The 130,118-nt window shown below is 47.1% G+C and overlaps 2 protein-coding genes across 3 annotated transcripts; one reads left to right on the top strand and one right to left on the bottom strand.

Moving 5' to 3' along the window:
* The first annotated feature begins 35,308 nt into the window (after positions 1–35,308).
* MUC20 (mucin 20, cell surface associated) lies at positions 35,309–45,311 on the top strand. Its single transcript, XM_047734465.1, has 4 exons — positions 35,309–35,550; positions 39,115–40,452; positions 42,644–42,735; positions 44,428–45,311. Exons 1-4 carry the CDS (start codon positions 35,454–35,456, stop codon positions 44,494–44,496), a joined length of 1,596 nt encoding a protein of 531 aa, XP_047590421.1. The 5' UTR covers positions 35,309–35,453; the 3' UTR covers positions 44,497–45,311.
* Positions 45,312–53,525: 8,214 nt separating this feature from the next.
* Positions 53,526–108,402, bottom strand: MUC4 (mucin 4, cell surface associated). 2 transcript variants are annotated; one of them, XM_047734441.1, is made up of 24 exons: positions 108,321–108,402; positions 76,371–76,520; positions 74,960–75,093; positions 73,882–74,046; positions 73,437–73,592; positions 72,352–72,482; positions 70,932–71,020; positions 69,017–69,196; positions 68,686–68,814; positions 67,800–67,919; positions 67,263–67,471; positions 66,676–66,766; positions 66,066–66,233; positions 65,411–65,512; positions 64,785–65,018; positions 63,600–63,737; positions 62,022–62,203; positions 60,179–60,338; positions 59,136–59,315; positions 58,601–58,674; positions 57,431–57,495; positions 57,108–57,346; positions 54,943–55,105; positions 53,526–54,077 (listed from the first exon to the last, which is right to left on the bottom strand). In XM_047734441.1, the coding sequence occupies exons 1-24, from the start codon at positions 108,400–108,402 to the stop codon at positions 53,882–53,884; spliced, it is 3,537 nt and encodes a 1,178-aa protein (XP_047590397.1). In that variant the 3' UTR covers positions 53,526–53,881. The 2 variants fall into 2 exon arrangements, with proteins under 2 accessions (XP_047590397.1, XP_047590406.1); XM_047734450.1 differs by lacking the exon at positions 76,371–76,520.
* Between the last annotated feature and the right edge of the window lie 21,716 nt (positions 108,403–130,118).

Here is a 130,118-nt window from a genome sequence, read left to right as displayed (position 1 = left end):
TTACCTTTACCTTTGCCTCCTTCTTTTCTGTGAACTACTTCTGGAGGCTTTGGAGGGACATCAGAGACTTAGTCATTAATTTGCCATGGATTCTGTCATTTATCCCAATATCATGACCATGTCTTCATACCAGACAAGCGAGGTGAGGGTTAGTGGGTTAAAATAAATCTTGAGTGGTGGGAGGGTTCTTAGGTAGGTGGGAGTTTTAGGGATCAGCCTTCTGAGAGGCTGCAGCAGGCCAGTAAGATGCAAGACTGCGACCCAGCTGTGCAGCCCAGATGACCTGGAATCTTTTAGCCACTTTGTCACTGTAGGTACATCCTGTCATTTTTTCTCAGTGCCCTGGGAATATCTCACTTGTTTTCCTTTTAAACAGTGATGCTTGTAGTTCTCAACTTGCTTTATCTCCCTACTAGCCCATAGCAGGAACAGAAGCTAGCCTCCAAGCTTCTCCCCCAAACCCCTGTTTCCACAGCCAGCCCCCAACAGCTTCAGCACTAGCAGTGGCAGGGGGTGGGAGGACAAGCAAGTAGAAGGTTCTTTCTCTCCTTTCCCTCCTTACCTCCTAGCCTTTGCCACTTAAAATCTGAGGAAAGGAATTCAGCCTAGATGCCAGCCATAGGTCTCCCTGTGCCATGGACTAAAAGATTTGTAATCTCTGACTTAACCACTGGAAGCCCCACAACCACAGATCTACCTAAAAGAAAGTCCTGACACAGAGAAAAGCAGGAATGAGCCTACAGAGGAAAAGGGAATGAAAGAGAGCTGCTTCTCTCTCTTTCTCTTTTGTTTGTTCAACAGTTACATAATTTCCAATACATTCACATGCTTAAAGTACACAAAAAAGTATACAGTGAAAAGCCTCCCGTGTCTGTAGCCATCCATGTGCCCAGTCTTTGCCTCACCCCCTTTAGTAGCCCCTCATTACTTTTCCATCTATTCTTAGAGAGTTTCTTTATGGAAAAATAAGCAAATAATATATTCTTTTTATTCTCGGGCTCCTGGGTGGCTCAGTTAGTTAAGCGTCCGACTTTTGTTTTCGGCTCAGGTTATGATCTCAGGATGCTGAGATCAAGCCCCATGTTGGGCTCTGTGCTCAGTGGGGAGTCTGCTTGAAGATTCTCTCCCTCTGCCCCTCCCCCCAATAAATAAATCTTTAAAAACCCCAAAATATATACTTTTCTAAAAAAGTTTTATTTATTCGAGAGAAAGAGTGAGGGAGAGAGACCATGAGTTGAGTTGGGGGAGGGGAGGGGGGGAAGAGGGAGAGGGAGAAGCAGACTTCCGGCTGAGCAGGGATCCAGGCTTGGGGCTCGATCCCAGAACCCTGACATCATGGCCTGAGCTGAAGGCAGACACTTAACTGACTGAGCCACCCAGGCACCCCCAAAATATATACTCCTTATTCTTCACCCTTTAAAAAAAATTGGCCTATTATATATACATTTAGGTACCTTGCTTTTTTTTAAACAATATCTTAAATAATTTTCTGTATCAGTACATGAAGAGTTTCCTTATTCTTTTTTATAGTGGCACATTTTCCATTGTATGACTGGACAATACTTGGTTCAACAGTTACCTATTGATGAGCACTTAAGTTGTTTCCTATCTATTGTTGTTACAAACAATGCTGCAGTGAAAAATCTGGTCGTACATTATTTTATATGGGCGCAAGTATTTGTAGGATAAATTCTCCAAAGTGGAACAACTGGCACAAAATACAGGTGCATTTGTAATTTTGGAAAATATTGTCAAATTGCTCTCCAAAGTGGGGATGAGGAGATTGGAGCAGGGGAGAGGATGGAAAACATTACAGTGAGGTCACACTCCTTTGGCTAAAACTCACCACTATTTCTGTCTACAAGATAAAGTTTGGTTCCTTCCCCTGGCACATACAAGATCTTAAAAACATGGCCACACTTTAACTTCCTAACTTCACTTCCCGCCATTCCTTGAACTACTTGCGGTTTCCCAACTATGCCTTGATCTTTCTTTCTTTGAAGAGCTAATTGAGCTTTATGCTGGTTTTCTCTGATTTATTCTCTACCCATCCTCCAAGAGCCCTTAGCACTCTCTCTGGGCCTCTGTTAGAATACTTCTCACGCGGTCTTGTCGTTTAGCATTTTCTCTAAGAGCACAACAGACAAGTGAATGAACGGGATGAAAGCATGAATGGCCAGGTGGCCATCGGAATGTAAGGAACTGTCTGTTCTACATGGGAACAAGAATGGCCAGAAATACACTGTGGGACAAAGGACAGGAATGTTCTGACTTTGGCTCTAACTACCACCCCTTTTAGCTCTCTTATTTCTTTCCTTGGGACCAAATCTTTGCGGTGTTTACTTTCCTAAATCTTAAAGTGATAAAAACACACTCATCTCCCTTCTCTTCCCTCAGCTGCTTTGCAACTGTTCATGTGTTGTTTTGTCCAGCAGCCATTATCAGGGAACGTAACATTCCAAATGCCCTTTACTCACCTTATTATTAAACAGCCAGCCTTTCCTTGCCAGGGACTAAACTGGGAGACAGGATGATATTTAAATGCCCTAAAAACACCCTAGGGATTTAAAAAGCTTCATGTCTACACGGTAAGCTGAGAGAATGATAAAGCCACATGAAAAACTACTGAAGCTGTTAAATATCCAAACGTTTTCCACCTAGAGATAGAAAAATAGCTTATAGTACAAAATCTTACTTGTTCTAAGAAGCATAGTTTATTGTTACAAAGTAGTTGTGATTCACACAAAGTCAAAGTCTGATTCCCAGCAAGTTCTCAAGCTTCTCTTCTCAACATTTAATTTAGACTTGAGATCTGCATAGGCTAAGCTCAAGAACACTGTTTAAAATGTGTGGGGAACACCAGACCAGCAACCAACCAACCAACCAACCATCCATCCATCCATCCATCCGTCATGCTGGACGTGGAGCCTGCTGGAGACTCTCTCTTTCCCTCTGCCCCTCACCGCCCACCCCCAACCCCTCTCTCTCTCTCTCTCTCTCTCTCAAAAAAAGTATGGAAATAGAAAAGAGCTAGTTTACAATGGAGAAACCTAGCCAATACTACCTTAACTAAGTGATTGAGGTTAATACCACCAGTGACATCATATGGATATTATACATTCTGGATATAATGTGAGGGGAAGGGCATATCACTTCTATGGTGTTCTTTCCAACAACCCATAACCTCAATCTAGTCATGAGGGAAACATAAGACAAAGCCGATTTTGAATTCTACAAAATAGCTGACCTGTACTCCTCAAAACTGGCAAGGTCAGGAAAAACAAGACTGAGAAACTGCTGCACACCAGAAGAGCCTAAGGAGACATGATTAAATACAGTGTTCCATCCTGAATTAGATCCTGGAACAGGAAAAGGACATTAGCAGTAAAACTGGTTAAATCTGAGTAAAATCTGAAGTTTGATTAAATGTAATGTAAAAATGTTGGTTTCTTAGTGTTAAAAAATGTAAGATGATAACATTAGCGAAAACAAATTTTCAAGAACTCTCACACTATCTTTGAAACCTTTCTGTAAGTCTAAAATTATTCAAAAATAAATTCATATATAAAAAATATATAAGGAGTGCACTTGTGATGAGGCAGGTGTTGTATGGAAGTACTGAATCACTAAATTGTACATGTGAAACAAATATTACACCGTATGTTAACTAACTGGAATTTGAATAAAATTTAAAATATATATATATCATTATTACAACTATGAAAAAATATCCCTGGAAAGGAAAAATACATAAAGGAAGAGAAGGAAAGAAATTTTAAAAATACTAAAATAAATGAGTTCCTATTGAAATGATGGGATTTTGCAGTAATTTTGTTCCCTCTTTGTGTACATATTGAAATATTCGCCAAGTGGTCATTTTATGTTTTAGGATGTAAAGAGCTAATTTTGGTTTGGTTTGGTTTGATTTTAAGGAAAAAAAAAATTCTTTCCCATGAAATGCAGAGGGAATGTACAAAAAGTATATAGATATTAAAGGACAGTGAAGACAGCTATTGCTTTAAAATACTACCTAAACATTCTTTAGCACAAGATAAGGTGACCCAAATTGGCCCAGAAAATACCCAGGCCTCCTCCCTTCTTGATCTTCCAGTCTTTTGCCCAGTCCTTCTGAGAACTGGTGTCTCTCTCTAGGCTTTCTGACCCGAGAGCACACCAGGAAGAGGACACCTTGGAGTTTCCAAAAACGATTTGCACATCCAGACTTAGAAATCTTGGTTTCTATCCTTAATAGTTTGTAGGGTCCCCATCATTACCTTAATCCTGGAGGAACTTTGGCTTCTGGGTTCGTTCCAACTAATTATGGTCCCTGTGAAGGCTGGGACAGGATGAGGTAGGGGCAGAGACAGGACTAGTGGGATGCAAGAAAAGTTCCCCTTACTGCCAAGTTTTAGAGTGGAAGACCCAGGCAATTTCATCTAACCAGTTTTCCACAGACTTCTCAGATTCTAGCTATTTCAGACTACAAACAGCACTATTTGACTCTGGCATGGGGCTCTCATCGTAAGCAGAAACTAATATGGGCAGAAACTACTCCTTCATTTGCACTTACTTGCCCTTACCATGCCCGCTTTGGACTCAAACAGAAGTAAAATCTTAACACTCAGGATGAAGAGTTTACCAGTCAAACAAATATTTATGCAGTCTGCATTCTTTCCACAACGTACCAGTCAACTCAGGAGCCCCAGAGAAAGGCTAGACAGAGCAAGGCTTCTTTTTAATCCTTAGTGAATATCTTTCCCCACAAAAACCTTACCAGATTTTTGTTTTTAACCCTCTGACCAAGGGGTGGGTACCTGAATCAATCTGGATTGCCTGAATGCTTTCCCTAGACTATGAACCTTAACAAGTTAACCAAAGACCAAAAAAATGGATGGGCACTTATGCAGTCTAGCATGACCATGAGACTGTCTGCCTGACTCTCAGATTCTGGGCTGCCAGGTTCTTATCCTGTTCTGAGTCTAGTTCTTTAGCCTTCCCTACAAATCTTTTTAGTATATTTCTTTGTTTCTTAAGTTAGCAGGAATAGGCTTCTGTTTCTGACCAAGAATCCTGGTATTGTCAACGAACAGGTGAAAGAGAAGGCAATGATTGGAATAATCCACAAATTATGCAATCAAATACTGACTTTGTCTGATTTAAACTGTTCCAAATTGAAGATGGTGGAGAAGTAGCAGGCTGAGACGACATCAGGTAGCAGGAGATCAGCTAGACAGCTTATCAAACCATTCAGAACACCTACAAATCCAACAGGAGATCGAAGAGAAGAAGAGCAACAATTCTAGAAACAGAAAATCGACCACTTTCTGAAAGGTAGGAACAGCAGAGAAGTGAATCCAAAGCGACGGGAAGATAGACTGTGGCGGGAAGGCAGCTCCTGGCAAGTGGCAGAACAATGGAGAACAAAATCAGAACTTTTAAAAGTCTGCTCCACTGAGGGACATCACTCCAGAGGCTAAACCGGGGTGAAGCCCACGCGGGGTCAGCGTGGCCCCGGGTCCCACGGGGTCACAGAAGGATCAGGGGTGTCTGAGTGTCTCAGAGCTCACAGGTATTAGAGTGGGGAAGCTGGCTACAGAGACAGAGCCGAGGAGTGAGCTCTCAACTCTGGGGTACCTTGAGCCGTAATTTGTGGCACAGGCCACTGCACTGTGAGTGGAGACCCCGGGGAGACCCTGACCTGGAAGAGCTCAGGGATCTGTGGGGTTTGGAGACTCCAGGCAGGGCCATGTGCCAGAGACAGAGATGCTTGGTCACAGGCTGGGTGAGCTTGGAGAGCGGCCGGAGGCCAGGGAGAGAGGAGTGATTGAGCGCTTTTCTCTGAGGGCGCACTGAAGAGTGGGGCCCCGAGCTCTTGGCTCCTCCGGGCCAGAGATTGGGAGGCCGCCATTTTCATTCCCGTCCTCTGGAACTCTACGGAAAGAGTTCAGGGAACAAAAGCTCCTGAAAGCTTAGCCCAGCCCCTGATAAGGAAGAGCAAAGACACTTGAGAATCACTACAACAGGCCCCTCCCCAAGGAGATCAACAAGAAATCCAGCCAAGACCAAGTTCACTTACCAAGGAGAACAGCGGAATTCCAGAGGAGGAGAAAGCAAAGCATGGAATTCATGGCTTTCTCCCCATGATTCTTCAGTCTTGCAGTTAATTAATTAATTTTATTTTTTTTCTGCTATTTTTTTTTAACTTTTACCCTTTCCTCTTTTAACATTTTTTAATTAGTTTATCTTAACAATACCTTTCATTAAAAAAAAATCTTTTTTGAACCTTCATTATTATAGTCATATTTTATCCTTCATTGTATCTAACTTTATTTTTTGTATACACATAGGTTTTTTCTTCTAAAAAATTTGGGGTACAACTTCTAATAGGTCAAAATATACCCTAAATCTAGCTCCGGGCTTGTTCTAATCTCCAGCCTGAGTAAATTCTCTCCACTTTCTTTTTCTTTATTCTCCCAACCAACTTACTTTATCAACTCTCTTTTTAGAAATTAAAATTTTTTTTCATCTTTATAGGCATATTTCATCCCTTCATTGTGTTTACCCTTATAAATGTTTTTCATTCTTTAAAATTTTGGGAGGTAGTTTCTTCTAAGAGACCAAAATACTCACAAAATTAAGTGGGTGGCCCTGTTCTAGTCACCAGTCTTATATATATATATATATATATATATATATATATATATATATATTATATAACATATATAATATATAAAAGTATATATTTTATATAAAATATATATATATTTCTTTTTTATATTTTTTCTTTATTTGTTTTCTTTTTCTAATTTTTTTTTCTGAACTTCTTTTTATCCCCTTTCTCCCCACCATGATTTGGGATCTCTTCTGATCTGGATAAAGCACATTTTCCTGGGGTCTTTGCCACCCTTTTAGTATTTTATTTGCTCCTTCATATATTCTTATCTGGACAAAATGACAAGGCAGAAAAACTCACCACAAAAAAAAAAAAAAAAAACAAAAACAAAAAAAAACAAGAGGCAGTACCAAAGGCTAGAAATCTAATCAATATGGACATTAGTAATATCTAGAGTTCAGAATGATGGTTCTCAAGGTTCTAGCCCGGCTTGAAAAAGGCATGGAAGATATTAGAGAAACGCTCTCCAGAGAGATAAAAGCCCTTTCTGGAGAAATAAAAGAACTAAAATCTAACCAAGTTGAAATAAAAAAAGCTATTAATGAGGTGCAATCAAAAATGGAGGCTCTTACTGCGAGGATAAATGAGGCAGAAGAAAGAATTAGTGATATAGAAGACCAAATGACAGAGAATAAAGAAGCTGAGCAAAAGAGAGATAAATACGGGACCATGAGGGGAGAATTCAAGAGATAAGTGACACCATAAGACAAAACAACATTAGAATAATTGGGATTCCAGAAGAAGAAGAAAGAGAGAGGGGAACAGAAGGTATATTGGAGAGAATTATTGTAGAGAATTTCCCTAATATGGCAAAGGGAACAAGCATCAAAATCCAGGAGGTGCAGAGAAACCCCCCTCAAAATCAATAAGAATAGGTCCACACCCCGTCACCTAATAGTAAAATTTACAAGTCTTAGCAACAAGGAGAAAATCCTGAAAGCAGCCCGGGAAAAGAAGTCTGTAACATACAATGGTAAAAATATTAGATTGGCAGCGGACTTATCCACAGAGACCTGGCAGGCCAGAAAGAGCTGGCATGATATATTCAGAGCACTAAACGAGAAAAACATGCAGCCAAGAATACTATATCCAGCTAGGCTATCATTGAAAATAGAAGGAGAGATAAAAAGCTTCCAGGACAAACAAAAACTGAAAGAATTTGCAAACACCAAACCAGCTCTATAGGAAATATTGAAAGGGGTCTGTTGGGTCCCCCAAAATTGGGTACCCCAATAATAGGTCCGTGATTAAAGGAGTGAGACTGATACAAAGCGAAGGTCAAGCAAAGCTTTATTTCGTGCCAAGCATCAAGAATCAGACCGACCATCAAACAGACCGGTCGGGGCCACCCCTACAGAAAGGACGACCCCTCCCTGCTTTCCAGACTAATTTTTATAGAGCAAAGGCCATGTGGTTGGGCCTGGCCACACACAGGTGGCCAATGAGATTGTAACACACAGAGAAAGCTGCACAGTCATGCTAGGTGACCAATTGAATTACAATTTACCCTAGTAGACATTTGATTTAGCCTATCACACCTTGGTTAGGATTGGCGCCAAAAGGCTCCCAAAGGGCGGGGGCCCATACTCCTTGGTAGTTAGGAGACAGTATGCACCCCCACTGATTGAATACCTCCACCTGGCCTGACCACCCTTGTACTTGGACTTTGTTACCTGGGACTGGTTTCTGGGAATTGTTTTTTTGTTTTTGTTTTTGTTTTTTTAATTTTATTTATTTATGTGCCAGACAGAGATCACAAGTAAGCAGAGAGACAGGCAGAGAGAGAGGAAAGGAAGCAGGCTCCCTGCTGGGCAGAGAGCCTGATGTGGGGCTCGATCCCAGGATCCTGGGATCATGACCCGAGCCAAAGGCAGAGGCTTTAACCCACCAAACCACCCAGGCGCCCCATCCGGGACTTGTTTTTAAGTAAGTTCCCCTGGCGGGGGGCAAGGTCAATTTAAGTTTTACAACAAAATGGCAGTTCAACTGGGGTGGGGCCGCTCTGGCGGAGTAGGCCCTTACAGGGTCCTCTAAGCAAAGAGAGACCCCTAAAGTAGTAGACCAGAAAGGAACAGAGACAATATACAGTAACAGTCACCTTAATTCATACAATGGCACTAAATTCATATCTCTCAATAGTTACCCTGAATGTAAATGGGCTAAATGCCCCAATCAAAAGACACAGGGTATCAGAATGGACAAAAAAAACAAAACCATCAATATGCTGCCTACAAGAAACTCATTTTAGACCTGAAGACATCTCCAGATTTAAATTGAGGGGGTGGAAAACAATTTACCATGCTAATGGACATCAGAAGAAAGCTGGGGTGGCAGTCCTTATATCAGATCAATTAGATTTTAAGCCAAAGACTATAATAAGAGATGAGGAAGGACACTATATCATACTCAAAGAGTCCGTCCAACAAGAATATATAACAATTTTAAATATCTATGCCGCTAACGTGGGAGCAGCCAACTATATAAACCAATTAATAACGAAATCAAAGAAACACATCGACAATAACACAATCATAATAGGGGACTTTAACACTCCCCTCACTGAAGTGGACAGATCATCCAAGCAAAAGATCAACAAGGAAATAAAGGTTTTAAATGACACACTGGACCAGATGGACATCACAGATATATTCAGAACATTCCATCCCAAAGCAACAGAATACTCATTCTTCTCTAATGCACATGGAACATTTGCCAGAATAGATCACATCCTGGGTCATAAATCAGGTCTCAACCGGTATCAAAAGATTGGGATCATTCCCTGCATATTTTCAGACCACAATGCTCTGAAGCTAGAACTCAATCACAAGAGGAAATTTGGAAAGAACCCAAATACGTGGAGACTAAGGAGCATCCTTCTAAAGAATGAATGGGTCAACCAGGAAATTAAAGAAGAATTGAAAAAATTCATGGAAACAAATGATAATGAAAACACAACAGTTCAAAATCTGTGGGACACAGCAAAGGCAGTCCTGAGAGGGAAATATATAGCAATACAAGCCTTTCTCAAGAAACAAGAAAGGTCTCAATAAACTGTCCCAAATCATGCCATGTTTATAAAGTTATAAACAAAGGACTGTTCCTGTCCTTTAGGAACATAAAGTTTCGTTATAAAATAGGACTACAGAGGGGCATCTGGTTGGCTCAGTCCATAAGTGTCTGCCTTCAGCTCAAGTCATGATCTCAGGGTCCCACTCAGCAGGAAGCTGGCTTCTTCCTCTCCCACTCCCCAGGCTTATGCTCCTCCTCTCGCTGTCTCTCTATGTCAATTAAATAAATAAAATCTTAAAAAAAATAGGACTGCACAAATGAAACCATTGGATATGGAATATTTACTATGTGCTGAGTTCTTTGTATTTATGACCCATTTCGTCCTCCCAACAACCCTATAAAGTCAATACCATCAGCGTTTCCATTGCGAGAAGCAATCAAGGCACAAAGAGTTTAAGTAACCTGCTCAGAGTGACACTGTTAGCAAACAGTGGAGATGGAGCCCAAATACAGGCAGCCTGGCTTCATAAACCCCACTCTTCACCACTCCCTTACGCTGCAAAGAATGATCATGATGGAGGTCTGGAAGGTCAGAAAAGGGGAGATGAATGTGGCCAGAGTGACTGGGGAGGCCTCGAGGACTTCTTGGTTCTGGAGCTGACTCCCTTAGGCTGAGAGGGATTTCATGTTAAGAGGAGAGGGAAGAGCCTCTTGGGGAAGAGAGGAGTCAGTGCAGCAGGAGCGAAAACACAGAGCTGGGACTAAAAATAGCCTTTAGACAACTAGGAAAGTTCAGAGAGAGGTTCCTTTGTTAATTGTTCAAGGAACAGTTGGATAATGATGGGAGGGGGTCAGATCATCAATGATCTTGAATGACCTGTAAACCGTTAGGACTTTACCCTGCAGCGTTTATAGGGAGTGACAGCAAACAACTTTTTTTATGATAGAAAATTGCAAACAGGGGTGCCTGAGTGGCTCAGTTGGTTAAGCAGCTGCCTTCGGCTCAGGTCATGATCCCAGCGTCCTGGGATCGAGTCCCACATCGGGCTCCTTGCTCATCCGGGAGCCTGCTTCTCCCTCTGCCTCTGCCTGCCATTCTGTCTGCCTGTGCTCGCTCTCTCTCCCTCTCTCTCTCTCTGACAGATAAATAAATAAAATCTAAAAAAAAAAAAAAAAAGAAAATTGCAAACATGCACAAAGATATTGAGAGTAGTATACTAAACCCGTGTCTACCTGTTATCCAGATTTAGCAATTGTCAAGTTACAATTGTATTTCATCTATATCCCTAACCACTACTCCTACCAAGGTTATTTTGAAGCAAATCTCAGACATCATATTACTTCATCTGTACATATTTCAGTGTTATGTAGAAAATTCCAAGAAATCTATTTTTAAAACCCTGTTAGAAATAATAAGTGAGTTAGTTTAGGGGCCCTGGGTGGCTCAGTTGGTTAAGTGTCTGCCTTTGGCTCAGGTCATCTTCCCAGGGTCCTGGGATTGAGCCCCACATTGGGCTTCCTGCTCAACGGGGAGCCTGCTTCTCCCTCCCCCTGCTCTTGTCCGCTCTCTCTCTCTCCCCTTCTCAAATAAAATTTAAAAAAATAAAAGAAAGAAAAGTAGTAATAAGTGAGTTTAGTAATATTGCAGGATATAAAGTAATCATACAAAACCCAATTGCCTTTCTATATTCTAGCAATGAACATGAAAATTACAAATTTATAATCACTAAAAAAAAAAAACCACTTACATGTAGATCAAACAAAATATGTACAGGATTGGGGTGCCTGGGTGGCTCAGTCATTAAGCATCTGCCTTTGGCTCAGGTCATGATCCCAGGGTCCTGGGATCAAGCCCCACATCGGGTTCCCTCTCCCACTCCCCTTGCTTGTGTTCCCTCTCTCTCTGTGTCTATAAATGTTTACAAATAAATAAACTCTTTAAAAATATATACAGGATTTTTAAGCTGCAAGTACAAATTGCTGATGAAAGAAAGATCTAGATGAATGGAAAGATAGATTATGTTTGTGGATTGGAAGACTCAACATTGTGAAGATGTCCGTTCTCTCCAAATTTATACACAGATCTGAGGCAACTCCTATCAAAACACCAGCAAGATTTTTTGTCTATATGAACAAGATTATACTAAATTTTATATGAAAAGACAGAGAAACAAGAATAACTAAAATAATTTTGAAAAAGAATAAAGTGGGAGTCAGTCTGTCAATTTCAAGACTTATTATGTAGCTATAGTAATCAAGGACTGTGTGGTATTGGTGGAGGGACAGACACATAGATTAATGGAACAGAATAGAGAACCCAGAAATAGACCCACACAATTCTGCCTACCTGATTTTTGACAAAGATGCCAAAGCAATTCAATGGAAGAAAGATAGTCTTTACATAAATGATGCTGAAGCAATTGGAAATCCATAGGCAAAAAAAAAAAAAAAAAAATGAACCTTGACTTCACACCTATACAAAAATTAATTCAAAATAGATCACATACTTAAATGTAAAATTATAAAACTTTTAGGAAAAAAAATCTCAGGATCTCTGGTTAGGCACAGAATTCTTATATTTGACACCAAAAACATGATTTATAAAGGGAAAAACTGATAAATTGGACTTCATCAAAATAAAAACTTTTGATCTGCAAAAGACCTTGTTAAAAAGGATGAAAAAGCAAAGCTGCAAATCGGGAGAAAATATTTGCAAACCACACATCGGACAAAGAGCTACTATCTAGAAAGTACTCTCAAGGGGCGCCTGGGTGACTCAGTGGGTTAAAGCCTCTGCCTTCGGCTCAGGTCATGATCCCAGAGTCCTGGGATCGACCCCCGCATCGGGCTCTCTGCTCAGCAGAGAGCCTGCTTCCTCCTCTCTCTCTCTCTGCCTGCTTCTCTGCCTACTTGTGATCTCTGTCAAATAAATAAATAAAATCTTAAAAAAAAAAAAAGAAAGTACTCTCAAAACTCCACAGTAAATGTTGTCTGTCCATTACATCTCCATGGTAAAAGAATTAAAGAAAAAACTCAACATAATAAAATAAACAATCCAATTAGAATATAAACAAAAGATAAGAAGAAACATTTCACTGGAAAAGGTATACAGATGACAAAAATAAGCACATGGAAAGATAGCAATATAATTAATCATTAGGGAAATGAAAATTTAAGCCACAAGATATCACTGCATATCTATCAGAATCACTAAAATAGAAAATAGTAAAAATTCTAAAGGTTGGCAAGGATGCAAAGAAGCTATCACTCATTCATTGCTGGTAGGAATATAAAATAGTATAGCCAATCTGGAAAACATTTTGTCAGTTTCTTTAAAAAATTTTTTTTTTTAAGATTTTATTTATTTATTTGACAGAGAGAGATCACAAGTAGAGAGGCAGGCAGAGAGAGAGGAAGGGAAGCAGGTTCCCTGCTGAGCAGAGAGCCCGATGCGGGACTCGATCCCAGGACCCTGAGATCATGACCTGAGCCGAAGGCAGCGGCTTAACCCACTGAGCCACCCAGGTGCCCATTTTGTCAGTTTCTTATAAGACGAAATGTGCAACTCTTATACAACCCACCAATTTCAAACTTGCACATTTATCCCAAAGAAGCAAAAGCATATATTCACCCAAAACATGTGCATGAATGCTGATGGTGACATTATTAGTCAAAAACTGGAAACAACCCAGACTTCCTTCTATAGCAAAATGGTAAAACAAACTATACTATTATCGATATTTCAGAATACTACTTAGAATTAAAAGGAATACATTACTGATACACACAACAACTGGATGAATCTCCAGAGAATTATTATGCTGAGGGAAAAAAGCCAATCCCAGGAGCACCTAGGTGGCTCAGTTGGTTGAACAACCAACTCTTGATTTCAGCTCAGGTCATGATCTCGGGGTCCTGGGATCAAGCTCTGTGGGGGTCCCTCCTCAAGGGTGAGTCTGCTCAAGTATTCTCTTTATCCCTCTGCCCCTCCTCCTCCTTAACGCATGCTCTTTCTTTCTAAAATAAATAAATAAATCTTTAAAAGAAAATAAAGAAAAAAAGTCAATCTCCAAAGGTTACATTCTACAGGATTCCATTTATATAACATTCTTGAAAATGACAAAATTATAGAAATGGAGAACAGATTAGTGGTTGCCAGGAGGTTAAGGAGAGGTGGGGGTAGGAGGGAAGTGAACGTGGCTATAAAAGAACATGCAGGATCTTTGCCATGGCAATGCTCAGTTAATAGCCTGTTTGTGCTATTGTATTAAAATTTTCACGAGATGTTATCCTTGAGGAAACTAGGTAAAAGTATGTGGACTGTCTCTGTAGAGAAAGAATACTTAACAATTGCATGTGCATCTATAGTAATCTCAAAATAAAAAATTTAATTGAAGAAAATTAATATTATAAATGATTATGAGAAAGAATCAGCAGATGCAGTGGGAAAATTCGTACCCCAGCTATGGAGAATAGAGCAATATGAAAGATAATTCAAAATTCTGTGTAAAGAACCAAAATTAGCCAAGGAAATTCTAATAAGTTTGCTGTAACAGATATCAAAATGTATTCTAAACTTATCATGGGGCGCCTGGGTGGCTCAGTGGATTAAAGCCTCTGCCTCAGCTCAGGTCGTGAAGCCCAACATTCGGCTCTCCGCTCAGCAGGGAGTCTGCTTCCCTGCCCCCCTGCCTGCCTCTCTGCCTACTTGTGATTTCTCCCTGTCAAATAAATAAATAAAATCTTAAAAAAAAATAAACCTATTGTAATTAAGATAGTGTGGCACTTGTACAGAGAAAGACAGACAAATTAGAACAATGAAACAAAATGGAAAGTTCATAAATGGATCCATACATGTAAGGAAATTTGATATATGACAAAGGTGGTATCACAAATCAATGGGAAAGGGATGCATTATTTGGTACATGACTGTGTCATGCTGGTTACCCATATGAAAAAAATTATTTTAGATCCATACCTCAAATCAACACAAAAGTTAATTCTAGATAGATTAAGGACTTAAATTTGGAAAATAAAATTTTAATACTGGTGTGGCTTAAACTGTATCCCCCAGAAAGGTATTTGAGCTCAAGTCCTAACCCCTGGTATCTATGAATATGATCTTTTTGAGAACAAGGTCTTTGCAGATACAGTCTAATCGAGTTTGCACTAGAGTAGAGTGGGCCCTAAGTCCAATATAACAGATATCCTTAGGAGAAGAAGAGTCAGAGACCCACCAGGAGAACCCCATGTGACAGCAGAAGCAGAAACTGGAATGATGAGCCTATAAACCATGGAAGGCCAGGGACGGCCACCAACCAGGAAGAGGCAAAGAAGGATCTTTCCCTAGAAACTTCAGACAGTTTGGCCTTCTCAGGACCTGATTTCAGACTGGAACTTCCAGAACTGAGAGAACACAGTTTTCTTGTTCTCAGCCATCCAACTTTGTGGTAATTTGTTACAGCAGCTTTAGGTAATGAATACAAATACTTTTATTTATTTATTTATTTTAAATATTCTTTTTAAAAAAGATTTTATTTATTTATTTATTTATTTGAGAGAGAGTTAGAGAAAGACAAGTAGTGACAGAGACAGCAAGAGAGAGCACAAGGGGGGGGAGGAGAGGGAGAAGCAAGCTCCCCACTGAGCAGGGACCCCGACATAGAGCTCGATCCCAGGACCCTGGGATCATGACCCCAGCCAAAGGCAGACACTTAAATGACTGAGCCAACCAGGCACCCCTACAAATACTTTAGTAGAAAGCCAGTTTTACTTTAAAAATTAGAGGTAAAGAAAGATTTTATTTTCACTAAGAACAACTTTAATAATGCACATAAAAGTAAAAGTTTTCATCTTACAGATTTTCTGCACTCCAAAAATACAATAGCTTGGAAAAGAACATTGAGAAAATAAAAGCCAGTGTAAAAAGATGGATTGAAACAACTAAAACCGTACAGGTTTTATGTAACCGATTTTATATTTTTCCTACTGTATCATCAATGTCAGAAGTCTGTTCCTTCAGCTGGCTCCGTTGCTTGGGGTTTAAAGAAATACCTTTTCTTCCAGGTTTCATTTCACCTTCTGGATCCATCCAATATCCTCTCCTATCCATCAGGACTCTCCCTCTAAAGTCCCGAATGCTGACGCCCCTCATTTCCCCCAACTGGAAGCATGCTTGCATTGCCATTGCTGTTGCTCTGCTCAGGGACCTACAGGGTTCTTGAAGTTTCACCAATCTCTTTCTTCTTCACAGGTTTTTCTGGAACTCGCTTTTTCCTCTTTAACTTTTTGTCTACCTCACCGTCATAATGGCTCTCAGAATAGCTTGAAGGAACAGGGTCCCTTTGATCGAGGCACCGCCCCACTCTTGCCTCCAAGGTGCCTTCTGCTCGCTTGCCCCTGATGGAGAACCCAAAGGGATGGAAGCCTTCAAGACAAAGATTTCTTAAAACAACTCGTAGAAACCACAAGCCACAAAAGAAAAGACTGATAGATTGGCCTTCAATTAAAACATAAAGCTTCTGCATGGCAAAGAAACAAGAGGAAAAGGCAAGCCAGACACAGGGAGGAAGATATTTACAAGACCTGTAACCTGCTGAGGGCTAGTAACTGGAATTTATAAAAGAGTTTCTTATCCTCAGTAAGAAAAAGATAACCTTATATACGCTCATGGAAACAAAGTGATAGAAATGAGCAAAGGCTACAGATAGACAATTTGAAGAAGAGACACCTCGTTGGTCAGTAATCTCAAACTTGGTAGTAGTCATGGGAATGCAAATTAAGGCTAGAATTAGTTGCGATGTCACACCCATCGAATTGCAGGGAGGGGAAGTGAGATTATCAAGTGTTGATGACTATACAGAGAAGAGCAACAAGAAATCCTTTGGCACTGCCTGTGGGAGATAGAGCCCTGTAACCACTTGGAAGATCTTTGATTGCATTTAGGTATTGAAGATGTGTACACTCTAAGACTGAACAATTCCATTTCTAGATGGTGGGAGGGGAAAAGTCTAGGAATGTTTATAGCATCATTCCTTATAGTTATGGAAAACTGGAACCAGACTAAATGTCTATCAATAACAGAATGGCTAAATGTTGAAAACTCATAATGCAGGGTCATGTGGGTGGCTCAGTCAGTCTGACTCTTGGTTTTGGCTGAGGTCGTGATAATGGGTTCATGAGATCAAGTCCCGTGTTGGGCTCTGTGCTTGGCATGAGTCTGTTGGAGATGCTCTCTCTCCATCTCCCTTTGCCCCTCCCCCTGCTCGCTCTCTCTCTAAAATAAATAAAATCTTTAAAAAATAATACCCTCATAATGCAATAGATTTTATTGTGATAACATATACATAACAAAAAATTCCATTTTATTTATTATGTTTTAATTGAAATATGTTGGCATACAATATCATATTGGTTTCAAGCCTACGACATAATGATTCAACATGTATATACATGACAAAATGCTCACCACAATTAAGTTTAGTCACCATCTGTCGCCTTCAACGCATTTGACTATATTCCCTGTGCTAAGTATATTCATGTTGTTCTGGAGCCTTCATCACTATCCATTCCTGGAACTTTGTCATCACACCATACTGAAACCCTGTACACATTAAACAGTAGCTCTCTGTTCCCTTGTCCCCCAGCCCCTCATAACTGTGGCTCTACCTTCTTTCTCATTAATTTGACCATTCCTTGTACCTCATGTAAGTGGAGTCATACAGTATTTGTTTTTTGGTATGTGGTTATTTCACGTAGCACATCTTCTTTTTCTTTTAGTTGTCATATCTTTTATTTTATTTTTTATTTAAATTCATGTAATTAACATATAGTGTGTTATTAGTTTCAGAAGTAGAGTTCAGTGATTCTTTAGTTGCATCACACCTGGTACTTGTTATATCACATGCCCTCCTTAATGCCCATCACTCAGTTACCCCATCCCTTTACCCCCTGACCCCCCAGCAACCCTCAGTTTGTTTTCTATGATTAAGAGTCTCTTATGTTTGTATCCCTCTCTGGTTTTGTCTTGTTTTATTTTTTTCTTCTCTTCCTCTACGATCCAGTTTTGTTTCTTAAATCCCGTACATGAGTGAAATCATATAATTGTCTTCTCTGATTGACTTATTTTGCTTAGCGTGATATCCTCTAGTCTCATCCATGTCATTGCAAATGGCGAGATTTCTTTTTTTTTTGATAGCTGAGTAATATTCCATTGTATATATACACCACACCATCTTTATCCATTCATCTGTTGATGGACATCTAAGTTCTTTCCATAGTTTGGCTATTGTGGACATTGCTGCTATAAACGTTCAGGTGCATGTGCTCCTTCGGATCACTACATTTGTATCTTTAGGGTAAATACCCAGTAGTGCGATTGCTGGGTCATAGGGTAGCTCTATTTTCAACTTTTTGAGGAACCTCCATACTCTTTTCCAGAGTGGCTGCACCATCTTGCATTCCCACCAACAATGAAGAAGGATTCCCTTCTCTTCATCCTTGCCAACATCTGTCATTTCCTGACTTCTTAATTTTAGCCATTCTGACTGGTGTGAGGTGGTATCTCACTGTGGTTTTGATTTGTGCTTTCCTGATAGCGTGATGTTTTCAAGGTCCATCCATGTCGACCTATGTATCAGAATTTCCATCCTTTTTAAGACTGATCCACTGTGTGCAACTAGCACATTTTGTTTATCCAGTCACTATTGATGAATATTTGGCTATTGTGAATGATGCTGTTGTGAGCATTATTGTACAAATATCTGTTCGAGTTCCTGCCTTCCATTCTTTTGGTATAGACTTAAAAGTGAAATTGCATCATATGGTAATTCTATTTTTATTTTTTGAAAAACCACAGTACTGTTTTGTACCGTGGATGTACTATTTTACATTCCTCTCATAATGCCATTCTGTAAAGTAATTGAAATGAATGATAAGAATTAATTATATTGCATGAATTCTTCTACACACATCATTCCCTCTGCTTAGAATGTTCTCCCTTTCTGTTCAGAGCTCCACCTGGATAAATCCTACTCGTCTTCTGAGTTTTGGGATAAGCAGTATCCTAAGGAAGTCTTTGCAGCACCCTCCCTTCCACCCCTACTTCCCAGGCCCCGGTTAGGTCCCCCTCCTCAGCTTCTCCCTCTCACGGTAATGTTGTGTTGTAATTGCCCATTCGTGTGTCTCTTACCACTAGGCCGCTGAAGCTTCTTGAAGGCAGACCGTGTCTGTCTTGTTCATTGTTGGATCCTCAGTGTCCGCAGAGTATAGGTGTTTAAACAGTACTATTAAATCAACTGATGAGTTTTAAGAATATGACAAAGTGACAGAAAGCATTTAGAGTCCTGAGAACTCTTGAGACTTTCTGTGTCTCCTGCAGCAACTATTTGGAGGCTGATAGAAAGGGAAGGGGTATTCTCCATTTCCCAGCGTCCAGAATCTCTAAGATGGAAGGAACTTCTGCCGGTCATTGTATCTGGCCTCCTACCAGGGCCAGTCTCCACCAGACCTTCCCTTGCAGCCTGGTCTGAGCACTTCTAAAGATGATGACTACATGGTTATGCTTTCAGTTACGTGTTACAGAAACCCCAGCTAAGAGTGACCAACAAATGGAGATTTATCATCCTTAAATACCAAGAAGCCCTGACTCTGGCTCAGGGTTATCTTGGGGGCCCAGGCTTCTTCCATCCACAACATGTCGCCTTTTCATCCTGGTGCAACTGTTGTCTCATGACTGAGCAATGACCTCACATGACACTGGGGACAGGCGGAAGCGAGAGGGGGAGTGCCAGAAAGTTCCCTTGTCCCTTTTGTAAGAAAGCTAAGCTCCGGAAGTTCTCCAGCATATTTCCGTCTCCATCTACGTCTTACTGGCCAGAACTAGATCACTGATGACCAAGGGAAGGGAGGTTTGGAAAGCAAGATGTAAATGTTCCTGTCCCTATAGTGGAAGGTGACAGGGTGTGGTCAGGAGTGGCTACTGAGTCTGTCTTAGGCACTCACAGGCTCTTACAGCAGATCTGGGCCACTTGCAAGGAATCAACAGACCCTTGGTTGGGCCAACGATAGTGACAGGCTCCAGACTTCAGTAAGGCCTTCCCAGCAGGCCTATTGGGTCACCTTACTTTTCTCATCTTCCTGCGGTAGACAGTCCCCGTGAATGTCTATCCCTCAACCTTCTCCTGTTCTTTTTTGTTCTGTTTTGTTTTTGAGAGAGAGAGAAGGGGAGGGAGTACTCAAATGGGGGAAGGGCCGAGAGAGAGGGACAGAGAGAATCCCAAGACGACTAAGTGCTGAGCTCACTTGCCCAGAGCCTGACACAGAGCCCATCTCACAACCCTGGGATCATGACCTGAGACAAAATCAAGAGTTACCCGCTTAACTGACTGAGCCTCCTGGGTGCCACTTAAATTCAGAATTTTAGCCCCAACCTTTGGTTCTGTCAGCATTCTAGTAGCTCTGTGGTGTAGACAACTTATACCAACTCTGGGGAATAGGGCTGCTCAGCTGAATTTCCTGGCCAATGGGTCCTTCCAGGCGAGCATCTCTGAATACCTCCACTATAGTCTGGTTGAAAGAACACTGCAGCAGGAGCCAGGAGGTCAAGATTCTTATCTCAACTCTATGAAAGCTGAGTTGTGTGAACTTGTGGTGTTTCTTGCCTTCTCTGGGCCTCAGTATCCTTATCTATAAAATGGGGACAGAGGGTGTGTGATTCAGATTAGATGATCACCAACATCCTTGAGAGCAATATCATTGTTTTCTCTGATTCTTCTCCTCCCACAGGTCTGGAAGCCCCAGGAGATGGGAAGAATATTTTTTTTCTTGCCTGTGTTACCTCTGCTTGTACAAACTAGTCTGAGCAGCTGGGACACCTGTACTACTGTCTTGGTGCCACAGGCCTGCCTTCTGCCAGTGGCTGCCCAGGTGTGAGCTGGCCCCTCCCCAGGATGCAGACACCAAATGAGCTTCCTGGGATGGGTGAGTATTAAAAGCCTGGGCCTTGGTCCTTGGAACACTCTGTCTCTCCTCAGTGCCTGCAGCCATGTGTCTGATTCTCCTCCTCTTGCTGTGGCTGAGCCCTGTGGCCCCAAACCAGGAGACAGGTGAGAGCAAAGGAAGCTGGCCTCTAGTCTCTTTCATTCATTCATTCAATAGTTTTTGTTCCTGGCATGATTCATCTCCTAGGGGACTAATGTTCACTAATTCATTAATTAAATAATTCATTTACTCAGCACCTACTTGGGCTTAATGTGGCTTCTCTGTGGATCCATCCACCTTCGTATGTGTAAGATGTCCTTGGGTGATTAGTTGGGAAGGTCTGTTTTGGCTGGGGAGCCCAGAGGAGTGTCCAAAAGAGGTTCCTGTGAGCAGAGGCAGCATAGGGCTCTAGAATGTGCACTGCAGGGGAGATGGGCAGAAGGTGTTGTGAAAAGCCTACGTCTAGAAATAGGCAGACTCAAGAAGTGACTGCCAGGCACCAACCTATTTGCTTGGCTAAAATATCCCTGGAAATGGGGTGGGATGGTAAAGTTGTAGTCATTAGATGGCCTCTTGTGAGAAAAGTAAATGCCATTGGTAAGAATACTTTTTGTGGGAAAGGGAACCTCCAGGGGCATGCAAAGTAGTAACAACAGGTAGATTATTAAATTTCTTTGTGGAAAGGACTTCTGGGGACCCTTCAGTTTTGCTGAGTGGGATTCGTAAATTTGGGGCTGGAGCAGGATCACTGAGAACTGCAGAGGGGAGGAAGAGGCTGCCCAGTGTCCCCTGGCCACACCCTTTGCCAGCACACTTGCTCTCTTCTCTATGACATTGTCAGAGATGTTTCCGGAGTATTGCTCTGGAAGGGCACGAACTCTTCACAGGTTCAATTATTAGGATCTTCATCCACTCCTGTCTGGGCCCCACAGCTTGTCACTTTCACTAGCTTCTTGGTCTGAAGCCAATAGGATGGTCACAGAGCCACTTGCACTTCTGCATCCTCACTAGGAGGCCATTTCCTGATGGGCTCACTGCCTCTCCACCAAATCTCATGGCTCTCTCCTCTTACCTGGGGTAGAGCACAAATTGTACAGCACGGCAATGTTCTGGTGACTCAGATTTTGAAGACACTGTTCACTAGACTGAGATCCTGGGAGGTATTTTCTTTTGCAGGGTCTCATGGGGCAGGGCACTAGAATATATGTCCATGATCCACCATGGTACCTGGCTCAGAGAATCACTCAACAGAATAAAATGGGTGAATGAATGAATGGGTACTTGGTCTCTTCCTATACTGTCATTCTTGTGATAGAACCAGTCAGCAGTGGTTACGAGCTATAACTGTGTCCTGACCTTGGACACTGTGGGAGCCCAAGTTCAATTCAGAGTTTTTAAATTAAATTAAATTTAAATTATTTGACATCAGCACTATAGTGATGCATTTCTTACCTTGGATGAGCTGGTAGGGAAGGCAGATACACACCTCCAGAAAGAAGTCTGTAATACCAGACAGGGATTAATGCTGTGTTAAAAGCTAGAATCAATAGGTTTTAAGAGTAAAAGGAATAAGTTAATCCCAATAAATGTAACTAATCCCTTCCCTCCCAGTTGGGAGAATGTAGGAAGGTCTTTTGAAATAGATCAAATTTCTTTAAAAAATTTTTTATTATGGAAATTTTCAAATACAAACAAAAAGAGAGAATCGTATAATGAACCCAGTGTTCTTTTTTTTTTTTTAAGATTTTATTTATTTATCTGTCAGAGAGAGAGAGGGAGAGAGAGCAAGCACAGGCAGACAGAATGGCAGGCAGAGGCAGAGGGAGAAGCAGGCTCCCTGATGAGCAAGGAGCCCGATGCGGGACTCGATCCCAGGACGCTGGGATCATGACCTGAGCTGAAGGCAGCTGCTCAACCAACTGAGCCACCCAGGTGTCCCTGAACCCAGTGTTCTTATTGGCTAGTTTCAAAATTATCAATGTTTTGACCAAATTCTTTTTTTTTTTTTTAAGATTTTATTTATTTATTTGACAGACAGATCACAAGTAGGCAGAGAGGCAGGCAGAGAGAAAGGAAGGGAAGCAGGCTCCCCGCTGAGCAGAGAGCCCGACGTGGGGCTCGATCCCAGGACCCTGGGATCATGACCTGAGCCGAAGGCAGCGGCTTTAACCCACTGAGCCACCCAGGCGCCCCTGTTTTGACCAAATTCTTATCCACCATACTAAAAAATATAATCACAATACCATATGAAAACTGAAATAAAGTAATTACTTATGACTATTTAAAAAAAGATTTTATTTATTTATTTGAGAGAGAAAGCATGAACACAAGCAGGGGGAACAGCAGAGGGAAAGGGAGAAGCAGGCTCCCCACTGAGCAGGGAGCCTGATGCGGCACCTCAGGATCATGACCTGAGCTGAAGGCAGGTGCCTAACGACTGAGCCGCCCAGATACCCCACTTCATACCAATATTTCTCCAATTCTCAAATAGACCTCCTTGCAATCAGCTTATTCAATCAGGATCCAAAGGTTACATTTAACTGGTCTATTTCTTAAGCCTCTTCAAATCTCTCAGTCCCTTTTTTCTTTTTCTCATGCTGTTTTTTAATTGAAGAAACCAGGTCATTTGTCCTATAGAATGTCCCACATTCTGGGTTTATCTGATTGAACCCATGTGGATGTGCCTCCGTCCCCTGCATTTCCTGAAACCTGGTAATTAAGGTTCATTTCTTCAGTGAAGAACACACCATACATGGGGCTGTGTACTTCCTCTTGCATCCTGAAGGAGACACACAAAGCTTAGTGGTCCCATTTTCCTATATTCAACTTGATCAGCCAGACGCATCTGGTGTGGGTTCATTATAAACCTTCCCCCTCAACCTTTCTCTAATGGCTTTGACCCCAGTGACAATTGTTGCATAGATCCATTTTTTTTTAAATTAGGCCACATGCTGGCCTTCTAATTCTATCACCCCTCCTGCATTTATTAGCTGGAGTTCTATAAATACTTTTCCCTTGTCAGCTCCTTGGTTTGTATGGAAAGGCTGGATAAATGTTTAATTCTTCATTTCTCATTTTCAGAATAATGAGCTTGTTCCTTAGCAACCCAGGGAAGACTGAATTTAAACATGACCTTGAAGGATAAGAATGTTTTCTTTTAGTGGCTGTGGGAGGCAAGGGCGTTTCACGCAGTGGAAACAGCTTTAGCACAGGCTCCAAAGCAGCGGCACGTGGGGTGTTTAGAAATGAGCAGAGATTGCTAGCAAGTTCGTTTTGAATGAAAAGCTTGGTGTGGTGGGAAAAGCAGGGAAGAAGTCAGGAATCCTGGGTCTACCGCCAGCTCTGCCACCCACTCAAGCGTGACCTTTGGAAAGTTTCCATTTCTAGATCAGTGGCTTTCAAACTTTTGTGGCCACAATCTACATTAATAAATACATTTTATGTGGTGATTTAGTACATACATACATGTATATAAAAACAAACAAAATTTTCAAAAAGAACTTCGAACAACTTACACATATATACAACGTATGTGGATATTTTCTATTCTGTTCTATTCTGTTCTGTTCTATTCCATTGCATTCCATTTCATTCCACTCCATTCCATCTCATTAAAATTAATGCTGGTTATGACCACTAAGTTGATTTCTGACTCACAAATGGGCTACAACTCTTGTTCAGAAAGTCCCTGGGGCTTTTTTCCACCTCCAGCCCTCTTTGAACCACCCCTGGTATTGGTGACAACCTGACACTGAACCAGGCACTGGGAAAGAGGGGATGTGAAAAGGGGAACTAATCATTTACAGGAGGCTTCTAGCTCATCAAGAGGCAGAAGCCAGGCCACTCTCAGAGGCTGCCACCCCAGCCTAGCCTGCCATCACCTTGAGAGGTCTGACCTCCCAGGTCGCTGCTCCCCTTTCACCAGACACCTGCTGGGGACTGTTTCCATAACAGGCTGGGTTGGCCATAGCCAGCCCCCCATCCTCTCCAGGTCCTGTTCCATGTTGATCTTGTCAACTTTGGAAGGCCTTCAAGTTTATCCCTAAACAAAGCCCCATGCAGGTACTAACCTAACAGGAGGTGATTGGGTAGGTCAAGGTAAAATAGGGGGAGAACAGCATTGAGAGTTCTTTGAGTCCATTGAGAACTCCTGGGGCTCATTCCCACCTGATCCACTAACTCAGCAGGTGAGCTGGGTCATGTCCTTACCTGCCAATGCCTTGCTTTCCCTTTCCCTTAAAGAAGATAAGGCCCCTCGCTTTGTAATGGGTAGGCAATGGTCAGATGTAATTGAATTGATCAATCTGAGAGAATGGATGGAATTAGGGTTGATGAAACTGTTTTGTGAATAGGGACCCTGGAGACCTTCCTCCAGCTCTGTGGGGTTTTTCTCAGTCCCTCTGGTCACACTTCTTCTATTGTTTTCTCTATTGCTTCTCTTTCTTCTTTGATGCCCCACCCGTGCCAACCTCCTCCTCTTGTCTCTCTCTTCTCTCTTGTTCTTCTCTCTTTCTCTCAGCTCAGTCTCATTCCTGTGGCTCTCTTTTTAATAACAGCTTTCCTAAGGTATAATGAATGCAACATAAAATTCAGCCTTTTAAGGTGTACACTTCAGTGGTTTCTAGTGTATTCAGAGTCGTGCAAACAACACCATTGTCTAATTTCAGAACATTTCTTCACTCCTCAAAGCGGCTGCATACCCATCAGCAGTCACTCCCTGTTCCCCATACCACCTGGCTCCGGGCAGCCATTACTCTACTTCCTGTCTCTATGGACTTTCCTGTTGTAGACACTTCACATCAATGGAGTCATACAATATGTGGCCATTTGTGATTGACTTCTTTCATGTTGTAGTGTGTATCAGTACTTGATTCCTGTGTATGGCTGAATACTGTCCCATCGTGTAGGTGGACCATAGTTTGTTTCATCCATTCATCAGTTGATGGACATTTTATTTGTTTCCACTTTGGGGTTCTTACAAATAATGTTCCTATGAACATTCATGTACAGGTTTTTAGGGGAACATGTATTTTCAATTCTCTTAAGTATATATCCAGAAATGGGATTGCTGCATTTTATGGTTTTCACTCTACGTTAAACATTCTGAGGAACTGCCAAACTATTTTTCTCTGTTTTTCAGAGTGGTTGCACCATTCTTCAATTCCACCAGCAATGTCGGGGCGGGGGGAGGGGAGTGTTCAATTTCTCCACATTCTCACCAACATTTGTTTCTTAATGGGTGTGAAGCGGTATCTCACTGGGGTTTTGATTTGCATATTCCTGCTAACAAATGTTATGAGCATCCTTTCATGTGCCTATCAGCTATTGGTATTGTCTTTGGATATATCCTTTGCCCATTTAAAATTGGATTATTTGTCTTTTTTTTTGTCGAGTTATAAGAGTTCTTTACATATTCTGGATAAAATTCTCATATCACGTGTGTGATTTGCACATATTTTCTTTCATTCCATGGATTGTCTTTTCACCTTGATACTATCCTTAGAAGCACAAAACTTTAAAATTTCAATCAAGTCCAGTATATTTTTTCTTTTGTTGCTTGTGCTTTTGGTGTCATATCTGGGAAATTGCTTAGTCCAAGGCCATGATGATATACATGTATGTTTGTCCCTAAGACTTTTGTAGTTTTAACTCTTATGTTCAGGTCTGTGATCCATTTTGAATTAATTTTTTTAAAGGTTTATTTATTTGTTTGAGAGTGAGAGTGAGCAAGAGAGCAGGTGGAGAGGCAGAGGCGGGGGAGAGAGAATCTTCAAGCAGACTTCCTGCTCAGTGAGTAGCCCAGTGTGGGGGTCGATCCCACGACCCTGAGATCATGATCATGAGCTGGGCACCTAACTGACTGAGCCATCAGGGTGCCCTTACATTGGTCTCTTTTTAATGTCCCCTTTTCTCTAGGCAGCTGCTCCCAACCACAGCCCCTCTGCTGCCTTGGAACAGACCAACACTGCAAGAGAGGAAGCTGCTACTGTGATGATTTCTGCCATGTGGCATCAGACTGCTGCCCAGACCACCATGCCCTCTGCAACCCAGGTAACTCACATCACAGGGGAGCTGGCTGCTGTGATGTGTGGAGCCAAGCCCTCTCCGTGTACCTTGGGCCAAGACCAAAGAGGTCCTTGACAATCCTGAGATGGTTGTATTTTGTCCATTTCATATCAAAAGCACCCACACATTCCTCCCAATTTTGTTTCCCTCCTCCTCCTCACCACCTGCTGCTCCCCTCTTAGCTACTTTACCAGATCCCCACAGGGAGAGGTTATGCTGTTGTTGGTTGGGGATCAGGGTAGAGAGTGGGGTGATTGGGTTCTACTTAAATGCCCTTCCATCTCTTGCCATATAGATGCCTCTTGACCTGACCCATGTAGACTTTTGAGGCAACACAGGAGTCTACAGAGAGGAGCTAAGGATGTTAGGTAGCAGGAGGGGGTGTGGGAGCCAGGAATGAGGACAGGAGCTTTCACCTTGTGTTTCTCAGCTTCTCAGAATATCAAGATGGCGCTGAAGATGGTTCTGAGGATGGAGAAGCCCCCACGCCCTGCAAGACACAATCTAGACAGGATGCAGAGCATAGTGAGTGCCCTAGAGGTTCTCCCAGAAGGGGTGGTGACAGCCTGCTCCTGCCTCCCCGGTCTCCAGGCCCCAAAGACAAGCACCAACTACCAAATGAGAAAAGAGACCTGAGCTGGGGCAGAGCTCCATGGCAAACCATGGTTTTCCGGCTAGGAGCCATGGTTCCTGACCATGGACGCTGACACTTGAATTTCGTATCATTTTCATGTGTCATGAAATATTCTTTTGACTTTTTTCAACCACTTAAAAATGTAAAAAACTTGCTTAACTTGTGATCTGCACCAAAAAATCTGTAGTAAGTCAGATTTGGCCTACGGATTATGGTTGGCGGCCCTCAGCATCATCTCTAAATCACCCTTCATTCTCTGTTTTTCTTCTGTGCCCTGGCTTGTCCAGAGCTTTCTCCCCAGCACTGGAGCATATTGTGAGCCTTGGGCAGAAAGGAAGGCAGCATGGTACAATGGAAGGAGCATGGACTCAAGAGCCAGAAACACCTAGGTTCAAACCCTGTCTCCACCACTTGGGACCTGGGTGACCTGAAGTAACTCCTTCCCACTACCCTGTCCTCATCTGTGTCCTAGAGCTTGCCTTGTAGAGCTGTTGCAAAAGGGCCTTGGTCGATATACAGCAAGACATTAGCTGTTACTTGGGTCCATACAAAAAAGCTGAAGAGAGTATAGGCCTTTTCTTCCTGCTCACTTAGGTCCAACAGCTTCTCCAAACCAGCTTTCCAGGGATGCCTCTCTCCATCTCTGTGAAGGGAATCAAGAAGAGAGTCTGATATCCCCTGTGAAGTCCGTCCCGAGCCCCCCCACTTTCCCACCGCCAGGCCTGCTGGGGCCTCATCACTGGACACAGTGTGCTTGGCTTCTATCCTGCATGTTTCCACATTGGCTCACCCAGAGGAAAACAGAAATCTGCAATTGTCATAAACACATTTAAATCAGCCTTACAGAGTATAAAACATAAATTTGGCTCATGGAATTCATTGTTTGTGGTGGTTACAATGAATATAGCAAACATTTCTTGAAAGTGGCAAATGACAAACTAGCACTCCTTTGGCTAAGTGATATCTGCCTCCTTCCTCAATATTCCTTCCCTGGCATTGTGTCATTGCCTTTAAGTCCCCAGATAGCCTGGTCTATGCCCTGTGGCCTCATGCCCACCCACTTGTCTTCCCAGGGTGAAAAGAAAAGCAAGGGAAGCTTCCTCTGGTGGGTTGGCACTGGCCTCCCGGGAGTTCCCTTGTGTGAGGATTTCAAAGCTCCAGGAGGGTGATGTGACACCAGGGGCTTTGGGGTCTGCTGAGCCCTTTGCCTTCTCTCAGACCTCGTCCTCCTCCTATTCCATGAATAGATCCCTACACTTCAGCTGCCTGCTCTCTAGGCCTCAGGATCTTCTTTTAATTCTCTCTGCCCCTGCCTTCTTCTGCAAGGGGCCAAGTCTTTCTACTTCTACTTCACACACAGTTTATGTCTTTTCCTTCTATAGTCTCACTGCCAAAGGTCACAGCATCTTAACCAGGTTCTCCCCTGACTGGTCTCTGCCCACATCGTACTGCTCAGAGCAGAGCTCTGGAGTTGCCAACCGTCACTGGCTTCCCATTGTCTCCAGAACAAAGGCTAGCCTCCCACACATGGCTGCAGAGTCCTCCATAGGGGGGGCCCAAGGCATATTTCTGGCTTTATCTCCTGTTAGTCCCCTTCCCCAAGTCTATGTTCCAACTAAATGGAATGACCCATTGTCCTTGTCCATGCCTCCCTCCAGGCTTTTGCTCATTGTTTTTTAAAAAGATTTTATTTATTTATTTGACACAGAGAGAGAGATCACAAGTAGGCAGAGAGGCAGGCAGAGATAGAGGGGGAAGCAGGCTCCCCACTGAGCAGGGAGCCTGATGTGGGGCTCGATCCCAGGACCCTGAGATCCTGACCTGAGCCGAAGGCAGAGGCTTAACCCACTGAGCCACCCAGGCGCCCCTGCTCATTCTTTACACTGGTTTCTAAGTAAATGCTTATGGCAAAGGATGCCCTCTCAGAGCCCAGTTATCCACCAATGGTTCTGTCTTAGCTTAGTTTCTCTGAAAGCAGAAACTGAATAATTTATTTGGGAACAGAATTCCAAAGAGCAGGGGTGAGGGAAATGGGAAGTGACACAGAGAATAAGGGAGAGCCAGCACAAAGATGCATTATCCAGTTGGCCCAGCCATGGCTGACTGCTTGATCCTGTGGGGACTTCTAAACAGCCTTATGAAAAGTTTTTGGAGAACCATCTGTCCTGGGGATGAAATAGGAAACGTCTATCCATCACCTCCCATTCTCGGGGTTTATAGGTTGCTTCACCGGGTGCTAATTCTCTTGGTTCTTTATTGCTGGTGTGTGAGAGCAGAGCAGCTCCCAGAAACGTCCCAAGGCTTGGCATCAGGGAAAACCTGGGAGAGAGCAAATGGAACGTGGCAAGGCACTTCGGGAAAGCTGGTCACTGTAGCAGAGGCTGGAGTAGGAAGCAAGGCCAAAAGGATTTGAATGGTGCACAAAAGGTGTTCCACCCCCTGGCTTTTGGGTACACAGGCTTTATTGCTCCAGATCTTCCAACCACAGATTTTTTATCTCCTGCCCAGGGACAGAGGAGCCTGGGTGAAGGTACAGCCCTGGGCCCTGTTTGAAGAACGCACCTCATACAACCAGAACCTGGGATCTCCCTTCCTCGTTAGGAAGTGCTTTTCTGGTGAGGTTCTGTGGGATCCATTGGGATCATCCAGTGGGCCTCATAGAGAGCCCAAAGATGCTGATTTGTGGGCTCTTTCTCCTCTCTTCACTCAGTGCTTATTTTCCTTCCAAAGTTTCAAAAACTCCATCTCCTCTTGTTGCTCCTATATCATCCGTTTATCCCAGCTAGGGTGCCCATAGTTAAGTTTATCCAAATTGAAGGGACAGTTTCTGAGATATTCTAACCCTGGCACAGATTTCACTCTAGTTGTGTGTGTGTTTGTGTGTGTGTGCGTGTGCATATGTGCGTGCATATTTCATTTCTATCTGGCCCTCCATCCTCCCTCCCTGTGTCTTCTAGACACCTTCCCTGTAAAAGTCAATTCCCTGGCAGCAGCCTATCATCTGGGAAAAGCCCTGTGAAAACAGAGGCCTTGCATTACAAGCCGAGCTAGTGATGCAGCTTAAAATTACAACTCATATTCCACATTCATCCACATTCATAAGAATTTCTAAAATTACAAGGACAATTTTTTGTCCTTGTACAATTTCTAAAATTACAAGGTGTTGAGGAGAGTATGGGGCAACTGGAACTCTCACATGTCGCTGGTATAGTGGAAGCTGGCACAATTGATTTGGATACGATTCACAAAATCTAAACACATGTATGCCCAATGACTCAGCAATTCCACTCATAGGTATGTATACCCAAAACATATGCAAGACTGTTCGCAGCAGTTTTCTTCAATAGTGAAAAACTGGGGCACCTGGATGACTCAGTCTGTTAAGCATCTGCCTTTGGCTCAGGTCATGATCCTGAGGTCCTGGGATCAAGCCCCACTTTTGGATCCCTGCTCAATGGCTAGTCTGCTTCTCCCTCTACCCTTCCCCCCTGCTCATGCTCTCTCTCTCTCTATCAAATAAATAAATAAAATCTTAAAATAAAAAGAATAGTGAAAAACTGGAAACAATCCAAATGTCCATCAGTAGAAAGTGAATAAATAAATTGTGGTACACTTTATACAATGGAATACTATCTAACAACAAACAAGAATGGACTATTATTACACAAAACAACACAGCTGAGTTTCACAGGCATAATGTTAAGAACAAGAAGACAGACACAAAAGAGTGTGTATTCATAACTCCATTTGTATGAAGTTCAAAAATAGGCAGAACTAATCTATGGTGATAGAGGTAAGAATGATTTGGTGGGGAGATATTGACTGGAAGGGAACATGAGGACCTATTGAGATGCTGAAAATATCTTCTATCTCTGTCTGAGTGGTGGATACCTCCTGAGTGTATTCATATGTAAAAGTTCATTAAATTGTAGGATTGATGTAGTTTACACCATGTGGGTTATTCCCTAATAAAGAGATGAATGAACAAGTGGACAGAGGGCCTCCTGGAGTTTCCTGTATGATAGCCCAAGGAATAGGGGTTAGGGTGGTGGGCCCGTTCTCAGGTCCTTTCAAATTTAGATGATTCTCATCCCCCTTTCTGTGGTAAATCTGCCTGACAGGATCTCATCTAAACAATCTGTGCATACTCCATGTTTTGAACTTGTAGGAACACATTTGGACCCCCAGAGTTGATATAAAGATACTTTAATGTCAAAACATTGGATCTTCAGAAGATGTAGAAAGAAATGTTATCTGAACTTCTCTTAACTGACTAAAGCAGAACTTTCCAAAAATACAGTTGCCATTAATCTCCCTCTGAGTGATTTCCTAGCACATTCAGCTGCCATGGAGACAGACTGCCTAATAGAACTTTCTCTAACTTCCCAGGGAAGCCCTAAACCCCCTCCCCCACCTCTTTCACTCCTACTCCTTCATTACATTTGGTATATAAATCTTGATCTCTAGTTATTCAATGAGTTCCTCAATACCGAGCAACTTCCTGGGGCCCATGTCAATAAACTTGGTCTTTTCTCCTGTTGATCTGTCTGTTCTCAGTTAATTGGTGGGTCCTCAATCACTGGACCCAAGTTGGAGGAGCAAAAGTCTTTTCCTCCCAACAAATCCAGAACAACTTAGCTGTGGCCTATAATTCAGTGGTCGAGCAGGTTTACAACCTTGTATTTCAAGGATATTTGGCCAAGTTGACTCTTTTATCAGACTCTTGGCAGACTGGTGCTTAGGACTTGACTTGATAACACTTGTCCTGAAACAGATTCATCCCTACAATATGCATTGGTTTCATTGTGGGGGGAGGGGTTCTAAATACTCTGATGAAAAAGTCAGACCCAAAAGTTACTGACAGCTCTATCCTTCCAGTTGTTCAAGCTGAAAAGTTTGTACTTTTTTCTCTTTTCTTTCTCTCTCTCTCCCTCTCTTTCTTTCTTTTTTTAAAGTAGGCTCCGCACCTAGGGTGGCGCTTGAACTCACAACCCTGAGCTCAAGACCTGAGCTGAGATAAAGAATCAGACACTTAACCGACTGACCCACCCAGGCACCCTGAAAAGTTTGTACTTATTCTTGACTTCTGTTTCTTTGACATCCCACATCAATCTGGCAGGAAATCATGTGGACAGTATTTTCAAAATATATCTAGAATCTGACCAACTCCCACCATGTCCTCTGCTACCTCCACAGTTAGAGCCACCCTCATCTCTTGCCTGGACTAGGGAAAAAAACATCCCATTCTTAGCCCAGCTGCCAGAGTGATCCTTCTAAACTGAGATCCCATCACTCCTCTGCTAAAAAACTCCCCAGGGGTGGTACCCACTTCACTCAGAGTATCAATCTTAAGGCTGACAAGGCCCTTTTTCATCTACCCACCCCATCATTCTGTCCCCCCTTCACCCCCACTTTGCCCCCTACATTCCTACGTAGTTCACTTATTTGTTGTGTTTATTGTTTGCCATCTCTTTCCACTAGGAAGTTGGTTCCATGAGGTCAGGGATCTGTTTTACTCCGTGACATATTCTAAATGCCTAGAATAGTGGCTGGCAAATAGTGGGTGCTCCATATATGTTCGTTAAGTTAATGAAATCAGCCTCCGATGCTCATTCAGAGTGAGAGCTGAATTTGGTTGGGAAGGGAAAAAAAGGTCTAGAAACTTTCCGGATTTGATTATTATGGCCCCAGGGTCAGTAGTCATGTGCTCAGGTTTGGAAATCCCCCCAGACATAGAGGAAGATGGACCAGACAAAATCCAGCAAACTCAGGGAAGTATTCAACGGGGTTTCCCTGCCAGTGGGTTCCTGGTTAGATCCCATCATAGGCAACTGAGCTGGAGACGAGTTGTTGGTTTAAATGATAGCAAGAGAAAGGAAATGGTGAGAAGTCTGTGATGGGCATGAGAAAGGCACCTGGAATGCTTCAGTCTGTGGATTAAGCCACTGGCTGCTGGAATGAGGAACTCCTTCTCCCAGCCTGGGGTGGGGCAGAGAGCCTGCCCAGCAGGGGAGGGAAGTAGCAGAAAGGAGCTATGCATTCTTTCTTTTTTCTTTTCTTCTTTTCTTTTTTCCCCCCATCCTTCCTTCCTTCCTTCCTTCATTCCTTCCTCTTGCTTTCTTCATTTCGATGAGTTATTTATTTGTAACTGGAGGTGTGTTCTTTTTATTCCCTTCTTTACCCACACCCCATCTGCCTCTCCTCTGGCCACCACAGGATTGTTCTCTGTATTTATTTAAGAGTTTTCTGTTTTTGCTGGAGTTTCTTCCGTCTTCTCTAGGGGGAAGCCCCACACTGGATTGCACACACACATACACGCTACTAGACTGGCCAAACAGAATTCAGGTCATTGCTGTGGCCCCGGGACCTCCCCTCCTCACCAGAAACCCCCAAAGGGGAAATCCATCCTCCCATTTGATAAAGTGAGGGATTTAGGTTGAATGGGAGGGTAGAAGGGTTCAGCCTGTCAGGAGTGCTCTACAGATCAATGGTGTAGTTGGAACTGGGTTTCAAGATCTCAGACTCTGCATGCTGGGCAGTGTCCTGGGTGGACCCCCTCAGCCTCTTCTCACAGAGTCTTCCTCCCCCCATGTTCTGGGATGACTCCCTCCTTCCAGGCAGCAGAGTTCTTAATCCCAGCACAGGTGAAGTTCTAAAAGACAGCGTCTCACACCCAAATGCAGAACCTCAGACTGCATGGCCAAGGGGATCTTATTGATGGAAGCCCAGCGAAGGCAAATAACTTGTCCAAAATCACGCAATTCTTGGGCCACAGTTAAGGATGGAGCCGGAAACTGAACTTAGGTTTTCTGATTGCACTTCGAAGTTCCTTCCAGCAGTGGGATTTTGTGATTTCTCAATGCTGAGCCACTCTACTCTAGAGTGGCTTTCATCACAAAACTCTGACCCTGAAATCCCCAAGGTACCTTGTCTGCCACTGGTCGTGGCCATGACAGCTCATTCCTTGGCCCCTGGAAGGGCTAAAATTCTTTTCTAGGGCATTTGGAAATATATTCTTCAGCCTCACTCCCCTTCCTGTGACCAAATCCTGCAAGCTTCCCTAAGTCATCACCCTCACATTTCCCTCCTCCTGGGCCCTGTAGTCTGACCTGCACACCTACACTTTCCCTTCTCCCGGCTAGTGAGCCTTCCCCATCCCACACTCCAGTCTGACTCTGGACGTGATCCTGACTCTGACAGGGATGCAGAATCACAGGAGTCATCAGAAAGACGTTAGAGGTCAGAGTCCCGCTCCACCCTGTCCCCTGCAGACCTTGGGGAGCTGTCCGTTCTCTCTGTTGCTTGAGGATCACAGTAGATGCCAGAGTTCTCACTTATTTACTTATTTTAAGATTTTATTTATTTATTTTCTCAGTGGGGTGGGGAGGGAGAGCCAGTCCTAAGCAGACACTGTGCCGAATGCAGAGCCCAACATGGGGCTCTATCTTATGACCTGAGAGCTCTCATACTGAGCAGCTCAGGTGCAGGTGTACTCCATGAGCCACAAGTATGCAGCAGGAGCTGTGTAAGAACTTTACTTTCTCGTGTAATCCTCACAAAACAACCCAGCAAGGTAAGGATGATGCCCATTTTATAGATCAGGAAGTTGAGCCTCAGGAAGGTTCATTCATTTGCCCTAGATCACGGAGCTAATAAAGGCTAGGATTAGAAATGAAGCCCAGGTCTACTGAACTAAAAGACTAAGTCCCATGCACAGGGGTGGGGGGAGGAGGAAGGGTTGTAGAAAAGGGGGAAACGTGAAACACCATCCTCCCTGGCCTCCCTGGCTGCAGGACCGAGGCGGTGAATATCACTGTGGAAATGATTCCATATCTCACAATCAAACTCCTCCAAGTGTCCAGAGAGGAGAGGTCGCTGGGCCGGGGCTGGGCGGGAGGGTTAGCTTGCTGACAGCCTGTGACATGCACCCTGCCAACTCTCCGCCAGGGCATTTGTGATTACCTGGCTGCATTCTGGAAACTACCCAGCCACACCAAGGCAGGTGACCCGCCCTCTGCCCCAGATTGAGGAAGCAGGAAAAGGTGGCAGCGCGAGGCGGTGGGCAGACGTGCTGGGCAGACGTGCTGGGCGATGGTGGTCAGAGCTCCCCTGAGGATGGGCTTTCTCTGGGGCTTGGCTCTGTCCCTTTTCTTCTGCTGGGAAGCTGGGGCCCCCAGGAGCTCTGCAGGTAAGGAGGCGGGGGGCTTCTCTCCTAAAGAGCTCTGGGTGTAAGTTTCTGTACCAGCGGCCCTCTTTGGTTAATTACAATTAACCATAAAGCTGCATCTGACATATTCCTTGATAAACAGGATGTCAGCTGACGCACGTCTGATACTGCAGTCCATAGAATGAGTGACGTCCCCTTGCTGTGACTGTGGGTTTGTTTTTCTGCGTGGGAGTTGGGGGGGCAAGTGAGGCAGAGTGGTGGAAGGGGATAAATCTGACGAAAGCCAAAGAAAGTGGCTTGACCAGGTTCTAACGCCTCCAAGTTTATTTCCTAGCCCAGATTTCCTTTAAAAAAAAACTAGTTTTTGTGTGTGAAAAGTCTGTCACCGACTGCTTGGGGAGGGTGGATTCTGAGGGGGCCAGGGCTGTTATGGAAGAAGAAGAACTAACCTAGAACCTTGCTAAGCTTGTTGCATGCATTGTCTTTTTTTTTTTTTAATAGACTTTTATTGGAGAGCAGTTTTGGTTTCACAGCAAAATTGAGCAGAAAGTACTGAGATTCCCATGTCACCTCTGTACACCCTCTAGACATGGTCTCCCCTTCTATCATCATCCTGCATTATCTTTTTTTTTAAGATTTTATTTACTCACCTGACAGAGAGAGACACTATGAGAGAGGGAACACAAGTAGAAGTGGGAAAGGGAGAAGCAGGCTTCTTGCCGAGCAGGGAGCCTGATGGGGTCTTGATCCCAGGACCCTGGGATCATGACCTGAGCTGAAGACAGACACTTAACAACTGAGCCACCCAGGAGCCCTCTGCATTATCTTTTTAAAAAAAGATAATTTTTTAAAGCAGTTTTAGTTTCATGGCAAAATTGAGAAGAAGGTGCAGCTATGTCCCATATGCCCCCATGCTCTTTTTAATCTTCACAATGACCCCGAGAGAGAAACACAAGTCTTATTCCTACTCACCCCTGCCCACAGAGGTGATGGGACTGAGGCTACCCAGGATTCAACAAGTCACCTGCAAAGCCACCTTATTCTGCAAGCACCTAGCCTCTAGACCACTTCATCTCGTGTATGCCTTCATGATCTGCCTGGCTTGTGCTACAAGTTTTACGTTTTAATTTAATCTAATCTTCACAACCTACGAAATATGTACCCTTAGCTCCGTTTTACAGATGAGAAAATGCAGGTTAAGAGCCCGGAGACTTATCAGGGTCCCATGGCTGGTAGGAAGCAGAGCAGGGACTCAAACTCAGGGTCCCAGTACACACACCATCCTCTCTGCCAGTTTGAGGCATGACCAGGAAAGCAGCAACAGGAGCACAGGCCCAGGTCGGCTTTGCTGTGCTTGAGCAGACCTGTGGTGGGTCAGAGACTTGGGTGGGAGATGTGAGGGTCCCAGTGGGTGTGAAGTGGCTGTGGGTTGGGAAGCACAAGGAGGTTTCAAAGCAGGATGATATCATGGGGCTCCTGGAAAAGGAAGAAAATACTTTGGAGGAGGTCAGTGGTCAGACCCCAAGAGCACTGTGTGGGTTGACACAGAAAGGCTTTGATTCCACCGTGCGGAGACCGAGGAAGCTCAGAGAAATATCTTGGGCTTTGAAGTGGGGAGAAGAAAGTATATTCCTGTAAAAGCATGATTTGTGAACAACTAATGAGAGTTGGTATGTCATGACTCTCCTAATCAGCGCATGGGGACAACCTGACATTCTCACCTCATTAAAGAAGGTTGTGTGCTCTCAAGTGGCTCTTGGAGAGGACAAGGCTGGGGAGGGATGCTTAGTGACCCTTTCAGGCTTTGGTATATAAGACTTTCCCATTCCTCTTCTCCTCTGGTCCTCACTACCACCTGCAACACAGGTAGGGTAACCCTCATTCCCAAGGGAGGCTTGGAGAGGTCTAGTGACTAGTTTGGCTAGTAGGAGGCAGAGTCAGGATTTGAACCGGTCACTCATGGGACTCCAGAGCTAGTAGGCAATAGGCCTAGGGCTGGAGCCCAGTCTTTGGTCTCCTGGCCCAGTGCTCTTTTATCATTCAGGGAGAGACACAAGAGGACAAGCTGAGGAACTGGGGCCCAGTCCTGATAGCCATGGTAGAGGTGACCAAATGGTCCTGTAATTCCATGGGGTGCTTGGGTACTTTTGGGCCAGTAGACCTCAGTAAAGACCATCTCAAATCATTGGAACCCCGAAAAGGGGGGCTTATATTTTGATTCTTGTCCTTCCAAGAGTAGGGTTACTGAAAACCACAGGGCATCCCCTTACATTTGAATTTCAAGAAACAAAGCTTTTTTCTGTAAGTACGTCTCAAATATTACATCAGAAATACACATACTAAAGACATAATTTGTCATTAAAATTATTCCTTGTTTATCTGAATTTCAAATTTGAATTTAATTGGGCATCCTGTATTTTTATCTGTTAAATCTGGCAACCCTTCCCTGAAAGGGTCCTTAGCCCACTTACAGAGAGAGCCCTTCCCCCTCCGTAGGTGGGAGAGGCATGCTTGTAGGTGCATGAAAAGATCCTGCTGTAGCCTCCCCAGGCAAGGAGTGCCACCCACCACTCACACAACCTCCGACGGTCTGTCGAGGGGCCAGAACATCTCTATGCTAGCAGCATCTCTTTAAGGGTTAAGTTTTCTTCCCTTGGCTCCCTGTTACCTGTGGAACATGGATGGTGCATCATTTCAGTAGTTCTGGGGTCCCATCCCCACCATGTCAGATGAGCAGGGATGGGAAGCTTGCCCCTTTCCCAAGGACTCTGCCTACTCCCTTCCCTTTTGCAGAAACCATCACCTACTCTCTCTCTAGAGGTTCCTCTCCCCGCCCCCCCACACCGTCCTCCCAGGTACCTCTAAATACAAAACCATAGTTGTTTTCTGGTTTGAAGGGTTTTTACTTCCAGGGGGAAACATCTGCTGGATAAGAAAAGTATCAATGGGAAAGTCACAAGGATTCTTTCAGAAGGTTCTGAGAGTTGTGGTCCCTGCTCTGTAGTTCTTGGCTCACTTGGACCTCTGCCTTCTTTGCTCCCCCTTGAAGCTGGAGTTTGGCCCCATGCACTCCCTCTGATGGCTTCAGACCAATAATCAACTAGATTCTGAGGCTTGCTTGCCCCAGAAGCACTTAGGGTCATCAGAAGACATTAGACAGGCTGGGGTGCCTGGGTGGCTCGGTGGGTTGAGGCCTCTGCCTTCAACTCTGGGCATGATCCCAGGGTCCTAGGATCGAGCCCCACGTCGGGCTCTCTGCTCAGCAGGGAGCCTGCTTCCTCCTCTCTCTGCCTGCCTCTCTGCCTACTTGTAATCTCTGTCTGTCAAATCAATAAATAAAATCGTTAAAAAAAAAAAAAGAAGAAGACATTAGACAGGCAACTCCAGTTCCATGGCTGACACATGGGACTGGTCTTCCTGATGATACCGCCTCCTTCTTCCTTGTGTGTATAGAGGAAAAATGCCATAAAAGCAACTTCCCCTCCCTACCCTCCTCCCAGGGTTCCCAGGGCATAAACACAAGAACATGTGTGAAATTAGTCCAATGGGACTCATGGCTTACAAAGTTGATCTTACCTAACACAGGCCCCAGCACCAGCAGACCAGGTCCTTTGGTGATGACAAACCACATAGAAGAGCCTGCCATGACTCCGGGAATCCGGACAAATTCAGAGAGAGACTTCCAGACCACTGACCTTGTCGAGACCTCTGTGCCAAGCCATACCCCTTTGGAAACTCAAACCCTGAGCACCCAGACCTTTGATAGGAACTTAATCCTGACCAGTGCCATTTCAGAAGCAGAGACCAGGAAAACCGAGACCACTTTTCGTGCAACAGAGACCAGGGTCTTCACACAAATGACACCGTCCAAGTTCACGGTTATGATCACCACTCCTATGGAGGCATCAGCTACAAGTGGAAGCCCCATGGCAACTGGAAGGACCACAGTGGAGACTATAATAGGCAGTGATCTTGTGGACGCTGTCTTTGACATCCTTTGTACTGATGACAGCTCAGAAGAGGTGAAGAGGCTCATAATTGATGTCTTGACATCAGCTCACACCTCTGCAGAAGACGAGGGCCTGGCCTTGGACAGCAGCGTCTTCTCGGACCACTCAGTTCTGGCCATCACCGTCTCACAGGCCCTGGCACCCGACCAGAATGCTTCGGCTAAAGACTGGCTTGCCTACAGCCTCACTGACATGGAGGTTACCAACTGCAGCGTCACAGAAATACTAACAACTGCCACCAGCCTTGGGACCTCTGACGTAGCTCTCGACCCCACAGGAGGAAAGACCCCATCTTCCCTTGATGTGTCAGCTTTGCTTCATTCCACCAAAGCAGAACCACACTTCACCAAGACCATGACCTCCGCAGAGATTTCGTCAGCAGCCAGTGCCACAGAACCAGCCACACCTGATACCCCAGTTGAGACTCTGCTACCTGCTAAGAGCACCATAGAAGGAGGAACAACAGCAGCTGAGCCCATGACCCCCAGCACAACTTTGGTGACAGTCAGCATTGGACCCTGGGAAGAAACTACAGTCCTCTCTGTGGAGACGACAAGCCACACCAAGGTCTCAGGAGTGGTTACGATCTCCACAGAGACCGGGTCAACGGTAGGTAAAGTGGCTTCCCCTGCTACGGCTGACAGCCACAGCCATGGAGCCACTAGCAAGAACTCCAGCCCCTCACAGCCTCGTACCACAGACAGAACAATCGATGGGTCTGTCCCCATCAGCAGGAGCACTTTTCCTTCTGCCCACCTGATTATGGCCAATAGCAGCCTCGAGGCAAACATCACCTCAGTCAAGACCACAACCTTAGCCAAGAACTTGAAGACAACCAGCAGGGCTGGAGGGAAGGCCCCAACTGCTCTGCCCACCACTGCTAAGCCAAGGGGGACCACAGAAGCTACTGCAGGTCAGAGGCTCCTACAGCTAGGATCTGGGCGATGTGGGGTTTGGAGTTTCCAGGGTGTCTGCGTGCTTAATAAGGGGTAGGGAGGAAGGAAGGCTCTGGGGCCTATTCTGAGTGCAGTCCCTGATGGAAGCTCTTCATGATCTTCTAGCAAATCTTGCCAAAGCCAGAAATAAAGCAGAGTTAGAGAGGTGTATGGGAAAACTGTGGGGCTAGAAGTCTGGAGAAATGGCATGAGATCCTGGTTTTGCCCTTAATAACCTAGTGACCTAGGACAGGTCCTTTCCCTCTCTGCTTTCTGGCCTCAGTTTCTCCACCAGTAAATGGGGTTGTGATGGGTGAACAATGAGGTCCTTTCCGGCTCTATCCTTCCATGATATTAATAGTTGAGTGACTACTATGCACCAGGCGAGGCCCCAAATTTTATTCAAAAGCCACAGTTCTCATACTCTTGAAGCTTCTGGTACAGCTAGAGCCACACAGAGGGGCACCACGTGAACATCTGGCCCAAGCTGCGGCCCTCTGAGCAGCTGGGACCCTGTGAAAGTGGGACTTACTGGTTGTGCCTGCTGGGGTTGGAGCCATAGTGACTTGAAACAAACAAACAAACAAACAAATTGGGTGAAGGTTTGGGGTTTAAAGCTTCATATCTAAGAAAACATACTTTTTAGGGAAGAAGCTGCTTGTGAGAGGCTGCTCGGTCAGCCCAGCTCCTGGTCAGCCTGGAGCCTCCACCTTGTCTTCCTAACACTGTCCTTGTGCCTCATCCCCGTGGTGGCATCAGCTTGTCCTGCTTTTGTGGGGAGGTGAAATAAAAATATGAATCACAACCCCCTTACCAAACATCATGTGTATTCCAGCACAGGTGATAGAAACATATTGCCCCCCCCAGTCAGCGCTGGCCTCAGAATGTTCTCACTGACGTCAGGCAGTGAACTAAGAGCTTTGCGCGTGTTCTCTCTTCTAGTTAAACCTTCAAAACCACCTTCTGAGGTGGATGTTAGTAGCCCACCTGACGGGTGAGGAAACAGATTTAAAGACGGTGAAAAGACAGCAGTGGGACTCCAAATGGAAGTCTGGTTCCATCTCATAGTCTCCTACTGTGCTTTTATTTTTTTAAAACACAACTGATTAATGTATTTTTCTTTTAAAATGCTTTTCTTAGGGGTGCCTGGGTGGCTCAGTGGGCTAAAGCCTCTGCCTTCGGCTCAGGTCATGATCCCAGAGTCCTGAGATCGAGGCCCGAATCAGGCTCTCTGCTCGGCAGGGATACTGCTTCCCCCTCTCTCTCTCTGCCTGCCTCTGTGCCTACTTGTGATCTCTCGCTCTCTGTCAAATAAATAAAATCTTTAAAAAAATAAAATAAAATGCTCTTCTTTATTATTTGTCGATTAGATGATACATTGACACGATTTAAAATTCAATAGGTACAAAAGGGATCAGCATAAAATGTTTCTGTCCCACTGCAGTTCCCCAAGTCCCCAGCTACCTTCATACACATGACCGACAGAGTCACTTTCTTGTCAATAGTCCAGCCATGAAATATGCATATGGCAGCCAAAACAAGTAGGAAAGAGATATACATTGATATCGATACAGTATCAATACTGGTATCTATCTCTATCTCTGTAAATATAGAAGTGCAATCTAACAGTATTCTGGTAGGAAGAAATGACTCCATGGTGGCTGGGGAAGGCAAGGGGGTTAGGGCCCCACAGAAGGCAGAACTTGCCCCCAGAGTGGCTAGATTGAGAAGGCTGGATTGAAGCTTCTGCCAACTTAGAGCTGGACAAATTGGCTGAGGCTTCCCCTCTGAGAGCTGGCCTCTCACTGGTGCTCTCCCTGTCTGGATCCTTTCCCAACAGTTCATCCAGAACTTCCAGGCCTTGAGAACATTCTAGATTTCACTTTCATTTCTCATTCTTCGCACTATTCTTTTGACTTCTCCAAATGTGGATGGGGTCTTTAGAGATCCTTTCCTTCACTCTTGTTGGGAAGACACTACAAGGAGCCTAGTTATTGGAAAGAGGGAATCATTTTTCTCTTTGCGGTGAATAAATGTAAGATCCCATGTGAGCGTGGACACATTTACACATGAGAGTGAGCCCAGAGGTGCAGAGTGGGGGACAGAGGCTGGGTAGCACAGGTCATGTCCCCATTCCTGAACTGACTTACTGCTTTTCTAAATTTTCAGGTGGGGATGGAGGCTTTCTCTTCCTGCAGCTGAGAGTGGCCTCCCCAGAAGACCTCAGTGACCCCAGAGTGGCAGAGAGGCTGATGCAGGAGGTGAGTGGGAACTTTCTGGGCCAGGAGAGTTACAGGAACTAAATCCTGTAGAGGAGAGTTACAGGAACTAAATCTAATCTGCTTGGCTTAGCTTCTGCCTGTTTTTCCTGAGTTGGGAATTCCCCTTCTGTGTTATGTAAAAAAATGACTTCCCTCACCCCCAATTTCCTCAGGCCATAGGAAGGCCAGGACTCCTAGCCCTTGGAAGGTCAATTATATGAATGGGCAGGACTTTGGGTTACAAGTAGCAGAAATCCAGCTCATTGGAGCTTACACAGAAAAGGCAAGGTATTGACTGAGAAACCGAGAAGTGACTTGTCCATCTTCAGTTATGGCTAGATCCAGCAGCTTAGATATGATCATCAAGATTTTCTTTCTTGACTTCTCTTAGCTCTTTGTTCTTCAGAATCTCTCTCCATATGTAAGGAAAGGTGGCTGTGATAGCCCCAGAGTCACAGGTACTTTTCTCTCCCAATACCTGCATATTATACTAGGGAAAGACTAGTCTTATGGCCCTGCAAGGTCTACCATAACTGACAGCTCAAACTGAACCACATGGAATGAGGACAGGCCCTAGAGGAACTAGGAATGCTAGGTAGAAAATACCCTATAGATGTATATTCTAGATGGGGACCAAGACTGGGATATTTTTGTATAAATTGGGAAAATTCCCCTAAGACCCAGATCACTGGACAAAGCTTCCAGTGGTGGAATTCTGGGGTCAGAGCTTTTGGGGATGGTGTGAATCATTGGAAGGTTAGACTAGGTCAGCTCAGCCTAGCTCTTGTGCCCACATCTTGATGCCAGGAGATAAGAAGAGGGAATATCTGGACACTTGAAGTTCTCTTAGCAGAAAGGGGCCCATCAGGGCTCCATAATAAGGAGTTCCCTGGGGTGGGTGCAGATTGAAACGGGACAGCCAGAGAAATGATGAATGCCTACAGCACATGATAATCAAAGTAGCAAGTGTGAATCCTAGTCAAAGAGGGAAGCCAGAGGGGCATCTAGGTGGCTTAGTCGGTTAAGACTCTCGGTTTCAGCTCAGGTCACGATCTCAGCATTGTGAGATCGATTGGGGTCTGTGCTCAGCGTGGAGTTGGCTGGAGATTCTCTCTCTCTCCCTTCTTCCTCCGCCCCTCCTGCCCTCTTTCTGTCTCTATAAAATAAATAAATCTTTAAAAAAAAAAAAAAAAAAAAGGAGGGAACCCAGAATGGTGTCAGATCTGAGCTCCCAAACTGGTAACTTTCCGCGATCAGAAAGAGGCCTGGGAGAAAGGAGCAGGTCCAGAGCTGAGGGGCAGGAAGCAGGCTGTGTTGGTGTTGGGTATGAGTTCTTGTTGGGAACGGGGCAGAGACACAGAGTTCTGGGCTCAGACAAAGAACAAACTTTGGAGCCATATAGATCAAGGGGTGAATTTCAGTTCCTAACTGTGTGACCTTGGGTAAGCTATTCTGTATTATTTTCCTCCCTTATAAAACGAAGTTACTACTACTTGCTTTATAAGGTTGTTGTGAGGTCCAATGACATACTGTGCATGCAGCATCTAGTCCATGCCCAGTCTGTGGGCAGCTTGGGAAGGGTTGCTGGCCTCCTCGTACATCGTGTCCCACTGTCCCTTCCTGTCCTTGCCCTGTGGTGAGCTCATGGGCCAGATTTGGGCTGGAAGGATCCCTGCTTCTTTTGCCCTCCAGCTCTGCCAGGAACTGCATACCCATGGACCTCCCATCCACGTCTCTCTGCTGCGCATCAGGAGGGGCTAAGGAACATCTGCTGTGCCAGAGGGGCCAGTGCTGCCTGCCTGTGGCCTGGAATACCCCCCACCCCACCCCATACACAGACTGGAGCTACAGAGCTAAGATATACCTGGAAGATTCCCAAGAGGTCAGCTGACCTAAGCCCTTACCCGGACATGGCAGTGGGACACTGGCTCACATATGCCTTAGAGTGGGTGTGTGTGTGTGTGTGTGTGTGTGTGTGTGTGTGATGGTGGGGGTGGTGTGGGAGTGGAGCTTCCCTTGTTCCAAAGATGTCCTTGGACTTCCTTTGCCACATGTGTTACGTTTCAGTAAAGAGTGATCTGATCACCCATCTGTCCACCCTCTTGGTGCTCCCATTAGCCATTAAAATTGCACACAGTGTGACCCAGAGGCGACCTATTTGATCAATATGGGACTTTTTTGGTGTTGACGTTTTTATGATATTGGGATTTTATGCATCCTCCTTACTCCCTCCCTCCTTCATTCTCCCCTGGTTCTTGGTTGAGACCTCGATTACAGGACTTACGGAGGCTGGCCCCGGAGCCTGTTGAACTCTGAGCTCCTTCAGAGCTGGGCCTGTATTTATCTCAGCATCCCCTGAACCTGAGCAGAGTGCCTGGTCTGTAGTAGGATCATAGAGAATGTTTTTTGGATTGCCTTGACTTTCAAGTTCTGGGTATAAGCAGATCACAAGAAGGTCTGCAGTACTCGATTATTCCTCCCCTCTAGCTCATAAGTCAAGTTATTATTATTATTTTTAAGAAATTAAATGCAGCTATGGGGCACCTGGGTCGCTTAGACGGTTAAGTGTGCGACTTTTGATTTGGGCTCAGGTCATGATCTCAGGGTTGTGAGGTCAAGCCCTGCTTCAGGCTCTGTGCTGGGCATGGAGCCTGCTAAAGATTCTCTCTTTCTCTCTCTCCCTCTGCCCCTACCCTACCCCTAAAAAAATTACATGTAGCTAATCTTTTTTCCATTGTAAAAACAAACAAACAAACAAAAAAACACTTGCTTATGATTTTGTGATTTTGAAAAATTCAAAAGGGCCAAGAAAAGAAGACAAACAGCCAGAGGAGTGGTAAAGAAAAAAACATTTCTAAAATCCCACTTCTTATGTACAACTATTGTTAGTGTCTACGCTCAACCTCTCTACTTGGTCTGAGATGTTTTACGTTCAATATTTGTAAAGTTGGAGTCCTTTTTTTTTTTAAAGATTTTATTTATTTACTTGACAGACAGAGATCACAAGTAGGCAGAGAAGCAGGCAGAGAGAGAGGAAGGGACCCAGGCTCACTGTTGAGCAGAGAGCCCGATGATGGATGATGCGGGAGGGATGATGGGGGGGGCAGGGGGGGGGATGATGTGGGGGATGATGTGGGGCTCGATCCCAGGACCCTGGGATCATGACCTGAGCTGAAGGCAGAGGCTTAACCCACTGAGCCACCCAGGCACCCAAGCAAAGTCAGAGTCTTAATCTTTCCCCCAAACCGGCTCTGCCTGCGACTTCATCATGTTAATTGCATCCTCCTGTTGCTCAAGCCCAAATTCTCAAAACCAGTCTTTATTCCCCTATTTCCTTCGCACTCATTTTACGTCTAACTCGTTGCAGAATGCTGTTGGGTCTACTCTTGTCAAAATACGCCCAGAATCTGACGCTTCCTCACCATCTCTGCTGCTCTCAACTGGTGCAAGTTGCCATGGCCTCTCTCCGGAATTATTCAGACCCTCTTAGAGGATCTCTCTGTTTCTACCTTTACCCCCGCCCCCAACCGCACTGTAGTCCCAGCACACCAGCCAAGGCTGTCGCTCTGCAGTGTAAGGCAGACTTCTTGGCCACTTCTTGGCTCCAAACTCTCCCATCTCATTTAGACAGAGTCAAGTTCCTACAAGGGCCTGCAAAGAGGTGTGCGACCAGCGCCCCTCCCCCAGCCTCGTTAATTTGCTCCCTGTGCTCCAGCAACGTTGACCTTCTTGCTGTTCCAGGAATCCATCGCATGCATTCTCCTGCCTGGGGACCTTTGCACGTGTTGGTCACTTTGCTCAGAGGGCTTCTCCTGCCCATATCCACCCGGTAACACCTCCACCTCTTTCACCATCTCGGTGGGTCCCCCTGGCCACCCCCTCTGTTTTGATCTTCTTCCTAATGCTGATTACAACCTAACATAATACATATTTTATTGATTTATCCTTTTATCTGTCTCCCTCAACTAGAATGGAAGGGTCCGCTCATTCCCATATCCCTAGCATCTAGCACAATGCCTGGCACATAAAAAGGGCTCAGTAGCAGTGCCTAGGTGGCTTAGTCCTTAAACATCTGCGTTTGGCTCAGGTCATGATCCTGGGATCCTGGGATCGAGTCCTGCATCAGGCTCCCTGCTCAGCGAGAAGCCTGCTTCTCCGTCTCCCACTCTCCCTGCTTGTCTTCCTTCTCTCACTGTCAATTAAATAACTAAATAAAAAAAGAAATTCTAAAAAAAAAGTGCCCAGTGGGGTTATGGACATTGGGGAGGGTATGTGCTATGGTGAGTGCTATGAAGTCTATAAACCTGGTGATTCACAGACCTGTACCCCTGGGGCTAATAATACGTTATGTGTTTATCAAAAAATTAAAAAATTAAAAATTAAAAAAAAATGCCCAGGAAATATTTGTTGAATGGAGGAAACAAGACAACTTCAAATATTGCTATGAATAAGGGGAATATGTGTATTCAATCGATCCCCTGCCTCTTGCAGAGGGAGGCAGAACAGGTTTTATAAAGGAGGCTGAACAAAAATAATGCAAATATTCTTCCCAGCATATTTGCTGAGCACCCACAACAGAAGAGAGACATGTTGTGTGCCATGGGGGATGCAAAGCCGTCTCTTCCCCACAGGCTAAACTTAGTAGGGGAGGGTAGACAGGTACACAATTACAAATTGAAAGAACTTATTTACACCATATTCTGGCAAAACCAGAATCTCCTTAATATACAAAGAGCTCTTACGAAGCAATAAAATGGCAAACATGCCCACACAAAACTCAGAGTATAAATGTCTTCCAGAAGCAGGAATGTAAGTGCCTGTTTTCCATGAAAAAGAAACTTCACTAGCAAAAAAAAGGGGGGTGAATTCATACAGTGAGATATTGCTAATTGTGTGTTAGTAGGTAAGGACTTATAAAAATTATAATTTCCAGGGGCGCCTGGGTGGCTCAGTGGGTTAAGCCGCTGCCTTCGGCTCAGGTCATGATCTCAGGGTCCTGGGATCGAGCCCCGCATCGGGCTCTCTGCTCAGCAGGGAGCCTGCTTCCTCCTCTCTCTCTGCCTGCCTCTCTGCCTGCTTGTGATCTCTCTCTGTCAAATAAATAAATAAAATCTTTTAAAAAAAATTATAATTTCCATGAGGAAGGGGTGGGGGGAAAGAATGCTCTAAAATACCGTTAGTGTGAATGAAACTGGCATAGCCTTTCTGGAGGGCAGTTTGATTCTCTAAAGCCTTAAAAATGTGCATCCCTTTCCCTGAGCAATTTCATTCCAAACGGTTTATCTTAAGGAAATAATTAAGAATCTGTGCAAAGACCAATAAATAAATCTGTTCATTACAGAACCATTTATAACAGCCAATAAAGGAAAAAGACAAGACAAAACATAGGATATCCCAGTATAGTCATTTGATTAATAATAGCAGGGGGTATGTGTATGTGTATGTGTGTGTGTGTGTGGGTGTGTGTGTGTGTGTGTGTTCCCTTTCCAAATTCAAAGCTAGTCCTGTTCTTACCAAAGGAATAAACTCCCAGCTTTGTATATTAGGGTCTTTGTGATATGGCCTTGGCCAACTTTCTCAACTCCGTGTCCTACAGACCCATCTCCTATGTCCTATGTTCCTTCCACAGGAAATGTCTCAGTACTTCGCGGTCACGCCACCTTTGATCCAGAGAGTTTGCATATCATGATTCTTGCCCCTAGAAGGTTCCCCCTCTCTCTGGTGCCTTCATCTGGTAAACTTCTATTCATGCTCCAAAGCCCAGTTCATTCAGTGCCTTCTTGTGGTGGCTCTCTGAAAATCCCCTAAAGAGGATCTAGTTTCTTAGTCTCTTTATGTTTCTGTTACAACACTTAACATGCTACATCCTGGTTTATTTGCTTCCAAGCTTGTTAAGTCATAGATGTTTCAGGACAAGTGCCACAAGGGAGTCATCGCTGTGGCCACAGAACCTCGCACAGAGCCCTGCACGCAGATTGCACTCGACTGTCCACCGAACCATGGAGAGGAGTGGCCGCGGGAGCAGTTGACCTGGAAATATGGGCACTGGGCTCTGAAAGTCGGGAAAATGGAATTTTTTGAAGTCAAACAAAATATAAATCTAATGATATCATTATGAATAAGCCACACTATAAGCAGGCATAGGTGGAGAGCAGTTTGTTTAAGTATGTAACACCCATTACATAATTCCAATTCTTAAATAGCTTTTCTTTTCTTGCTTGGCATTTATTTGAATCAGAGATACCTGATGAAGTGGATAATTCATCTTAAATACCCGCAATAAGGACATACATGTACATTCAAAACTGATGGCTGTTCTTGGAAGCCAAAAATTATGTAAAATACAGGCTCCACCAATTAGAAGCATTTGGGAATTAAAGTGTATAATACATATGCACGCGTGCACTCATACACATGCATGTGGGGAGGGTGTGAAAGAGAGAGAGAGGAGAGAATTACTGGAGATGACCAGAATTAGCAGAAGTAATGTTACCAAACCAGCAAGAACCAGAAGACCTGGGGAAAATTCTCCAGTTATTTAAGAATCAAAGGTGTGTGTGTCTATGAGGTGGAAATGCCACATATTTCATGCAGACAAAGGTGGGTGTGGACCCAAACAAGAGAGTCTGTCTAAAGTCACCGGTGACTCACAGGCCGTGATGAGGACAATGTGAGGGGGATCTATTCCGAAGAGACTTGGGCTGAAGCTCCTGCCATAGCCAGTCCTTCCTTCAGCCTCTGTAGGGGGGCTGGCCACCAGTGAGTGGAAAGCAGGGAATGGCAACTGATCCCATGGGTGTACTCCAAATTCAGATGAGTGGACATCACTTTTTGGTATCAATTTACATTTGCGTATCATGCCAGTTATCTATTTTTTGCCATTGGTACTTTATTCCAGTTGTATAAGTGACCAAATCCAAATCACACAGATCCAGCAGGTGGGCTGATGAAGACTCGTACTGTGTCCTTGATCTGACTGCACCACTCACCAAGTGACCTTTTCTTGCTGCACAGACACTGCCTTACTTTTTCTTGTTTTTTTAAAATATTTAAAAATTTATTTTAGAGAGAGAGCAGGGAGAGGGGCAAAGAAAGAGGGAATGGAAGAGAAGCAGATGCCCCACTTGAGTGGGGAGCCCTACATGGAACCCAGCCTCACGACCCTGAGATTATGACCTGAGCTTAATTGAGAGTTAGATGCCTAACCAACTGAGCCACCCAAGCTCTCCAGCCTCCTTCCTTTTTTATGAAACCCTTTCTCTACACGCTCTGTGCCTTAGCCATTTTGACCAGGTTGCCCGTTAAAATACAGAACACAGTTAAATGAGAATTTCAGATAAACAATGAATACTTTTAAAAAATATATGGGTGTCCGAAACACTTTATGGGGCATCTTGTACTAAAAAATTCATTGTGATTTTTCTGAAATTAATTTTGCTTAATCTGAAACTAAATTCCTAAACTAAATTTGCTAAATCCGACAGCCTTACTTGAAAGGTCTCCTCTTCAACAAGTGTCCCTACTCCTCTTTTTCCTAGTCTGTGGGCTTCCCACTCTGTAGCAAGCCCCTGAGCTTCTCTTAGGCTTCGGATATCTTTTCCTGTCCTCCAACACTTCTTCTGTCCTCCCGCACCTTCACCCCTCCACCATTGCCCAGTGAGAAGAGAAGAAGCTTAACGACTGAAGACAGATGAGGGGAAGGACTTTGGGTTGGGGTGGACTTGCTCCCCATTTGCCACCTTGCTTTTGTTCTTTTAGGCCTCCTCTTCGCACGCTTGAGGACACACAGTATCTATACCAACCATGTCTTGCACAGCATGGATCAATCCCTTGCCAAGAGTCCTCACTATGTTGAGGATGAGATGTAATTTTTGGACTTCATGCTTAGAGCAAGCCTTCCTCTCCCTGACCTGGAGCCACACTACAAAGTCCTCATTGCATAACTTAGTTTTGGGATTACAGTGGTCCCAGTAAAGTCTGTCTCACCAGTCCACCATGCTTATGTGGCCCCTCCTTCCTCATTTTATACCTCCTTTTTTCTAAGTGCTGGACACTGCCCTCCAGCCCATCCCTCTCTCTCTAGTGACATATGTGCTTAATTCTTTTTATTTAAGTGTTTACAATCTTTTGAATTAATAAACCTAATTTTTTGGAGTACTTTTATGTTCACGGCAAAACTGAATTAGAAGTACAAACTTCCCATATCTCCCCTTCCTTCCCCACACTTACAACCTCCCCCACTACCAACACCCCCCACTGGAGTGCGTTGTTATAATCCATGAACCCACCCTGACACATCATTATCACCCAAAATCATCAGTTTATACTAGGATTCATTCTTTTCTTTTGAATGTGAAGTATAATTGACATACAACATTATATTAATTTCACATATAAAACATAGTGATTTGGCGTTTATACATATTATGAAATGATCACCATAATAAGTCTAGTTACCATCTATCACCATAGAGTTAATATAATATTATTATCTATATTCCCTATGCTGTACATTACAACCCTTGAGTTATTTTATAACTAGAAGTTTCTACCTCTTCATCTTCACCATTTTGCCCACCCCTCAGTACCACTTTCCTCTGGTGTGTGATAGCTGTAGGTTTTAAATTTTTAATTTAGTTTAATTTTGTTTTGAGAGAGAGAGAGAGATTGCGTGCATGCACACGCAAGCATGGTCAGAGAGGGGGCGGGCAGAGGGAGACAGAGGGAGAGAATCCTAAACAGACTCCATGCCCAGTGTGGAGTCCAGAGTGGGGCTCGATCCCATGATCCTGAGATCATGACGGGCCGAAATCAAGAGTCCGGTGTTTAACAGACTGAGCCACCCAGGACACTTGCTGTAGGATTTTTTTAAAAAATCAAGCTGAGGAAGTTTCCATCTATTCTAAGAATTTGGGTGTTTGAATTTGTCAAATGTTTCTTCTGCAACTATTGGTATAATCATATGATTTTTCTTCTTTATTCTGTTGATGTGATAGATTACGTTAATTGATTTTTGAGCGTTGTGCAGATCTGGAATAAATGCCACTTGGCCATGGTGTGTAATTCCTTTTATTCATTGTCGGATTTTATTTGCTAATGTTTTGTTGAAGATTTTTGCCTCTATGTTCATGAGAGATTTTGCTGTATTTTGCTGTATAATTTTTTCTTTCTTTCTTTTTTTTTCCTGGTTTTGGTTTTAGGGTAATGCTGGCCTCCTAGAATGAGTTAGGAGGTATTCTCTCTGCTTCAGTCTTCTGAAAGAGATTATAGAGAACTGGTAAAATTTCTTCCTGAAATGTTTGGTAGAATTCACCAGTGAATCCATCTGGGCTGTGTGCTTAATTCTTGTTAAATGAATGCTAGGATTAGGGCTGCCTGGGTGGCTCAGTCAGTTAAGCATCCCAGGGTCCTGCATGGAGCTCCTTGCTCAGTGGGGAGTCTGCTTCTCCCTCTGCCTGCTGCCCCTTCCCCCTGCTTGTGCTCTCCCGCTCTCTCTCTTACAAATAAATATAACCTTTAAGAAGAACTTTTTAAAAAAATGAATGCTAGGATTAAATAAATATGTGTGTTTGTGTGTGTGTGTGTGTGTGTGTGTGTGTGTGATTTAAGTAGTCTTCACACCCAACATGGGGCTTGAACTCATGACCCAAAATCAAGAGTTGCATGCTCTACCAACTGAGCCAGCCAGGAGCCTTAAATAAACGTGGTTTTCTATGGAGACTTGATTATCCTTTGGGACAGCTGAGGGTAAAGCCACAACTTTACACATATGGGAGGGGCTTTGTCTACGGGGAGTAGTCATTCTCTCTGAAATGCAGACAGTTAGGAGTCTCTGCTCAGGTCAGAGATCATGTTTCTCCTGAGCTTCCTCCCACACCACCTGCTCACCTGCAAGAGTGAGGCTGAGCGCCAGGTTCGTATCATGGGACCTGCTTTCCAACCCTATGGCCACACTTGTTTGGACCAGTGATGAACAGTTGACATAAGCTGGGCTAATCAGAGTCCCCCTTCAGGCAGTTGGGACTTAGGACCAAGAGCCAGCTACCCAGTTTCTGCATATAGTTGGAATTGAGGTATTCTAGACCCAGGAGTTGTGGACCAGTTTTTTGTTGGACTTGTTACACCAGAGAGGTGTCAAGTTCTGTAGGCTAGGAGAGAAGATGAGGTGGAAACTGGTCAGGTTGCTGGGAATGGGCAGAGTGGGGCCAACAGACTGCGGGGTAGAGAAGCTCAGAAGACTCTAGTGGGGTTCAGGAAAGGACAGAGAAAATATATTAGGGATTGGGTACTCCAGGTCAAAGGAAGGGGTGGGTGGCATGCTTCTCAGATTGGTTCTTAGAGAAGAAGCTGCAATGGTTTAATCCCTCTTCTAGGGAGCACAGTGGGGACAAGAGCCAGATAGGTAAAGGCACTGTGTATTTACCCTTTTGGAACTGAGGGACAGAGACCAGCAAGGCAGCGAGGGTTCCTGGGTCTGAGTCTAGGCTACTCCATATGGGGGCCTCAGAAGGCCAGGCTTTGGCTTGTGTTTCTTTCCCTGGGAAGGGGACAAAAATGATGTGTGGAGGCTGAAGCAAGGATCCGCCTGGGTTGGAGCAAGAAGCCTCCCCACAGAGAGTAACTGTGGGCTGAAGGGGCCTGGGTTGAACACACCTCGGCTCCTCCACTCCCCGTGCATAGTCCTTCAGCCACCAGAGGAAAATCCCAAGTGGAGCCCATGGCTTTGGGAACACAAAAAGTCTGAAGGATTTTACTGTAATAGACTTTAATTAGAAGTAAACTGGAGGGTTGGTTTTTTTTTTTTTTTTTAAATACAAATGGTTTTTAACTTAGAGTCATCACTCCATTCTTAACTCTGATGTGTGTGTGTTTGTGCGTCAGTGTCCTTCTTGTGGGTACATTTGTGAGAGAATCCATCCTTTAACTAGGTGGTCTTTATGACCCCTTCCTGTCTGTCCCGGGGTCTACTGACAAGATGTGGTCTTGTCTTTATTATTATTCATTCCCTTGAAGAATCCTGAGTCGCCTTCAAGCACCTTCTTCTTTCCAGTCTCCTCAAAGGAACAGCGTCGCCGGCAGGTGTGGGGGTGAGGCTGGGTGGGTCCTGAGGTATCTTAAGCCACTGCTGCCCTTTTGGGGCCAGGCCTCAACTTTCTGAGTCCAGGGGGTAGGAGTAGTGGTGCCCGCCATAGCACCAGAAGCGCAGGACCACAAACACCACGGCCCCCAGCAGCAGGAGGAAGCCCAGGGCTCCGAAGAGGATTCCGAAGAAGGCGCCGAGCTTCATGCCCAGGTGCTCACAGCGCTCTCCCCAGGGCGTGTAGATGGAGAAGGGCACACAGCTGGGGACAGAGACAGGGACTCAGCGGCAGCGGGGAGGCCCCAGGAGGTTTCCCACAACAGTCCAGGCTCCCCTCTAGGGAAGGCGGCGGGCCTGCAGGGTGGCTACCGGGTAGCGGGGCCGGGCAGCTGCACCTGGCCGGCGGGGTGGGGCCGGCGGCTGGCGAGCAGGTGCAGATAGGACCCCCAGCTCCTCCCAGCCCTCCTCGGACCTGGGATGGGAGAAGGCTTGTTGGGTGGCAGGGGGGGATTGGGGGTTGTAGTGGACACAAGGGAAGACCCAGGGCACCAATGCACCTCAAGGGCCCCAGGGTTGCACTGCCCTTCTTCTCCTTAGCTGGCCTGTAGACTCAGTGTGCTCCCCTCACAAGAGGCCCTCAGACAGCTGACAAATCACGGGGTCCTAAGATGCCTGTTTGAGAGGGCCTCCCCCGACGGGTGCTCCTAACGAAGGGCAGGGCCAGGCCTAGACACAAAGCAGTGTGTGCCTTTCCCACAAGGAGACAGCAGAATGTTCACCCCAGAAGCCAAATCGGGTGGAAGAGTTTGCTTTTGGAACCCACAACCCCCTACTGAACTTGCCAGCTACATGGGGCGGGTTCTTCACCTGTTTTTTTCCTCTAAAATGGCACTAATGCCTACCCAGTGGCTAAGTTTGAGTTTCAGAGATAATGTAGCATCTTTATTCTCCACACAGAGTAAGCACTCACCTGCCTTTTCCATGATCCCGGCTCTCTTTGTTGTAAAGGAAGCTCTGCCCTAACTTTGAGACCCCACAAGGGACCATGTCATTTTGGGGGCCCTTGCAGTATCTCTCCCCGGCTGGAGTCCACCAGCTCGGCTCCTCCTGCCCTCTCCCCAACTCACGTGCAGCGGGGCCCTTGGGGCAGGTGCTGGCACTGGCCTCCATGCTCACAGTAGCCGTCACTGCATGGGGACACACAGGTGAGGCCACTCTGGGGACTGTAGACCAGTTTGTAGTCCTTGTAGCCAGTGCAGTTGAAGTAATTCTTCAGCACGCTCACGTTCACTGCCAGGAAGGACACGGGTGAGCGGGCAGAGCAATCAGTAACCCCAAATCGACACCTCTCCCATCAAGGTTTCTGTTCTCGGGCATTTACCCTGAGGAGCCACTGGAAAAGCACACCAATGCGTGCATTCATGGAAGTCAGGAGAAGCACAGTGTGTAGTAGCAACGGGTCTAATATGCGGGATTGCATTAAATAAGGGATATTTTACAACTGGTAAGCACCATGGGGTGGAAAATGCATTGGTTAAGAGCATGTGCTTTGAAGTAAACCAGACCCAAGCTGAAATTCAAACTCTACTACTAACTAGTTGTGTGCTTTGGGGGAAATTCCTTAACTCCTTCAGCTTCAGATTCTTTATCTTTAAAAGGAAATCATAATCTTAGGACCTACCTTGCTGCGAATTCTAAAGGACAGAATATATACTAGTGTGTTCATTACATTGCCTAACACAGTGAGCACTCAATACACGGTCACTATGGTAGAACATTCTGTTTAAAATACAGCACACTAGGGGCGCCTGAGTGGTGCGGTCAGCTAAGCGTCCAACTCTCGATTTTGGCTCAGGTCATGATCTCAGGGTCGTGAGATCGAGCCCCTCATCAGGCTCAGTGTGCAACCTACTTGAGATTCTCTCCCTCTCCCTCTCCCTCTGTTGCTCCCTGCTCTTGCTCACTCTCTAAAATAAATAATCTTAAAATAAAATAAATAAAATATAGCACACTATATTAAAATGTGTGATAAAATAATATATCAAATGGGAATACATACACAATACAAAAAATAATATGTTCACAATTGCTTAAGTAATGAGGTTATCAAACAATAGGTACTACTGATCCCCTCCCCTTTTTTTGGTGGGCAACAAAGCAGTTTGTTGAGCCTTAGTACAAAGCTCCTGAAGAGGGAGGGGACCCAAGAGGGTTGCCCTACTTGATCCTTTTATTATAAAAAATATTGGTATGTGTGGAGATTCCTATGCATAGAAGAACATTTAGAAGGCCATGTGCAAAAATGGACTTGCCTTTGGGGATTGGAAATACAGGTGACTTTTTTCTTTTCTTTTTGTTAATTTGTGTTTCCTCAAGTTTATACAAGAAACACATTGTGCTTATATAATAAAAATTACTGGGGGGTTTTGGTTTGTTTTCTTTAACAAAAGGCATAGTCACGTCTGGCTTGGTTGTTCCCTTATCCCCAGCCCTAACGCCTTACTACACATACACAAAGTAGTTGGAGGATTGTCCCAAGGAGGGAGGAGGCACAGCCTGTGTCTGAGCAGAAATTCTTGCTTGGTCCCACCCTCCAGTCACACAGCGGCTTCTGTTGGGTTTGGCGTGGTCACTGACCTGTTCTCTGTCTCACTCCCAAAATAGGGTGGTTTATTCCCTTCCTTCTCTGGTGTGCTTACCAACTGATCTCATTCTTGTTCCAGGATAATCAGGGACCATTCCAGCTAAAGGGGACCTCAGAAATCCCAGCTCATTTTCCAGATGTAGGGGTGTTAAGTCTTGGGTTGGGGATGACTTTTGCCCAGGGTTGTACCTTTCAAGGAGGGGAAATCTCTGTCCCTTGGCCAGGTCTCCAGCCTTCTACTTAATATCCTCTAGCTGGAGGGCAAAGGCAAAAGAGATGTCCCTGTTTATGTTTATAAAGTGCAGTGGTATTTTAACAAAATCATTAACAATTTTATTAAAAGAAAGAAAGCCATCAGCAGCGATGGTCAAGAAGGTGGCCATTAGAGTCACTGCTCAGTGAAACTGTCTCCCTGGGGATTCATCAAGCAGGATTTTGTGCTCCTGCTCTTGAACCTAGAAAGCTGGTGGGCTCAAATGTTTAACAATCTCTCTCAAAAATCACCAGCAGAAAACCTATATTACTTCCTTCTGGCTTCTCTGAAAACCATTCCACCATGGGTTGCATGGGCTGAAGATCTGGGATAGCCTTCCCCGTGTACCTCCTCCTTCAGTTCTCCCTGTGACCATCCCCAGGACAGTGACTCACAAGCTAACAAACTCTTCACATCTTCTCTGGAGATGGGGTGGAAGTTCACATCGGTCCTGGGCCCCTTGCTTCTATTCCACCGCCTCCACGAGGCCTGGGGTAAGAATGCCACCACCACTGCCTCCAGCAGCTGGGTGTTGAGGAAGTCGATGACAGGACCCTGAGGGAGGTACTGGAACTCCGAGATGATCCTCCAGCGTCTGAGTAAACTTCCGGACGCCAGCGCTGTCTCAGAATCACTGTGTGGGAGGGGTACAGTGAGGCACGAAGGGTGGAAGTAGAGGGACAAGACCTGGGGACCCGGTGGGGACAGTCCCACTTACCTTGGTACCACTTCACTGTTCCGGAGAAAGGCCCACACATTCAGGTTGCGCAATCTATAGGCCACCTAGGGCAGAGGATGGGGGTGGGGAAGTGAGAGTAAGGCCCAGTCCAAGGAGGAGACCCCTTCCACTGTACTGTGGTTATTTATCCCCGCCTGGCTCCTTCTTTGCACATGAGCACCAGGACCAGTAGAATGCTTCTCATCCCATTCTGCAGCCCCACACCCCAGCCTAGCCTGCTGACCAGCATGGGTCCCTGCTCAGTCAGAGTTTGTTGGTGAGTGAAGGACTTGGCCTACCTTCCTGAGTCCAATGACAAGGGGAGAATCTGAGATGAATGGTCCCTACATTTGCCTCTGTTCCCTGGTTCACCCACTTATTCTCTCCCCACATGGATAGTGAGCACTGATTATGTGTAGCCAGACCTCAGGGACAGTCAGGAGCTGGGGGGCGGGGTCAATAGGCGAGCGACAGAAGACTTTACCTCACGGAGTGTAGAGTGCTGTGACAGTAGCAGTAGTAATAATACTTCTTATTATAATTTTTGAACACTTGTATTTTAGACACCGTGGTGAATTCTTTACATACATTATCATTTAAACCTTGACACAGCCCGCAGACATAGGTACTATTATTATTTCTGCTTTGTGGATGAGACAGCAAATAATTTGTTTCGTGATTACATCTGCTCTGGGGAATGGTAGAGCAAGGATTTGAACCTGGGTGTGTAGGATTCAAGAGCCTCAGTAATTCAGCTACCGTGTGACTTTGCCTGTGGTTGAGGAATGGACAAGGGCCTAGGAGCCAAGAAGAGAGAGCTGCTGGTTCCCTCTGGGAAGTCTGGGAAGGCTTCCTGGAAGTGAAATGCCTTTCTGTGTTTCTACCATACGATACCCTAGTGCAGGTCTCTAAGAACACTTAGAAGGAGAGGTTGGGGGGACTTGGCCCCCCTAGACCGTAGTCTGGTTATTCCAGTCCTCTTGGAGATCTCTGTCCTGGGGCTTCCTGCCTTCCTCACCCCCAGGCTTCGCCAGGGCAGGAGGCTCCGGCCTCCTCTGGGAACTGAATCTAGAGGGATGGCTAGCTGCAGAACACATAGTGAGGGCTAAGACTCTGACCTCAACTGGCCAAGAGCCCCCTCCCCCATCCAGAGCTGGCCTGCACACTGACCGAGGCATTGACATCTGTCACAGAGGCATTTTCTTCTTCACTGACCCAGAGCTGGATGATTCTTAAGGGAAGGTCTGGAAATGGGAGAAGCAGATTCACAATAACCTCACAGTTTACATAGACTCACCCGAAAAGATCATTGGGCCAAGTTAGGGAGACCGACCAATCCTACGGTGACAGAAAGTCACCAGAGGAATCAGGAGAAAGGGCTGAGTCTGCTGACCCTCAACCTAGGGCCCTTCCAACTATGGTCAAGGGTTCCTGACTCTTGACTCTCTGGGCCACGAGGCCACATCCAGTCTTTCCTCAGTGCACTGCTGAGGCCTGGGATTCGTGCTGTGGCAGCTGCCCCCCTCCCGACTCCCCCTCTCCTCCCACTGCCACCTGCTCCCAGAGCTGGAAACTTTGGCCCACCTGAGAAAGATCTGAGGTTCTGCCCTGTGAGCTGGAGGAACCAAGCTCTGCTCGCCCACCCAGGTCCCTCGTCTCCCCTCAGGGTGAGAGAATTGTGGAGGCAGAAGGCATCTAGAGTTACCTTGATGGAGCGTTGGAGTGAAGTTGTTCCCAGCCACGAAGCAACGGGTATCTGTGAAGGCCGGGGGGCAGGTGCAAACAGGCTGGCAGCCCAGCGCCTGGGAGACATAGCAGTGTCCCTGATTGTAACAGTAATTCACAGGGCAGGACTTGTTCTGGCAGAGGGGAGAGGTCTCCAGAGCTGTGGAGCGAGCATGGGGTGGGATCAGCAGACAAGGTCAGGCAGCACTTGGGGGGCCCCAGCCCACAGAAAGCTCCTTCTAGGATGGGCTTGGTTTCTTTCTCTCCAAAGCTCACTCAGTCCACATTCTGCTTCTGAGTTGCTCTGAACCCTGAACTATCCTTCTCCCTTTTCCAGAAAGTTCCTCTGCCAGATCGGTATTCTCCCACTTCTGCTGAGAGAACGGCACATCTGCTTTCCGCACTTCCATTCCTTCTTCTGCCTTATATTCTACCCGCTCTGGCCTCTCAGAAGACATGGGGGCCTCTAGAATTCCTCCTAGCACTGTAGGGGGCTTAGTGAAGGCCTCCCGGTGATCACCCTCAGCAGGACTCTGGCTCAGAGGTCAAGGAACAGGGAATGGGAGGAAGACTCAAAAGAGAGGACTCAACCTTGCCACCAGATGCCCATGGCAGCCCCCTAGAGGTCCCAACTGAGATGTGGAAATTCTGAGCTTTGTGTCTCTGAAGATACACGAGAAGCCTGAGAGCCCCAGCTTGCCTCTGGCTCCCAGGCTGCGGCTGGACGTCTGCTTTGCCCTGCCCCGCCCCCCATCAGCCCATCTTCAGTCTCTTGCCCTGGGTTTCCCCCATCAGGACCGCAGCCTGCCCACCCCCGGCCACTCCCCCGGGGAGTGCACAATCTCTTCTCCTTCAGCCTCACACCTCCCTGGACATCCTGACCTCCTTACCATAGCCAACTATATTGAGTATTCTAAACACTTGCTGGAAAAGGGAGAGAAATGGTTTGCCCCATGCCCCAGGCCCTGCTGGCATCCATTGTCCCCAGAGCCTCCTCCTGCCGGGGCCCTGTCTCCAGCTCACCTGCACAGTGACGCCCGTCCCCAGTCAAGTGTGGAGGGCAGGCCTCGCAGCCCTTCCCAGGAATGCACCGCACACTCTTGAAGCAAGGCTCCTCACAGAGGTTCTTGGAATGTTCGCAGTAGTGGCCAAAGGTGTTCCCGTCACACTTGCAGCCGGCTACCTGGAACGGGTTGCTGATTACCAGGTAGCCAGGAGGCTGGACCACTGAAGGCTTCTGGGTGTTTCTGTACTGACCCCTCTGGTCTGAGAACCCATGGACCTCGAGTCCTTGTCTTAATTCTGCCAGCATCTACTGAGCACCTTCTTGACCAGGCTGTGGTCCTGTATATCCTTGCCAAGCCCACTGGGCCTCCCCGGGCCTTTCCTCCCTCCACACCCCTACCCCTGGCCCCTCCATCTGGTGCCAGCCCTGGGATCTCAGCCACACCATATCTCCTTGCCAGAAGCCCTTTTTAGAGTAGGACAGGGGCTAAATAAATACTCTACTATCCCTTGAAAACTGGATCTTACAGAAGCTCAGTTTCCTGCTCCATCTTCCCTTGCTGACTCCTCAACCAAGAAGGCAGAGCCACACTGCTAAGCACTGTGAGAACACACAGCAACCGGAAAAATGGTGCAGGCAGGTTTTGAGTCCCCAAACCTTGTCCAGCTTCCTGGCCTCTCTATTCTGGCACCTCTACGGAGATGACTCTAGAAATCTCCCTAAAATGCAACCCCCCCAACACTTTCTACTTCCAAGACTGGGTATTTTGGGATACCTAAAATAATATATTGATTTTAACCTGTTTCTCACAGTCAGAACCTTAATTCCCGTCTTCTACCCCCGGGGTCCTCTACCTCTACCCCATTCAAGTAGGAATTCTTTGCTCATTCTTGAGGAGAAGGCTGTGTGTAAGGGCTGAAGGGGGTTGTGGGGTACTGCCAGCCAAACACTTTCCTTTATGGCTCCTGCTTTACAACCCAAACAAAATAAGAAAAACAAAACAAAATTTTTAAAAAAGAAAGGGGGCAAGATTCATTGACTGAGTCCAGCTGTCTTGGTTAAGACTCGTATAAATAAAGATTTTCTACAAAATGAAGAGATTCTTCTTTTAGCTGGAAGGAGACAGTAAAAGAGAAAACAAAAGGGTTTGGGCTCATCATGCCCCTCTCTTCCCAACACCATAATGAAGAGACCCCAGAGAGAAATGGCTGTGTGGTGCTTCTGGGCAGATGGGAACTTGGGTTTTCTGTGTCTGAGTGGGGCACAGAAGCCAGAGAGCACCTCCCTGGGACCAAAGAAGAGGGAACATGGAACCTGTGACCTGTATAGTCTCATGCCCAGGGACCACAACGATGCCTTTCTGCCCCTACTTCTCCATGCCTTGTTCTAGAACCATGGAACTGTCTGGGGTGGGGGGAAGAGGGGCAGTGCCTGAGTGACTCAGTCGGTTAAGCACCCAGCTCTTGATTTCGGTTCAGGTCATGATCTCAGGGTCGTGAGATCAAGGCCCCGGTTGGACTCCCTGCTCAGCAGGGAGTCTGCTTGAGATTCTTTTCCTGTCCCTCTGCTCCTCCGCCAACTTGCTTTCTCTCTCTCTCAAATAAATAAATGAGTCTTTAGAACTATGAAGCTGGGGACCCCTGGGGAGTTTTAAAGGATGCTGAGGTAGATGTTTCCTGTAAACCTGGCAGAATGGGAGCTAGGAGATAAAAACCTGAGATTGGTGTTGACACTCCTCGCCTACCACAGCTCCCAACAAACACGTTACCACAGTGGGACTGAAGTATGACATCCCTTCAGTTCCCACTGCCTTTCCCCTCTACAAGGAGACCTCCCTCCCCTGCTCCTCCCAACACTCACCTCCAGGGAGGAACCGCCCAGCCGGCTGGTCAGATTGTATACACACTGGCTCTCATTCCTGCAGGCACAGACCACTGTCTTTGGCTGGAGTACAGATGACAAGTTGTCTTCGACGTTTCTTGCTAGAATCTCCAGAGCAAATGGTTCCAACGACTTTGGCGTCCATAGCAGTGTCCCATTCTCTGCCCCAGGGAAGACAAGACCATGGAGAGCTGGGAGCCTTGACTGTTGTGCGGTCTGACACATCCTGGCATCTGACAGCCCGAGTGCTCATGTTGGCCTTCCCCCACCTCTCTCAGATCACCCCTCAAATGTCATCAGGCTTTTCCTCGAGCTAGGCTGGTTTCCTGGAACGATCCCGGTCACGCGCCAAGCTGGAGGTAGCATGAGCCCCACTAAGTGATTGAAGGGTGGGACTCCACACAGAGGAAGGCACTTGCCCCCTGAAGAGACCCCAAAGGGCAACCATGCCTGTGCCTGCCTCAGGCTGGGACATCCAGGAGGGGATAGAGAATAAGGCCATAAAGCTAGGATCTTCCTGCCCCTGCTCCAAGCTACACTGCACACGAAACTGGTTTCCCCTTCCCAGCAGCCCCACCCATTGCCCTGATTTCTTGCCCACCCATCACACTTTGTAGACCTTTGACACCAGACTCAGTGAAAACATTGCTACATATCAGCAAGGACTCTTCTGATCCAAACCTGTCTTACTTACAGTGTCCAAGAAAATAAGCAAGTCTCCTTAACACAGAGGTTTGAGAGTTGTTGGTAGTAGGGGACAGACAAGAGTAACTTCCAGGCTGTCCCTCTGCAGGAGAGGAGCCCAGGGAGGAGGAAAATCTCCTGATGCCATTGGTTAGCACCGGGGAGGGTGCACACAAAGAAGTCCTTCTAACGCACAGAAAGAAAATGAGGCGGAGAGGGGTGCTCTGAGCTTCAAGTAAGGTCCCCGATGGATTTGGTTTAGCAAAGATCAGTCACTAGCATAATTGGTGCTGGCCACAGAAGGTAGGTTGCATCCTGTGGGCTTTGACTTTTTGACCCAGATCATGGTTATAGGACTGGGGGTCGCCACACCATTACTGACAGGGAGAATGAGGCTTTGCTTGGTCCCAGCACGGAAAAGCCACGAGGCAAACATCGTTGGCCAACATAAAAATAATGAGAAACGTACCGGATGAAGGTATTTGTATCTTTAAACCCTGTTCCACCTTATATCCTTCTTTTAAGAGACTTGAAAATGCTGTAGATTAGTATTTTTTAAATTGTTAGACTTTATTCTAATAATTTGGTGATTTCATAAAGCTGGCTAAAGATGATTGCATGTCATTGGATTTGAGGTGAAATGACCTTTGAATCACTTGTATGGGCTCCGAAGCAGCATAGCTAGCTGGCCAGATTGCCAGAAGGCCATCACTGTGATTCACTGGGGACACCTATCTGAATCAGAGGGCTCCTTCTCAGAAATGTTGGTCCTGGATATACTGATGGAAAAGTGCCATGAAGTTCCCCAGCGTGTAATGATGCCAAATTACCTCCAGCTTGACTCTGACCTCGTAAGCAGCCAAGCGCTCTTACCAAAGATCCTGAAGTCAGTGCTGCTGTTCCTCAAAGTGAATGTGATGCTCTTAGAGTGGCTAGTGTACTGAACCCGCGTGGTCTGCCCCATGTGGGCTTCCAGCACATGCTCACCCGTGATAAAGGGTGGGTACTTATCTGAAACACAAAGAGGGGATTCCAGGTTTGGGGCAAGACACTTTCTTGCTTCACAGGCCTCCTCTCTCTTTGTCTAGTCTTCTTGTTCGTGTGAGGTGTTCTCAGGGCTCTGATCCACCTCTGGAAGCAGGAATTATTCCGTGTACCTGCCTTCAGATCTCTGTAGAGTGGGACGGGGTTCTATTAGCTTCTCTTTATCTTCCCCCCCAAGATGGGGTCAGGTCAAGTTCCTTCCTAATCAGAGTGCTATGCTGGGCATGGTATAATGTGAATCAGAGACTAGGGTTATTCAGACCACCACAGAGTTTTCCCATTGGGAGAGGGCTGGAAATGGTCAGGCTAATCTCCAGATGGGCTAATTTCCAGATGTCAGGAAATAGAGGAATACAGTGGAAAGGCTATTTCCATGTCATTATTCATTCATTCAGTCAGTCACTTAACACCTTTATTGAGCACCTACTATATGGCTGTCTCTGTTCTAGGTAGTGAGGACACAGTAGGAAACAAATAATAAAAATAGATACCTGTGAAAATTAGAAAATATGCTAGATAGTTGTAAGTGCTAAGGAGGAAAAACAAAGCAGGGAAGGTGAACAGGAAGTATGGGTGAATGTGAAATTTTAGAAGGCTAGCCAAGAAAGGCATTGCTAAGAAGGCAACTCGATTTGCGTAGAGCCTTGAAGGGGGTGAAGGGTGAGCATGGGGCTGGTCTGGAGGAAGGGGGTTGGGCAGAGAACAGCATGTGTAGAGTCTGGAGTCAGGAGTGAGCCTGGTGTGTTTGAAGAACACAGAGAAGCCAGTGGGGCTGAAGTAGAGGGAGCAGGGCGGGGAGAAGTAGAGGAGGAGTTTGACTGCTACTGGGGTCATGTTGGAAAGGGCTTTGAAAGTCATCACCACAGAGTGAGCTAGAGAGTCGTGGGAGGAATTACAGAGTGAAAGAATCTGTTAATTTATTTGAATGTGCAGCTTGAAGAAATGTCATGAAGGGGTTGCTCCTCATCTGCCAGCTGACCCCGCCCACACCTCCCTCCGCTTTATGCCACTTACTGAGGGTGGTGTTCATCTTCTGGTACTTTCTGAAGAGCATCTTAGTGCTCAGGCCAGTGCTTGTGTTTCCTATGGCCAGGCTGTCATAGATGCACTGTTTGTCTCCATCACACATGGAGACCAGCTTGTCATCCGAGCTTTCGTTTCTCCTCCATTGGGAAAAGAAGATAGGGATGAAGTTGGAAGGCAGGTGGTCATCTCTCTTGCCAAGGAGGCTTGTGTCACTGATTTCCCCTATAACACATGGAGGCAATGGCAGGGGGAGCAGGGATGGGTCTCCAGTTATGATTTTGGCCGTGTCTACCCCTTACTCTCACTCTACACGCCTTGGGGCGAGGGAAGGAGATACTGAGGGAAGGAGTGACTTCTGGCTTTTAAGGCTGCAAATTCCTACTCTAGTGAGTGAGGGCCACCTTGTCTTCTCTTCCAGAAAGAGAAACGCAGCTGAAATAGGGTTGGAGGGAACAAATCTGGGGGGCCCCCAGAATCCTCAGCATTTTCTCCTGGCCTTTCCACCTCTCCCTCACAAAGGATGGAGGTCTGGCTCCCACAGGCTGAGGGAGGCAATGCTTCCTTCATCCCAGCTCGGCCTCTTCTACCCTGAGGACTCTGAGGCCCAGACTTACAGGTCATTCCGTATTGAAAAAGCAACTCCTCGGTGCTATCGCGGGGAATGGTGGAGCCGTTGGGCATCCTGAAGTCATCATCTGGATTATCATTCCAGACTCCTGAGGGTCAGAGTAGGAGGTCAGCCACCCTAGGTCTGTGGCTCTCCCCTTCCCTGGGGAGCATCCAGTGGGGCACACTCAGGGTATGACGGAGGGGAGGGGGCCTGGGAAGCCTCTTCCAGTTGCGCTTATTCTCGGTTCGGTCCTTTCGGGGGGCAGGGGGAGCAGGGAAGACCGTACCTCATAGCCCGCCCCTCTGTCTCAGGGATGGAGGAGGGGTAAATGGAGGAAGAAGGGAGCGGAAGTGGGGCTGGAGGCAGGGAACGGGCAGCTGCTGGCTCTACCTTCCCCAGAGCCCATCCTCAAAGCCCCCTCAGCTGTCCTGGAACCGGAGATTCACGATGACAAAAAGTGAGGCTGAAAGCAAGCTGAAGAGAGCTCTCATCCCTCCCCACCTCTGCACAGCCTCAGGGTTCTGTTCCCAGGAGGCCGAGGAAGAGCAGCTCAGCCTGGGACACCCACGGGCCAACTGGACTGGCAGCTGCCTGTGGTCTGGGGCCCCTGCTCTTTCTGCTGCCACTGCCTCAGACTCAGAATCCTGCCTGCTTCTCACCCAGGAGGCCTTCTGTGCGGTTTCGATACGCCTCCGGGAGGCCGCAGGAGGCATGGAGGATGTTGGAGAGGGCAATCACTGAGATGGTCACGGTCCCATCAAAGGTGGCTGACACCAGAGAGCCATTGCGGGTCACGATGATGCCAGTGGTGTTGAACATCTCCCGGCCTGGAAGGTTGGGAGGCAGAAGAGGAAGAAACCAGCATTGTAACCCTGTGGGCCCAAGACTTAGCAGTAGTGAAGGGTCAAGGTGCAGAGGGGAGACTCCGAGAGCAGATCTGGGTGTGGCCTTGGGATACCTTCTCTGGTGGCCCAGAGCCAAACTCACAGGACACCCCCTCCTTCCTGGGAACTAGAGATGGGCACGAGGCTATCACTGCCCTGGAGGAAGGAGAGACGTGTGGAGGGAAAGCCCAATGTCTGGCTCCTAGGTGAAGAAGCCACCCAGGTCCAGCTGCTGAAAGAAGAGTGGGTGAAGCGGGGTTGCTGACCGCTTCCCTGCCCTCCCCGCCCCATGCCCCTGCCTCCACGCTGCTCCCAGGCACTGGGCGCCCCCACTGAAGCTTGACCCAGGGAAGCAGAAGGGGGCTGATGGCTGCTCCCAGCCTACCTTCTGGGGCTTCATGGTTAGTCTCAAATGTCACAGTCTGGTTATTGACCTGCACGTGGATTGTGTCATCGGGCTTAAGGAGCCATCGGACCTGGATGGGGAATTGGAGGGGGTCTAAGACTGACCTGCAGGTGGGCCCAGAGGCTGAGAAAGAAGGCTGCAGAGAGTTTGGACCCAAGCCCTGGAGGAAGAGGGAGGTAGAGGGATGACAAGGTTGTGCTAGCTCAGGGCTTAGAGGGCTCAGCCGGGGCCGGGCTGGAGCTCCCTGGTGTCAGCTACCTTTAAAGGGACTGTGACCATCTCAGTGACAGCCCTCTCCAACATTTCTCAGATGATCTCATTTAAATCTCACAAGAGCCCTGTGAGGTAGGTAATTTTACTCTCCCCATTTTGCTACAAGAAAACTGAGTCACTGGGAGTTCCGTCATTTCTTCAGGATCACATGACTGATGGAGCTCTGACCTGAATCCCACTGTCTCTAGGGTTGACTCTTGAACCACTACACTGGCCAGACATGTCCTCCCTCCCTGCTGTCCCATCCACTTCCTCCTTCTTCCTCTCCTCCTTGGGGCCCCTGCCTCACTTACTGTGATGGGGTTCATTTGGCTGGTGTCATATTTAGCTGCAAAGGCGATAAAGTTGGTGGCCTGGGCGGAGCCAGTCTGGGCGGTGCGGCCCTGCAGCAGGAACGAGGAGTTTCCATCCCAAGCCCGGACCAGCTGGAAGTCCCCCAGCCCATTGAAGGTGAAGTTGACACCATCCAAGGTGCTGATGTGAGGGTCCCCAAACATCCAGGCTGGAAGAAAGGAAGAGACCACAATGGCACGACTGGCCAGGGAAGGATCTGGGATTCCCCCACTGCCTCCAGACGGACTCAAGCCTGGGAGACGTTCATGGAGTAGAGAACCATCCCCAGAGCCCTCTTGCACTTTTGTGCTGCTGCCCAAATTCACATCATTATCCCCGCCCCCCGGCCCTTTTCCCAACACCAGGTACAAAGCCCCTGTTTGCCTCCGGCCACACACTAAACCATCTCCACTTGGTGGCCATGGCCCTGCCCCAGGAAGCTTGCTGTCCCTCCCCTGTGGCCCGGCCTCAGCCCTGTGGGGCCCCAGCAGGCTCACCGAGCCTCGGGGGCCGGTACCCAGCACAGCCGATGCGTGGCCGCCTTTGGTGGTACAGGGCACAGAAGGACGGCTTGTCGTTCCAGCGGCAGCACCAGTCCCATGGCTCCAGCTCCTGGTCTGGGGGAAAGATTGGCATGTGGGAGGGAGAAAGAGGGCCTGCAGAGCCCGGTGGAAGGTTTGTGAGGCAGGATGACACGGGAGTTGGGCCAACTTGGAGCAGATCCTGCCCCGCTCCATGGCCTTGGACCATTGACCGTCACTGTCTCCCTTGTAGGCTTGCCGGAACTGTGTGTGCAGCAGAGCCCCAGGGGTGCACCCGGGGGAATTGGGGCTGTGTCTCAAGGGCTTTCTCTCCAGAATGGTAGGGCTGAGTGCCCCTGGGAGGCCGTGACTGATGGTCTGGGGAACCATGGGGGTTGCTGTGATTGTCAGAGGTAGCGGGGTGGCTGGGGACAGAGGGGGGAGCCACAGTACCCTGGTCCCCCAACCCTGTGCTCTCTAGCAAATCTGGAGGGTCTCTGTGGGAGGTGACAGTCAGCTGATCTGGGTCCCGAGGGACAGGGTCGCACTCGGTCCCCTCTCCTTCCCTGGAGAGAAGTCTCCACTCTTGTCTGGGGCTAGGGGGCCAAGTGAAGATGGGGCAAGAGGCACTGGATTGTAAATCCCCGGGAGGTCAGCTGGAAGGGATGTTGGAATCTTCCCAACGTTACAAGATCAGGAAATTAGTGGCCAGAGAGGGGAGGCAGCTGGGAGGGAATGGGGACAAAAGGCTTCTTTCTTCAGGTCCCACTGCTTGGCTGGGAGCCCAGGCCTGGTCTCTGACAGAGAAGAGTAGAGAGAGCTTCAGAGAAGGCAGGGATGAGATTTCTGCAGGCACACGTACCAAATTGCCAAGGAGCATGCACTGTCCAGCCCTGGAGGAGCTCGCCCCAGGGCCCGTAGTGGCAGCACACGCCCCCGCGCCAGGAAGAGAAGCTGCACAGGTGCCTGCCGCCGCCGAGTCCCCACCAGCCTGTGACAAGGACGGCAAGGACGACGTGCTCAGGCCCAGAGGTCTGGAGAGTGGGGTAGGGGCGGGTATGGGGTGAGGGGTTGGGGGGGGCGGGCAGGGCGAAGGGGTCCTGGAAGGGATAGGTCAGGTGCGAGCAGAGGGTTGGTGGGTGGGTTTATGGGGCGCGGCGGGGATGACCCAGGAGACAGGAAGGGGGCGTCACCCATGCTTATGGGCTGGAATCGTAAGTCCCATAGTCCCTGCTGCCAGGAGCAAGGGCAGGAGATCTGGTTCCAGCCCCATGTGGGCCCCCGAGGCTGTCTCTTCAGCCACTGCAAGCACTGGAGACGGTAGTTGGGCCTTTCTTCCCCGTGTAGGCTATAGACCTGCAGGCCCCGGGCGCCTAGAGCAGCAAAGGAAGGAGTGGTTATCCCAGGGCCTCTGGCCACAAGCTCTCTGCTTTAGCAGCCTAACTCATCAATGCACATTCTGCATGCCACCACCCCCCACCCCGACTCTGGACAGCAACTCCAGGGAAAGGACCCAGTTCAGAGTGGCCCCTTTTATGAGACATCCAGAGGCCCTTAAAACTTGGATCTTAGAGGGAAACCCTGGGACAAGTGCTGGGCAGAGCAGACTCACCTGCATGCACTCAGAGCCAGACCCTAGCCCTGAGCTTCTGTCCACCAATCCTCCAACCCTCCCATCTGCCCTCTGAACTCCAGTGCCTTCGCATCTCCCCAAACTAGTCCTTCCTCATGTATCCTTTATCTCACTAAGGGGCGCCACCAGCCACCAGCTCAGACCTTGGCTTTCATCCCTGACCCTCCCCCTCCCCCAGCACAAACTGCCAAAGTAGACAGGACAACAGCCAGCTGGGGGCTTGCTCCAGCACCGTGAGGCTGAGGAAGTATCCTCTGGGCCCGGAAGCCATCCTCAGAAGGGACAAGTAACTAGTAACTTCAAACAAGTTCCCTGCCAGGGGTTTGAATTTAAGTTTTAACCATAGGTTACATACTGCCTACCCCAAAAGCCAGGAGTGAGAAGGGGCCTCCAGAGTCCAATAAGACACAACAGGACATAATGTATTAGATTTTGACCCTGTTCCCACACAAAAGAAGAAATTGCCAAGATAACTATATTTTGTTAAGGTTTTAAAAAAATAATTATTTTATCTTCTTTACAATGGCCGGATATCATGGGAAACAAATCAGATATTCTTCCCCAAAACACACACACACACACACACACACACAATCGTATTGTGCCCTCTAGGTCACAAGAAGATGCGTCTTGATAGAATGGCCCAGAATCTGACAGGGCACTTCTCTCCACAAGATGGCACCCACGAATTGACATAGCTTCCGTGTACCAAAATCTCTTGTCCCAGAGCAAAGAGAAGTAGATTTATGCTTCACAATCTACCTGGCTGATTTCCAATGCTAAACTGTCCTTCATTCAACTCACATTTTGGGAACTATAATCTCTGTCCCGTTGGGGCCTCTGGACAACAGATTGAGTCCTGTCCCGTGGAGCCTCCTTGTACAGAAGCCCTGGCCTTCTTAACAGAGTGAGAGCTCCTTGAGAGCAAACATAGTCAGTCTTTTTCCTTTTTTGCTCTGCCCCCTTCCTATTCCTGGCTTTTAGCACACAGCAGGTGCTCATTAAATGATGACTGGCTGAATGTCAGACTTCTGGATCTCCCCCCCCAGTAGATTGCCTGCGGGGATCTCATCTGGGTTCTTATTCCAGCCCTGGGACAGGACACTTGGACCTAACGGTCCATTCATATCCCCACCTCCTGGCTCAGCCCTGTCCTTACTTTCCGGATCTGGTCCCCCACCGAGAGACCTGGCTTTGGATGAGCTTTGGCTCATCCCAGGGAGACATAACTCCGGCTGGGACTGTGCTGTGTGATGGCACAGAAGGTATCAGATGCACTTGGGTAGTGCCAAGTCCTGATTGTACTTGTGGGTCAGATTGTGTGGGGGATGCCCTGGGGCGGTGGAGATGCTAGAGGGCTGCCCTGGGGCGGTGGAGATGCTAGAGGGCTGCCTCGCTAGGACTCTCATGACTCCTGGAGCTGAGGACAGAGAGGATTGGAGTCCAGCTCGTGTGTGAAGAAGTGGCACTTTTACCTGAGTTGGAATTCAGGAATTGGTCTGGTAGATACTTCTGCCACAGTGGCTGGGATGTCAGTGGGCTGTTTTCAAAATGCCCGTCTCCACTGCAGGCAAAGGGAAAAAATCGCACGCCTCCGTCACACACAGGGTCTTTCCTCTGGGTCGACTAGTTGTACATTCGTGCCACCAGTGGGACAGACCATCACTCAGTGTGGGTAGTCATTAGATACCAGTCATTACACAGTCAGCTCATCAGGCAGCCGGCATCTCTGACTCCCAGCAACAAGCAGGAGGGCAGAGATGGGTGGGGCAAAGGGAAGGAAGGTTCCGATTTATTCTATAGCTGACCACTGACTGCGAGAAGTGTGCACAAGGCAGAGGTGTGCACACAACAGGGTTCAGGCCTTCTTCTGATGAGTTTCCTTCAATGGGGGGATTGGACAGAGGGCTGGGGAGGGGACTGGACATTGGGATGCTAAGAGCCAGTCTCTGCCTCTGAGCAGTGACTCCTGACTTTCCTCCTCTCTGCCACAGGATAGGTGAGGCACATGGGTGGGACAACCTCCATGGGCTACTCAGGAGGGTGGGCAATCCCTAGATAGTGGAATAATTCAACTTCTTTCTCTTTCACAGCACATGAAAAAGCAAGGGAAAGCAATAGAATTATAGGGGCAACCCTGAACACCATCTAAGAGAATTTGCATCAATGACCAGTAACACATTATGTGACCTTTACAATTGATTGCACACACCAGCATCTCGAAAGAGTGGTTGAGAACTGTTGTCAGAGACTGAGTCACCTTCACACACAGGAATCCATGGCCCCGTCCATGGCTCTCTCCCTCTACTCTCTGTCTTTCCCACTGACCCCACACAAGCTGTTGGTGCCCCTAGATGAGGGACTAATGCTCAGCCCAACAGAAGTCAGGAAGGCAGATTTCAGCCTCAAATATCTGGTTGCAAGTTCCTGCTTTGCCACTTCCATCTCTGTGACTTTGGGCAAATTACTGATCTATTTTTACCTCAGTTTTCTTACCTGTAGAATGGGTAGTAAAGAATATCTCCTTCATGGGTTGTGATAATTAGATAAAATAATGCATATTAAATATTTTGTGTAATAAATGTTGGCTGGTATTACTATGATACTTGAGAGGTCAAGAGGGGTTGGCTAATGTCAGTAGAAATCAGAAAGGTCAAAGCTCTGGGAATTATCATGAAGCCTGGGGATTGGGTTGGGAAAAAGAATGTCAGGTGAATGGGCATCTTTTAATTTGAAACAGCAAGAAGTGGGAGCTGGAGTTGGTGTGAGTCAGAAACATCAGCAAGAAGGATTCACAGCCTGTCCTGGGGGGATTGGGAGTGGGTGTGCAGCCAAAATCCTGCCCTGGACCACTTCCTGTATCTGTTCAGTGCTGACTGCCCATCTCCGTCCTACCTGGAGAAGCCCATGAGGACCGGGTTGCCTGGGCGCTGGGTCACATCCCACTGCATGCCACCATTTTGGTAAAGAAACAGGGCGTAGGACCTGCTCCCATCTGTGGAAAGTATGGCCTGGTAGGTGTTGGTCTGGAGGTCAGTTGGAGACAAACATAGGGTTGCCTATGAGAGATCTGGGGTCTCCTCCCTGGTGTCCCATCACTCTCCGCACCACCCTGCCCAGACACACACATCATCTTTTCCTGGCCTCCCCAGAAAATGTTTGGGATTATGCAGGACAGCTTTCACCCTGGGGATCAAAGCGCCTATCGTAGTGCATTTGCCTTCTTCATGACTTCTCTCCAGGGAGGGGTGATAAAAGGCTCTGGTTTAGAATCCAATGAGAAGAGAGTTTGTGTAGAAAAGCTTCAGGACTCAGAAAGGTTAGCCACCACCCCAGAGAGCCGAGGGAAGCCTATTTAGCTTCCTCTGGGATATTTTTAAGCACATTGTTCAAATGTCCCCTCAACCTAAATACTGTGGATGGACCACAGAGGTCCTTCAGATACCAGAGGTCCTCTGGAAGCAGATGCCAAGCACTGCTTGAACAAAGTAGGTAACCAACGAACTCATTGACCCAAAGAAGAAGTGAGTGACTAGACCACACAAGGGCTGTAAGAGTTGAGTCCCTGGGGGAAGACTGAGGACACTGTGTAGGCTGACCATTGCCCTTGGATGGCTCTGCCACTGAGAGCCAGAGTTGGAAGTCAGAAAGCCTCAGTTCCAAGCCTGGCTTTGTCATTTGCCAGCTGGGTGACCTTGAGCAGATTGCTTAACCTCTCTAACCATCATCTTCTAAAATGTAGATAATAATATCAGGTTGAGTCATATATATACAATTGCCAATAGTCATCCATTTTTGACTTACAAAAATTCTATTTCCTATGTTTCAACCCAATGAGTACTAAGTGAGTGCTCAGCAAACAGGGTGGGGGTGATCTGTCCCTGAGTTGGAGCACATGTTAGAAGAGTGGCCCCTGCCTATGGTTCTAGGATTTCTGACTTCCAGATGGTTCACAGGGAGCTGTCCATTGTTTCACTCACCCCAAAGGTCCACCGGGCGGGATAGGCAGGGGCTTTGACCCACGTGACCTTTAGGGTCCACCTTGCTTTGTAGTTCCAGGTGTAGGTGAACTTTCTAATCCAAGACTCAACCTGCCAGACTAGCAGGTTGTGTTCATTATAGAGTGTCTCATATTCCTAGGAAAGGAAAGCAGATAAGACAAGGAAATGAGGGTCCTACCTGCAGGTATTTTCATGGTTGTGAAAGGGTATTCCCAAGTCTATGTAACACCCCTGTTCTGTTTCCTCCCCACCCTCATATTTAAACATCATCCTCTGCCCACACGGAGCCCAGGCTCGGACAACAGTAACATGTGCGTGCACGCGCACACACACACACACACACACACACACACGGCCACATAGCCCTTTGTCTCTCTTTGCTGGCTGCCGGGGGATCCTGAATTCTGGGCTTGGAAAGGCTCACCTGATAAAATATGGTTCCCTGGCCACTGGAAAAATCAGCATCATCCCAGAATGGAGCCACCAGGGCCACAGGGTCCCAGCCTGTGAAGCCTCTACGAGGGGGATTAGGGTAGGAGAAAACCTGGTACTCTGACTCCGGGAAGATGATCTGCCCGTTATCTGTGAACTGGGTACAAAAGTTCTTCTGGTTAGTGTTTAGGGAGGGAGGAGGAAGGGACAAAAATATCCCAGCACAGTGCCAGCTCCTCAGAAGTGTGACCCCCAAGGACCTCTCTGGGTAGAACTGCAGAGATGTCAACAACTTCCACAAGATCATTTCATTCATCTCCCTGCCTGTTGGGAGAGACCCCTTTACGTAGTTCTCACACAATACTCTTCATCTGCAGGACACTCCCCAGTTTTAAGTACTTCCTGACATGGTAGGTATTCCCCTGCTTCCATGGCCAACCCCATCTACAAACAGGCCCATCACAGAGCACAGCCGTCTGGGTGAGTCCCCATAGAGCCATCCTGAGGCTCCATCCACATCAGAGGGGGCTAGACGATTGCTACACTCAGTCCCGTCTCTGGGTTGCCCTATCTTAGTGTGTCCTGTCCCAGCCCCCATGCCCACCACTGAGGCCCGCAGGGACCATGACCACCATTCCATCTCTCCTCCAGGAGACATGGCGTCCTTGGACTGAGGAGCCAGGAAATATTCATAGAAAATGTAAACATCATTAAAAGGTGGTTTCCCAAGTAGAGCTTCCAACTCATTAAAAAGGCTCTGAAAACAGTGGAGAGCTTAGTGGGCTCCCAGACCTCTCTATTGAGGTAAAAACACTTTTGTCCATGAGGGGAGGAGGGCCTTGCCTAGCTCAGTCTTCCTCAGTCAGCACCTAGGCATTAAAGAGTATAAATGCAAACTGTGCCAGAGGCAGGGACACAGGAGGTGTCTAACAAGTGTTGTTTGTTGCATTCTTCCTTCCTCTGGACCACAGTCATGGTCACAGGGCCATCTCCAAGCCCTGGAGAGAGAAGCAGAGTCTGGGGAACACAGGTCACAGGTCCTGTCCTTTGGGCTGCAGCTGGGGACTCACATAGAGGTAATCCCGGAGAGAGAAGCCAAGAGGGAAGCCAATCTGGGGCTTGAAGAGTGGCGAGGTGAAGTCTGAGATCCTCTTGACAAACTCCAGATCTCCAACACTTGGCCCATAGGGGAAGAGAGGAACACCTGGGCCAGCACAAAGAAGGGCAAGAAATTCTCATGGGTCCTGACTACTTTAGGGCTGACAGAGAGCTTCCCCCAAGATGCCCCTCCACCCAACTCAGAGTCCTCAAGGACTCTTCTGTCTCCCTCTCTACTTGCATTTAACCCATCTCTTCATTTTACCCCTTCAGTAGGTACTCTCATCCTTTACCATTTTGAAGAAAAACAGATCCTGCTGTCAGAACACCAACAAGTTATTCTGCATCTGTTATGATTCTCGTAATTCTTTCAAGGGTTCAAAGACAAAACTCCAATATGAAGATCAGTAATTGAAATAACCATTTCCTAGAAAGAGACTTATTTCCTAAGATGGTATTTCTTTAGATACAGTGGGTGGACCCACCAGAATTTGTCCTTGACCCCTTAGAAGTCTTTGGGCTCAGTTCAAGAAAGCTTATCCTAAATATTTCTCAAATGGGTCTCCTCCTTTCTTTCCTGGCAGCCCTCCCCTGGTTTGCTTGGAATACCACAGTATCTGTATACAACTCTCCTGGCCACCTGCAAAATCATCCAACACCCCAAACACCATAGCACCATTCATAAACACAGATCCTACCATGTCCTCCCTGGTTCCCTCACATGTCAGCCTCATTTCTCAATACTCTTCCCTTTGTTTCCAGCACCCCCAAGTGCTTTGGGGATATCCTCCCCATGTAATATTGGGACTACTATTCATATCTAGATCTTTATTCCAGCTCTTCAAGCCCTCCTGCCTGCTTGGGATGTTTCCTCTTCCCCAACTACTATTTATTCTTTCCAGAAAGCCTCCTCTTTACCATGAGCACACCCCTACATCCCCTAGGGACCTTCCATTGTGCATGTCCAACACCCTACATTTATTCCTCTAATTGCACCTATCAAGGCAGGAGATCTGTCTCCTACTAAACCGCACCTTGATCATTTCTTAACTCCCATTCCTAGCCCAGTGCCATGTACAAAGCCAGCCTTCAGTACCCAACTCTTGTGCTGTCTCAAAATCCCCTGTGAGAACCTGTGATCCGAGAGAGCAGTCTATGAGCAAGCAGGCTGAGGTGGAGTTACAGCACCCCTCTAAAGGGGATATGGGAGCACCTGGACTTCCCATGGCCCTGAGGAGGCAGTTCCATGGAACCAGCTCCCCCAGCTACCCAAAAGGGCTCTCACTGGTAGATCTCACCAAGTTGCCATAACTTCAGCACCCACACCAACTCAATACTCTCCATCGCAATATGGAGAGCCCCTAGACCTACAGAATCACTTACCTTTCTTGGGCTTGATGGGGACTGGAGCAGGTGTTGAGTGTGTGCCTATGGATGTTCTAGGAGACAAGGTTGTACGGGTCTGGGAGGTTGTTGAGGGTGATGGTGTTGTCCTTCTCTGGCTGCCTATCCTCATTGAGGTGGTGATGGTCCCTGGGCATGCAGAGATAGAAAGCTGGAGTGGGTCTTACAGTCACAAAGTAGCAGAGTCAAGGAGAGTGATACACTTCAGGAGCTGGGAGAGACAGCTAGAAACTCTCCTCTATCTTCTGCCCACACCCAAATTGATCCCTGCACAAGAGCAACTGTCTTCTGGGTTAGAGGGAATGGTGACACATCACTCACCACATTCCCACTTGCTTCATCTTGTGGCCCTGCCCTCAATGCTAGCCTGGTAATGCTACATCACCATCCTCTCACAAGCACTTACCTAGGCTGACCTGAGCCAACGGAGCCACCCTGAGAGACCAAAAACCCTGAGGCCCCACCTACCTGATGTCTGAGTCCTCACAGTGGAGCTTGGAGATGCTGTGGATGGTGGGAAAGTGCTGGTAATAGACAAAGGAGTAGAAGAACCTGTGAATGGGGTGGTGGAACTCCAGGTGATGGGAAAACCAGGGGCTGACTGAGAAAATGAAGAATTACTGGTTGAACGATAGAAATAGACTATGGTCTGAGCTGTGCCCATATCACTAGATGTAATAGACTCAGAGAAAGCAGGGTCTGTGGATGGATGAATGACATCAGACCAAGATGAAGGGCTGTGACTCACACTGGAAGTCAATGAAGAGATTGTTGTCACAGATGTGCCTGTGTCCAGGGAAATGCCCTCTTTACCAGTGTGTTCACTTAGGGAAGAAGGAGGATTTGATGTGATCACTGTTGAGATGGTGCTGGTGTGAGGTTCTCTGCTGGTCTCCGTGGTCTGACTCGTGTGGTCCTGAGATGATGCTGTTGTGTCTGAGGCAGTACTGAAGGAAGAGTGTGGTGCCGAGGTTGCCCCAGGCACACTTGTGCTTGGGACACTTGAGGTGAGCGACGTTGCACTTGTCTGATCAGACCGTGGCATGCGTGTTGTGGTTCCACGCGGGGTGTCTGTTGACACTGGTGTTGTGGGGATCTCAGAGGTCGTGGCAGGTGTGTTGCTAACAGTAGAAGAGGACGAAATGTCAGCTGTAGCGGGTGATGACGTGGGCATTTCTGACCGTGTGGAAGTCTTGTGTCTGACACTGGAAGGACTGGACGTGCCTGCTGTCCCAGAGGTGGCTGTGTCGTGGGAAGTCTCGTGCATGGGAGTGGATCCACGTGTGGAGGATGAAGGAGTTGATGTGATCACTGTTGAGATGGTGCTGGTGTGAGGTTCTCTGCTGGTCTCCGTGGTCTGACTCATGTGGTTCTCGGTTGATGCTGTTGAGTCTGGGGCAGTACTGAAGGAAGAGTGTGGTGCCGAGGTTCCCCCAGACGCACCTGTGCTTGTGACACTTGAGGTGAGCGGCGTTGCACTTGTCTGATCAGACCGTGGCATGTGTGTTGTGGTTCCGCGCGGGGTGTCTGTTGACACTGGTGTTGTGGGGATCTCAGAGTTCGTGGCAGGTGTGTTGCTAACAGTGGAAGAGGACGAAATGTCAGCTGTAGCGGCCGATGACGTGCGCATTTCTGACCGTGTGGAAGTCTTGTCGCTGACACTGGAAGGACTGGACGTGCCTGCTGTACCAGAGGTGGCTGTGTCGTGGGAAGTCTCGTGCGTGGGAGTGGATCCACGTGTGGAGGATGAAGGAGTTGATGTGATCACTGTTGAGATGGTGCTGGTGTGAGGTTCTCTGCTGGTCTCCGTGGTCTGACTCGTGTGGTTCTGGGTTAAAGCTGTTGTGTCTGTAGCAGTACTGAAGGAAGAGTGTGGTGCCGAGGTTCCCCCAGACGCACCTGTGCTTGTGACACTTGAGGTGAGCGGCGTTGCACTTGTCTGATCAGACCGTGGCATGTGTGTTGTGGTTCCGCGCGGGGTGTCTGTTGACACTGGTGTTGTGGGGAACTCAGAGGTTGTGGCAGGTGTGTTGCTAACAGTAGAAGAGGACGAAATGTCAGCTGTAGCGGCTGATGACGTGGGCATTTCTAACCATGTGGAAGTCTTGTTGCTGACACTGGAAGGGCTGGACGTGCCTACTGTCCCAGAGGTGGCTGTGTCGTGGGAAGTCTCGTGCATGGGAGTGGATCCACGTGTGGAGGATGAAGGAGGTGATGTGATCACTGTTGAGATGGTGCTGGTGTGAGGTTCTCTGCTGGTCTCCGTGGTCTGACTCATGTGGTTCTCGGTTGATGCTGTTGAGTCTGGGGCAGTACTGAAGGAAGAGTGTGGTGCCGAGGTTCCCCCAGACGCACCTGTGCTTGTGACACTTGAGGTGAGCGGCGTTGCACTTGTCTGATCAGACCGTGGCATGTGTGTTGTGGTTCCGCGCGGGGTGTCTGTTGACACTGGTGTTGTGGGGATCTCAGAGTTCGTGGCAGGTGTGTTGCTAACAGTGGAAGAGGACGAAATGTCAGCTGTAGCGGCCGATGACGTGGGCATTTCTGACCGTGTGGAAGTCTTGTCGCTGACACTGGAAGGACTGGACGTGCCTGCTGTCCCAGAGGTGGCTGTGTCGTGGGAAGTCTCGTGCATGGGAGTGGATCCACGTGTGGAGGATGAAGGAGTTGATGTGATCACTGTTGAGATGGTGCTGGTGTGAGGTTCTCTGCTGGTCTCCGTGGTCTGACTCGTGTGGCCCTCAGATGATGCTGTTGTGTCTGGAGCAGTACTGAAGGAAGAGTGTTGCGCCGAGGTTCCCCCAGGCACACTTGTGCCTGTGACACTTGTGATGAGCGGCGTTGCACTTGTCTGATCAGACCGTGGCATGTGTGTTGTGGTTCCGCGCGGGGTGTCTGTTGACACTGGTGTTGTGGGGATCTCAGAGGTCGTGGCAGGTGTGTTGCTAACAGTAGAAGAGGACGAAATGTCAGCTGTAGGAGCTGATGACGTGGGCATTTCTGACCGTGTGGAAGTCTTGTCGCTGACACTGGAAGGACTGGACGTGCCTGCGGTCCCAGAGGTGGCTATGTTGTGGGAAGTCTTGTCCGAGAGAGTGGATCCACGTGTGGAGGATGAAGGAGTTGATGTGATCACTGTTGAGATGGTGCTGGTGTGAGGTTCTCTGCTGGTCTCCGTGGTCAGACTCGTGTGGTTCTGGGTTGATGCTGTTGTGTCTGGGGCAGTACTGAAGGAAGAGTGTGGTGCTGAGGTTCCCCCATGCACAATGGTGCTTGTGACACTTGAGGTGAGCGGCGTTGCACTTGTCTGATCAGAGCGTGGCATGTGTGTTGTGGTTCCGCGCGGGGTGTCTGTTGACACTGGTGTTGTGGGGATCTCAGAGGTCGTGGCAGGTGTGTTGCTAACAGTAGAAGAGGACGAAATGTCAGCTGTAGCGGGTGATGACGTGGGCATTTCTGACCGTGTGGAAGTCTTGTGTCTGACACTGGAAGGACTGGACGTGCCTGCTGTCCCAGAGGTGGCTGTGTCGTGGGAAGTCTCGTGCATGGGAGTGGATCCACGTGTGGAGGATGAAGGAGTTGATGTGATCACTGTTGAGATGGTGCTGGTGTGAGGTTCTCTGCTGGTCTCCGTGGTCTGACTCATGTGGTTCTCGGTTGATGCTGTTGAGTCTGGGGCAGTACTGAAGGAAGAGTGTGGTGCCGAGGTTCCCCCAGACGCACCTGTGCTTGTGACACTTGAGGTGAGCGGCGTTGCACTTGTCTGATCAGACCGTGGCATGTGTGTTGTGGTTCCGCGCGGGGTGTCTGTTGACACTGGTGTTGTGGGGATCTCAGAGTTCGTGGCAGGTGTGTTGCTAACAGTGGAAGAGGACGAAATGTCAGCTGTAGCGGCCGATGACGTGGGCATTTCTGACCGTGTGGAAGTCTTGTCGCTGACACTGGAAGGACTGGACGTGCCTGCTGTCCCAGAGGTGGCAGTGTCGTGGGAAGTCTCGTGCATGGGAGTGGATCCACGTGTGGAGGATGAAGGAGTTGATGTGATCACTGTTGAGATGGTGCTGGTGTGAGGTTCTCTGCTGGTCTCCGTGGTCTGACTCGTGTGGCCCTCAGATGATGCTGTTGTGTCTGGAGCAGTACTGAAGGAAGAGTGTGGCGCCGAGGTTCCCCCAGGCACACTTGTGCCTGTGACACTTGTGATGAGCGGCGTTGCACTTGTCTGATCAGACCGTGGCATGTGTGTTGTGGTTCCGCGCGGGGTGTCTGTTGACACTGGTGTTGTGGGGATCTCAGAGGTCGTGGCAGGTGTGTTGCTAACAGTAGAAGAGGACGAAATGTCAGCTGTAGGAGCTGATGACGTGGGCATTTCTGACCGTGTGGAAGTCTTGTCGCTGACACTGGAAGGACTGGACGTGCCTGCGGTCCCAGAGGTGGCTATGTTGTGGGAAGTCTTGTCCGAGGGAGTGGATCCACGTGTGGAGGATGAAGGAGTTGATGTGATCACTGTTGAGATGGTGCTGGTGTGAGGTTCTCTGCTGGTCTCCGTGGTCAGACTCGTGTGGTTCTGGGTTGATGCTGTTGTGTCTGGGGCAGTACTGAAGGAAGAGTGTGGTGCTGAGGTTCCCCCATGCACAATGGTGCTTGTGACACTTGAGGTGAGCGGCGTTGCACTTGTCTGATCAGAGCGTGGCATGTGTGTTGTGGTTCCGCGCGGGGTGTCTGTTGACACTGGTGTTGTGGGGATCTCAGAGGTCGTGGCAGGTGTGTTGCTAACAGTAGAAGAGGACGAAATGTCAGCTGTAGCGGGTGATGACGTGGGCATTTCTGACCGTGTGGAAGTCTTGTCGCTGACACTGGAAGGACTGGACGTGCCTGCTGTCCCAGAGGTGTCTGTGTCGTGGGAAGTCTCGTGCATGGGAGTGGATCCACGTGTGGAGGATGAAGGAGTTGATGTGATCACTGTTGAGATGGTGCTGGTGTGAGGTTCTCTGCTGGTCTCCGTGGTCTGACTCATGTGGTTCTCGGTTGATGCTGTTGTGTCTGGGGCAGTACTGAAGGAAGAGTGTGGTGCCGAGGTTCCCCCAGACGCACCTGTGCTTGTGACACTTGAGGTGAGCGGCGTTGCACTTGTCTGATCAGACCGTGGCATGTGTGTTGTGGTTCCGCGCGGGGTGTCTGTTGACACTGGTGTTGTGGGGATCTCAGAGTTCGTGGCAGGTGTGTTGCTAACAGTGGAAGAGGACGAAATGTCAGCTGTAGCGGCCGATGACGTGGGCATTTCTGACCGTGTGGAAGTCTTGTCGCTGACACTGGAAGGACTGGACGTGCCTGCTGTCCCATAGGTGACTGTGTCGTGGGACGTGTTGTGCATGGGAGTGGATCCACGTGTGGAGGATGAAGGAGTTGATGTGATCACTGTTGAGATGGTGCTGGTGTGAGGTTCTCTGCTGGTCTCCGTGGTCAGACTCGTGTGGTTCTGGGTTAAAGCTGTTGTGTCTGGAGCAGTACTGAAGGAAGAGTGTGGTGCCGAGGTTCCCCCAGACGCACCTGTGCTTGTGACACTTGAGGTGAGCGGCGTTCCACTTGTCTGATCAGACCGTGGCATGTGTGTTGTGGTTCCGCGCGGGGTGTCTGTTGACACTGGTGTTGTGGGGATCTCAGAGGTCGTGGCAGGTGTGTTGCTAACAGTAGAAGAGGATGAAATGTCAGCTGTAGCGGGTGATGACGTGGGCATTTCTGACCGTGTGGAAGTCTTGTCGCTGACACTGGAAGGACTGGACGTGCCTGCTGTCCCAGAGGTGGCTGTGTCGTGGGGAGTCTCGTGCGTGGAAGTGGATCCACGTGTGGAGGATGAAGGAGTTGATGTGATCTCTGTTGAGATGGTGCTGGTGTGAGGTTCTCTGCTGGTCTCAGTGGTCTGACTCGTGTGGCCCTCAGATGATGCTGTTGTGTCTGGAGCAGTACTGAAGGAAGAGTGTTTTGCCGAGGTTCCCCCAGGCACACTTGTGCCTGTGACACTTGTGATGAGCGGCGTTGCACTTGTGTGATCAAACCGTGGCATGTATGTTGTGGTTCCGCGCAGAGTGTCTGTTGACACTGGTGTTGTGGGGATCTCAGAGGTCGTGGCAGGTGTGTTGCTAACAGTAGAAGAGGACGAAATGTCAGCTGTAGCGGCTGATGACGTGGGCATTTCTGACCGTGTGGAAGTCTTGTCGCTGACACTGGAAGGACTGGACGTGCCTGCTGTCCCATAGGTGACTGTGTCGTGGGACGTGTTGTGCATGGGAGTGGATCCACGTGTGGAGGATGAAGGAGTTGATGTGATCACTGTTGAGATGGTGCTGGTGTGAGGTTCTCTGCTGGTCTCCGTGGTCTGACTCGTGTGGTTCTGGGTTAAAGCTGTTGAGTCTGGGGCAAAACTGAAGGAAGAGTGTGGTGCCGAGGGTCCCCCAGACGCACCTGTGCTTGTGACACTAGAGGTGAGCGGCGTTGCACTTGTCTGATCAGACCGTGGTATGTGTGTTGTGGTTCCGCGCGGGGTGTCTGTTGACACTGGTGTTGTGGGGATCTCAGAGGTCGTGGCAGGTGTGTTGCTAACAGTAGAATAGGACGAAATGTCAGCTGTAGCGGCTGATGACGTGGGCATTTCTGACCGTGTGGAAGTCTTGTGTCTGACACTGGAAGGACTGGACGTGCCTGCAGTCCCAATGGTGGCTGTGTCGTGGGGAGTCTCGTGCGTGGAAGTGGATCCACGTATGGAGGATGAAGGAGTTGATGTGATCTCTGTTGAGATGGTGCTGGGGTGAGGTTCTCTGCTGGTCTCTGTGGTCTGACTCGTGTGGTTCTCGGTTGATGCTGTTGAGTCTGGGGCAGTACTGAAGGAAGAGTGTGGTGCCGAGGTTCCCCCAGGCGCAATGGTGCTTGTGACACTTGAGGTGAGCGGCGTTGCACTTGTCTGATCAGACCGTGGCATGTGTGTTGTGGTTCCCCGCGGGGTGTCTGTTGATACTGGTGTTGTGGGGATCTCAGAGGTCGTGGCAGGTGTGTTGCTAACAGTAGAAGAGGACGAAATGTCAGCTGTAGCGGGTGATGACATGGGCATTTCTGACCGTGTGGAAGTCTTGTCGCTGACACTGGAAGGACTGGACATGCCTGCTGTCCCAGAGGTGGCTGTGTCGGGGGACGTGTTGTGCGTGGGAGTGGATCCTCGAGTGGAGGATGTTGGAGTTGATGTGATCTCTGTTGAGATGGTGCTAAGGTGAGGTTCTCTGCTGGTCTCTGTGGTCTGACTCGTGTGGTTCTGGGTTAAAGCTCTTGAGTCTGGGGCAAAACTGAAGGAAGAGTGTGGTGCCGAGGTTCCCCAAGGCGCAATGGTGCTTGTGACACTTGAGGTGAGCGGCGTTGCACTTGTCTGATCAGACCGTGGCATGTGTGTTGTGGTTCCGCGCGGAGTGTCTGTTGACACTGGTGTTGTGGGGATCTCAGAGGTCGTGGCAGGTGTGTTGCTAACAGTAGAAGAGGACGAAATGTCAGCTGTAGCGGGTGATGACGTGGGCATTTCTGACCGTGTGGAAGTCTTGTGTCTGACACTGGAAGGACTGGACGTGCCTGCTGTCCCAGAGGTGGCTGTGTTGTGGGACGTGTTGTGCATGGGAGTGGATCCACGTGTGGAGGATGAAGGAGTTGATGTGATTACTGTTGAGGTGGTGCTGGTGTGAGGTTCTCTGCTGGTCTCCGTGGTCTGACTCGTGTGGTTCTGGGTTAAAGCTGTTGTGTCTGGAGCAGTACTGAAGGAAGAGTGTGGTGCCGAGGTTCTCCCAGACACACCTGTCCTTGTGACACTTGAGGTGAGCGGCGTTGCACTTGTCTGATCAGACCGTGGCATGTCTGTTGTGGTTCCGCGCGGAGTGTCTGTTGACACTGGTGTTGTGGGGATCTCAGAGGTCGTGGCAGGTGTGTTGCTAACAGTAGAAGAGGACGAAATGTCAACTGTAGCGGCCGATGACGTGGGCATTTCTGACCGTGTGGAAGTCTTGTGTCTGACACTGGAAGGACTGGACGTGCCTGCTGTCCCAGAGGTGGCTGTGTTGTGGGACGTGTTGTGCATGGGAGTGGATCCACGTGTGGAGGATGAAGGAGTTGATGTGATTACTGTTGAGGTGGTGCTGGTGTGAGGTTCTCTGCTGGTCTCCGTGGTCTGACTCGTGTGGTTCTGGGTTAAAGCTGTTGTGTCTGGAGCAGTACTGAAGGAAGAGTGTGGTGCCGAGGTTCTCCCAGACACACCTGTCCTTGTGACACTTGAGGTGAGCGGCGTTGCACTTGTCTGATCAGACCGTGGCATGTCTGTTGTGGTTCCGCGCAGAGTGTCTGTTGACACTGGTGTTGTGGGGATCTCTGAGGTCGTGGCAGGTGTGTTGCTAACAGTAGAAGAGGACGAAATGTCAGCTCTAGCGGCCGATGACGTGGGCATTTCTGACCGTGTGGAAGTCTTGTGTCTGACACTGGAAGGACTGGACGTGCCTGCTGTCCCAGAGGTGGCTGTGTTGTGGGACGTGTTGTGCATGGGAGTGGATCCACGTGTGGAGGATGAAGGAGTTGATGTGATTACTGTTGAGGTGGTGCTGGTGTGAGGTTCTCTGCTGGTCTCAGTGGTCTGACTCGTGTGGTCCTCAGATGATGCTGTTGTGTCTGGAGTAGTACTGAAGGAAGAGTGTGGTGCCGAGGTTCCCCCAGGCACACTTGTGCCTGTGACACTTGTGATGAGCGGCGTTGCACTTGTCTGATCAAACCGTGGCATGTATGTTGTGGTTCCGCGCGGAGTGTCTGTTGACACTGGTGTTGTGGGGATCTCAGAGGTCGTGGCAGGTGTGTTGCTAACAGTAGAAGAGGACGAAATGTCAGCTGTAGCGGCTGATGACGTGGGCATTTCTGACTGTGTGGAAGTCTTGTCTCTGACACTGGAAGTACTAGTAGTGCCTGCTGTCCCAGAGGTGGCTGTGTCGTGGGGAGTCTCGTGCGTGGGAGTGGATCCACGTGTGGAGGATGAAGGAGTTGATGTGATCACTGTTGAGATGGTGCTGGTGTGAGGTTCTCTGCTGGTCTCAGTGGTCTGACTTGTGTGGTTCTCGGTTGATGCTGTTGAGTCTGGGGCAGTACTGAAGGAAGAGTGTGGTGCCGAGGTTGCCCCAGGCACACTTGTGCTTGTGACACTTGAGGTGAGCGACGTTGCACTTGTCTGATCAGACCATGGCATGTGTGTTGTGGTTCCGCGCGGGGTGTCTGTTGACACTGGTGTTGTGGGGATCTCAGAGGTCGTGGCAGGTGTGTTGCTAACAGTAGAAGAGGACGAAATGTCAGCTGTAGCAGGTGATGACGTGGGCATTTCTGACCGTGTGGAAGTCTTGTGTCTGACACTGGAAGGACTGGACGTGCCTGCTGTCCCAGAGGTGGCTATGTTGTGGGAATTCTTGTCCGTGGGAGTGGATCCACGTGTGGAATATGAAGGAGTTGGTGTGATCACTGTTGAGATGGTGCTGGTGTGAGGTTCTTTGCTGGTCGTCGTGGTCTGACCCGTGTCAGTGTGAGACATTGTTGTATTTCCTGGAATAGATGAAGGAACAGAGTGCTGTTAAGGGTCTTCTAATTCAATTGTCATTGAGACTTTTGAGTTGATAGGAGTAATATTGCCCGTGTCCTGTTGTAATTCGTGTTTTGTTTCTTACAGTGGTATTTTTTGAGCTGATGCCTCCACTCCACATTTTCATATTTGTTTGGTTGGCATTTCAGTACGATTTTTCACAAGGAGTTCTACTTGGTAAATTCCGGTTTGTCAGGGGGGTTGAGGATTATCCACTTTACATATATGAATGAATGTCTTATGAGACATGGGATTCTACTTCTGTGTAACTGTGGATTTTTTTACTATTTTTGTACATGTCCATATCCATATCATAATGCCCCGGACTAAATGGCTGTAAGGATTTATTTATTTACCCATGCTAATATTTTTACTCACATCAGAAACAATTAGTCTTAAATTATATGGTAACGAATGTTTGTGGTAGCAATTTGTCTCCATTAGCAGTTAGTTTGGAAGATAGTAATGGAAAATGGTGGAGATGACCTCCTACTTTCCCCATACCCGGGTTAGAAGTCATCACTCATGTACTTCAGTTTCAGATGAATGTTTTATTTAAAATACACCCACAGTTCATGTACTCAACAAATTTCAAATTGTCACCCATCCTATACACGTATTTCTTAGGCACTACAAAGGAGTTGTATAACCTCTTCTTCTTTTCCCAGCCTCTCTTTATTCTCCTTAATCCAGTGTTTATCCCTCCAGTTTCCTTCCCAATTTGTGTCTTCATCCCATCAAAACTTTTTCAGTTTTAACACCTACTGTTATTCTTGTGATCTTGTTTTACTCCTTTCTTTCTTTCTATTAGTCCATCTGAAACATGCCAAAAATTCACTGGCCTATCAGAAACTTCTCTGGAGAGCAAGAATTGGTAAATAGTTGTGATCTTGTATGTTTGAATCCCGGACATGCCTAAATACGTTTCCTATCGACAGCAAACATGTTGACCATTTGTACTATCTTAAACAACTTGTTTATTCAGTGTTAAGCATTTGGAAGTACACCCAATAATACAGCAAGAATGTGACGACTCAAGTTTGAAGTGACTCCTTCTGTTGAATAGTGTGGGTTTCTATTGGAATAGTCATGGGTTTGGGAATCCTGTCTTCTATTCAGGTAGTTATATTTATTTCATCTCACTCTTCCTGAGGACCTTCCTTGTGGGTGATTCCTCTACCTACAATCCAGAACTTTTCTTCCCTACTTTACCTTTTCTTTTTAAGTAGAAGTTGAAGTAATTCTATTTGATTTTCAAAATCATGTGGGTTCTTGAGCTCAGGTCATCCCCATTTCTACAAACCTCAGCAAGCTATTTCTAAAGATCCAGCCACCTTAAATTGTCATATGGGCCATGACATGTGCCCCCAAACTACTTTTAAGACCAACAAAAGCGTTTTTATGTTCATTTTTTAATGTTCATTTTTTACAATCAGAAGGGGAAAAAATCAATGTGATAATAGTGAATATATAATAATTAATCTATCCTTGGTCAAATTTTTCTTTAATTCAACACAGCTGTAAAATAATTTTTTTTAACAACGTGAGGATCCCAGGAGGGCAACAGTGCCTAGAGTCCATGACAGTTATTGTATGGCCCTTTATCTAGACCACCTGAAGAAAAGCATGGACCCATTGGTTAAGAGATAGGCATCATAGTAGAAGTTCATTTATGACAATCTAATTTCATTTAATATTTTGCATTAGTTCAGTAACTTAAATTGTTTTTTTTCTCCAAAAACCATCTTTGGTTCCCGCGAAAAACATTTTCCCCCTTGCAGTTATTGAGATACAACAAGAAATCCAGTTTTAACAAACTTGAAGTATTTAGGTCTTTCTTGAAAACTCTTTTCCATTTACCAAGAGATGTTGTTCTCTTAAGTATTATGAACATCAAGACCAAGATACTGCTCCTTCTTTTTTTTTTTTGAAAGATTTTATTTATTTATTTGAGAGAGAGGCAGTGAGAGAGAGCATGAACGAGGAGAAGGTCAGAGGAAGAAGCAGACTCCCCATGGAGCTGGGAGCCCGATGCGGGACTCAATCCTGGGACTCCGGGATCATGACCTGAGCCGAAGGCAGTCGTCCAACCAACTGAGCCACCCAGGCGTCCCAATACTGCTCCTTCTTTGAAGAGAGTTCTTTTCTCCAAGGTGACAATAGCCAATTTCAATATACTTACTGGAAGAAGGAGATTTTTCATGATTGGCCAAATTCAAAATACTCAAAGGATTGATAAGATTAATATTTAGAAGAAAGGGGGTAGGGAGAGGGTGATTGGGTTATGGACACTGGGGAGAGTGTGTGCTATGGTGAGTGCTGTGAAATGTGTAAGCCTGATGATTCACAGACCTGTACCCCTGGGGCAAATAATATATTATATGTTAATAAAAATGTTTTTAAATAAATAAATAGAAGAAGGGGCTTCTCTAGATGATTGAGGGCTCTGACATATATAGTCAGGGCCCCAACAGTAAATTTGTCAACTACATGTGCTAACTTTTTAAAAACCCTATAATGTGAATGTCCCTTTTAAATGAAAAAGACATAGTCAATTTTTTCAAGAAATTTCAAGAAATCTCAATAAAATTAAGTTTTCATCTTTTTTATTTGATTTGAAGTGGACAGACTTTCTTGCTGAAGTTGCCAAATATTTCTTCCCTTAAGACAGCCCTGAGAGGTCCAAAGAGATGAAGGTAAGTTCCTTCCCTATGGACAATAAATAGTGTCTATGTGGAAGGAAGACATTCAGTCGCACAGCACAGTATGCATCCCTGACTAGCTCACTGGCACTGAGCCTAAATTAGCCCAAGGTTGAGTCTGGACAATAAAACCTGCTCCAGGTCGGAGATTTAGATATGCCTACAGGCAAACTTAATGGAAAAATTCTGCAACAAGAGCTCAGTGTCCAGGTGCAAGATTCCTATAGAGTGACTATCTCAGGACTGTATCAACCCACAGCAGTCTTCCTTATGAAGAGGAGGGCAAGGTTAGACTAGAAAGGTTACCAGACCGTTTTTAAATGCCCCAGTGGGAGAAAACGTTAGCTCTTGCACCTGAACGATAATTTTTTTAAACAAACAAACAAATTAAAGGTCTACTTTCCCCCTTCATTTCTAACATTTGTTCCAATCTAGCAGAAACTTAAGGAGTATGTACTCTACCTTGGTCATTTTATAACACGATGTTAATTTAACTGATCATGCCTTTTTTTTTTTTTTTTTCCAATTTACTTGCTAGGCAGAATATTTAAATACCAGCCTGTTTGGTTTAAAATATTTGACTGTGCTCCCACTAGTCACAGACAAATTCTCAGTCAACCAGTAGGGCAAACTATCCTCCTGAATTTTATCTTTAAGGGTGTTGGGTCTTTTAGAGCAAAGAAGAGCAAATAAGAAACCAAGAAACAGAGTCTTTTTTGTTTTGTTTTGTTTCTTTCAGGAACTTATTCTTTTTTGTTTTCATTGGCTCCTTAGCTATACTCAAACTTTTTTTTAACCTCAATGTTCCTAACTAGTTGTTGATGTTTGTCCTAACTAGTTGTTTGATGATGTTGGTGAACATTATCAAAAAGACATGACATACTCCCCACCCCGCATTGACCCAACAGCTGGACCCCAGGCACTTGCAAGCTCCTTGCCCCTCCCTTTATCCTGGGAATGTGGGTTCCATGTCCCTTTCCTACTTCCAGAGGCTGCTCCAAGGACAGCCTTAGGATGGTGACGTAGTGTTGGAAACACCTATGGGACATATGTGACTGAGCCCAGTTAGGGCCTCTCTATAACCTTGTAAGATCTGGCAGGCAGGTGCCAGGATCTATTCATCTTGCTGCTGCCCAAGACAAGCCTGTACTTAAGTTCCCTTTGCTATTATTAAAACTGTCACCTACCAACCTGGAGTGTCCCACCTCTTTCTTGGGTCTCTCTCAACCCTCTGAGCACAGGGGCCAGTTTCAGATTACACCTGGGAAGTTCACAGGAGGGTCACAAACGAATAGATGAAGTTCACAGAGAGACGAATGCCCAGAGAAGGTTCAAAAGCAGTTCCTGGAGTTGACTATAATTCCACCACTTTCTTTTCTTAAGAAAGCAATTTGGATGGGGTGCCTGGGTGGCTCAGTGTGTTAAGCCTCTGCTTTGGCTCAGGTCATGATCTCAGGGTTCTGGGTCCTGGGAGCAAGCCCTATATCAGACTCTCTGCTCAGCAGGGAAACTACTTCCCCCTCTCTCTCTGCCTGCCTCTCTGCCTACTTGTGATCTCTCTCTGTCAAATAAATAAATAAAATCTTAAAAAAAAAAAGAAGAAGAAAACAATTTGGACATTCAGGTTAGTGAGAATGATTGTGAGTCAGCTTTAATTTATTAAAATATAAGTGACTCAAAAAAATATAAGTGACTCACTTGCCTTTTTTGTTTTGTTTTATTTTTTTTTAATTTAAGACTTTATTTATTTATTTGACAGAGAGAGAGAGTACAAACAGGAGGAGCAGTAGGGAGATGGAGAAGTAGCTTCCCGCTGAGCAGGGAGCCCAACACAGGACTCGAGTCCAGGACCCCAGGATCATGACCCAAGCTGCAGGCAGGTGCTTAACTGACTGAGACACACAGGTACCCCTGTGCTTTGTTAATAGTAGTTAATGAAAGGTGACATACTTCTAAGCTGGTGTGGACAGACGCATGGAAAGAGCTGCAGACTGAGCTTGGAGGTTCTTAACCCTCAAATGAGTCTGCTTCAACTTTAAAAGGAGACTTCCTATATTCAGAAAGATGAGTAGATTTGCTTATAGGACTTCTAATTTTATGCGTGAACTCTCTTCAGTAAAGTTGCAAAACTTGTTTTCTCCAGATAAGGTTTAGATTAGAAAACATTCCCTACACAATTATTATCAATTTTATTTCATTTTCCTAAGAACATAAATAAGAGCATTGCTCTATTATCTGACTTTGAGTCACCAGACAGAAGTTACAGACATGCCAGACTTATTAAATTTATTATAAATTCTTGGTAATTAATATATTTTCAGAACCTGCATCACCTCTGTTACAATCAATATCAGCAGCAAAAGTTTCATGACAGCATAGCCCAATTTTTTTTAAGTAAATGTTTTTGTTTGTTTATAACAGTAGTACAACTCTGTTTCCAGCAATATGGAAGAAGAGATAAGCCTTTAAGGGCAAAACCTGCAAATGCTAGATAATGTGTGCAGAGCTGACTGAGATCAGAAGAAAGGAAAGAAGTACTCAGGAGTGAAAGAGCTAAAACCTGAGATGGTAAGTCAGTCTCCCACAGGATCTTCAGCTCTTTGAGATCTAGAGTGTTGAGTTTTAAAGGCTCCATGGGAAAAGGAGACACATTCTCAGATCAGGACACTGTAAATTGAGTATCTCCTACATAAATCTGGAACTCTTAGAGAAAAGGTGAACAAAAAATTCAGAAAGAGGGGTGCCTAGGTGGCTCAGGGGGTTAAGCCCCTGCCTTCGGCTCAGGTCAAGGTCTCAGGGTCCTGGGATCAAACCCCACATCAGGCTCTCTGCTCAACGGGGAGCCTGCTTCTTCCTCTCTCTCTGCCTGCCTCTCTGCGTATTTGTGATCTCTGTCTGTCAAATAAATAAATAAAATCTTTTTTAAAGAATCAGAAAGAAAAAAGGAAAAGAAAACTGAATGGAGGATATAATTAAGAGAAGAATAGAACATACTGAAACAGAAACAATTGAAAATAGAATCAACAAAGCCAAAAGTAGGTTCTTTGAAGATACAGTAGACAAACTTCTGGCAAGGTGAATTAAGACAAAGAAAGAAAGAAAGAAAGAAAAGAAGATAACAGAAAGGAAGAATATTAGGAATGAACTTAACTTTGCATCTTAAGGACCTAGAAAAAGAAGAACAAACTAAACTCAAAGCCAGAAGAAGGAAAAAGTAATAAAGATTAGAGCAGAGGGGCGCCTGGGTGGCTCAGTGGGTTAAGCCTCTGCCTTCGGCTCGGGTCATGATCTCAGGGTCCTGGGATCGAGCCCCGCATCGGGCTCTCTGCTCAGCAGTGAGCAGTGATCTCTCTCTCTCCGTCAAATAAATAAATAAAAAATCTTTAAAAAAAAAAAAACGATTAGAGCAGAGATATGTGAAACAGAGAATACAAAAATAGAGAAAATTGATAAAACCAAAAGTTGCTTCTTTGAGAAGACCAGCGAAATGGATAAAACTGTAGCTAGGTGGACTAAGAAAAAAAGAGAGAAGATTCCAATTACTGACATGAGAAATGAAAATGGGGACATTACCACCAATTCTACAGAAAGAAAAGATCATAAGGTAGCACTGTGAACAGTTCTTCACCAACAAATTAGATAACCTCCACGAAATGGTCAGTGTGTTTCTGAGAAACACAAAACCTGTCAAGACTAAATCATAGGGCGCCTGGGTGGCTCAGTGGGTTAAACCGCTGCCTTCGGCTCGGGTCGTGGTCTCAGGGTCCTGGGATCGAGTCCCGCATCGGGCTCTCTGCTCAGCGGGGAGCCTGCTTCCCTCCCTCTTTCTGCCTGCCTCTCTGTCTACTTGTGATCTCTCTCTGTCAAATAAATAAATAAAATCTTTAAAAAAAAAGACTAAATCATAAAAAAATAGAAAATCTAAATAGATCTATAACTTGTAAGGAGACTGAATCAGTGATCAAAAATCTCCCAACAAAGAGAAGCCCTGGGCCTGATAGCTTCTGGGGAATTCTACCAAACACTCAAAGAAGAGCTAACACCATCCTTTTCAAACTTTTCCAATAAACTGAAGAGGAAGGAACACTCCCTAACTCATTTTTTTAAAGATTTTATTTATTTATTTGAGAGAGAGAGAGGGAGTGAAGGCGAGAGCAGGAGCAGAGGGAGAGGAAGAAGTAGATTCTCCACTGAGCAGAGAGCCAGATGTGGGGCTTGATCCCAGGACCCTGGGATCACAACCCAAGCTGAAGGTAGGCACCCAACTGACTGAGCCACCCAAGTGCCCCACCATAACTCATTCTTTTTTTTTTTTAGATTTTATTTATTTATTTGACAGAGAGAGATCACAAGTAGGCAGAGAGGCAGGCAGAGAAAGAAGCAGGCTCCCTGCCGAGCAGAGAGCCCGATGCGGGGCTCGATCCCAGGACCCTGAGATCATGACCTGGGCCGAAGGCAGAGGCTTAACCCACTGAGCCACCCAGGCGCCCCCCTAACTCATTCTTTTAGGCCAACATTACCCTGATAACAAACCCAAATACACTACAAGGGGAAAAAAATACATCCCTTGGGACCAATATTTCTTACACTGATGCAAAAATCTTCCATAAAATAGAAGCCAGCTGGATTTAGCAGCATATTAAAAGTATTATACACCATGACTAAATGAGATTTATTCCTGGAATGCAAGGATGATTCAACATACAAAACTTGATCAATGCAATACACCACATTAATAGAATGAAGGTGGGAAACAACATGGTCATTTCAATTGATAGAGAAAAAACATTTGACAAAATTCAATACTCTTTCATGATAAAAATGCTCTCCAAACTAGGAGCAGAAGGAAACTACCTCAATATAATGCAAATTATATATTGAATTCCCACAATGAACATGACCATCATACTCACAGTGAAAGACTGAAAGCTGTTTCTCTTAAGATCAGAAACAAAGCAAAGATGCTTGCTTTCACCATTTGTATTCAACATAGTAGTGGAAGTTCTAGCCAGATCAATTATGAAGAAAGAAAAAAGGAGAAAGAAAAGGAAAAGGAAAATACAAAAAAAGGAAATAAAAAGGCATCCAAATTAGAAAGGAAAAAGTACAATTATCTCTGTTTATAGATGATATGATCTTATATGTACAAAACTCTAAAGGTTCCGCACTAAAAACTTATAAAACTAATAAGTGAATTCAGCAAAGTAGTAGGATTCAAGATCAACACACCTTGAATCAAAAATCAGTTGTATCTCTAAACACTAATAATGAACAATCCAAAAAGGAAATTTAAAAAACAATTCTGTTTATAATAGCATCAAAAAGAAAAAAAATACTTAGGAATTAACTAAGAAGGTGAAAGCCTCATACAATAAAAATTACAGGGCACCTGGGTGGCTCAGTGGGTTAAGCCTCTGCCTTCGGCTCAGGTCATGGTATCAGGGTCCTGGGATCCAGCCCCGCATCAGGCTCTCTGCTTGGCAGGGGGCCTGCTTCCCTCTCTCTCTCTGCCTGCCTCTCTGCCTGCTTGTGATCTCTCTCTCTCTCTCTCTGTCAAATAAATAAATAAAATCTTTAAAACAAACAAACAAACCAAAATGGACATCCACTTGCAAAAGAATGAAGCCAGGCCCTTGAAGAGGTGTTTGTATACCGAAGTTCATAGCAGCATGATTTATAATAACTAAAAACATAAAAGAAACCCAAGTGTTCTTTGATAAGTATCCACTGAATGGATAAGCAAAATGTGGGAAATACATACAATGGGATGTGATACAGCCTTAAAGAAGGAATGCAGTTCAGACATATGCTGTAACATGCATGAATATTGAGGAAATCATGTCCAGTGATATAAGCCAGTCACAAAAAAACAAACATTGTACAACCTCCACTTAAATGAATCACTTAGAGTAGTCAAAATCATAGAGACAGAAAGTACAATGTGATTGCCAGAATCTGGGAGGAAAAGGGAAATAAGGAGTTATTATTTTAATGGATATGAAGTTTCAGTTTCACAGATGAAGAGTTCTAGAAATGTGTGGTGATGACAGTAGCAAAACATTGTGAATGTACTTAACGTCATAGGATTGTTACTTAAAAATGGTTAGGACGGTAAATATCATGTATGTGTATTTTACCATAATTTAAAAATAAGATGAATTGAGAAAAAATAGAAATCTGATAGAAAATATTTTAAATTGAATCAACAGTTAAAAAATAAACCTACCCACAAAAGGTAGGTTAAGATGATATTATAGGCAATTAGATAATTCCAATTTTATATAAACTTTTCCAGAGCTTAGTAGAAGAGGGAATGCCCTACAACTAATTTTGTAAGATTATTATAACTTTAATACCAAAACCAAAGTATAAGACAGGAAAACTAGCCTGGGTGGCTCAGCCACACCACATTAATAGAGCTTTCAGCTCAGGTCATGATCCCATCATGGGGCTCCTTGCTCAGTGGGGAGCCTGATTCTCCCTCATTCGGCTTCTCCCTCTGCCTGCCACTCCTACTGCTTGTTCTCTCTCTCTCTCTCTGGCCAATAAATACATAAAATCTTTTTTAAAAAGAAGAAAGGAAAACTATAGATGAATAAATCTCAACAATAATATAGATGGAAATGTCCAAAACGAAATATTAGCAAACCAAGTTCAACATTGGATTTATAAAAAAAAAAATCATCATGATCAAGCTGGGTTTAAGCCAGAAATGCAAAAATATGGAATTTTATTAATGTAAGTCACAGTATAAACAGAATGGAAGGGAAAACATAATCATCCCAACAGTTGAAGGAAAAGCATATGACCAAATTCAATACTCATTCCTGTTAAAACTCCAAGCAAACTAAAAAAAAAAGTGAACTCTTAATCTGACAAATGATGTCAATAAAAAACCATTAGCAAACATCATACTTGAAAATAAAATATTGAAGATAAAATATTGGAAACATTTTCTTTAAAATTTAGAATGAATCCATGTCAATTACTTATTTGACATTAGGCTGAATGGCTAGCTAATGCAATAAAACAAAAAAATAAAAATAAACAAGGATATGAAGTAATAGAGAAGTTCTTTTTGGTATGGAAAGGAAGAAACACCCTGTGATCACTTGTAGATGCTATAATTGTTTACATATAAAGCCCCCCAAATTTCAAATTATTAGCAAAGTTCTACATATATGATTAAAAATGTAAAAATAACTGTATTTCCATACACTAGCAAAAGGAAATATTTTTAAATGATAGTGTTTATGATAGTGACAAATATAAAATACCTAAGACTAAATCTAACAAAAGAGGTGCTTAATCTCTGTGGACAAAGTTATATCACTTCATTGCAATATATTAAAAAAGATCTATTCATTATTTTAAAATTGCAAAAGAGAGATAATTGAAAGATCCATACCCCATAATGTCACTACCCAGACAAACACATTATTTTATTTTTATTTAAAGTCAATTAATTAACATAGAGTGTATTATTAGTTTCAGGGTAGAATTTAGTAATTCATTAGTTGCATACAACACCCAGTGCTCATTACATCACGTGCCCTCCTTAACACCCATCACCCAGTTACTCCATCCCCCCACCCCCTCCCCTCCAGCAACCCTCAGTCTGTTTCCTATAGTTAAGAGTCTGTTATGGTTTGTCCCCCTCTCTGATTTTGTCTTATTTTATTTTTCCCCTTCCTTCCCCTATGATCCTCTGTTATATAATAGAATATTATTCCACCATCAAAAAAATGAAATCTTGCCATTTGCAACGACGTGAATGGAACTAGAGGGTATTATGCTAAGCGAAATAAGTCTATCATAGAAAGACAACTATCATGATTTCACTCATATGTGGAATTTAAGAAATAGAAAACCACATTAATGTGTGTCCTTCCAGCATTTTTTTGTTTTAAATATATATATATATAGTTTAACTTAGCCAACATATATAACTTTGCATCCATTTTTTAAAACTTCATCTGATACTATGAGCATCTCTTTGTGTATTTATTCTTTCTAAACATAGCCTGAGGAGACAAATCTTTTATGCCTTGGGTGGTATAGTTCCTTCTCTCTTCCCTTTTGGAGGCAAGGAAGTGCTGGCCAGGGGCCAGGGTGGCAGGGTTGGGGGGACTGGGAGGGAGGGACTGGGTCAACTAAGCCCAACAGCAAGATCTTGGGTGTTGTATGCAAAGTTCTCTTGCTGAGCTCTGGGGGCCCCTTTTCCCAACAAAATCATTCCCTCCACTGAAATCTTTCATTGCCACCATTCCCATTTCCATTTCCCTGCAACAGTGCAGCACGAGGGCAAGTGTCTCTCCTGGAACACTGAATTCCATGTGCTTAGTTAGCTCTAACCACCCCTCTCGAGACAATGAGAGCCCAAGAACCATGTACACTCTACTGGTTCTTTGCTTTGCTCGTAAGGTTTTCCCTAATAAACCTTATTTAATGCTTATTCCATGTGTCGCTAGTAGGTCTGTGTAAGTGTGTGCGTGTGTGTGTGTGTGTGTGTGTGTGTGTGTGTGTGTGTGTGTGCATGTGTGTCCATGCCCCTATGGAACATTGGATGTTGCCTTTATACATTAAATAATATTCCATCAAAGGGACAGCCCCTATTTAACTTACTGGTGGATGCTTAGGCTATTTCCAATGTGTTGCTATCATAAATAAATCTTTGATGACTATCTTTGGGTATAATATTTTGTTTTGTTTTCATTATTTCAGCTCATTTCCTTAACAGAAATTTCAGTAAGTAGACTTACTGGTTAATGCTGTCATTAACAACTTTCATGTCATTAATTCATACCGCCAAATTTCTTGACAGAGAAGTCATGCTGATTTACAGCCCCATTAGCTATTTCTCAATACTCTTTCCCTTTGTGTTTTTTTAAAAAGATTTTATTTATTTATTTGAGAGAGAGAGAGAGAGAGCATAGGGGGAGGGAAAAGGAGGGGCAATGCGGGGCTTGATCCCAGGACCCTGAGATCATGACCTGAGTCGAAGGCAGATAGTAACCAACTGAACCACTCAGGTGTTCCTACTCTCCCCCTTTGGAAAACATTTGTACTTGGCAGTACCAGTTCTAAATCTTGTCCAAAAGGGCTGTGTCCTGCTTTTGAACCTTTGTTTAAAAGATGTGCCTGTCCTGGGCTGAGTTGACTAGAATCTCCTGCTCCAATGAATAAGAAAACAAGTGAGCCCCCTCAAGTTGATAACTCTTGTTTTCTCCTGTAGGGGAGAAGGCGCAGCCTTAACAAGTCTTTAAATCTGTTGGGCTTGTCTTTAGAAGGAAGAGATTAGCATTAGTTATATCAAAACTACACTACCATATCTGTCTTTCACCACCATTTAAACAAGTCTTAAGCCACTCCTTCCATGAATTAGTCAGCAATGTAGGAAAACAGTTTGCTAACCTCAAGTGAGTTATTCCTCCGCAAGAAATCCTGGTAGGGAAGAAAGCCATAAAGGAGCTCTCCTTGGTAAGAAAGTGGTTCTTAGAAGATAGGGTGCCTCCAAATCCCTCGGGTAACTTGTAGAAGTGGATTCTGGGGCCTGCCACCAGAATCTGATTCCCTATGTGGAGTGGGGTCCAGGAATCTGCCCTTCACACATGTGCAGGATGATTTTGATACCCGTGATCTATGGACCACATTTTAAGGAACACTATCCTTAAAACAAAATAATAGTATCTGCTCTTAAGAATTTTTGGTAAGGGGCACCTGGGTGGCTCAGTCGGTTAAGTGTCCACCTTCAGCTTGGGTCATGATCCCAGGGTCCTGGGATCAAGCCCCGCATTGGGCTCCCTGCTCAGTGGGAGCCTGCTTTTCCCTCCCCATTTCCCTCTGCTTATGCTCTCTTTCGAAAATAAATAAATAAAATTGTAAAAAGAAGAAGGAGGAGGAGGAGGAGCAGAAGCTTTTTTTTGTAAGCTAAAACCACCTTACTGAAGTTGTAAGGCAATGAAATCTGGGGGCTTGATCAAGCGTGATTCTCAAGAATATTCCCAGCCTTATTCTTGGTGCTCAAATTTTGCTGGAATGAACAGACCTCATCTTTTAACAGCATGCAAGCCCAGCTCTTCAGCTCCTACCAGATTCTTAGACAACTGAAACCTGTCGTTCTCAACCCGGCCAAATGCATAATGTATTTACAGAGCTAAGAGCTAGGGATTTGAGTGTGAAGAGTTGATATTTGAGAGAAACATTTTTCCTCTCTTCTCCTCTCCCTCCTTTCTCTATGAGAGTCCCTCTTCTACTTCACTGAAAAGAGCATCTGACTTGATCTCCTATGTCCCAGAACCCTCTCCACCAGGAAACGTCTCTGCCTTCACCTGGTCCCTCATTCTGGCCCCCAAAATGGGTTGACACTCTACCAAAAGGCTACACACAGAAAGACGCACACAGACAGGCCCGGTGCCCAGTCTGCTCCCCTCTTCCCTCCTTGGGTGGCTCAGCCCATCACCTCTCTCTGTCTGAGTCTCCTTCTCTTCTGCTTACAAATGCGTTTCAGTCTCTCTTGACTTAAACTAAGTCTTTCCTCCATCCTTATCCCTTATCTTTTGTTTCAGCCACGAGCATCCTGAAAGTCAGGTCTATACTCTCCACCTCTTTTTTACTCTCTATCTATTTCTTATACTCTGCCCTCCACCCCAGTCACCTCGCCAAAAACACATTCCTGAAAAGTTATAAAAACCCTCCTTCCTAATCACCAAAACCAATTTTCTTCAGTTCCCATTAGTCTCTGAAATCCAGCACCAACATTCATTCATCCTCTCAACAAAAGATTTACTGAGCACCCACATGAAGATTCTCCTCAGCCAGTGTCTCCTCACTACCGGCACGGCACTGCCTCCTCAAATGGAAGGACTCCGCTCATCCAGTGCTCTCCTCATTTCTTCTGTTCCCTGGGCCATTTCTCTTCTCTTCTCAGCTTCCAGAGGAAGTCAGTCTTCTGGGTGTCATCTCCAGCTTTTGCCTTTCTTCCTACAGCTTCTGTCTGGTTAGACTACATCTACTATTCACACCTTACAAATCTATAATTCTACCCTGGCTTCACACCCATTTTTCCAGGCTCACCTTTCCAGTGATTACCTGGCTGGCCTGTCAAATGCAACATGTCCAAGCCAAACTTCCTCAGACTGTTTCTTCTGTCTTCCTATGTTAACTGTAACATCAGCCCCCAGGTACTCAGGACAGAAGCTCCCGAGTCCTCTTTGATTCCTTTGTTTTCCTTGTCCCCGACATCACAGTTTGGCACCAACTATTATTCCTCCGAGTTATTGCTCCCATCATGGTCTCTCGTTCACTTTGCTGTGTGAGCCTCATTACTCTGAATACTGAACAGCGGCCACTAACTGCTCCTCCTGGTTGCCCTACTCCCTGCCTTCACCCACTGCTGGCTTCATCTTCAGCTATGGGAACCGCGAAGGAGAATGTCTCATTGTCTCCTTAGCAGGGAAATTGAGAAAATGCCTGGATTGCCCTCTGTGGAAAGAAGCTATTTGGATCCTAAGGGCATGGGTCTAGTTGTCTTATCAGGGCCACGGAGATGGGTGACTGGAATTGCTCCTGTCATCCTCTTACAACTGTGATAAGGAAATCAGGATCCTGAAACATGTGTCCTTAGAGGGAGGCCATTTGGTTCTGGCTGAGCCTGTGGTTGAGAAGAGTGTTCAGTAGTCTTGTCCGTAGGTCTGTCTGTACTGCAGAGTGGTTTCTGTAAGGAATGCCCATTACCAAGATGTTTCTGTTGCACACATTGTCTCCTCTTTGAGTTTTTGAATGTCAGCTGACTTGTGGTTAATTGGTCAATACAGTTGGGAATAGCGATTTCTTTTGTACTTCTCTCACTAGGTACATTTTGACTCTATAAACAGTAAAAATGTTGGTACTGCGTATTTGTATAGGGCTTTATAGCTTCTTTTAATTAATAATTTCTCCCTTTTCACAGAAGAGGAAACTGAGATTTGGAGAGGCTGAGTGACTTGCCCAACCCTGCATGCCTTGTAAGTGAGAGGGTGGGGGCTCACAGTAAGAGTCAAGGCTTGGAAACTGTGAGGTATTGCTTGGCTGTGGGACTGTCACTGAGGACATGGCCTCTCCACAGTTTGGACTCTTCCAACCCTCCCTCAGGAGAGCTGAAGTAAAGGGTGGAGAAAAGGAGACTGACCTTCCCTGAATTCTTAGTCAGCCACAAGCAGAGTGTTCTGAGCCCGGTTCAGCACATTTTCGGGGACAAATGATGTGATACCAGGCTATTTCTGCCAATTTTCCTGGCATCTCCTTTTCTGTGATGATGCCAGTGAGTTACAATGGTTGTTGACCCCTTGGGGTGACAAAAAGAAAACTTCTTAAAAGAAGTTTTCTCAGAGGAGTTTCCATCAAGGGCTAGTGAGGGCACCAGGGCTGGCCAGGAGGTGGGGCATTCCTCCCTCAGAGTCCTGGAACCCTCCATGGGTTTCTTGACTACCATGGCAGTGAGAGAGCGCTCAGCAAGGCAGTTACTACACTGTATCTGTTAGGAGGTATCTAACACTTGTATGAGTCCTCTCAGGGCAACCGGGATGCAGAAGTTGATGGTGTTGATAAGCATTGTTTCTTTTTTGCAGCCCTCTGGTGATTCCACAGGTATGAGGAGGTGATGGGTGTGTTGTTGACTCAGCTGAAGGAGTGGTGGCTGCAGTGGTGATGCTGGGGGAAGATAACATTCCCATAGCTGGTGAATCACTCCTTGAGGAGAAACAAAGCCTCCGTCTTACATGTGTGCATTGTGGGCAGAGGTTTATTCTTAGTGCCTCGTCTGTTTGTATTGAGTTATTCCTGGAATTGGAGGTGAGGAACCCATGAGCCAAATCACCACAAAGTTTTACTTTTCTGATGCTATTTCCTGATTAGTGGGGCTCTTTGCCAGGCTGTGCCTGGGGCAGCAGAGAGCTAAGGAAGCACCCACCTGTGAAGATAGCCATGAAGAGAAAATGGACTCATGGATGGGAAGCAGGTGCCCTCCAAGTTATATAGAGGTTGGCAGAGGATGGCAGGACTACCTGTCTGGCCTCCCTATTTGGGAGCCAAGAGCAATCTGTGTGTGTGTCAGCCTCAGAATCGGCACAGCTCTCACCCTAATAGTTGATAACTGGGCTCTGGGTGCTACCTCAGCCCCTCTCACAGAAGAACTAGGTCATGGAAACTGTTGCTCACACACAGCTGAGTTGGTGCTTCTCAGGATTGAAGACTGCCATTGCCTCAGAAATTCTTGACCAAGGAATGAGATTTCTGAGCTGTTCCTGGGCTGTGGGTGATTTCAGGATGCCGCCCCTCTGTGGTCAGAGTTTGGAAGCAGGAGAGTTCCCAGAAATGCCCCTTAGGGACCTTCTGTGGGTGTGAGATGATAGCTACAATGGCTATTGGAGCCACAGCTGTAGGGACTGACAGGTAACAATGGAGGTGGTAGCTATGGTTTGTGTTTCTACTTTCATCTTAGAGGAAACAGGAACTGTGACCATTGGGTATTTTTCCTCCATTGTTCTTAGAATTCAAGATGAGGAAAGTCGCTAACTCGAATGTCCTTGGGATTACTGATCTTGAGATATCTTCAGCGCCTAAAATGGTGTATGGCATACAAGGATCTCTTCATGGATGTCTGTTGAATAAACAAATTCATGTAGCCCCATCCCCTGGTCTTTGGTTCCTTCAGCTGAGGTTTGGAGAGAGTGTGAGGCTGCACCTGTTTCTCCTGTCACTGTTGCAGCGGCCCCCGGGCCAGGAGGAGGCCAACTCAATGGCTGCTGCCTGGGAAGTATGACCACCACTACAGCAGAAGGTAGCCAAACTCCTGAAGGCAACCGTAGGCTAGGAGGGTGTGCCTGCCTCAGATGGGAGCCAGGAAGAGATGAGCTCCCAAACCAAAGGGTGGAGGCTAGAGATTGAACTTCTGAGGAGAGGAAGGGGTGGGGAAAAGAAGGTTGGAGCCACACTTGTGAACAGGTGGTGGAAGCTGGATTTTGACATTTCTTGACTAGGTTCTGGAGCTTCTGGGGTTTTCACCAGGGTAACCTTGGTGCTGCTCCCCAATGCTGGAGAGGTTCAGTCAGATGACCTGTGATAGTCTGCAAGGTGAAGAAACACCTAGTGGATAGGCATATCCACTAGTCACAAACTGCTGTGACTTCCGTGGGTATAGTTGGAAAAGAAAGACAAAGTTCTTGCCTTGGAGCCAACTGTGAAGGGCAGTCTAAATTTTTTTTCACAGTGCTTCTGACCTAAATGTTTGAGACCAGCTTAAAGGAGGTGGCTCTGTTTACTAATGAGGAAAAGGAAGGAGATGCTTGAAGAAGCTAATTATGAAAGAGGCTTTTTCAATACTTCAGTTCCGTCAGCACACAGTTGGCTGGTCTCTCACTCAGGGAAGAAAGATATGAAGCAAGAAAGCAAGACTGTAGTCACTACTGTGATTTAGTGGTTGCTTGGTTGTTTTAGCTGTGATTCCTCACAGACATGGTGCTTCTGACCCCCCTTAACTAGGTCCTTTCTAAGCCTGACAGGAACAATGAACAGCAGAATATGACATGGCCACGGAGTGGCTAAAAGCATGGGTTCTAGAATCAAAGTGACCAACATTCACTGTGTGAGTAGGACAAGTTACTTGACCTCTCTGAGGCTCGAGGTCCTTAGCTGTAAGAGTGGGATGATGGTAGATAACAGTAACACCAATTCGTGTGCTGCACATGAAGTGCTTAGCTCAGTACTTCAGTTCAATAAATGGCACTTAGTGCTGCCCGTTATCTTGGTCATTACAAACGTCTGGAATCCCGGTGAAGGCAGCTGCCCTTGTAACCTGTTGTTGTTTCACTTTTCCATTCCCTTCTCCGATCTCCTCAGCTACCGTCGGGCCAGCCATAGTGTCTTCTGCCTGGACTCCTACAGCCAGCAGCTAACTAGTCTCCCATTTCACCCTTGGCCACTTCCAATCCATTTTCCTCCACTCTATCAAGGAATCACTCCAAAATTCAAATCTGTCTATGTCACTCCTCTACCTGAAACCCCTCACTCTCTGCCCCTTCGAGTTCCTTAAAACCGTAAGCCATTCCACGGTTTACCAGGCCCTGTGTGATCTAAACCGGGCCTACCTCTTTCAAGTCCTTCCCAGTCAAGTTCTTTCCTGCCTCTGCACGTCTTCCCCTGCCTGGCTTGTGCTCCTTCCCACCACTGCCTCCCCTGACTTGATATTCTGCCTTCTTGTCTCAGCTCAGAGGGAAGCCCTTGGTCAGAGAGGCCTTCCTGGACTTAACTAATCTAAATGAAGTCTCCCTACTTTGCTCTCATCAGAACATTCGTTCAACATAATACCACAGTTGTGGTTGGGAATTTTTCTATAACTATTTTCTTTCTTTCTGCATACTAGATCTTCGCTCCAGGAGGCTGGGCCCTGTCTGTTCCATCTCTCACAGTGTACACACAGTTCTGCCCTAGAACAATGTCAGGCACTCCTTAAATAGTTGTCTAATTAGCCCATGTATGAACAGATGAACGAACGAACGAACGAATGAATGAATATCTCAGCAGGGGTTGTGATTGCTTCTGTTTGTCCTCGTTGGTGGGCTGGGCTGGGCTGGAGATTCCTCTGTAAAATGTTTTGTTATGCAGTGCAAACCCAGGAAACGAGGAGGAGTCAGGAAATTTGGATTCTAGTCCCACCTGCCCTACTTACTGGCTGTGTGACCTTTAAAAACTTTGGAGGCAGGAACCACATGCGACTTATTCGTCTTTGTATCTAGAGCACTTGGCATGAGCAGAGGTTCAACAAGTGAATGAAGAAGTCCAAGCTCAAAGCCCATCACCAACAGGCCTTTTGGAACTCAAGTTGCTATTGTAGTTGGGGGCATTTACGAAGAGAGTAATTGTCTATGCAGACCTTAAAAACGCACACCGAGCTGCCTGCAGCAGAAGCCAGCGCCCTCCATTGGAGCAGCGCCGTGATGGTGGAGGCCTCAGGCACAAGCACACACACCCAGTTCCTGGGGCCTCTTCAGGGTCTCAAGGAAGATGCTGAGCATTTGGACCTCTACAAAGTGCCAGAGCTCCCTGGGGCACAAAGTGACTTTGTTTTGGCTCCACACCTCAGCGCTGTGTTGGGGAACAGGTATACGGTGACAACTAAGGGTCTGCTTGCCATGAATTCAGCTCAGTGGAAGGAGAGACGAGCATTCTAGGAGGACATAGGGAAGAAGGAGGACAGACACCTATAAAGTCTTCCATCTTGCCCTTCAAAGAAGTGGCCCCAAGAGCGGCAGGAGGCAGCTATCTGAAGCATTTCAGGGTGCCAGCATTTCGGAGTGCCACGAAGCCAGGGGATAGACAGCAAAAGCACTTGTTGGAGCACAGAAAAATGCAACTGCTTCTTGGCCTCTCCTGGTCACGAAGACATAAATCACTCTCCGGTCAGACACTGTCAGGACAGCATCAGCCTCCAGAGTCGAGCCCAGAAATCAAGGGTGGGGAGGAGGTCACTGGGCAACACCCCGAGAAGCCATGGACTCAGCTCTAGCGGGGTGCAGGGGAGCTGCCCAACAGCAGAGCCAGCCTTCAGGGGCAGCTCAGGCCAGAAGCCACATTCTAAATAAGCCAAGCCAGACCTTGCAAGCCCACAGGAAGGACAAGGGTTGCCTTTTGGAGGTTTGAGAATGCCTTGCATGAATGAACACACCTTTGCCCGTAGAGATGTCCGTTCCATTCCTGGCTTCACCCTCCTCACCTCCAATCTCCCCAGCTCTAAAAGGAACAGTCCCTTCTCTCAAACAAGATTTTATGGTTCTTCTACTTTACACCAGAGATGATGTCATTTTATGCTCACCACAACCCTATGAAATAGTTGCTTGGCATTTAACTCATTCTGCTAATAAAGACACCAAGCTAAAGGGACTCTTCTCATGTCCCCGGGGCAGGCTAGGAGGCAACACTCAGTCAAGGTTTTTTGACTTGAAGTTTCTGCTCTTTGCTGTACATTTGGCTGAGCCACCAGCCTAAATTTGACCTGTTTTCTTATTAGGACCTCTTGTTCGGGGGCTCTCTCCTTGGTGTCTCCAAGCGTAGTGACAGTCTCCTGGGGCGGAGTGTGAAGGTGGGGGCAGATGTCCTGTGGCCTTGGTGGCAAGCTGGGTAGGCCTCCCCCAGACAGACTGGAGGTTCTCTGAGAGAGGGACAGTAGGAGACCCAGCCCCATGGGGCCCTCTGTGATGCGGTCTCCTCTGGCCTGCACTTGTGGCAGTCTGTAACCTCCCAGTGGTGGCCCTGGGCAAGGCAGCAGTCCCTCAGTTACAGGGACACTGATAGGATTGGAGACTGGGTTTGATTTTGACCCAGTTTCCTTGCCGTGGGGCATGGAATCAGGGGTGCCAGGCTTCTTTCTGAGTCATTCTCACCTGAAGCCACTGGTCACCTCTGACTTCCATTGGCTCTCGGTCCAGCCCACCTCTGTGCACCTTCCTTTGCCCCGTTGACTTTTGACAGCCAGAGCTTTTCCCTAAGAAAGCCCTTACCACTGCAGCATCTTCACGGGAACCCCAGGGCTTTCCCTCCAGCCGCGCAGGGGCTCTGCCTGGGTGAGGGTGCCTGCAGCAAGTGTGGAAACAGACCCCAGATTCTGCCAGACAGGTCACCCTCAGCGATCCAAGGGAATGGGACAGACCAGTTTCTGCTCGCCTGGAAGCTCCCTGGGGCACATGAGGGCGGTTAACTACCTGTCCTGTAGAGACTGTCTTTCCCTCCATGTTCTCCAAATGCTCAGTCAGATGCTTGGGGCAGCACTTCCCACCCCATACCCACCTCCTTTCCAGGCCAGTCTTCATCTTGTCCCCTCAACAATGCACGGGCCCCAGCACTCCAGGACATTACTGTACTTCTTCCAGGCCCTCACCCTCATGGTCTTTTATTCCTTCTTTTGTTCACACCCTGTGGCTCCCCATGGCTTTTCCTGGCCACCCGCACCCCAGTTCTTGCCCTCTGGGCTCTTCTCCTACCAACTCCCTGACTCCTCCTGAGCAAGAGATCCCTAAGGCAGGGCAAAGGGCAGAGTTGTACTGGACCCTTTTCTGTTGACTTTATGTCACAGAATATCAAAACTTAAGAACATGGGAATCCAGAGGTCATGCCATCCACCACCCCACTTTTTATATAGGGGAACCAAGGCCTGGAGAGAGAGAGAAGACAACAGGACCTGGACATAGTGACCAGATCTATTAGTGCCAAAGCCAAGACTGGGCCCTGGGTCCCCTAAATTCAAGTCACCTGCTCCCCATTCGCACCATCATGACTCCCACAGACACTCCTTCTTCCACAGCCCTCTTTTGCTCCTAAGTGGCTGGCCACCAGAGGCTCTGGAGGCTCCCTCTGGCCTCCGTTTCCTTACCACGTGATGGGTAGGTTGGGTGGAGGGGAGGGGTGTGTGTGCAGTGGGAGGGTTGGACCGTTGGGGAGATGGTAGTTGTTTCATTTGCTCTTAGCCAAACCCTTACACATTTCAAGGAAGGCAGAACATTCCACTTCCCAGTTCTGGGTCTCTTATTACCTGTAAGAGAGTAAATTCCTCCTGACCCCCTCCCAAGAAATGATCCCTTGCCTGAAAGCTGCCCCAGGCCTGTTGAAGAGGGGAAAGAGCTGTGAATTATTTCTTTGGTTTGGGATTCTGACCCCTCATCCTCTCCTGGCCCCCAGAGCCCCTCGGAAGACGCAGACACCCGGAAACACAGAATGAAACCCGGTCCTGGAGCCAGAGAGGGGCAGCTTGGAAGGCAGAGGACTGCAGGATGTCAAACGGACTTCCCCAACAGAACTTGCTTCAGCCCCCCACACCGGTTCCATTCAGAGAAGGGAAGTGGGGGTGTGTGGAGAAGGCCAAGATCAACACCAGGCCTATGAGCCTGGCCCTGAGGGCATTGGCCCAAGAGGAGTCTTTTCAGTCCCAGGTTAGAGGCAAGAAGCCAATAGCCAGGCACCTGGGGTGCCCTCTGGTCCTCTCCTGTTTCTAAGCCAGTCTGCCTGTCCTCTTCCTCAGCCCCTTCCTTTCAGGTCTGCGTGTCTCCTCTGGTTTTCCCCTTCCCCCATTTTCTCTCCCCCCCCCCCCCCGCTCGCTCGTTCACTTTGATGCATCTGTTTCTCACCTGTCTTTTCCTCTGACTCTGCATCTTTATGTCAGTTTTCCCTCAGGTCCTGTCACCCAGCTTTTCAGTTTTAACCGTCAGCCTCTCTCCTCAACTCTCTCTCCCTCTTTCTACAGTTCCACCGACTGTCTCTTTCTCCCCATAAAATAAAGCCCTGTTTCCCCTCCATGTGCTTCCCCAAACCAGGCTACTCCTGCCCCCTACACACCTCTCTGCTTTGCACTGTCTCTGTCTCCTCTTCTCTCTCTAGTGTTCTCCCACCTCTCCCCCCACCTTGCCCCATCCCTTCTCTCTCGTCCCTCTCCCTTCCTCCTTGTCTCCCTCTCCCCCCTCATCCTCCTCCCCACTTTCCTTCCCCCCACCTCTCTCACCCTCTCTCCATGACAGCCCCAGCTCCCTGAATTCAGCCTTTCCACGCCCCAGGTGCATCACTTACCCAGGATCATTGGCCAAAGGAGGGAGAAACATAAGCAGCTCAGGAACACCCAGGGGACCCTTCTCCATTGGGCCCCCTTCATGGCTCCGGAAAGAGTCCCTCAGGCTCCCCCGGGGAAGCTCCTCGGCACAGAAGCTGCAGTTGAGGAAGAGAGGTGAACTTGTCCCCACCGGCTGCTGGCCTGAGACAGGTGTATTTCCCTGAGGGGCCAGAGTACCCAGGGAGTAGGACAAAAGAAGGCGGGGCGCCATGCCCCGTCCTTTCTTTCCTCAATCTCCACCTCTTTCCCCCACCAGGAAAAAAAAAGAAGATACTGATACACCTATTTCTCTGCCATGGTCAGCCTGAGCCAGTTAGGGGGAGGGATGGAAGGGGGATGTGGGGGGCGAGAAGCCAGGGTGCACTGGGAATGAGTGGGCCACTGTTGTGCCTGGAATCGTGGGCTGCCCCGTCCTGCCAGAGCTCTGGACGGCCACCGCTGAAGGCAGCTGGGTGGTTTCAGGAGACAGGGGAGGGGAGAATGGAGAACAAAGGGGCCAAGAGGGAGGGAGTTTGGGGCTGCATGAATGGGAGAAGAGTGAGATTTAAGAAGCCCCTAAGAAACATAGGGAGAGGGGTAACAGTGGGGTGAGAGGTAAGAGTCAGAAATACCCTGTATATAGGGCACCTAGGTGCCTCTGACAATTAGCCTCTGACTCTTGGTTTCAGCTCAGGTTATGATCTCAGGGTCACTAGATCAAGTTCAACATCAAGCCCCACTTTGAGCCCTGTGCCTGATCAGCACGGAGTCTGCTTGAGATTCTTTCCCTCTCTCTCTCCCTCCCCCTTGGCTCCCCCACACTTGCTCTCTCTATCTCTCAAATAAATGAATATATAAAATCAAGAAAGAAAGAAAGAAAGAAAGAAAGAAAGAAAGAAAGAAAGAGAAAGAAAGAGGGAGAGAGGAAGAGAGAGGGAAGGAAGGAAGGGAGAGAGAGGGAAGGAAGAAAGGAAGGAAGGATCATGTGTGCAACTTTTGGAAAGGGGTGTTGGGCTCAGAATATCTGCTCAGCACCAGGCACATGGTAGACTCTCCCCAATGGTGGGTGTCTTCTTTCCAGAGGAAGGAGCACAGAGCCAAAGTCCAGAGAGCCCAAGGCAACCTGGGAAAGTGGCTTCAGGGATCTGGGATGGGTAGTGGGTTGAGGGTAGAACCTGGGGAGAAGTCATAGTGACCCCATAAAAAACTGTAGGCTTCTCCTGGAAGTCTTAGGACTCAGGTCACCCCATTTTTATTTATTGGGACTTGCCCACACCAAGAAGGGGCAGGAATCCCAGACAGGGTGTGCTGAGCCCATTTCTGATGGGAAGATAATTGGTGTAGCTCCACAAAAGAAAACAGTGGAGTTCTTCCCCTACCCCTTGCCACAGCATGAACGTGGGCTTCTGGTTCCTCAGGACCGGGTTCCCTGAGTGTAGGGGATGTATGGAGTGATGGGTTCCAAAGCAGGGAACTCAGGCTCACAGACACCGCAGAGGCCAGGACAAAGAATGAGCCTTTCCCCATCCCCAGGCAGAGTGAGCCATATCCCAAGAGGAGTAAATGGCCAACGCCATAATGCCACCTTAGAGGACCATGAAGGCCTCACCACCCCATTGGCTTCTTGCCTGCTGAAGCTAGAAGTTCAATTATAGCCAGAGCACAAAAGCCAGACCTTCCAGTTATAATGTGGATACTGCCGGAAAGTAGCCTGGTGTCCCCCTCAGTCCTTCTACCACTGTATGGATGAGATGATCCCATTCTCTCCTGGGAGCAGAAAACTCATAAAGGTAAAGGGAGATTTCAGGCAGAGAATACCTAGACAGAATAGGAGGAGGATATCACTGAAGAGAATTTACGTAAACACCAAGGCCCAACTTGGCCTTTTTCATCACTTTTCTGGGCCAGGTCTTGCCCACAAGTTTTCCCATTAACTTGCTGTGTGTTTTGTTTGTGATGCTCTCTGGACTACACTGTCCATCAACAGGGTAGAAAAAAGCATTACAGGTTAGACCAAAGTAAGAGTTGGACATATCACTGACCTGACCTCACAGATAACCTCCCACCTTCCGATGCAGGGAAGATAAGAGGCACAGAATGTTCTTTGGAGGCCATGTGGTGGCCAAGGTTTCACTGGGCATTAGGACGCCTGGGCTTGAAGCCCAGCTCTGCCGCCCAAGGTAAGGCACGGCCTCCTGAACCATGTTTTCCTCATCTGTGAAACAGGGGTAATATGTCAAAGAAAAATGAGAGCTGGACAGTAGTTAAAGCAGTAAAAGCAGATTTTATTCAGGACTCTTAGAGCAGAGGTAAGAACTTCAGGATACAGAAGGCTCAACTCCAGATACTGCATGGACAAGTGGGAAATTACAGCCAAGGAGTAGGGCACAGAAGGGGGTCAGTGGATGGAAAACCGGGAAAAGAAAACATCAGGAGTAAGTGGGGTTCTGGCTAAACCAACCTAACTGGGCTCTTGCTGAAGACAGGCCAGGCAGTCAGACATCTCCTGGGGGGCAGCAGGGGGTGAGGAACCAGATCAGACATTGAGGGAATCGGATATTGAGGAAGGAGCACCCTTGCTGAACTGAATTAGCAGGGTTCTTGCTAAAACTGGATTTTACAAGGAAGTGCATAGATGGGCCTAGAAGGTTCAGGAGCTTCAGATCTAATCAAACCAAGAATCTTTGTCAAGTACACCCGCTTCAAAGGTTGTGAGCTCATACATGTTAAAGTGCTTTAGAAATGTTAGGACACCTGGAAAAGGCACTTGGCTCTTCATTCCATCCTAACATTACCCCTAAAGATAGAGACAAATGAGGGCAGCTGGGGGACAAGGAGGAATTTGGAAGAGAATTTCCAGGTCAATCTATCTGCATGCCAAGGTCTTTGCTATGTCAACGTAGAGTTTTGGACATTGGTGTGTGCACATCTCATTCATTTTTTTCCCTGGCTACCTCCGGTTCTCCTCCTGGTTAGCCTCTGACTCTTGGTTTCAGCTCTAGAAAGAGTCTTTTCTGCCTGGCTCCTTCTCAACTTGCCCTTTTTCCGGAGCTGCGATGCTTCTGTCTCTGCAACAAATGCCTCTGTCTGTATTTCCTTCTCCCTTCCCAGGGCATCTGATGGGGACACAGGGGGTGGGTAAGAGGGGAGGCAATGAGTGGGTTCTCTCCATCCTGTCTGGTGGAGACCTCCTGGGCTGCAGACTCACTGGGAGGAACCTGAAACTAACTTTTTTTTTTTTTTAAGATTTTATTTATTTATTTGAGATTGAGAGGGAGAGCACAAGCCAGGGGTAGAGGCAGAGGGAGAAGCAGACTCCCCATTGAGCAGAGAGCCTGATATGGGGCTCGATCCCAGCACCTGGGGACCATGACCTGAGCCGAAGGCAGATGCTTAACCAACTGACCCACCCAGGTGCCCCGTTGAAACCAACTTTAAGCTGATATTTTATGGGGGCACCTAGAGACCTCAGTCTGGATTTGGGGTATAAGTAAATTGGAGCAAGAATAAGATCTTCACATGGAAGAAAGAAGATACAGACTTGGCTTGGGTTCTGGGCAGTGAAGTCAAGATCCTAAAGGGAGATTTCTCTTCTAAGCTAATCAGAGTGGGAGGTCCTAGGTTTTTTTGGGTGGGGGTGCTAAAATTGCTTACACCCTTATAATACATGCCCTAATAGACCCTCATGCTGCTAATAAAGTTCCTTCTGATCAGACTTACGGCACCTGGACTGAGATGGGGCAGAAAGTCAGATATTTATTAAATCTGATTTATGACATCCTGAACAAAAAGAATGTCAGGCCCCGTGTATGACCCCATTACCCTGTGAGGTACGTATCAGCCCCTATCTCACGTGGGTGGGGACCCAGGTTCAGGAAGAGGTGTGTCCTCCTGTCATCACTGAGTCATGGTCCAGGTTGGGCCATCAGGTGAAACTGGAGAATGTTCGCGCCCCTGATGGCACCTGGCGCAGAGCACACAGGAAGTTACAAGGCTGTAGCTCCAGCCTGGGGCAGCCTGCCTCCAGAGTGAAAGAAGGGATCGAACACGGGCTCAGCGCTCACTCGGTGCCGAACCGTTTGTTCAGTCCCCCAGGCAGACATGGAAACGTGCCTTTCAGGAAGGATAGTTGTCCCAGCTGCACGGGGCAAGGCGAGTGGACAGGTTCCAGCTGCTAGCCCCTTTCTGGGGCACCCCAGCTTTCAAGCCTACCTCACGTTCTTCTGAGCAATGCAGTGGGGCAGGTCCTGGCCCTTTCCACCCCTCCTGCGGGACTCCTCTAGTGGGTGTCGGGTCACTATGGAGGTCACCGAGGTGGTGACGAGGAAACTCTACTTCCCAGGTTTTGACTTCCAGACCCCCTTGAAAGCGGGGGTCCAGGGGCTTGGGCCCCACAAACGCCCCCGTCATACTCCCAAGATTGGGTTTCTCAGCCCATGTCTTTAAAAGTGCCGAGCCTTTTCACACCAATTAGCTCATTTCCCTTCTCATTTTCCTTCTGAGGCAGAGGGGGGCATAATGTTTACCCAAACAGCACCTTCCTTCCTGGGGTCCTGGTGAAGGAGGAGCCATCCTGAGTGTGTACAAAGAGGCAGAAGGGAAGCACTGACTTGAGGCCCAGAATTCTCTATTTACCCATTCACTCAAATTTAAAGAGAAGGATGCGGAGGCCATGAATTTAGCCTCAGGGCTAAATCAAACGCTCACCCCCAAGGGCCCAGATTGTTGTGTCCTACGGTTAGGTTTCCCTTTCTAAATTCTGAAAGAGAAAGAGAACTCAACATAATTTTGGAACTGGAAGAGAATTTGGCAATCGTGTAGTCACACTCCCCGTTCTACCAGGGAAGAGGTGCAGGCCCAGAGAGAGGGTCCAAATTCACGGAGTCAGTGAACGGCATATATGGGCATTGGCCCCATGTCTCCAGGGTTCATTCTGCATTGCTGTCCTGCCTGCCATGTTTATTCTGTTGTTCTCAAACATTCCTGGCCCCTCACTGGAACCCCTGCCCTTAGTGTAAACCCAGGTTTACAGACAGCCCTCAGTACATGTTGTCATTATGGTGACTGAATGATGGCAGACCATCCCCTCAGCCTGGACAGCCAACAAACAGACATCTCCAACTCCACGTGCTGACAGAGTCTAGACCTGGCCTAAAGTAGTCTTTTAAAATAAGGCTTACTAGTTGTTTTTTTTCCCATTATAAAAGTAATGCATGCCCATTATAGCAACTATGGAAAATATTTTAAAGTAGAGAGAAAAGGAAACCATCACCAATGATTCACCACCAAGAAAAACCTTGTACATTGATAGTTTTCTAGCCTCTTCCCCATGAATAGCTCATATACATAGTTTTAATCTATCCTGTCATAGATAAAATTCAGATTCTGACTTTGCTGTATAACTTTAAAGATTTTATTTATTTATTTGACAGAAAGAGAGGGACCACAAGCAGGGGAAGAGGGAGAGGAAGAAGCAGGCTTCCCGCTAAGCAGGGAACCTGACATGGGGCTCGATCCCAGGACCTTGGGATCATGACCTGAACCGAAGGCAGATGCTTAACCAACTGAGCCACCCAGGCGCCCCTACCATGTAACTTTAAACCCTTCACTATGAACACTTCATTCATATAGTTTTCATAAAATTTCATTGACTAGACTGCTACCATATCTTATTTAATTATGTTGGACACGGGTTATTTACAGTCGTCCTTACTACAAGTAATGAAGAGTTGAGAGTCTTGTGCCTAAAGCTCCTTGCATATTTAAGCTCATTTCCTTAAGCTAGAATCAGGCCTTGTGTGTTTTTCTGGACTGCTCTGACCTTCCTTTTGGAGCAGGAAGTCAATTAGCATTAATTAGCTATGTCTACAGGATGTGGGGTGTATTCTTAGACACTTGGGGTACATGAAGTCTCTAACACTAACAGTCTAATGGTAGAGGTGAAACCAACAAAACAAGACAAATACTTGGGTGAGCTTAGAATGACAGGTGGATTAAGGACTACAGATGGGTTGAGGAACAGGTAGAGTCCCTTAAGGATGCCTTCCTGGGTGGTTTCCCAGCCATGATCCAAGACCGATTGCCAGTCTTCTCATTTGAATACCTGAGGCTTGATACATAGCCCAGGAAAATAGTCTAGAGAAAGTGATTCAGGACAAATTGGAAAGAGAAATGTGTGTTGGGGATGGGGGGAGGGAGGTTGGTACTAAGCCAAGGGGTTAGAGCAGAAGAAGGTGCGAATGGTCCTGCAAAAAAATCTAGCTGAATGAGGCCAGTGCTCCCCTAGAGAAAGGAACCAGCTGGCAGGGAAGGCCAAGGGGAGCTAAGGGGAGCAGGGCCAGGGAGCCCCAGCAAGCCCCGCTCCCCAGTGTACAATGGAGGCAACAGAACTCCGACGGAGTGTTAGCCTGGCACTCTAGCAGCCGAGTTAATCTGTGAGCCTGTGTGCCAGGCACTGTGTCTGACATGGGGGATGCTGGGATGAACAGACCACAGCGCCTGCCTTCACAGGGTCACAGTCTAGAAAGATCTAGATGTGGTCAGAGGGGTGCGTAGTGACAGGCCCTCTGGGTCCATGGCCCTGAGCTCCGGGGGTACGTGGAGCAATGGAGGAAGCTCACAGATGGCAATCCGAGAGCATCTGAGTATCAGTTTCCTAGGACTCCCATAACAAGGCACTACAGACTGGGTACCTGAAAACGACGGGAGTGTATTCTCTCACAGTTCCGGAAGCCAGAAGTCCTCAGTCAAGGCACTGATAGGAACATGCTTTTCCAAAGTCTCCAGGGGATTCTCCTTGCCTCTTCTAACTGGTGGTCACAGGCAGCTCTGGTTTTCCTTGGCTATCAGCTTCCCCCCTCAAACAACTGTCTTCACCCCTATGTGTCTGTGTCTGTTCGCTCTTCTTGTAAGGACATGAGTCATTGGAATAGTAGTGCCCATGCTCAGCCAGTACGTTCTCCATTTATCGTAACTCATTATATCTGCGAAGACTCCATCTCCAGGGCTGCCTGGGTGGCTCATTCTGCTCAGGTTGTGATCCTGGGGTCCTGGGATGGAGCCCTGTGTTGGGTTCCCCGCTCAGTGGGGAGTCTGCTTCTTCCTCAGCCCCTCCCCCATGCTCGTGTACCTTCTCTCTCTCACAAAAATAAATAAATAAAATCTTTAAAAAAAAAAAAAGTCAATCTCCAGATAAGGTCACAGTGAGATTCTTGGTGACATGACTCTTACAAGGACACTAATCCAACCCAGCATAACCTCTGAAGAAGGTTTGGGAAGGTTAAATGTATGTGTCATTATAACGAAGGACCTCTACAGGGAGGCTGAGCAGGTGGGCCCCATCACCCTGCACTGGCTCTGGAAGTCCCAAACACCTGCCTCTGTCACCGCTGAACTAGCAAGCCAGTCTGGGTGACCAAATGAAATGTTCGTACTTGATCCCTTGATCAAACTTCCCAGGAGTAGGAGGCTGGGCAGGCAGCAGACCCAGGAGCTCCCAACACTGCCTCCTTATGGCTGTTAAGCCCACCCCCCACTGCCCAGGAGGGCTGGAAAGAAGTGGTGGAGACAACAGGGCAGGGCCCAGCTGGAGCTGACCACCCCTGCCTGTGCTCCGTGATTTCAACCCGCTCTTTCGAAGGTGGACTGACGATAGCTGAGTGAAGGCCTCAGACTTCTGGTTTCCTTCTGAATCCGGAGAGGAGAATAGGGTAGGCAAGGGGAGAGGGATAGGACAGTAAAAAACATAAATGAAACTTACCCTGTCCCCTGGGGATTCCCACAGTCGGTATGGCAGCCAACTCCCCACCCCCCACACCAGACACCTCCCTGCTCCCCAAGGGTGGAGAACAGCCTAAGCATTTCCCCCTTTTCCTCACACAATCCCAGACTCTCCCTTCATGGGAAAAAAAGTGACTTCTCACCTTGATCTGCCCCCTTGACATTATTTCTTCATGTGCACCTAGAATGTTGTCTCCCCCAACCCTCATTTGCCGCCCACACTTCTTGGAGTCCCGGAGAGCTGGGGCTCAGGTGACGGGAGGAGGCAGGAGGATAGTGATCACTAAGCCTGTGTCCCATGTCACAGGTGGGGGTGCAGTACTGTAAGATGAGGTTTGCTCTGAGATGAGCATGAGGTTCTGGGGTCTAGAGACTGCGTTAGCCAGTGAGATCCCAGGTCCCAGGGGGCGAGCCTGCAAGAGGGGTCACAAGCTGGCTTTCCTTCCAAGGAAGGGGGATGTGAGAGGGACTATGGTCAAGCCCCAGAAGACCGAGTGAGTGCTCCAGGGGAAAGAACAGGGGCTTTGGAATTACCATAGACAAGCTGTTTCCCAGCTGAACCTCAGTTTCCCCATCTGCACAATGGGAATAGTAATAATTTCTATGAGCTTAACACATAGAAAATTCTCGACAAATGTCAATGTTCCCTCCTCCGACCACTATCCCTGGGGAAGGTGGACACAGAAAAAGAGCCAAAGAGTTGTTTGGAGCAAGAGCCTGGGGTTGTTCTGGGGGGCAGGGTCAGCTCTTTGAGGGGGTTATGGTATAATTTGTGCAGAGTGGCTAGCTTGGGAAGGGAAACAGGTTGGGGGGGCCCGGCTATAGGGCTCAGGAGGCTAGTGTCTCCAGCTGGCTCCTGGTAAACTGGGAGAGGGTCAGCTTGGCTACATCAGGGGAGTTGATGTTAATCTTATGCAGATTAGCTTATTTTATGCAATGATCATGCAAGCCGGTAAGTTCTTCAAGAACTATGATTTAGCGGGGCGCCTGGGTGGCTCAGTGGGTTAGAGCCTCTGCCTTCTGCTCAGGTCATGATCCCAGGGTCCTGGGATCGAGCCCCACATCGGGCTCTCAGCTCTACAGGGAGCCTGCTTTCTCCTCTCTCTCTCTGCCTACTTAGGATCTCTGTCAAATAAATAAATAAAATTAAAAAAAAAAAAGAACTATGGTTTAGTAGCTGGGGGAGAGGAGCCTGCTTGAAAGAATGAGGTTTGGAGAGCCAGAACCAGTGGTACAGAATCAATCTGCTAAAAAAATAATATGCAAAGGCAAGGACAAAGCAGGTCCTTGTGGAAGGATACTTTTCTGGAAGGATACTTATGATTTAAAGGGTTTCTTTTAATTCTGATACTAGACCATCTCACAGAAAGCCTGCAGGCCCTAGATGCCACCTGACTCTGCTGGGAGTTCAAATGTAGGCTCCAATATCTTATAATTAATATGTAGTATAATAAATATTGTGATATGTGATATAATAGTATCTATAAGATAGAATTATTACATAAGCCTAAATTAAATGGGAGATTGGTTTTTTAAAAATGTTTCAAAAGTTTTCATGGCTGGGGGCACCTGAGTGGCTCAGTCAGTTAAGTGTCTGCCTTCGGCTCGGGTCCTGATCCCAGGGTCCTGGGATTGAGCCCTGCATCAGGGTCCCTGCTCCGCAGGGTCCCTCTCCCTCTCCCACTCCCCCTGCTTGTGTTCCCTCTCTCGCTGTATCTCTCTATCAAATAAATAAATTTTTTTAAAAAGTTTTCATGGCTGCTATTTTCTGAAGAGCCCCTGAATGTGTGATTCCCTTTAGCACATCTGCACAGCCAAACCCCAAATCCTGGTCCCTCTGAGACAATCAGTCCTGCCCTTCCTTAGTGTGTCCCTCTGCCAAGAGATAGGCATCCACTGCCAGGACCTGGTTTTCTGAAGACTCTCGCTGTGGGAAAGCTTACCCCCCACCCACCTCACGCCATCAGAGTAAAGATCACCGCAGTTTGCTCAGAGTATTAAGAACCTGAACCCAGCCCTGTTGTCTGGTTTGAGCTTCTTCTTCCTTCCCACCAGTCCTATGTAGGAGAAAGACGCAAGATTAAAATTCTCGAAGATTTAATTCATATCTGTGAGTCTGTGTTTCTGTATAACTGACCAATGCATTAAAAAAAAAAAAAAAAAGCGGGGCACCTGGGTGGCTCAGTGGGTTAAAGCCTCTGCCTTCAGCTCAGGTCATGATCCCAGGGTCCTGGGATCGAGCCCCACATCGGGCTTCTCTGCTCCGCAGGGAACCTGCTTCTCCCTCTCTCTCTGCCTGCCTCTCTGCCTACTTGTGATCTCTGTCTGTCAAATAAATAAATAAAATCTTTAAAAGAACAAAAAACAAAAAACAAAAACTGACTTCTTGTACCCTTCTCAAGGTCTAACATATGGCCTTTAATCAGACGAATACAGGGCGTGAGGAAGGCAAGAAGAAAACAGGAGGCCCAGGAGGGGCACACCGAGCAAACTTACAACTCCCATTCAGGCCTCCGTTCAAGGCCAGACTGGTCAAAGCCAGGAAAGGGCTGCTGTGGCCAGGGTCTCTGGGACACAGGAGGATGGGCATTCTGATTGAGGCAGATGGGGAGTCCAGCCCCTGGGGATTGCAACCCTGGTGTGCGGGTGGAGGAAACGTTAAGAATAAACCAGCCTCTTCCTCAGCTTGTTGGTGGCTTAATGTTGCCAACCTGCGAGGCCCCATGAGCAATGCAAGAAGTACCAGTGGCTGACTCACCCCAGTTCCTTCTGTATCTATAGGTACCTGGTTGGAATCCAGAATAACTGCCTGGGGTAGAGGAGCCCCAGGAAAGAGGAAATTGCCAAGAAGAGCCCGAGGGGCCGACGGAGCCTCCCAAAGGGCCTGCCTTGTAAGAAACAACAACACCCGTCTTGCTGTGCTGGGAGGTGGGTGGGGGTGCTTTGTGCAAAGGGGTGCTTGTGTTTAGAGGTTCTGTAGGGGTGGGTTTCTCTGTTTCCTACCCAGGATGGAGGACTTTGAGTCCATGGAGAGGAGTGAGAGAGAGAAGGTAGGTAGGAACCAGAATGTGAAAGTTCTCATCTTGGGAAGGGGCTTTCTGCAGGAATAGCTTTGGCCAGAGACTTCTGGCTTCTCTCTGGTGCCCAAAGATGCTTCAAACGTTCAGGCCCTTTCTTTCTGGTTTTGTGTCCACCTCCCACCCACCTCAGAAAGCTCTGATGAGGCCTCCAGAAAGCCTCCACCTGCTTGCTGGGAGGAGGCCAGCCCTCATGTTGTCTCAGGGATTCCTGCCCCGACTTGCTTCTCCCTGCAGCAGCTCTTCCGTCTCCCACTCTCCCTGGCTGGTCCTCACAGTGCCTCAGGTTTGGCTGAAGCTTTTCCTATTCCCCAGGCAAACCTTTGCTTCCTTACCTGCCCTCCTGCTCGGTTACTGCCTGAGGCCCCCCAGGTGCCCAGAGTCCCAGCTTTGTCTTTCCTCTTGCTTCCCTCCTGGACTGTCCTGAGCACCGTCACGCCACAATCCATTCACTGAGCTGAAAAGCTAAACCTACCTGATGTCAAGAACTGTGAAGGGGGGGCGCCTGGGTGGCTCGGTGGGTTCATCCTCTGCCTTCAGCTCGGGTCATGATCCCAGGGTCCTGGGATCGAGCCCCACATCAGGCTCTCTGCTCAACAGGGAGCCTGCTTCCCTCTCTCTCTGCCTGCCTCTCTGCCTACTTGTGATCTCTCTCTGTCAAATAAATAAATAAAATAAAATAAATTAAAAAAAAAAAAAAAGAACTGTGAAGGGCCCACTCCAGTGTCATGGATTCTGGCAGAAGACAGGAGACTCCGGGGTCAGAGACAAAGGACTTTACTACCCCAGACACACCAGATAGCATGAACTTCATGTTCACATTGGCTTCCCTTGACCCCTAAGTCCCAGAGGGGCAAAAAAGAGGCAGGTGCAAATGGGTTCTGTGACACAGTAGGCTTGTGTCCCTGCTGAGAAATGCTGATCTTAGGAAACTCCGATCTTTCTTTTTAAGAGGCTACCTACAAACCTACCCACCCTGCCCCCAGAGGTAAACATTATCTTTATTACAGTGGACAGCAGCCAGATCTGTTTCTGTCCCAGAGAGAGAGACGCTATCTCTACCTCTCAATGCTCTTCACCATATAAACACCCTTGAAAAGATAGCCTAGAACAAAAGGCCATCTGTATTTCTGCTCCCAAGACTTGCAAAAAAACCATAAGAGACTCATGGAGAATTGTCTCCTGATCTCCAAGACATGGGAAGTCCCTTGGCCTGAGTTGTTGGCTCTTTCCGCTGCCTTAGGTTGGCTGGGGTGACTCATTCAGCACCATTTACCCCCTTCCCCCAGGACTCCATGTCCAGCACAGTGCCCAGGCCCCAGCAGATTCTCAATAAACGTTTGTCAAATGGATGGATGAATAAATGAGTCTTTATAGAATTTTTGCTTTATAGCCTAAAAACGGCTAAAACGTTTTTTAAAACCACAAAAGGAATGACAACTAATATTTGTTGAGTTTTTGTCACATACTTGTATGGTCAATTCCACTGTAACCAAAGCTGGCTTGACTCCCTCTCTGTCTAAAATAAACAAAACCTTTTTTTTAAACATATTTTTTTATTTTTTAATAAACATATAATGTATTATTAGCCCCAGGGGTACAGGTCTGTGAATCGCCAGGTTTACACACTTCACAGCACTCACCATAGCACATACCCTCCCTAAAGTCCATAACCCCACCACCCTCTCCCTACGCCCCTCCCTCAGGCAACCCTCAGTTTGTTTTGTGAGATTAAGAGTCTCTTATGGTTTGTTTCCCCCCCATCCAATCTTGTTTCATTTCTTCTTTTGCTGCCCCCCAAGCCCCAACGTTGCTTCTCCACTTCCTCATATCAGGGAGATCATATGATAGTTGTCTTTCTCCAACTGACTTATTTCGCTAAGTATAATACCCTCTAGTTCCATCCATGTCATCGCAAATGGCAAGATTTCATTTCTTTTGATGGCTGCATAGTATTCCATTGTATATATACACCACATCTTCTTTATCCATTCGTCTGTAGATGGACATCTAGGTTCTTTCCATAGTTTGGCTATTGTGGACATTGCTGCTATAAACATTTGGGTGCATGTGCCCCTTCGGATCACTACGTTTGTATCTTTAGGGTAAATACCCAGGAGTGCAATTGCTGGGTCGTAGGGTAGCTCTATTTTCAACTTTTTGAGGAACCCCCATGCTCTTTTCCAGAGTGGCTGCACCAGCTTGCATTCCCACCAATAGTGTAGGAGGGTTCCCCTTTCTCCGCATCCTCGCCAGCATCTGTCATTTCCTGACTTGTTAATTTTAGCCATTCTGACTGTGTGAGGTGGTATCGCATTGTGGTTTTGATTTATATTTCCCGGATGCTGAGTGATGTGGAACACTTTTTCATGTGTCTTTTGGCCATTTGGACATCTTCTTTGCAGAAATGTCTGTTCATGTCTTCTGCCCATTTCTTTTTTTTTTTTAAGATTTTATTTATTTATTTGACAGAGAGATCACAAGTAGGCAGATAGGCAGGCAGAGAGAGAGGGGGAAGCCGGCTCCCCACCAAGCAGAGAGCCCAATGCGGGGCTCGATTCCAGGACCCTGAGATCATGACCTGAGCCGAAGACAGAGGCTTAACCCACTGAGCCACCCAGGCACCCCTCTTCTGCCCATTTCTTGATTGGATTATTTGTTCTTTGGGTGTTGAGTTTGCTAAGCTCTTTATAGATTTTGGATACTAGCCCTTTATCTGATATGTCATTTGCAAATATCTTCTCCCATTCTGTCAGTTGTCTTTTGGTTTTGTTGACTGTTTCCTTTGCTGTGCAAAAGCTTTTGATCTTGACGAAGTCCCAGTAGTTCATTTTTGCCCTTGCATCCCTTGCCTTTGGCGATGTTCCTAGGAAGATGTTGCTGCAGCTGAGGTCGAAGAGGTTGCTGCCTGTGTTCTCCTCAAGGATTTTGATGGATTCCTTTCTCACATTGAGGTCCCTCATCCATTTTGAGTCTATTTTCGTGTGTGATATAAGGAAATGGTCCAGTTTCATTTTTCTGCATGTGGCTGTCCAATTTTCCCAACACCATTTTAAACAAAACCTTTTAAAAACAAAACAGCTTGTCTTAAAAAAATAAATTCCACTTCTAGGAATTCATCCAAGGGAAATCACAGGCCAAGTATACACAGATGTATGTACATAGCAAATACTGGGGGCTGCCTAATGGATCAGTACTGGAATTTGCTGAAGTTCTTATGATGCGTTAGTACATGGAATATAATGCACTCATCACAAATGATCATGTGGTAAAATATACAGCAATCAGGGAAAAGTCAATAAAACATTGTGAAATAAAATGTTGATAAAATGCTTTGTATGTTTAAAATAGTTTCTATGTGATCCCAAAAGTTTTTAAAAGGGCCAAATACAATGGAAAAAAAAAAAAAGAAGAAGAAGAAGAAGAAGAACCTAGAATGAAATACTTCCAAATGCTAATAACACTGGAGTTCTCTGCGTGGTGGGTACATTTTATTCCTCTTGCTGAAGGTATTTTCCACAAGTATTGTTTCTAATAAAAGAGTAAACATTTTGTGCATTTTTTCAATGAAGATTGGTCTTCCTACATGAGTTGTTCTCAGGCAAGCGCTGATAGGAGTCTGAATCCTTGAGCAGACAGCAGCAGGATTCCAGGCCTGAGGGGACCTGCGGGCCAGCTAGCGCAGTGCTGTTCCCAGGCTTACGCTGAGTGTGGGACAGCAGGGCCTCAAACTAGTGGAGTAGGTCAGTAGCAGCACTTGAAAAAATTGGGGCGCCTGCGTGGCTCAGTGGGTTAAGCATCTGCCTTTGGCTCAGGTCATGATCTCAGGGTCCTGGGATCCAGCCCCTCATTGGGCTCTCTGCTGGGCGGGGGAGCCTGCTTCCCCCGCTCTCTCTGCCTCCCTCTCTGCCCACTTGTGATCTCTATCTCTCTCTGTGTGTCAAATATATAAATAAAATCTTTTTTTAAAAAAGTAGATTAGAATAAGTTTTTGAAAAAAAATTATGTGTGTGCCTGTGTAGTGACGACTACAACATGAACTATATTTTTATATAGGTTGTAGTTTGAAAAAAAAAAAATTGAGGGGTGCCTAGGTGGCTCAGTCAGTTAAGCCTCCGGCTCTTGATATCTACTCAGGTCATGATCTCAGGTTCGTGAGATCAAGTCCCACACCAGACTCTGCGCTGGGCATGGAACCTGCTTAAGATTCTTTCCCTCTTCTTCTATCCCAACCCCCACCCCTGCTTGTTCTCTCAAAAAAAAAAAAAAAAAAAAAAAAAAGTGAAACATAGTACTCTATAGTAACACCACCAAGGGCTGCCCAGCCCTAGCTGAGCCCAATGATGGGGAACTCACTACCTTTGTGCTAGTTTCTGGCAAACAAACTGTTGGGCAGATTTCCTTGTATTTAACAAAATCTGGCTTCTCTTCATGCCCAGTCACCGCCAACCCCCTCCCTCCGGGCAGCACCTGAGGCCTTGAGGGCTGCTCCACAACACGCCTGAGTCCAGGCCGCCGCCCTCTCCTCAGCTCCTTAACCACTCTCTACTTCCAGGTTTTGAGGCCCTTGCTTTCCACTGCCTCTTCTGAAGTCATCGTCTCTCCACCTGGTTCATGAAACGTGACACACACAACCCTCTCCTGGATGGAGGCCATCTTGCTCATTAACTGGTCCATGAATTCCTTCAGTGACCATTCAGTGATCACCGCTGTGCGCTGGGCTCTGTACTGGGAATAGGAGGGAGGCCCAGAGAGTAAGCCCCAGCTGCCCCCATGGGGAGACCCCGTCTGGTGGGGAGAGGAGCGGTGATTACGCTATGATCCCCATGAGGGCAGGATGAGGGCCAGCCGGGCTCCCATTCACTGAAGGCCCACAACCCGCAGCGTCCCTTCAGCTGAGTGGAGGGAAGCCAGCCTCTGGGCCCACGCAGGCCTCACCTGCTCCCTGCCTTCTTGCTCCTCTGGGCCTCAGCCAGCTCCCGATGGGGCTGGTCTCTCCAGCAGGCAGCCCCAGGCCGCACACACCTCTCCCCTGCCTGTCTCCCACCAGCAGACACCCAAAGGCTCGGGTGGGCGAATAAACCGGAACCATCTGCACAAGAGAAAAAGGACTTGCTGCTCGCCCTAAAGCTCTATGCCCGCTCTTTTGTGCTGCTTGTATCATTTGTCTTGTCATTTTCCTAGGCTACCATTTACTGAACATCTACTGTGTTTGGCATTTTGATATATTATCCTTAATCACTGGACTTTTTTTTTTTTAAGATTTTATTTATTTGTCAGAGAGAGCATAAGCAGGGAAAGTGGCAGGCAGAGGGAGAAGCAGGTCCCCCGCTGAGCAGAGAGCCCGATGCCCAACTCAATCCCAGGATTCTGGGATCCTGACCTGGGCGGAAGGCAGACACTTAATGACTGAGCCACCCAGGTGTCCCTTTCTGGACCTTTTTTGAATGGGCGTGATTATCCTGTTTTACAGAAGAGAACGTTTAACACGGAGGTTAGATTTTTCTACAAATATTTATCAAGTGTCTGTCTGTGGCAGGTGTGGGGCTGGCGGCAGAGAGCAGCACGGGCTCCTCTCCCCCTCCCCCTGCAGGGGCCTCACAGTCCTGCCCCAAGTGCTTGCGCATCTGAGTTCTATTTTGGCTTCACAAGACCAGTGTGAAGAAGAATCTACTGGGGTTGTTCTCCCCCTTGCCCTGGGGAATCCGCTGAGGCCCAGCTAGGGGAAGCCGGAACACGATGGCTTCTGGTAGGTCAGTGAGTAAAACTCTGGCTCTGGGGCTGGGGAGGGCACCAGGCTGGATTTGTCCACAGGCGGCCGGGGTGGTCCTTGCATGCCCCAGAGGTCATGGGATAGCAGCGACTCCTGTTGTCATCAACCCCTTGGAGTCAGGAGGCTGGACGGAATGACCTCTGAATTTTGATCACAGGGGCTCTCTTGTGGAATTTTGGTTCAGGGAGGTCACAAAGTTTCCAAAACCTGGATAGCGTCCCCTCTGTGTGACCTTGGGCAGCCACTCCCCACTCTGTGCCTTCCTTGGTTTCCTCATGTGTGAAATGAGGTTGGACGAGTCAGCCACTAAGGTCCCTTCCAGTTCTGACGCTGTCGAACTCTGAGTCTGCCTGGGTGGGTCCCTAAGTCCAGAGGGTGCTGGCTCAATGGGCGTTTGGGGGCCAGGACAACAGTAATCTAAGTGCCAAGAGGAACAAGGAAGTAAGGGAATGTTTCAAATTCAGTTTCAATTTGGGCTGCCATGGGAACTGCAGAGGGAAGTCACAGACTGCCCCAGGTCTTGTCCCCAGAGCAGTAAGGAGGTGGCGGTGAGCTCAGGCCCCTGAGCCAGGTGGAGGAAATAGAATTGGCTGCCACGGGATCCTGGCCCAGATGGGTAAAAGGATCCCCTAGAGGAGGGGTCTGTCCAGTCTCCACAGGCCTACAGGGAACTCTCTCTCCTCTCATGACAGGATGGGCCAGGGCAGTGGCTAAGGAAAGTGACATCCACTGGGAAGGGGGGACAGGGGAGGCTTTGAGTCTCAGTTTCTACAGCTTTTTGCCACCACCCAGAACCCCAGCCAGGCTTTCACCTTCCGCTGGCCCCTTCTCCCCGGACGTGAGCGCTTGGAGCATTTGCCTCTGCCAGGAGGGCCTCCATGCTCTGTCCACCCTTGCAGAACTCCCCCCATGGCCCCTGCAGGCCCAAACCATCTCTCGGCCTCCCAGGGTAGAGCAGACATCTCCTCCTGGCCAGTTCTCCCGGCTTCAGCCAGAAACCACTGTGAAACCCGGTCTGCAGCAGCCTGGGTGCTCTGACCTCCCATTTCCCTGACCTCTCCTCCCTCCACTGCCCTCTAGTCCTGGGCATCTACCAAATTTCCTGTCAGCTACTGATCTCACATGTCCCTGACTCATCTCTCCTCTCCCTTGTCATACTTCCCCCTTTTCTCACTACCTACCGCACACACTTTTTGCTAGGTGCCCCTTTGCTAAGAACACTGACCGATGATGTCCCCTTTGGCCCTCAGCAAGTTTAACACTTATGAAAGATCCACATTTCCTAGAGCCCATAATTCTAGAGCTGGAAGGTGCTCAGTGGGGAGGTCGAAAGGAGCCCACTGGTCTAACTTCTCGGCCCATTACCAGGAGTGAGTGCCTGGCCTCTGGGGAAATGATTCCTGCTTACCAAATCCATGGAGGACTGCTGAGCTATAAACCAGAATGCCCATTTAGTAGCTGAAAACATAAGCTAGAACTCCCAGACTAGCGAAGCCCATGATGTCTCTTGATTTCTTCTCCCCTATTCCAGTCAACTAAGCTCCAGTGGTTATTGTCCCTTTGCAAGGATTAGAACACTTGTGTCTGATGACAGGGTGTCTGACCCGTCATTCACAACTTCTGGGTATGTGGAGACTCAAACTAGCTAGCCTGGGGAGCCTGGAACCAGAATTAGGGGAGAGGGGAGGGAAAAGCTCCTTTCCCCCAAAGCAGAACACTGTCCAGTGAGCTGAGTCCTTTTCCAAAACAAGGATTCTTCAAGTCTTCAAGCCAATCAGGTTTGGAGAAGGCTACTTCCTTCCTCCCCACCGCATCCCCACCCGGAAATTCACTATGTATGTTGGCCTAATCGAGGCTCTCAAATGAACATCATTTTACAAGAAATTTTCCAAATTTCTTTGGCTGCAAAACTGTTCCCCCCCATACTCCCCCATACTCTTCCCTGGCTAATGCTGGGCTATGGCTGCAACAGCTTCTGGAAAGTGGGGAGCTCAGCTCCCACATCCCCGGCCTCTCTCTTCCCATCAGGCTCCCCTGCCCACTTCAGCCTCCTGGGCCCCCTTTCTTGTTTCCTTGTTGACCAACCTCTTCAGGCAAATTCTTTCTTTATCCCTGTTATTTGCATTGTTTGGCACTAACAGGCCTTCTAAACCCTACTGTCAGGTGGGAAGCTGTTTTCGTGTTTAAGATGACTTCTATACCACCAACAGAGGAGGAAAGCACTATTTAGTAGAACAAGCTAAAGTATTTCAAGACAAAACCATAAACCGTGGGTGCACTGAGCTCATGAAGGAGTAGATGTTCTTGAGGTATTTAGAAATGCAGACGTAGTCCAGGACTGGACTGGGGATGAGTTTGGGGATGAGGTCTGAGGAGACCAAAATTGCTCTGACCTACATAATGAGCAGAACCTGGAGAATCAGAGGAGATCTAGGAGGGACAGGGAGGGGAAGTCTTGGAAAAGGAGAGGAATCCTGATTGAACCCATAAAAACAGAGACTATCTAGTTAAATTTGAATTTCACATAAACAACAAATAACTTTTTTTTTTTTTTTTAAGATTTTATGTATTTATTTGACAGCTAGAGATCACAAGTAGGCAGAAAGGCAGGCAGAGAGAGAGGAGGAAGCAGGCTCCCTGCTGAGCAGAGAGCCCGATGTGGGGCTTGATCCCAGGACCCTGAGATCATGACCTGAGCCAAAGGCAGAGGCTTTAGCCCACTGAGCCACCCAGGTACCCAACAACAAATAACTTCTTAGTATATCTCATGCAATGTTTGGGACATACTTATACTAGACTATTTGTTGTTTATAAGGAATTCAAATCCGGGGACAGGCAGCTCTCAGTGCAGTGTGGCCAATGAGCGAGAGACCACAGTCAGGGTTCTGGGGCAGGTGGGCACCTCATGGGGGTGGGGGACCAGTCTTGGGGATCAAGGAGAGAAAGGCTTTGTCTCAAATGTGGGTTGACGGAGAGAAGGAGAGAAAAGCACAACGGCTTTGTGTAAAGAAGGGGCCCAAGAAGCCATGCATGAGACAGGAAACTGGAGTGGTGGGGGAGGGGTGAGGTGGGGAAGGTGGGAGGGTTGGGGGGGTGATCTGGCATAAAAGCATCACTTCCACCCCCACCACTACAGGGCTCTCAGTGCCTTGGGGGAGCAGCACTGGACTTGACAAAGGGGGTGGGATGGGGCTTGATCCAACTTTTCTCTCCCCTCCAAGGACAGGATGACTGGTTGATCTTTGGGTCATGTGTATTTATATATGTGTGTGTGTGTGTGTGTGTGTGTGTGTGTCTGATCTTTTCTATTACATGTTAGTTTTATTATTCCAACTCTCAGAAGCCCCGTGATACCTTATTGTTATCCTTAAAAGGGGCCTCAGAGACCAATTATTTCAGGGCCTTGTGGCAGACATGAAAAGCCAAGCCCCAGAGGCGTGAAGTGGATTGTTCAAAGTCACACAGCTGAGCCAGAGCTCAAACCCCCAGCACGTTCTACAGCAATTTCTGCTATTCCAGCCCCTCTCTCTCCATAATCATGAGAGAAAACTCTGTGCCTCTGTTTCCTCATCTATAAAATGCTGACAGTATTATGTATCGGGATCATCGTGAGGATTAACTAAAGTGATCTGTGCTTAGAGGTGTCTACCCTGTCCACATGCTCAGTGAGGGCTGAATGCTTTTCTTGTCATCTGTTCACACCTGTGTTGTTTCAAGTCCTCTGAAAAGGGCTGCCATGACAGGATTAGACACACAAAAGCTTTAATGGAAGGAGTACTTCTTTTTTTTTTTTTTTACATAATGTCTTTTTTTTTTTTACATCATGTCTTTTTTTTTTTTTAAGATTTTATTTATTTATTTATTTGACAGGCAGAGATCACAAGTAGGCAGAGAGGCAGGCAGAAAGAGAGAGCGGGGGAAGCAGGCTCCCCGCTGAGCAGAGAATCCAATGCGGAACTCGATCCCAGGACCCCGAGATCATGACCTGAGCCGAAGGCAGCGGCTTAACCCACTGAGCCACCCAGGCGCCCTGGAAGGAGTACTTCTGACAGGAAAACGGGAGTTATCTATAGCTGAACAACAAAGTACTCCATAACTTAGTAGCTTAAAATAACATTTAATACTTCCCACAGTTTCTGAGGGTCAGGAATCTGGAGAGGTGGGTGAGATGGGTCTGGCTCAGAGCCTCCGAGGAGGCTGTGGCTGGGCTGTCAGCAGTGGGGTCTACAGTCAGCGGCTCATGTGGCCTTTGGCTGGGGGCCTCTGGTCCTCATCTTGTTGGCTGGAACTGCTCAACAATGTGGCAGCCAGCTTCTGAGGCAGAAAGGGAGACAGACAGAGAGAGAGAGAGAAGGCAACCAGGACAGAAGCTGCAGTATCTTTTATAACTTTATCTCAGGAATGACATACTATCATTTGTGCCATGTGCTGCTGGTTACACAGACCAATCCTGGTACAGTGTGGGAGGGGACTATATATGAGCACAAATACCAGGAGGCAGGAGCCATCTTGGAGACTGGCCACCACAGGGAGGGCACCAGAAAAAGTGAGAAGAACCTTCAGATCATGATGCAGGTCTGACCCCTGTGAGAGAAAGAAGGAAGGAAGGATGGCCAAGTAGGAAGTGTCCTAGACAGGAGCCCCGTCTAAGAAGGTTTCTGTCAGGTGCTTAAGATGTCCTTATGGGAGAGTCATCCATTGGGGAAGTCCCACATTTTGCTGGAATGTGCCTTCAGTATACGCTCACTGTGCTCAGGCTCTGGCTGAGAGCAGCACAGGGACACATGTGTTTGAGTGAAGGTGGTGGAGAGGCAGGGGGACAGCACTGGGGTGTCCGTCCGTTACATTCCCTGTAGCAGGACATCTGAGCAGTGCCTGTTCATGGCTGTCACAACACCAGAGTATTTTCTCCCTCCCTCTGACACAACTATTTAATCAAAGAGGCTGTTCTTCAAAAAATAGTATTGTGGTAGAGGGGACTATGGGCCCAGGGAGCTGTGAAGCCGAGGTCCAAGTCAGTCACAAGCAAGTGATTTTCTTTTCATTCAACAAATATTTTCTACATTTCAGCTCTGCCTAGGCCTGAGGACACACAGCCCAACCTGAGCCAGCCTGCCAGGGAGACTCATAAGGGCTTCCTGCAAGAGGTA

This window comes from Lutra lutra, chromosome 1 (assembly GCF_902655055.1).
Source record: "Lutra lutra chromosome 1, mLutLut1.2, whole genome shotgun sequence".
NCBI classification, from domain to species: domain Eukaryota; kingdom Metazoa; phylum Chordata; class Mammalia; order Carnivora; family Mustelidae; genus Lutra; species Lutra lutra.
The sequence above is the reverse complement of the archived record's forward strand: the minus strand, read 5'-3'. Positions and strand labels throughout refer to the sequence as shown.

Coding starts and splice junctions, on each gene's coding strand:
- MUC20 (XM_047734465.1), top strand. CDS start 35,454: ATGGTGGTCAGAGCTCCCCTGAGGATGGGCTTTCTCTGGGGCTTGGCT. Junction 40,453..42,643: donor GACCACAGAAGCTACTGCAG/GTCAGAGGCTCC, acceptor CTAAATTTTCAG/GTGGGGATGGAGGCTTTCTC. Junction 42,736..44,427: donor CAGAGAGGCTGATGCAGGAG/GTGAGTGGGAAC, acceptor TTTGCCCTCCAG/CTCTGCCAGGAACTGCATAC.
- MUC4 (XM_047734441.1), bottom strand. CDS start 108,402: ATGAAGGGGGCCCAATGGAGAAGGGTCCCCTGGGTGTTCCTGAGCTGC. Junction 71,021..72,351: donor GTCCTCATGGGCTTCTCCAG/GTAGGACGGAGA, acceptor CTTTGCCTGCAG/TGGAGACGGGCATTTTGAAA. Junction 62,204..63,599: donor CACTGACTTCAGGATCTTTG/GTAAGAGCGCTT, acceptor TCCCTGGGGCAG/AGAATGGGACACTGCTATGG.